We start from the raw sequence: 138707 nt of genomic DNA on the forward strand, positions 1-138707 counted from the left end.
TATTTAATTAGCTGTAATTAAGTGACTTATTATTCAACCACTGCAAAAGCCTTACCTGCTACTTACCTGTGCCTCCTCGCTAAAGTCTCTGGAGCCAAAGCCTCAAGTTCCCACTCACACAATGGCTGCTCTTCTTTGACCCTGCTTTACTTTTATTTGCTCCTGCTAATGAATCGCGAATTGATTAGTCCGCCACTAATACGCAAAGCCCCATGAAACACTCTTTTAAACTCTTCTCCCTGACCTACGCGAAGTTCTCTCTGTGTGAATTGATTGGTCCACCGCTAATGCACCGAGCCCCATGAAAGCCTCCATTTAAAAATTCTTCTCCCCGACCTTCGCAAAGCTCTCTCTCTCACTCTTACTGTGAATCGATTGGTCCACCGCTATATATTCTCCCCATGATTGCGTGGGTTTCCACCAGGTGCTCTGGTTTCCTCCCACATTTCTAAAGATGAGTAGGTTAATTTGTTAAATGTGTGTAATTGGGCATGCCAGAAGGACTAGTTACCACGCTGTATCTTTAATTAAAAGTTTAAAAGATGTCACATGCACAAAATGCTGGAGGAACTCGGCAGAGCAGGCTGCATCAATGGAGGGGAATGAACAGCCGGCCTTTCCGGCCGGGACTTTTCATCAGGACTGGAAAGGAAGCGGGAAGACGTCAGAATAGAAAGGGGGAGGGTAAGGAGGCTGGCCAGAAGGTGATCGGTGAAGCCAGGTGGGTAAGAAAAATAGAGGTATGGAGAGTAAGGAATCTGATAGGAGAGGAGAGTGGACTACAGGAGAAAGGGAAGAAGGAGGGGACCGGAAGAAGGAGGGGACCCTGGGGGAGGAGGTAGGCAGGCAAGAGGAAGCAAGAGGATAGAGTGGGGGAAAATGTATATAATCACAGGTGTAATTGGTGTATTATTGACATCACACACAAAATACTGGAGGAACTCAGTAGGCCAGGCAGCTTCAATGGAGAGAAGTAAACAGTCAAAATGTCGACTGTTTATTGTTCTCCATAAATGCTGCCTGGCCTGCTGAGTTCCTGCAGCACTTTGTGTGTGTTGATGTGGATTTCTAGCGTCTGCAGAATCTCTTGTGTGTATGATTACTGACATCATAGTCTTATGACTGCATAAAAGAGCGGAATTCTCTAGGCTGCTGGGTAAAGCTGAGCTTTTCTGTTTTCATTAAGCCAGTGTTTAATTCTTGCTCTTCGCTGAGATGTCGATGAGGAAGGGAGCTGGTGTTGTGATGATTACTGGCTGCTGGCTGGGTCTCCTCATTGAGTCTGAGGGCTGCATGTTCTGTGCTTTGCCCCACAAGAAAATACGGGACAGGTTTGAAAGGCTGTGTGGAGAATACATGATACTGACGGGGTCTGCAAACTGCTCCAAGTACACGGAGGCAAACCTGGTCAAGTTTCAGCTTGGTGAGGCTATCTATATTAGAATAGAATCAGAGATGCAAGTTGTCGAATCCCTGCTGACTCTCTCAAAGATCAAACCAGTTGCTTAACAACCTTGCCATTTCCCCTTAGACCTGACATTTTTTCTCCCAATGTATTTATCAAATTTCCTTTTGAAGGCTAATATTGGATCTATTTCCACCTCCTCTTTTGACCGAGGCTTTCCAAATTCTAACCAATTATACTGTAAAAGAGGTCTTCTTTGAATCAATTATCCTTCTGTAGCCAATAGTCCTAAACCTCGACGTTCAACCCTTCAACCATAGGAACTGCTTTCTTTATATTTACTATATCTAAAGTCTTCATGTGGCTTGTCCAATGTCGGTCTATTTGTTTGTTGAAATACAGTGTGGAAGAGGTCCTTCCAGCCACACCGGCCAGTAACCCACCTATTTAATCCTATTTAATCACAGGACAATTTACAATGACCAATTAACCTACCAACCGGTATATCTTCGGACTGTGGGAGGAAGCCAGAGCACCTGAAGGAAACCCACATGGTCACAGGGAGGAAGTACAAACTCCTTACAGGCAGCATTGAGAAGTGAACCCAGGTCACTGGTACCACTACACCACTGTGCTGCTCATCTTAGCTGTCTCCACTAAACCCTGTGGAGTCCAACACAGGGTCAGATACCACTCCAATGTTGCAAATAGTTTGATTCAGTTTCAGAAAAATACCAGGGAAAAGGTGATTGAAGAGAAGAAGTGATTCAAGAAAGATAATAGGGATAATCTTGGGAATTATAGACCAGTGGTCTTACATCGGTGGTGAACAAAGTTTTGAGACAGGCTTTATGAGCATTTGAAGAACCATACTCTTATTGGGGATTGTCAGTATGGCTTTGTGAGGAGCAGGTCAAGTCCCACAAGCCTGATTAACTTCTTTGAGGAAGTGACAAAACAAATTGATGAAGGTAGAGAGGAGGATGTGGTGTGTATGGATTTTAGTAAGGGGTTCAATGAGGTAGGCTGATTGAGAAGATCAGGAGGCATGGGGTCCAGGGAAACCTGGCTGCATGTACTCTGAACTGGCTTGCCACAGAAAGGAGAGGGTGGTAGTAGATGGATCGTATCCTGCCTGGAGTTCAGTGTTCCAAAGGCATCTGTTCTGTGACTGTTGCTTTTTGTAATCTTTGTAAATGACATGGATGAGGAAGTGGAAGGGTGGGTTGGTAAGTTTGCAGATGACACAAAGTTGGTGGTGTTGTGGATAACGTAGAATGTTCCCCTCGGCTCCAACAGGACATTGACAGGATGGAGGGCTGATGAAGCCCGGCAGATGAAGTGTGAAGGGATACACTTCAGAAGGTCACACTGGAAGGAAGATTGTAAGGTTAATGGCAGGATTCTTAACTGCATGGAGGAACAGCGAGATCTTGGGGACAACACCCAAAAACATTCCCTCAAAATTATCACACAAATTGATAGGGTGGTTGAATTGGCCTTCATTAGTTAGGGGATTGAGTTGAAGAACTGGAAGGCAATGTAGCAGTTCTATAAAACTGGTTGGATGACATTTGTAGATTGTACACACAAGAAATTCTGCAGATACTGGAGATCCAAAGCAACACACACAAAATGCTAGAGGAACGCAGCAGGTTAGGAAGCATCGATGGAAATGAATAAACAGTCGATGTTTTGAGCCAAGACCCTTCTTCAGGAATTTTGGAGATTGTGCTCAGTTGTAGTTGATTCTTTATAGGACTGAAGTGGAAGCTTTAGAGAAGGTGAAGAAGCTGCCTGGAATAGAGGGTATGTTTTATGAGGAAAGGTTGAGTAGGGCTTTTCTCTTTGGAGCGAAGGAGCGCAAGAGGCCACTTGATAGAGTGCCAACATAGAAATGTAACATAAGATGATAAGAGTGGATAGTCAGCGCCTTTCCCCCGCAGGATGGAAATGGTTAATACGAGAGGACATAATTTTAAAGTGATTGAAGGGAATTATAGGGGGATATCAAAGGTAAGTTTTTTACACAGAGTTGTGCTAGGATTGGAGGCAGAAACATCAGGAGCATTTAAGATAGGTACATGGAGGAGGGAAACATTATACTGATCTTGATGCAGGTTAAAAGGTCAAAGGGCCTGTACTGAGGAGTGTAATGTCACCACATGGGCAGCATGTGATGTGAAATAGGAAGGGCCTGGCATAACACCAGAGAAAAAGGACTGGGAATGGAATGAGAAACCATTGTTGATGGTTCTCCAGCTACAACTGGCTAACTAAGACAGCATGGAAGCTCATTGCTTTACAGTGCCAATGATCAGTGACTGTGGTTCAATTCCCACCGCTGTCTGTAATGAGTTTGTACGTTCTCCCTGTGAGCACATGGGTTCCATCCCACCGCTGTCTGTAATGGGTTTGTACGTTCTCCCTGTGAGCACATGGGTTCCATCCCACCGCTGTCTGTAATGGGTTTGTACGTTCTCCCTGTGAGCACATGGGTTCCATCCCACCGCTGTCTGTAATGGGTTTGTACGTTCTCCCTGTGAGCACATGGGTTCCATCCCACCGCTGTCTGTAATGGGTTTGTACGTTCTCCCTGTGAGCACATGGGTTCCATCCCACCGCTGTCTGTAATGGGTTTGTGCGTTCTCCCTGCGAGCACATGGGTTCCATCCCACCGCTGTCTGTAATGGGTTTGTACGTTCTCCCTGTGAGCACATGGGTTCCATCCCACCGCTGTCTGTAATGGGTTTGTACGTTCTCCCTGTGAGCACATGGGTTCCATCCCACCGCTGTCTGTAATGGGTTTGTGCGTTCTCCCTGCGAGCACATGGGTTCCATCCCACCGCTGTCTGTAATGGGTTTGTACGTTCTCCCTGTGAGCACATGGGTTCCATCCCACCGCTGTCTGTAATGGGTTTGTACGTTCTCCCTGTGAGCACATGGGTTCCATCCCACCGCTGTCTGTAATGGGTTTGTACGTTCTCCCTGTGAGCACATGGGTTCCATCCCACCGCTGTCTGTAATGGGTTTGTACGTTCTCCCTGTGAGCACATGGGTTCCATCCCACCGCTGTCTGTTATGGGTTTGTACGTTCTCCCTGTGAGCACATGGGTTCCATCCCACCGCTGTCTGTAATGGGTTTGTACGTTCTCCCTGTGAGCACATGGGTTCCATCCCACCGCTGTCTGTAATGGGTTTGTACATTCTCCCTGTGAGCACATGGGTTCCATCCCACCGCTGTCTGTAATGGGTTTGTACGTTCTCCCTGTGAGCACATGGGTTTCCTCCAGCTGCTCCGGATTCTGTTCACAGTCCAAAAATGCATGGTTAGGGTGAGTAGGTTGTGGGCATGCTATGTTGGCATCGGAAGCATGGCAACACTGGTGGAGTGCCCAGCACAATCCTCACTGTTTTGATTTGAGGCAAACAATGCATTTCACTGTATGTTTCAATGTGCAAGGCTTTCATTCTTTCATCCTTTCTTCTTTCCTTACTTCCTTTCTTACCTTCTTTCTTTCTTTCCTTTCTATCTTTGTCTTACCTTCTGTCTCTCTTTCCTTCTTTCTTTCAATCTGTCTTTCTATCTTTCTTCCTTTCTTACCTTCTTTCTTTCTTTCCTTTCTATCTTTGTCTTACCTTCTGTCTCTCTTTCCTTCTTTCTTTCAATCTGTCTTTCTATCTTTCTTCCTTTCTTTACCTCTTTCCTTTCTTTCTTTGTTATGGAAGAAGGAAAACCAATGAGAGAGAGTGAGAGAGAAAGCAGACAGCTGCCTCCTCCTACATTTCCATTTATTTCTCCAAGATGATACCCTCTTTTTCTTTACATCATGTTGATGACACTGTCTCTTGCAGATCCAGGGTGTCCACCCCAATCATTTGTTTACTTGATTCATCCTCCAGACGATGAGAGAGAATGGGAAAGGACATTAATATTGCCCATCAGTATAATGGGAAAGGCTATATCCTCCTGCAATTTCTATATAAAGCAGCTGAAAAGTTTCTTTCATCTCCTACAAAGATGAAGATGTCGAGGTTGGCCAAATCAAAGGTGGTGACAAATCAGCAGTAAGGAGGGAAATTGAAAATCTAGCTGTGTGGTGCCACATCAACCTCTCACTCAATGTCAGCGAAACCAAAGTGTTGATTATTGACTACGGGGGCAGGAAACCAGAGATCCATGAGCCAGTCCTCATTAGGGAATCAGAGGTGGAGAGGATCAGCAACTTTAAATTCCTTGGCCTTATCAATTTAGAGGACCTGTCCTGGGTCCAGCACGTACGTGCCATTACAAAGAAGGCATGACAGTGCCTCTACTTTCTTTGAAGTTCGCAAGGTTGACAACCTTCTACAGATGCATAGTGGAGAGTATACTGATTGGTTGCATCACAGTGTGGAAACACCAATGCCCTTGAAGGGAAAATCCTACAAAAAAGTAGTGGATCAGTTATAATGCGTAAAGCCCTCCCAACCATTGAGCACATCTACATGGAGTGTTGTTGTGGGAAAACAGCATCCATCATCAAGGATGCCAACCGCCCAGGACATGCTCTCTTCTCGCTGCTGACATCAGGAAGGAGGCACAGGAGCCTCAGGACCCACACTACCAGGTTCGAGAACAGTTATTATCCCTTGACCATTAAACTCTTGAACCAGAAGGGATAACTTGAACAACTTTTGGACTCACTTTCAAGGACTTTTCATTTCATATTTTTGTATTTGCACTGTTTATTTTCTTTTGCACTCTGGTTGTTCTTCTGGTTTTCCATGAATTCTATCTTATTTATATTTACTGTGAATACCCACAAGAAAATGAATCTCAGGGTGGTATATGTACTTGATAGTACATTTACTTTGAACTCTGAACTTCAAGATTTGGTCCTCAGGGAGTGAAACAGATGGGGTTCAGTCTACAAGGGGGCAGAACAGGCAAGTGCTTAAAGATGAAAGATTTGTCACATGTATATCGAAACATACAGTGAAATGTGTCATTTGCATCAACAGTCAACACAGTCCGAGGATTGTGCTGGGGGCTGCCCCCAAGAGTTACAGTGTGTCAGGTGCTAACATTGCATGGCCTTAACACCAGCTTGTACTTCTTCGCTGCCTCACTTTCTTACTCTGGCTTCTGCCCCTACCTTTCCAGTCCTGATGAAAGGTCTCAGCCCAAAACATCGACTGTTTATTCCCCTCCAGAGACGCTGCCTGACCTGCTGAGTCCCTCCACCATTTTGTGTGTGTTGCTCCAGATCTGCTGCATCTCTTGTGTTTATGACCCTTACCCACGTCTTTGGAATGTGGGTGGACACTGGAGCACCCAGAGGAAACCCATGCAGTCAGGTGGAGCGCGGACAAACTCTTTAAAGGCAGCAGAGAGAATTGAACCCGATCGATGGCACAATTCCTGCCACTCTCCATAGGGAGTTTCTACGTTTTCTCTGTGACTCTGTAGTCTAAATGCTGAAGAAGGTGATGTTCTTTGAAACTGCAAAAGTACGAGCAGCTGATGCTCATCAAAGTTATGCGACCACTGACCCCAAGCAGACAATCTCTGAAGAGTAGTGATAATGGCTGGGGTCTCCCGTCTTGTAGAGACACTGACTAGAAGAAGGCAATGGCAAACCACTTCTGTAGAAAAAATTGCCAAGATCAATCATGGTCATGAGACCACGATCGCCAATGTCATACGACACGGCACAGAATGATGATGGTAATGTAATGTAAAATGGCATGTAGTGGCAGGAATCACATTCACTCCTACGATTGTCATTTTCTTCCTAGATGAACTATCGGTTAATATGATCGCAGAGAAGGTGCATCGTGTCCTTCGTGTTATAGGTATTGGTTCTTACAGTAATTCCTTCATCTATGTTTTTTAACAGATGTTAGTTAAGATAATGACCTATACTTGTGTAACTGTCTCTTCAATTAACGGTTCAATTCAATAGTTCAATGGATCAATTTAATACCAGAGAATGTATATAGTATACAGCCTAAAATTCTTACTTTTCACAGACATCCATGAAACCAAAAAACTCCAGGAGAATGAATGATAGAAAACTTTAGAGCTCCAAAACCTCCCTTCCCTCCCAAGCACAGGCAGCACCAAAACGTCAACACACACCCATCCCCTTCCTCTCACACACAGGCAGCACCAAAACGTCAACCCACACCCATCCCCTTCCTCTCACGCACAGGCAGCACCAAAACGTCAACCCACACCCATCCCCTTCCCTCCCACTTGCTCAAGTATCAACACCTGCCCACCACCTACCATGAAAGCAACAGCAAAGCCCCAGAGGCCATGATCGAGAGTCCATCAAAATCTACTGCCCATCCCAACACTTCGACATCTCAAACTCTCTCTCACTAATGAGTGATTACTTCCCTTTTATTGCGTGAACATATCGTGTATGCTTACTGCTATCTTATATGTCCTATATGTGCCTTGTGATGTGTGTGACTGTTGGTACTGTGATTTGAGAAACACTGTTTTGTTTGGCTGTATTCATGGGTATTTAGGTATGGTTGAATGACAATTAAACCATTTAATCCTTGAACCAAACTAATCACTACAGGTTAGCAACACTATGAACAACTCTATGGAGTTAGAAACACAAGAAAATATGCAGATGCTGGAAATCCAAAGCAACACACACAAAATGCTGGAGGAACTCAGCAGGCCAGGCAGCAGCTATGGAAAATAGCACACGGTTGATGTTTCAGGCCGAGACCCTTCATAAGGACTGGAAAGGAAGGGGAAAAGTCAAAAGAAGAAGTGGGGGGAGAGAGGAAGAAGTACAAGGCAGCAGGTGATAGGTGAAACTGGCAAAGTGAAGTGAAGAGCTGGGAAGTTGATTGCTCAAAGAGATAAAGGGCTGGAGGAGGAGAAATCTGATAGGAGAAGACCATAGAAGAAATTGAAGGGCGGGGAGCACCTGAGGGATGTGATGGGCGGGTAAGAAGATAAGGTGAGAGAGGGAAATGGGAATGGAGGATGGTGAGGGCGTGTGTGAATTACTGGAAATTCAAGAAATCGGTGTTCATGCCGTCAATTTGGAGGCTACCCAGATGGAATATAAGTTTCTGTGCCTCCAACCTGAGTGTGGCTTCATTGTGACAGTGGAGGAGGTCACGGACTGACAGGTTGAAATAGGAATGGGAAGCAGTGGGTGGCTGCTGGGAGATCCCACTTTTTGTGGTGGAGCTCGGCGAAGCGGTCTCCCAACCTACGTTGGGTCTCACCGACAGACAGGAGGCAACACCGGATACAGCAGATGACTGCCAAGTGAAGTGTCACCTCACCTGGAAAATCTGTTCGAGGCCCTGAATGTTAGAGAGGGCAGAGGTGTGGGGGCAGGTGTGGCACTTGTTCCACTCTCCAGGACTTAGTTTTGTTTTAGTAGTGTTCTTTGTTGTAACAAATGCATTGATGCGATGGATGCCTGTCTGATACTCTGTGCCTGTGATGCCGCTGTAAGTAAGCCTTTCATTGAACCTGTACGTACAGGGAATTGTGCGGATGACAGTAACCCCAATTTCCCTATTCTCCACAGAGTTTAACCAGACGCTGAAAGATCTGCCCAACTTTTGGAACTGGCTTTATGAGAAAAAACTTCCGGAATTAACCCAGAAATGTGAGGAAAAATTCTCTGTTACTACTGCTTCTGATTTCTATATTTTTGTGCATTTGATGCCCGTTGTAGGAGCCTTGTATTTTATGTAGCTTGTTTATTATTTATTATGTTTATTACAGTAGTTAGTCACATGGGTAGGGGTGGGGTAGAAGCGAAGAGTTTAGTTATGTATCCGTGCTTTGTCTTTGGGTGTCAGTTTACTTTTTGGGTTGCGAGCTAAGGGGGTGAGATCTTTTTTGTCGACTGCTTAACTGGTGCACTGGTGCACCTCAGGGGTGTGTGCTTATCCCACTGCTCTACTCTCTCTATACCCATGACTGTGTGGCTAGGCACAGCTCAAATATATAATTTGCTGATGATACAATCATTGTTGGTAGAATCTCAGCTGGTGAGGAGAGGGTGTACAGGAGTGAGATATGCCAACTAGTGGAGTGGTGTTGCAGTAACAACCTTGCACTCAACATCAGTAAGATAAAAGAGCTGATTGTGGTCTTCAGGGAGGGTGAGATGAAGGAACACACACCGATCCTCATAGATGATCCTGAAGTGTAGAGAGTGAGCAGTTTCAAATTCCTCGGTGTCAAGATCTCTGAGGACCTAACCTGGTCCCAACATATTGATGCAGCTATAAAGAAGGCAAGATAACAACTATACTTCATTAGGAGTTTGAAGAGATTTAGTATGTTCACAAAAACTCTCAAAAACTTCTATCGATGTACTGTGGAGAGCATACTAACAGGCTGCATCACTGGTATGTTTGGGGTGGGGTGGGGGGTTACTGCACAGGACTGATAGAAGTTGCAGAGGGTTGTAAATTTATCTTAGGTACTAGTCTATGAAGTGCCCAGGACATCTTTAGGGAAGCGGTGTCTCAGAAAGGCAGCGTCCATTATTAAGGAGCTCTAGCACCCAGGACATGCCCTTTTCTCACTGTTACCATCAGGAAGGAGGTACAGAAGCCTGAAGGCACACACTCAGCGATTCAGGAGCAGCTTCTTCCCCTCTGCCATCTGATTCCTAAATGGACATTGAACCCATGAACACTACCTCAGTTTTTCAATATTTCTGTTTTTGCTTGATTTTCAATCTATTCAATGTCCATGTACTGTGATTGATCGATTTATTTATTTATTTATTTTTACCTTTTTTTTCTTCTGTATTGCATTGAACTGCTGCTGCTAAGTTAACAAATTTCATGCTGGTGATAATAAATCTGATTCTAACTTCAGCTACAGATGCACAACTACTGTACATTTAAAATTGCTTAAGCTAGCTTAATTACGTTGAAAAGCCTTAAGTACATGTAATACTCTCGGACTATTTATTTTGTTATATCGCTAGTTTTGGTTTCCATAGATCTTATCAATTCAAGATTGTTTGTTCTGCCAGTTTATTAAAAGATTGAACATACTCATCAACTTTGGGACCTTGTTACTGGATTGGACTGGAAGGTGCACGATACAGGATGATACAAGTGCACGTAAGGCACTCCTTCCCTCCGCTAGCCTACAGGTCACACTTGGTCAAGGTGTAGCACCTGTTTAGTCCACCCCCACCCCCACATTCATTGGTCAGGGTCACGTGAAGCCATGGGCACAGCTGGTGCATTTCACAAGTCCTGGTTATGTGACCACTGACAACCAAGCAGACAATCTCTGAAGAGTATTGATGATGGCTGCGGTCACCCATCTGTGATGTCACTGCCCAGAAGAAAGCAATGGCAAACCACTTCTGTAGAAAAATTTGCTAAGAACAATCAAGGTGATAGAAAGAGAAAAGCATAAGCTCAGATTAAAGACAGATGGAAGACCGTGATTGCCCACATCATACGACCTGGCGTATAATGATGATAATGATCTTTATTGTAATCCATCCACAGACTGTTTATTCCTAACATGTAGGGAAGGGCACTGGTTACATTATTGGATTAAAGGTAAGGAAGATAAATGTAATACCTGTGTAGCATCAGTCTTATTGACTAGTCTCTTTGAGAAAATCAAATGACATTCGGTACTAATAAGCCATCAGAAGATTTGAGATATTGGAAGGAGACAGTGAATAGAAACCACACACTTCAGGAGATAACTTTTGTTTATAAGAAGAAAAACCAATATGTACAAAATATTTACATGATCAAGAACAATTCAAAATTCCAACATTCTGTTTAGGTTCCAAATCTTAGATATCAATCCAAAGCAAATTCCTTTTTAATTAGAATCAGAGAGTGTTGGCGCATGGCCAAGTGGTTAAGGTGTTGGTCTAGTGATCTGAAGGTTGCTAGTTCAAGCCTCAGCTAAGGCAGCGTATTGTGTCCTTGAGCAAGGCACTTAACCACACATTGCTCTGTGACGACACCGGTGCCAAACTGTATCAGCTCTTGCCCTTCCCTTAGACAACATCGGTGGCATGGAGAGGGATGACTTGCAGCATGGGCAACTACCAGTCTCCCATACAACCCTGCCCAGGCCTGTGGCTTGGAAACTTCCCAAGGTGCAAATCTCTCGAGACTAACGGATGCCTATTTAGAATCAGGGAGATTCCTTTACTACTCTAATCTCTCTAATTAATTAATTCCCTATTTAAAAGTTTACAGTCTAAACTTTCCTTTTTACTTATCCCCAGTTAGTTGGAAAGCCAAATATAACTCATATACTTAAGTATTATTGTTAACTTCAGTTTCAGTTCCAGGCAGTATATCTGCAAGATTAAATTCAAAAATTATATACACACAGTTTAACTCCTTTCATGATAATTCTCCAACATTGCAACTTTTAAACAAAGTAAATCTCATTCAGTAACTTATCTAAGTCTTTGCAAAAATAATCAGTTCCTGCAGAAAATCAAATTCAGATTCTTTGAATGAAAATCAACTTTTACACCCAGCCATATTAAATCCTCCGTGTCATGTTATGTATCCCGTAACTGGGTTACCAAACCAGCAGAAGTGGAATACACGTTGGAGTATGTAATTACTAGTAACTAATAAAGTTTATTAGCAAACTAAGTAATACAATATCAAAAAGGCAAATATACATATAAAACAGATTAGCAATGATAAATACAGAAGTGTAGAAATAAGAATCAAAACCAAGCTCTATCCAAGTCTAGGGGTAAATGAATAGTCTTAAGATAATGCAGAGTTCAGTTCAAGTCGAGTTGCTGTTGCTGTTGCTGTTGTTGGGGGGAGAGAGACAGAGACAGAGAGCCAGTGAGATACGAGCAGCTGCAGCAGGCAAACCTTCTGTTGTCTTCTTGTTCCGTTGCACTGATGTGGTCATTCGGTTATGACCCCTCTGTTCTCGGCTAGACCGTTCTTCTGTGGTGAACTCGTCACTCTAGCGTGAGTGGACACACACACAAGCCCCCACCGGTCCTGCTGTCACACTGTGAGCTTTGTGACCGATCTCCCGATTCAGTCCTCCAGGCCCCCACCTTCCTGTGGGGGCACAAACCTCTTGCAGTGTCTTGTGGCGTGTCTGCTGGTGTCTCAGCAGACCCGTCTTTTATCTCCCCTGACGAGGTATCAGCCATCCATCAACTCCATGTCCATCAAACTGGCCACTCCCTCCTGTCTCAGCAGACACCTGGCATCACTCTGCTGTGTCAGCAGGGATCCACACAAACAGGCCAAATGTCCTTGGCGTTAAAGTCAACAATTAGCGAAGAAGCCATAATACTAAATCATCCATTTTGATCCTTGTCTCTCTCTCTCTCTCCCATCTGCAATAGGATGCCTCCCCCCCCACCCCTTCATCTCTCTCTCTCGTTAACAGCATAGTTCACAGGGGGGTCAACTCTGGACCCCATCTCCAGCTGGTTTTCTCATCACACATAACAGTCATTACACATTTCATCCCCGCGTTGGTAGTTAAATCTTGGGTAGCTCGCAATCTTCTTTTTTTGGTTCATTGGAATGAAATAGTTTATCATCCATGGCAAGTCAATACACAAACTTGACCAAATCCCTTGGTGTGATTTATAGAACTAATTCCTGACTACACAGTAAGGAACTTGGATACTCGTCTCTGCCGATACTGTCCCATTACAGCTGCTTTGTGTTATAGCTGTAGCTTCAATAAATCTGTTATCATTATTGTCTCTCTCCAGGGGTTTCTTCCTGAGGTTTTCAAGTTAGTAGTGTAAAGATACTCACTACTAATTCCACTCTTAACAGTGCATGTCTTCAGCTTCTAATCATTGCTGCGTTTCTCTCCTTGTCCGGTCTGCGTCAGCCACGCCTCTTCTTGCGGAGTGTGTTTTTTTCAAATTCTCTCTCTTTTTAAATTGGCAAACCTTGTTTACATCCCTTCACAGGTGGAGCTTTCTAATATTACGTCTTTGGGTTTAATTAACCTGGGTTACATAAAGGTTAAAGATTAACTTTATTTGTCACACGTACATCGAAACATACAGCAAATGTGTAATTTGCTTCAACAACCAACGCAGTCCAAGAATGTGCAGGGGGGGCAGCCTACAAGTGTCACCAGTCTTCCAGCACTAATATGGCATGCCTACAACATTCTAACCCTATGGAATATGGGAGGAAACCAGAGCACCCAGAGGAAACCTACACGGTTACAGGGGAACGTACAAACTCCTTACAAACAGTGGTGGAATCGAACCCTATCTTGCAGCTAGCACTGTAGAATGTTATGCAAACCACCACAAGACCCATGCTGCCCAAAATATTCTATGTTAGTCTACTAATTCCAAAGATTCAAAGTACATTTATTATCAAAGTATGGACCGAGTATACGACCTTAAGATTTTCTTCTCACAGATGGCCAGGAAACAAAGAAGCACCCAGGCCAAGAAAACATCAAGCAGCCAATGTGCAAAAGAAGAACAAATTGTGCGAACAGCAGAAACCCGAGCAAAAAACACTGAACGTATAACGTCAAACCACAGAGTCCTTGAAACAATCTCGGAATGTTGGGTTTAGCTCAGTCCAGTTCAATTTAGCTGTGTCATTTGTTGACTGTAGGCCACAGAGCCAGTCTGCCCCAATCTAAATCACACAAAATTGCAATTAAAAAAAGGAGTAACATAAAACCAGAAACACATATGATGTAAACTACAGTCAAATTCACTAACCACACCAATTAAACCTTGCCCAAGACCAAAGGTTCTGGCACCATCAAGTGGCCATGCCTCAGAAAGGCAGCATCCATCATTAAAGATCCCCATCACAGAGTCTAGAATATATTTATAGCATTGCAATTACTGCTGCTGCAAAAAAACACATTTCAAGACATTTGTCAGTGATATTAAACCTGATTCTGATTGTCTTACAGTGATCAGTGAGTGGGGTTTGATTACAGATGCTGTCTGTCAGGAGTTTGTATGTTCTCCCTGTGACTATGTGGGTTTCCTCCCTGTGCTCGGTCTCCTCCCACACTCCAAAGATACACAGTTAGGGTTTGTAAGCTGTGGGCATCAGCGAGTTGGCACCAGATGCACGGCAACACTCGCGGGCTGCCCTCGCTGATTTGATGAAAAATGACACATTTCACTGTACTTGAGACAAATAAAGGTAGTATTTCTCTCCTCTCTTTGGCATGACAAGGTAGTGTAACAATCAGCGTAATGCTATTACAGGGCCAGAGACTTATGTTCAATCCCACCACTGTACGTTTTCACATGGGTTCCCTCCGTGTGCTCTGGTTTCCTCCCATGTTCCAAAGACATACGGGTCTCTAGGTTAATTGGTCACCTAGGTGTAATTGGGAGGTGCTGGTTCGCTGGGCTGGAAGGGGCTGTTACCATGATGCATCTCTAAATAATAAAGAAACTATTGGAATTTTGTAAAATTCCACCTAGTTCACTTGTGTTCTTGAAGAAAATCTGCTTCCTCTACCTTATCGGGTTTACATGTGACACTGGAATCAATCTTGATTCATAATGACCTACTGTCCACTTCGCCACTGGTGTTTAGGGCAGCAGTAAAGGTCCTCCATCTCTAGCGGCTTTCAGGGCTTCCTTCATCGTGTCAGTAGCTTCCCCTCGGTTTTCACTACTGTCAGTCATGCACGTCTTAGGTGGAGTCTCAGGAATACTGTTGCACACAGAAGTAGAAGGATTCTTCATTGGTGTTTCTGTAACAATTGTGTTTTACCAGTCAGGGTTATTTATCCTGAGCTGAACCCCCGAACTTGGAGAACTGGTGGACCACTCGTAGTCTGGCCTCTACCCTTTGACCGGTTTGGCACAGGTAACCCTACCAAGAGCCAAAGCATAAAGCACTGCCATAAGAAAGCCTTATGCTTGAAGGAATAGAGGTTGCCATTTTGTGAAGCCGCTCTGTAACCTCCATCTTGGGAACAGTTTGAGAATGGATTCTTGCTCTGGGATAATCTAATCAGAGCAATTGAACTTGGACACCAGGAGTTTCTGCTATTGATCTGCTAAGCCTGAGACCATTCTCAGATAAACTCTGTATTGTGTACCATGGCAGGTTGCAGAAGTAATCTCGTCATCTCAGCCCAGTGTCTTGGTGACCTGGTTTAACTCATTTGACCCAGAGTCGAAGAGAACAAAACAGGTCATCTAAGTGTTATCTGTCCCGTGAGTTTTTCGTGAGCATGATGTAATTGTCTCGTGATATTGGTATGATGTAATTGTCTCGTGAATGTGGGGTGAGGTGATGTCATGTGAGGGCATGTTCCAGCCGGTATAAAAGGGGAGACCGTAGTTTGTTGCATAGTTGTTTTGTCGGGGAGTCACAGTTGGTGTTTACGCAATTGTAGAAGGAGAGAGAGAGAGTGACGAATTGCCAGCTTCGTATGAATCCAAAGAATTGGGTCGAAATCAATGGTGTTGTTTTGTGTCTTGAATGTGATTGACGTGGATTGTGGCACACACTTTTGCTTAACCCCTGCATGGTTGGGTGTTGTGTGGTGACCACCTCTGGCAAAAGGTCAGTTACTTTGAGAAATCTTATTCTTCAGGATCTCTTCGGAAAAGGCATTTCTCGGCTGGGATCTGCATCAACAGTTTTGTCTTTTCTTCAAGAATCACTTCATTGCTAGTTCGGGAAGTCTCTCCTCTCACGTACCTTATGAATCATATGGACTTCTTAAACTACCACTTTAAGACTGTGCTTGAGTAAGATCTGTTAAGAATTGTCTCTAAGTTTGACTGTTGGATAACTATAGATGCATAACACTGTTAACTTCCGTTTAAGTTAGTCATTTGTTTACTTTTCTATGTTTTTGAGTAGAGGTTAATAAATTTTGTTGCTTATTTATAAAAACCCGACTTAATTTTCATATCTATTGCTGCTGGTATGTAACGTAAGGCATGAAATTGTGTAGACCTTGGGCAGGTTTTATAGGTCAGTCAGATGACCCCTTGATGATGGCACTGGAATGCAATATTTGAAGTGGTAAGGAAAGAATATAAAAGCAAAGGCTTCAAATGCAAAGCAGCGACGGCTCTGGAGAATGACCATCAGAGGTACAATTGTGAGCGATCCTACATGGAACACGACTATGAGAACGCCAAGCCAGTGTAGAATCCTTTGCCTGGGTATTACCTTTACTATTCTTTGATTGTTCAGGAGGGTCAGGAAAACTTGTGGCTGAGTACACAGATACTTAGTATATGAATTCACATGCTGGTTAACATAGACAATAAAGTAAATACAGATTCTTTCTGTACCTCTGTCAGGGTCCGGTCTGGAATCCGCGTTCCGGGTCTTGATCCGGTCCGAGGGCTCCGGACTCCGGGTCCTGCAGTTGTCCCTCCCGTCACCCGTGAACTAGTTAGGACCCTCCTGGCTCAAGGAGGCACACCTGTAACTCATTGAGCTGCAGGTGTTTATAAGGGGCCTTGGGACTGGGACAAGGCTGGTGGTCGTTTTGTTCTGTTTCCTGTTTCTCTGCCGGCTCTGAACTCTTCTCCTCATTCTGTTATCCCGCCTGGGCTCAGATCCACTCCTCATCATGCTTCTCTGCCCCGTACCAGTACTACCAGGTTGGTCCTCTCCCCCCACCTTTCTTCCCATGTGCTGGTCCTACTTCTCCGCTCGTTTGTGTTGTTCGCGCGGTCGCGCTGTCTGCCGGCCGTTTTCCGATTTTCCTGTTATCATGGCTGTTGTGTTGGTCACCCTGGACCTATGCCCGTTCCTACCCCTTGCCTCCATCGGGCAGTTCCGGCTGACCCGCTGCTGCCCGGCGGGGTTCTGCCTGTTCCTACCCCTCGCCTCCGCCGGGCAGGTCCGGCCGGTCTGCCGCTGCCCGGTGGAGGTTCTGCCCTGTCCTCCTCTTCCGCCCGAACTGTGGGATTGTGCCCCGCACCCGCCTAGGGGTTCGCGTCGTGCCCAGGCCTCCGGTGTTTCCACCTGGGAGACGGCCCTACCCGGGATATATGCGGCCCACCCAGGGAGGGCTCTCCGCCAGCTTATCTAGCCACCTAGACCTGTCTGCAATCCTGCCTGAACCCCGGGGACCTGCTTGCCTGAACTTCAGGAGCCCGTTCCGCTCTGCCTGCTTGAACTTCGGGAGCCTGCTCTGCTCTGCCTGCCTGAACTCTACCTGTCTGAACCCCAGCTCTACCCTTAAGTGCCATGGCATCCCCATCCTGCCCTCTCCCTAGTACTTCAGTGTCTGTGTCCTGCGTTTGGGTCCATCCGGCCGCGTTCCTGACAACCTCTCTGATCATTATTACTGAGAAGTAATCCTTATGAGAGCTCCAACATACTACTATACACTGGCAATCTTTATTCTATTTTGTTTAGAATACTGGATTGCAACAGGCCCTTCCAGCCCAATCACACCCATCTGAGCAATTAATCTACTAACAATTAACAGACCAGATTGGAAACAGTGCAGATGAACCTCTCTTGGAAGGGGTGATGGTGAGGGGAAGGTGAAGGGGCAGGTGTTACACCATCTGCTTCAGTTGCAGGGGACGGGGTGGACTGGGTAGGGGTGGAGATGAGCAGACTGGAAAGAAGAGAATAGTCATTGTGAAAGGGGAGGGGCAGAAAAAGATGTAACTCAACATCCATCCCGGGGACATTTTTCTTGCAACCAATTTATTATTATTCTTCTCAACCCCATTCTCCTGCCTTCCTCCTGTAAACTTTGACACCCTTATTAATTAAAAACCTATCAACCTCTGCTTTAAATGTCCCTAATGACTTGGCCTCCATAGCTGCCTGATGCAATGAATTCCACAGATTCACTGCCCTCTAGCTAAAGAAATTCCTCTTCGTCTCTGTTCTAAAGGGACATCTTTCTATTCTGAAGTTGTGCTCTCTGGTCCTAGACTCCCCCTCTATGGGAAAAATCCTCTCCCTGTCCACTTTGTCCAGGCCTTTCAATATTCAGTAAGTTTCAGTGAGATCCCTCCTCATACTTCTAAACACCAGTGAGTACAGGTCCAGGGCCATCAAACACTCCTCATATGTTAACCCTTTTATTCCTGGGATCATTCTTGTGAACCCTCTGCAATGCCAGCGCATCCTTCCATAGAGGAGAAATCCAGACAAGATTATGGTTTTTAGTGAGATTAGATAAGTAAAGGCCAGGGAGAGGGGTTGTAGAGATGGATGGAGAGGTGATAGGGAAGGGGTATCATGTGGTGCCTTTTGCTGCTTGACCTGCTGATTTTTTCCCCAGCCTTTTATTTTTGTTCTGGATTCCAACATCTGTAGTCTCTCTTATCTCCTGAATATATCCTTAAGTGATTTAGAGTTGATTTTTATCTGCTCATGTTTCAAGCATGAGAAAGTCTGCAGATGCTGGAAATCTAAAGCAACTCAATATTATTTATTTACTTATTTATTATTGTTATTATTTTTTAGCATTTGCACAGTTTCTAATTTTTTTCACATAGGTTGTTTGACAATCTTTGTGTGTAGCTTTACATTAAATCAGAATCAGGTTTAATAGCACTGGCATATGTCATGAAATTTGTTGTTATGCGGCAGCAGAACATTGCAATAAATAATGATAAAAAGGACTGTAAGTTGCATTAAGTATGTATATTTAGAAAGTTAAATCAAATAAATAGTGTAAAAAGAGAAAACAGAAGTGAGATAGTGTTCATGGGTTCAACATCCATTTAGAAATCTGATGACAGAGGGGAGCAAGCTGTTTCTGAATCACTGAGTGTGTATCTTCAGGTTTCTGTACCTCCTTCCTGGTGGTAACAATGAGAAAAGGCATGTCCTGGGTGATGGGGAGGTCCTTAATGCCTTGTTGAGGCATCGCTCCTTGAAGCTGTATTTCTTTGTTCTATTTTGAATGCCTGCAAGATAATGAACCTGCAGGTTGTAAATATGGTGATGTATACATTCTTTGATAATAAACTTACTTTGAACTTTTTATAATTATTGTGCTGCTAATTGACATTTTGTTTATATTTCTTCCCTTCAGCTATGTGTGCTCCCAAATGCCGTGAGTACACCCTACTGATTTCTTCCATTCCCCGGGGTAGTTTGCCCAAGTCATAAATTGTTGCCTTCACTCTGGCAAGATGTCAAATATTAACTTAAGGGGATGATCTGGATGACAGAATAGATGACATTGAGGACAGATTTGCTGAGGATAGAAGATAGGTAGCAGGGCAGGGAGTCTGCAGAAGGACTTAGACAGATTAGTAGAATGGGCAAAGAAGTGGCAGATGGAATACAGTGTCTCGAAATGTATGGTTGTGCATTTTGGTAGAAGGAATGAAGGTATAGGCTATTTTCTAAAATAGCAAATTCTGAATTGCAAATTCAGAAATGGGAGGTGCGGAGAGACTTGGGAGTCTTAGTGTAGGATTTTCTAAAGGTTAACTTGCTGGTTGAAGCGGTAGTAAGGAAGGCTAATGCAATGTTGGTATTCATTTCCCGAGGACTAGAATATAAAAGCAAGGATGTAATGCAGTGGATTCAAAAGGTACTGGTTAGACCACATTTGGACTGCAAATTCCACAAATAAATGGGCTAATGTATGAGAAATGTTTGATGGCTCTGGACTTGTACTCAATGGAGTCTAGAAGAATTATGTTGATCTATTAAGAGGGAATCCTGCTTGTTATTTCCTCAATGAATTCCAACAGACTTTTATCGTGTGCCTCAAAGAACCATGAAACCTCATTCTTAGTAACGGATTCCAACATCTTGCCAACCACTGAAGTCATCAGGATAACTGGTCGATAATTTCCTGCCTTTTGCCCCTAGAAGGGAGTGACATTTGCGATTTTTCTGTCCTCAAGAACCATTCCAGAAACTAGCAAATCTTGACTAATGCTTGCTCAATTTCTTCAGCTACCTCTTTCAAAACCCTGGGGTGTAGTCCATCTGGTCCAGGTGTCTTATCTACCTTCAGACCTTTCAGCACCATCTCCTTAGTAATAGCAACCACACTCACTTCTGCTCCCAACACTCACATTTCTGGCACTGTGCTTGTGCTTTCCACAATGCAAAATACTTATTCAGTCTGCTCACCATTTCTTTGTTCCCCATTACACCAGTAAATCCACTGAACATCTACAGACAAACAAGTAACTATTCAGCCCATAATCCAATAGTTGCTCCTAATGTGCAAATGAGTGGGAAGTTGGGGTGGGAGGGATGGCTGATGAGGATCAGGAAAGGTTTAAAAAGTGGGAGGGTGCAGGGAGGTCAAATCCCTCACAGATCAGCCCGGACTGCAGGTCCATAACCCTCCTGCAAATGAAAACAAGGCAGAGACAAATCTTAAAATGTTATTCAATCTCCACTTTCAATATTATGTGCAGTTTTGGCCACCCCCATTATTGGAAGGATATAGAGATTGTGGAGAGGGTGCAGAAGAGGTTCTCCACAATACTACTTAGATTAGAGGATATGAGCTATAAGGAGATGCTAGACAAACCTGGGTTCCCCTCAGAGCATCAGAGGCTAAGGTTTTTCACAAGGCAGAGGTTTTAAATTTATAAGAGACAGTCATGGTAGATAGTCAAAATATTTCCCCTAGGGTAAAAATGTCGAACACCAGAGGACTTACATTTGAGGTTGGGGTGTTGGTGAGGAGTTGTAGTTTATAGGTGATGTGAGGGGCAAGTATTTTACACAGAGGAAGGGGCTCACAAGAGTGATTGCAGATGCTGGAAATTTGGATCAACCCACACAAAGTGCTGGAGGTACTCAGTGAGTCAGGCAGTGTCTAGGGAGGGAAATGAACAGTCAACATTTCTGGCTGAGACCCAACATCAGGACCTCAGAAATGTTGATTGTTTATTATTCTTCCTAGATGCTGCCTGGTCAGCTGAGTTCCTCCAGCATTTTGTGTGTGTGTGGAGCTTTTTATAAAAAGCTCCATTTTATAGAACGGAAAATTATTAGATTGAGATTTTTATAAGATTGGGAACATGGGAAATGGGGAGAGGGGTGGGTGGTGGGGTTTCAAATTATTTTTGGTGATGGGGAAGGGTGGAGAGGGGTTTGGGGTGGTGGGAAGGGTGGAGAAAGGATTGGGGTGATGGGGAGGGGTGAATAAGGGATTGGGGTGGTGGGGAAGGATGGAGAAGGGATTTGGGTGGTGGGGAAGGGTGGAGAAGGGATTGGGGTGATGGGGAAAGATGGAAAAGGGATTTGGGTGGTGGGGAAGGGTGGAGAAGGGATTTGGGTGGTGGGGAAGGATGGAGAAGGGATTGGGGTGGTGGGGAAGGATGGAGAAGGGATTTGGGTGGTGGGGAAGGGTGGAGAAGGGATTGGGGTGGTGGGGAAGGATGGAGAAGGGATTTGGGTGGTGGGGAAGGGTGGAGAAGGGATTTGGGTGGTGGAGAAGGATTTGGGTGGGAACAGGTGGAGAAACCACCTCATGTACCTACAGGCAGAGCTGGCAACCCAGCAGGTTGGGCAGCATTTGTGGTGGAAGAAATAAGAGTTAACCAGGCAAGTGATGAGGGGAATCTTATCCTTCTTTCATCTTGCTGGCTGGGAATTCTGCGGGATCCAGACTGATGTTGACCAAAACCAATCCCACTGGAATTTAAGGTGTTATCGCACGCTTGTTCACCTGATCTGGAACATCCAAGGATTAAATGCCGACCATTCTACTTACCAAGAGAATTCTCCGCCGTGCACCTGACTGCAGCTTACACACTGCCAAAGCCAAATTTTGAGCATGCACTCGATGTATTGAGTGCTACTGCTCCCCTAAAAATATAGGGTGTTTTTCCCAGTCTGTTCTCTGGTCCAGGGGTGAATGCCCCTCATTGGAGGTGGTGGTGTGGGGTCTGCTGCTGTTCCCTTTGCAGGCTGTTCATCTTACATTGTGTTCTCCTTCTCCAGGACGCTCCACAGCAGTTATTGACTGCAGCCTGTGCACTGAGGTGAAAGTTAACTGCTGGAAAATGAAGACTTGCTGGCCAAGTGAGTGGGTCCCAGGTTTCAGCCTTGAGCAAGATGCAGTGCTCTCTCTCCCAAACAGGACAGGGCTCTGTGTCTTCACCGGCAGCGGGAGGGTTGGGGGGAGGCGTGGGATTGGAAATCAGGGGAAAGAATGGGTGCTTGGCGATGGGAAGTTGAAGTCCTCCTTGACATCAAGGATCCAATTTTATAGATTTGCACATAGTGGCAAAACCTCTCCTCCACAGACTCTGCCTACACTTCTTGCTGCCTCAATAAAGCAGCCAGCGTAATCAGAGACCCCACCCACCCCAGACATTCTCTCTTCCCCCCCCCCTTCAGGCAGGAGATACAAAAGCCTGAAAGCACCTACCACCAGACTCAAGGACAGCTTCTATCCCACTGTTGAATGGACCTGATGTATGATAAGATGGACTCTTGATTTCAGAATCGACCTTGTTATGATCTTGCCCTTTATTGTTTTCCAGCATTGTACTTTTTCAGTAGCTTTTACACTTTATTCTGCATTGTTATAAATGTTGTTCTACCTCAATAAACAGTGTAATGATTTGATCAGTCATCTAGTAAAATAAGATGGGCTCTTGCCCTCACAACCTATCTCATTATGACCTTGCACCTTAGCCTGCACTGCACTTTCTCTGTAACCTCACCCTGCATTCTGCTGTTGTTTTCCCTGGTACGACCTCAGTGCACTGTGTTAGTGAAATGATCCAGGTGGCATGCAAGACAAGTTTTTCTCTATACCTCAGTACATGCGACAATGATAAATCAATTCAATAATATCCATCACAATAGGAAGTCAAAATGAACACAGGTACCAGGGCCGTCAGCAAACTCTGAACCTCCCTCTGCAAATGGATTCTTGACTTCCTGCCCAACAGACCACAGTCAGTAAGCAGAGGGAGCAACACCTCCACCATGAATATTCTAAACATTGGTGTCCCAGAATGCTGAGTCCTCAGACCACAACTCTACTCCCTGTACACTCATGACTGTGTGGACAGAATCTGTTTTGACTCTACCTATGGTGGAGAGTTCTCCAAGAGGACCACAACCTTGTTGTGCCTCAGTGACCCAAAAAGCTATGCTGGCTGGAGTCAGGGCTTCATGTTTTGGTTCTCGGTAGGTTCACCCAGGCCAAACAGGTCAAAGGATAGAGGCCAGACTAAGAGTGGTCCACCGGTCCACCAGGTTCAGGGGTTCAGCTCAGGGCCAACAACCCTGATTGGCAAAACAGAATTGTTATGGAAACAGCAATGAAGAATCCTACATCTGAGTGTGATGGTATTCCTGAGTCTCCACCCAGGACTTGTGTGACTGACAGTAAACCGAGAGGAAGCTACTGACACAATGAAGGAAGCCGAGAACACCACTAGAGATAGAGGACCTTCATTCCTGCCCTAAACAATGTGTAATGGGCAAAAGAGATTAACAGTGGAGAGTATATTCACCGGTTGCATCACAGCCTGGTAGGGAAACACAAACGCCCTTGAATGGAAAAGCCTACAAAAAGTAATGGGTTGTATCTCAAATAACGATGAGTAGGATGGAGACAGACTAGAGAGAGTAATGACATGGTGTCCTGACAACAATGTCAACAAACAGAAGAGCTGGTCATTGGCTTTAGAAAGGGAGGTGGGGTGGTGCACATGGTTCTGAACTTTATAGAGAGCATTCTATCTGGATGCAACAGGGACTGGTATGTCAAGTGATCTGCCCATGACTGCAAGACACTCCAGAGAGTTGTGGACACAGCTCACCACGTCACAGAAACCAACCTCCTGTCCATGGACTCTGTCTATGTTTCTTGCTGCCTCATTAAAGTAGCCAACATAATCAAAAACTCCACCCATCCTGGACATTCCACCAGGATCATTCCAGTTATTACTTTTCAATGGACCTCATTGATTATTGCCCAGTAGTACTTTACATCCATTGTGATGAGATGATCTGAGAGGCTGGTCATGAAGCATATCAACTCCTGCCTGAGGATTGACTTGGATCGGCTCCAATTTGTCTACTGGAGCAACAGGTCAACAGCAGATGCCATTCCATTGGCTCTTCACTCAACTCTGGAACGTCTGGATATTGAGGGTGCATACATCAGGATGCTCTTCATTGACTGCAGCTTGGCATTCAATACCATCATCTCCTCAAAACTAATCAATAAGCTCCAAGACCCAGCCTCAATACATTCTTGTGCAATTGGATACTCGATTTCCTCACTTGCAAACCCCAGTTAGTTTGAATTGGCAACAACATCTCCTCCACAATCTCTATCAGCACAGGTGTACCACAAGGCTGTGTACTTAGTCCCTTGATCTACTCACTTTATACTTACGACTGTGAGGCTAAGCACAGCTCCAACACCATATTTAAGTTTGCTGACGACACCACTGTCAGTGGCCGAATCAAAGGTGGTGATGAATCAGCGTACAGGAGGGAGATTGAATGTCTGGCTGAAAGGTGCCAAATCAACAACCTCTAACTTGATGCAGCAAGATCAAGGGGCTGATTATTAACCTCAGGAGGAAGAAACCAGAGGTCCATGAGCCAGTCCTCATTGGGGAATTGGAGGTAGAGAGGATCAGCAACTTTAAATTCCTCAGTGTTATCAGTACAGAGGATCTGTCCAGGGTCCAGCACATAAGTGCCAATGCAAAGAAGGTATGGCAGAGCCCCAACTTTCTTAGAAGTTTGCAAAGATTCTGAATTTCATCTAAAATGATAAATGGAGAGTATATTGACTGGCTGCACGAGGACCTGGTATGGAAACACTAATGCCCTTGAACGGAAAATCCTTCAAAAAGTAGCGAATATGGCCCAGTCCATCACGGGTAAAGTCCTCTCCACCATTGAGCAAATGTCACAGGAAAGCAGAGTCCATCATCAGGGACCCAGGACATGCTCTTTCTTGTTGCTGCCATCAGGAAAAAGGGATAAGAGCCTCAGAACTCACACACCCAAGTTAAGGAATAGTTATTACCCCTCAACCATCAGATAACTTCACCCATCTACACTTGTCCCATCATTAAAATGTTCCCACGGCCTATGGACTCTTCATCTCATGTTCTTAATATTTATTGTTTATTTATTTATTTTTATTATTTAGTGTTTTTCTTTTTGTATTTGCACAGTTTGATTACTTTTGCACATTTTTTGTTTGCCTGTCTTATTGCATGTTTTTTCATTGTTTCTGTTGAGTTTCTTTGTATTTACCGTGGATGCCCACAAGAAAACAAATCAAAGGGTGACATACATGTACTTTGATAATAAATTCACATTGAACTTTGAACTTAAGACCGTAAAGCTATAAGACATAGGAGCAGAATTAGGCCATTCAGCCCATCAAGTCTGCTCTGCCATTCCATCATGGCTGATTTATTATTCCTCTCAACCCCATTCTCCTGCCTTCTCCCCATAACATTTGACACCCTGATTAATCAAGAACCTTTCAGCCTCCACTTTAAATATACCCAGTGACTTGACCTTCACAGTCAACTGTGGCAATGGATTTCACAGATTCACCACCCTCTGGGTAAAGAAATTCCTCTTCATCTCTGTTCTAAAGAGATGACACTCTTTGCTGAGGCTGTGCCCTCTGGTCCTAGACTCACCCACCATTTTCTCCATGTCCACTCTATCTTGACCTTTCTATCTAGGTTGCTTGTATGATAAGTTCAGATTCCAGTTTAGTGTCATTCAAACACGTAGTACATGTATTCAGCCAAATGGAACTATGTTCTTTTGGACCAAGGTGCACAGCACAGTGCAGATAACTCACACAGAACATATAAAGTAATAGTGCCAAAAAATTAACAAATTATAAAATATATTCCAGAAGATTAATACTTAACAAAAGCTGCATTTATATGTTAAAAAGTAAACAATATAATGCTACTGGTGCTCCACATGTGAGGAGACCTGGGTGGTGACAGGGAGTTCATGGCCTGGGGGAAGAAGCTCTTTTCCATCATAACAGTCCTTGCCCTTATGGTTTAGAACCTCCTGCATGTCAGTATAGGGTCAAAGACATTGTAGGATTGGTGAGAGGGCAACACTAAGAGCCCTGTGTACGTAGCGCTCCTGATAGATATCTCAGGTGGGGGGAAGAGAGACCCCAATGATCCTCTCAGCAGTCCTCGCAATCCTTTGCAGGGTCTTGTGTTCAGGTGCCTTGTGATCCCTCTACTAGATGGTGATGCAGATGGTCAGTGGTGCTCCTGTAAAAATTGGTCAGAATGACTTTTGGTCCCACAATCTACTTCCATATGATCTTGCACATTACTGTTTTCCTGCACTGTATTTCTTTTTTGCAGTAGCTCTTACACTGTGTTGTTATTGTTTTACCTTATTCCAACTCAATGCATTGTGAGATAATTTCATTTGTATAAGCAGTTTGCAAGCAAACTTTTCACTGTGTCTTGGTACATTGTGACAGTAATAAACCAATACCAATACCCAGTGACTGGGAATAAAGTGTGGGAACCAAGGTCCCAGTGGGTGGGAAGGAAGTGGGAACTGGGGCCTGGTGAATGGGTCACCATGAGTGGGAAAGGTTCATGAAGTGCATTACTTTCTGAGCTGGAAACGTCAGGAATTCCAAATTGTTAGACGGTGGATCTTATGTTACACACCGCCACCAGGGTGCGCTAGTGGCGGAGAAGGTGAAGACTCAGGGTGGGGGGATAGGGCACTTTGTCCTGGATGGTGCCAAGCTTCTAGAATATTTATTTTTGGTTTTGTTTTTATCCAGAGAAATGGTCTGTCACACTTCTGACAGACAGCGTCAGCAGAGGTCAGGATTGAACTTGGGTCACTGGGGCTGTGAGGAAGCAGTTAGAATCATAGACACTACAGCACAGAAAGAATTCCTTCAGCCCATCTAGTCTATGCCAAGCTATTATTCTGCCTAGTCCTATTGACGTGCACTCGGACCATAGCCCTCCCATCCATCTACCGACCCTAACTTCTTTTAAATGTCAAAAACAAACCCATGTCCACCTCTTCGCTGGCAGCTCGTTCCACATTCTCATCACTCTCTGAGTGAAGTGGCTTCCTTAAACATTTCAACTTTCTTCCTTAACCCATGACCTCTAGTCCTAGTTTCATCCAATCTCAGTGGAAAAAGCCTGCTTGCATTTTCTCTATCTATATCCTCACCAATGTGTGTACCTCAAAGAACTCTCACCTCACCATCGCCTACACTACAGGAAATAAAACCCTAACCTATTCAACATAACTCAGATACTCAAGTCCTGGAAACATCTTTATTAAATATCTCTGTACCCTCTCAATCTTATTGATATCTTTCCTCTGTACTTTCTCAATTTTATCCTTTATCTTATGGTCTTATCGATTGATTCTTGATTAGTCAGGGCATGAAGGGATATGGGGAGAAGGCAGGAGATTGGGGCCGAGAGGGAAATGGATCAGCCATGATGAACTTGCAGAGCAGACTCGTTGGGCCAAATGGCCTAATTCTGCTCCTATATCTTATGATCTTGTCTTTCTTGTACTGTAGGTGGTGAGGATGGGGATACGTCTCTACCAAAGGAGGTGTAAGGTGTTCCTTCCCTCTGCTAGCCTGCAGGTCACCCTTGAGCAAGGTGTAGCATCTGGTTGGTGTCCCCTATCCTCTGCCCCTCTGATCAGGGCCATGGGTGGATGGTCGTATCACAAGTCATATCGCCCACGCCACACAACACTGCACATAACGGACTGCAGGTATGTGACCAGAAATGCACACAATCCTCCAAATTAGGCCCTCCTGACATCTTGTACAACTTCAACACAACATCCCCATTTCCAATACTCATTAATTTGATTCATGAAGGCCGATGAGCCAATTTATGAGCCTATGACACCACTTTCAAGTAATTATGGATCTGTATTCCCAGATCCCTCTGTTCTACCACACACCCCAGTGCCCTACTCTCTGTTAGTTGCACTTCTCACTGCGGCTTTTGTATCTTGTACCCCATGGGAGGTGGGAGCGGACTATGATTCACCCACATGGCAGGATTGGTCATAGCTCCAATTGAACCTCCTCAGCCGGTCAAGTAGATTACATGTTCACGCTGACCAACGGTTTGCTTCCGGTCTGTGGAGGTGGGTCCATTCGGAGACACAGTGGGTCAAATAGCCTTCTCCCTGGGCCGCACAGCTTATAATAATTTGCATTTCTCCAACAGGCATGTTAGACCTGGGGGAATCCATCTATCTGATCCTTGGTCTGTCAGCAGGCTTGACCTTGATTGGTTTTGTGGCACTTATTTTTGAGTAAGTTCATTATAAACAGGCAGCAGAGAAGCCTGTAATCAGCTTAGTTGGATCCCTGTTTAATTTCTGATGCTTAGTGCTCTTCCCGGCGTCAAGAATGGTCAGCATTCTTAATTGCAAGATTTCAGTTTGTTTTAGAGTAAAAAGCAAACATACAAATACTAAGCAAACTGAATAAAGGGCTGAGAAACAATGTTAAGAGGTACATAGACAAAAGAATAAAGATGGCACTTCTGGCAAATCCATCACTTTTATCAATAAAATTAGCAAAATTCCTTAGAGAATGATAAATTAGTTAATAGGCTACATCATTAAAACAAATCATGAGAGTAATGTGCTAATACTTAGCCAATGAAAAATGAGAACGGTGATAAACCGTTAGTTTAGCTACCATACCACTTTCTGCCAGTGAGTGTGAAAAGTACTTGAGTTTGTTTAAAAAGCAGATATCTTATAAAAGTAATATTTCAAAAAGCAGTGGTTTCTAACAGCTTTTTAACATCCCTCTGAATCTCACTCTATTAAAAGATACCGTGGCAAAGTGGTTATGTTACTGGATTAGTAACCAGAGGCCTGGTCTAGGTTATTTCATGACTAGAGGCCTGGTCTAGGTTATTTATAGCAAGGGACATGTCTCTGAGTTCAAAGTAAATTAATTATCAAAGCACTGATGGCAATTGGGCAGAGATTTCTTCCAGCTAGCCTGATTGAAATCCCTGGCAGGAATATATAAGGAGTCATGGCAGGCCGTGTCTTGTTCATCATGAACCATGGTCGAGAATTTGTTTGGTAAGTAGAGTCCCGGCACTTAATCATTAGATCTTTCAGGTTGGGAGAGCCGGAGTGTGACAAGATAAAGTTTAAAGGGAACATTGGGGGCGGAGGGGGGCTTCTTCACACAGAGAGTGGTGGGAGTGTGGAATGAGCTGCCAGATGAAGTGGTGAATGCGGGCTCACTTTTGACTTTTAAGAAAAACTTGGACAGGTATATGGATGAGAGGGGTTTGGAGGGATATGGCCCAGGTGCAGGTCAGTGGGACTAGGCAGAAAGATGGTTCGGCACAGCCAAGAAGGGCCAAAAGGCCAGTTTCTGTGCTGTAATGTTCTATGGTTCTAAGATCGCTACGTCTGAGCACCATAATGAGTTTATCACGAAGCAGACCTCATCACTTGCTGTAGCCGCTTGGTCCATCAGATGGTCATAGGTTTAATTATGCCAAATTTATGTTAGCACAAAGCTCATCGACCACCAATTTGGGGCATAAAAAAAATTACACTTTACAGAGTCACGGTGGCTCTGTGAAATTGACGGCAACTTTAGGATCACTCTGCACACATGGGAATTCCAAAGCCACTGCCCAGTATTCAACCCCCAGCCAGAGGCTGTGCCGTCTGCAACCTGTCAAAGGGCAGTAGATTTAGGATGGAGATATGGAGAAACTGCTTTTCCCCAGAGAGTGGTGAATGTGTGGAACTTTCCACCCAGGGATGCAGTTGAGGCAAGCCCATTAAGTATATTTAAGATATAGTTAGGTAGCTTTTTTGCATAGCAGGGGAATTGAGGGTTAGGGGGCAAAAGGCAAGTAGATGGAGTTCACGGTCAGATAGGGGAGCAGGTTCAATGTGCCAGGTTGTCTACTCTTGCTCTTATTAGTTATTTATTTATTTAGAGATACAGCACAGTAACAGGCCCTTCCAGCCCAAAGAGCCCACACTCCCCAATTAACCATATGACCAATTAATCCACTAACCTCTATGTCTTTACAAATTGTGAGGAAACAGAGGAACCCACGACGGGAGAATGTACACACATCTTACAGACAACAGCGGAAATTGAACCCAGGTCACTAGTGTTGTTATAGCATTGTGAGAACCGCTGAACTACCTGGTAATGTTAAGATTATTATTATTCATTTGTTGTCAGTGCACTTCGACAATTCAGTTCTGGGTTGGTTATGCAAGTCTGCATGGATATTAAAGTCACAGTAGAACAGATAGGTTGGGGCCAACATAGCATGTGCACAACTTAATAACCCTAACCAGTTGAGCTGGTTAATTGATCTGCTATGAATGCCACAAAAAGATGAATCTAAAGGCTGTAGATAGTGACATACATGTACTTTGATTATAAATTTACTTCGAACTTTGAGTACATTGGCGGGGCCTAGTGTTTAATTTCTTCTCCTACCCTCTGAAAATCACAATACAAGCTTTGTTGTGACAAAGATCGGTAATCTGAAACCTCTTCACCAAGTCCACTGACTTGCAAATCCTTATCAGCATCTACCAAACCCATTTTAGATTTTCTGGACGAGTCTTCTACTGCTCTTTACTAATTTTCCTACCCTTATTAAAATTATCTCAACAGATCACGCAAGTTCCAGGCAAAGATGGACACAGAGGGTAAATAGAGTGTTGAGCTTTACACTGAAGGTCTGTGGGCCCTGGCTTCATTCACAGTGCCAAGTTGCGACAGTGTCCACAATTTCCAGGTGCAAGGACAGATCAGGCATACTGAAAGTGATCTTGATTCACAAGTCAGGACATGAGTAAGATGTTAACTATTTTGATATACTGTACAAATTTGCTGTCGGTCGATGGCATGTTTTCCCTTTGTCTCATCCTGTGTTTAATCTCAGTTCCACAATAAATGGTATTTTCTGGTTACTGCTGTGTTCACTTCATAGACCATGGAACAGACCCTTGGGTCCACAATGTTTGTGCCCACACAATGTCTACTGTCTGCACACCATCCACATCCCTCCATGCCCTGCAGGTCATGTGACTTTCTGACTGACTGATTGATTGGATGTCAGTCATATCCACTGAGGACGGTAAGGAAACCTGTGCGGGAGAGTGGAAGAACCATTCCACTCTCTCGACCTCGGAAGTCAGGATCCAGGGGTACAAGTGGTCGTTGCATCTGGGGTCTTCCCTGGTTGACTGTGACTCCCTTTGTGCCTTCACTCTGCACGAAGCGTTGCAGAGCTGTCTTCCTGGCCATCAGATCTCACCGTCGATCTCGTCCGCCGAAGTTGACTTCACACGCCAGAACAGGTATATCCCCACCTCACTGGGGCATGAATCCCACTGGCCACCCTCACCTGGTTCAGCCCACCTGTTGAAGCAGTGCATTGAGGCGTGGCTGCTGTAATATGCAGACTGCTACTTTGAGCCACATGTGAGAGCTGAGCATCTCGTGGGGACCAAAGGGGAGTGAGCTGTCCCTGAATGACACAACAAGCCCCTTTGCCAGTGGCACTACCCCTCCCTGGACATCCTATAAAAGCCTCTTGCCCCTCTGCATATCTACTGTAAAAGCCTCTTAAACATCACAATTGTATCTGCTTCTATTATACCAACAGTGCATTCCTGTTCTCTGTGTAAAATAACTTGCTCTGCACGTCTCTTAAAACTTTTTCCCTCTCACCTTCAGAAACAGAAACAGAACAGGTTATTATCACTGACATACTCCACAAAATCAGTTGTTTTGTGGCAGCTGAACAATGCCAGGCATAAAAATTACTATGAATTTACAATAAGTAATAACATAGATAAACCCATGAACACAACCTCACTTTTTTGCTCTCTTTTTGCACTAATCATTTATTTTTTATATATTTCATGTTGTCTCTAATGGTCATCATTATCAATAATTACCATTTCAATGATGTGGGTGATCGTGGACTTAACCATGATTGTTCTTGGCAAATCTTTCTACGGGAGTGGTTTGCCATTGCTTTCTTCTGGGCAGTGTCTTTACAAGACGGGCGATCCCAACCATACTCTTCAGTGGTCGCATAGCCAGGACTTGTGAAATGTACTACCTGCTCCCGTGGCTTCATGTGACCCTGATCGGGATGCTGGTGGGGGTGGGGGGGGTGGGCTAATCAGGTGCTACACCTTGCCCGGGGGTGACCTGCGGGCTCGTGGGGGGGGGGGGGGGGGGAGGCGAGTGCCTTCCACCTCGTTTGGTAGAGACGATTCTCCACTCCATCAATTATGGTAATGTGTTTTTATGCATTGCAATGTACTGCTGCCTCAAAACAACAAATTTCACGGCTTACGTTAGTGACAATAAACCTGATTCTGATTTTGGTTCCCATGAATACAATATAAAAATATTTTGTATGGTTTCTTTGCTGCAGTAGACCATTCTTACCACAAGGTGGTTCTGTTGAACCGCTGGGGAAGGGCACGTCCTTTGAGTTTTGAGTCTTCGTTAGTCGATCATTGGCACGTTGGATTGAGGAACAATTGTTTTCATTCACTTTATACGTGCACGGATGGAAGCTAGTCACCAGGTTCTAAGTGCATTCCACTTACAAGAGCTGTCACTGGCCTCCAAGTCAGAAGATTTATGACCTCAAGAGATTCTGCAGATGCTGGAAATCTTAACGATTATCTTGATTTGTCACATGGAGTGAAGTGTGTCGTTTGCACCAAATCAAATCAGTGAGGATTGCTCAGTAAGTTCATCGCTCTTCTGGTGGCAACATAGTTTCTCACAACTCACTAACCTCAACCATACGCACTCGGAGTGTGGGAAGAAACATGAGCACCCAATTTCCTGCACAAGCTGTTAAGGTGGAAACTTACAGACAGTGGTGGACATTAAACGCCAGCTGGTGATTGCTGGCGCTCTAAAGTGATTGTGCTAATCTCTACGCTACTGTGTTGCTCCACCAGTTCTCCAAGTTAGAAGGCTTATTGTTTAAGGTGAAGACAAGAGGCTCTGCAGATGCTGGAAACCTTGAGCGACACACACAAAATGCTGGAGGAACTCAACAGGTCGGGCAGCACCCATGGAGGGGAATAAACAGACAATGTTTCGGGCTGAGAGCTTTCATCGGGTCTCGAAAGGAAGGGGGCAAAAGCCAGAATAAGAACCTGCTCCTCTCCTTTCCGGTCCTGATGAAGGGTCTCGGTCCAAAACGATGACTATTCCACTCCGTACGTGCTGTGCGACTTGCTGAGCTCCTTCAACATTTTGTGTGGTTTGAGGTGAACTCCCTGGAGTCAAGTGCAGGGACTTCGGTGATACAGCAGATGAATTACACTAAGGCCCAATCTTTTCTCTCAATTGAACATAAAATCCAACGGTTGCCGTTTTTCAGGGCAGTTTCCCCCCAGTGGCCTGAGGGTATGTTTATCCATCGCCAAAGACAGATAACCTGGAGGCTTGTGGGATGTGACTGTATTGTGCAGCTCACAATCAAACCATTTGTTGCAACAGCTGTCTCCAGCTTCGCTCCACCTGACTCCAGTCATCCTTCACCCTTCGTCAGTCCACCAATCACCTGCTGGCTCCTGTCTCACCCCTACCCCTTTCTTCTCTCATTATTTTTGGCCCAGATGCAGGGTCTGATCTCCAAATGTTGAGTGTTCCTTTTCGCCCACAGATGCTGCTCGGTCTGCTGAGTAGATTATTTGCTCCTGTCACGATGTGCACTGGCAATATCAGAACCCAAGTGCAGACAAAAGACAGACACCAATGTAGAGTTGGTGATGAGTTTATTTATCAGAATTCCAAAAAGAACATTGGTAGCTCGGCCAAGTGACACCGCAAGAAGTAACATTCTCAAAACTAGGACTTTGTGATTAGCACTAATCAGGCATCTGCTTAAATAATGCAAATAACATGGATACCCCTAAGCCTATCAAAATAAACTTAACAAGCTTAAACAGAAAGCACCAGGAGACTGCACTACAAAGAGTGAGTCACTCAAGAAAAACACAAAAAAAATCTAAACAATTAACAAGACTTGTTAAACACCAATTAACCAACTCAGGTGATCTAAAAACCTTCGAGCTCAATGCTCTCTGGCACCTCACATAGGCCCAAACAACTCATTACAGTATCCCTTCCCTATGGCCGGCACCAGATGGCTAGGGAGACCTGAAAACTCAAGATCTGGGGATGAGTCGAGAGGCTTGGGGAACTCGAGATCCAGGGATGACTCGGGAGACCTGGAGAACCTGAGAGAGTCTTGGGAACCCCAAGAGACAGAGACCAGGGAACCTCGAGTGGGGCCTTGGGAATCTGATAGGAGCTCCAAGAGGAGACCTGGGAATCATTGAGACGGGGAGAACATTGAAAAGACCTTGGAAACTTTGAAGTCTGTGGAAACCTGGAGGGACATAAGATACCTTGAGGACTGGAATGCTTGGACCCCAAAATAGCCTTGAAACCCAGAAACTTGAGTCCTTGGAAACGTGAAATGCGAAAGCTAGAGAAAGATCCTGGAAGGAACTTGCTCACAGTGTTTAACTCTTCACTATTGTTCCAGAGGCAATTCGGAGACAGCAAATACTCTCTATTTTACAGATTGAGACAGCATTGCTGAGCTAGCTGGCTCTCTGCAGATCTGCTTCATTTGTCACATGGAAGTTCAGTTCTCTCAGTCTAGTACCACGACTTTCATCGAGAGGTTCAATACAAGGTCACTTACTCTTGATAGAATAAGACTTTACTTGTGTATTTGTACACTTCAGGCAGGGATCAGATTTTAGAGCAGGGCTTTTCAGGGTTGCCAATTCAAACGACTGTTTCAGGGGACACTTGTACACTGGAATGTTTGCTACCATTAGCGTCACTCATCAGATCCAACAGATGGGAATTATGTATTGTCAAAGGTTAGTCCAACCCACTGCAGTTGTTGGCATGTAAGCTTATGACAATTATTCCCAATGGTGTCCTTCTGAACATTGACTTGGCATAAACAAGGATGTACCATTACTAGCAAGAAACAACATCAGGAAAGGGCAAGTTCTTCCAAAATTTACACTACTGACGCCGATGTAGAGACAGTGATGAGAGTTTATTCATATTAATTCCAAAAACCATTGGTTCAGCAGAACAACACCGCAAGAAGTAACATTCTCAAAAGTAGGACCCTGAGATTACTGCTAATTGGGCACCCACTTAAATATACAAATCCCTGAGCCTATCAGTATAAACCTAACAAGCTTAAACAGAAAGCACCAGGAGAATGCATTACAAAAAGAGAATCACTCAAGAAAATCACAAGAAACTCTAAAAAAATTAATGACTCTCATTAATCACCAATTAACCAAAACTGGTGCTCTAAAAGCCATGGCGTTCAGTACTCCCTGGTGCCTTGCACAGGCCAAAAGAGCTCATTACAGCTTCTTCATTTCCACATAGCTCTCCCATTAACCTCATCCTCTCCTACAATCATAGAAATGTCCTCTCCTCACACAGAACATAGAACACTACGGCCGTTCGGCACATGACGTTGTGCGGACCTTTTAACTTGCTCTCAAGTCTACCTAACCTTTCTCTCCTACATACCCCTCCATATTTTCATCATCCATATGCCTATCTATGGTTCTCTTAAATACCCCTAATATATCTGCCACTACCACCATCCATTTCACCTGCTACTCTCTGTTTAAAAAATCTACCTTTAACATTCCCCCTATACTTTTGTCCAATCACCACAAAATTATAAACACAAGAAGTTTTGCAGATTATGGAAATCCAGAGTAACACACCCCAAATGCTGGAAATTCAGCAGGTTAAGTAGTATTAATGGAGATATATCCTGAGGAAGGTCTCAGCCCAAAACATCAGCTTTTTATTCCTCTCCATAGATGCTGCCTGACCTGTTGAGTACCTCCAACATTTTGTGTGTGGCCATAAAATTATGCCCCCTGGTATTAGCCATTACTGCCCTGGAAAATAGTCTCTGGGTGTCCACTTAATCTATGCCTCTCATCATCTTTTGCACCTCTATCAAGTCATCGCTTGTCCTCCTTCACTCCAAAGAGAAAACCCTAGTTCACTCAACCTATCTTCATAAGACATGTTCTACAATCAAGGCAGCATCGGATTCTTCTATGAAAGTTACAAGCAGAACTTTTCTCTGTGCTCTCTGCCCTCTCACCAACTACAGCCTTTGGGATTACAGACACAAAAAGTTGATCCCAGTTTTTTTTTAAGGTAATTAGCTTATATCTGTCTCCTTGATTTCCTCCCAATGGAAATAGATTTTCTTTAATGATTAAGAAAGTACTACACCTGCCCATATACCTCCTCCCTCACCTTTATTCAGGGCCCCAAACAGTCTTTCCAGGTGAGGCAACACTTCACCTGCAAATCTGCTGGGTGTCCGATGCTCCCGACAGTGAGACCTGTCGTAAATTGGGGGACTGCTTCATTGAGCACCTCTACTCCATCTGCCACAAACAGGACTTCCTGGAGGCTGAGTGTTTTAATTCCAATTCCTATTCCCATTCCAACATGCTGATCCATGGTCTCCTCTTGTGCCAAGATGAGGCTGCCTTCAGGGTGGAGGAACAATTCCTTGTATTCCATCAGTGTAGCCCCCAACCTGATGGTATGAAAATCGATTTTTCCTACTGGTGAACAAACTTCACCCACCCCCTCTTCCTCATTCTGACTTTTCACTTCTTCTTAACTGCCTATTACTTCACTCAGGGTCCCCTCCTCCTTCCCTTTCTCTTATTGTCCACTTTCCTCTCTCATCAGATTCTTTCTTCTCCAGCCCTTGATACCCAATTGGTCTCACATATCACCTTCTAGCCTCTTTTTTCTCTCCCCCACCACCCTTTAATTCAGGCATCTTCCCCCTTCCCTCTCAATCCTGATGAGGGGTTTCAACCCAAAGCATTTCCTGTTTACTCTTTTCCATAGATGCTGCCTGACCTGTTGAGTTCCTCCAGCATTTTGCGTGTGTTGCTTTGGATTTCCATCATCTGCTGATTTTCTCAGAGTTTCCTTAATTATTCCTAATGATTTTAATTGCCTGTTTGGGATCTTCCCTTAGCTCTGATAACAAGCTCTTCATCTTGAGCTACACTCCATTATATGAAGTCACAATTTCCCAAGGGTAGGGAGTAAGTACACTTGTATCTCTCTAAGGCTCTGACATCATTTCTAGTAAGTGCTGTCTATAGAAAGAACCGGCTGCTGTATCTGATGTTCAGAGAGACTTTTTAAGTGTTTTTTTTAAAATGAGGATAAAATAATGGGTGGAGTGAAATAGTGGTGAAGTTACTGAGCTGGTGGCCAGTGTGCTTGGCCATTGAAGCAGAGACAAGAGTTCGAATCCCACCACAGAAATTGGGGGAATTAAAATTTAAGTGAGTAAATATAGTTGGAATTAAAAATCTAGTCAGTAATTCCAACCTTTATTGGAAGGTTCTGGAGTAAGATTGAATTAATGTGCATGGTTTCTCTGGGCAGCAATGTGGTGTAGCAGTTAGCTTAATGCTACTGCAGTGTCAGTGACTTGGGTTTGATTCCTGCCACTCTCTGTAAGTTCATATATTATCCCCCTGAACACTTGTGTTTCCTCTGGGTGTTCCGGTTTCTTCGCAAATGCCAAAGATGTATGGGTTAGTAGACTAATTGGTCACGTGGGTGTAATTGGGTGTCTCAGGGTCATTGGGTTGAAAGGGCCTGTTATGCTGTATCTGTAAATAAAAAAAAAAAACCTCATTGCTTTTTGCTCTGTATAAAATACAGGGTAACAATTTATAGACAGCATTGCCTCCTCAGAGATACAGCGCAGTACAGGCCTTTCGACCCATAATGTTGTGCCAGCCCTTTAACCAACCTCAAGATCAATCTAACCCGAAGCAGCACGCTCAAAATGCTGGAGGAAATCGGCAGCTCAGGCAGCATCTATGGAAAAGAGTAGACAGTCGATGTTTGTCTCCTACACAGCCCTCCATTTTTCTTTCACCTACCTAAGAGTCTCTAAGATGTATCTGTCTCTACCATCACCCCGGCAGAGCTTTCCAAGTAGCCACCAAACTTAGTGTAAAAACAACCTGCCTCTGATGTCCTCCCTATACTCTCCTCCCAACTCCTTAAAGTTATGCCCTCTTGTATTAGCTGTTTCTGCCCCTGGAGAAAGTCTCTGGCTGTCAACTCGATCAATGCCTCTTATCTTGTACACTTCCTTCACTCCGAAGAGAAAACCCTTAGCTTGTACAACCTATAAGACATGGTCTCCAATCCAGGCAGCATCCTGGTGAATCTCCTCTGCACCCTCTCTAAAGCTTCCACATCCTTCCTACAATGAGGTGATCAGTTCTGGTCACCATACTGAACACCATACTCCAAGTGTGGTCTCACCAGTGTCCCAAGCCCACTGTAGAATGGAAGGCCTCAGGAATTAGAGACGGAAAGGGTAAATTTAGCTCTTCCAATTTAGCTGCTTTCCCCAGGAACCTTGCCAGCTGCTTCTCTAGCTTGATAGAGTTACCAGGGCACAAAGGGTTAATCCTTCAGCTGGTGTCCGGCAGCTGGGTGCCTAAACCTGGCGCTGGCCGGTGACTAGAAACCAAACCCCTCAACCCCCTTTCCAGCAGAGCTCTACACTCACTTAAGACAGCGTCTGACCACCATGGTCCTGACACTTCTCCTGATCTTCTGTCTGGCGTTGGAAGGTAAGGCTTAGCTTCAAGAAGCACGACACCGCTGGGCTGCGCTAAGGGGTTTCTCCCGGAGTTATTGTCCCCCTGGACACTCGAAGCAGCAGTTGCGCGCTGAGCTCTGGCGGGGTCAAACTGTCCCTCGACTGAGGCGATATCGGGAGAGCGCGGATAGCCTGCCACGAGTGGCGTGGGGGGAGATAAACCGAAGCTGTCATCGGACGCTTCGCTCGCAGAAAGAAAAGTAAACAATTCGGCGGCATTCAAAGCCGGTGAAAGATTTTTTGTGAAGTGCCGTCCCCTTCACGAAAGTGCTGGCGCCACCGAACTTCATCTCCGAGAGGGGGGGGGGGGGGGGGGGGGGCGCCGGTCAGCGTGATCCCACATCCAGAAATTTGATAATGGTCAGATCATGTGTGCTTTTTTACCTCCAGCGATGTTGACTGAGTGATTGAAACGTCCAAACAAATGTATGAAATTCTTGACGTGTTTCCGAGGGGGGATTTAAACTGGCTTTCTCCGGATCCCTGAATCAGCAGTATTCCCACAGTAAGAACATACCCGGCTAATCAGAATCTGTTTTGTTGTCACTGTAGGTATGTTGTTTTGCGGTAGCAGTACAGTGTAATACTTAAAATTACTGTAAATTACAACAAATAAATAGCGCAATAAAATAACAGCGAGGTAGTGTTGGTGGGTTCGAGGTTCAAGGTTCATTTATCATCAAAGTATACAACTTGGAGATTGGTCTCAGGGTTCAGGGAAATCTGATGGCAGAGAAGAAGCTGTTTCTGAATTGGGCGTGGGTCTCCTCTGCTCCCTCTCCAATGGTAGTAACAAGCATTAGAGGTAGGAGCAGAATTAGTCCATTCGGCCCATCGAGGTTTGCTTCACCATTCCATCATGGCTCTCAACCCCATTCCTGTACATTCTCCCTGTAGCCTTTGATGCTCTGACTAATCAAGAACCTATCAACCATCACTTTAAATATACCCAATGACTTGGCCCGCACAGCTGTCTGTGGCAATGAATTCCATAGGTTCACCATTCTCTGGCTAAAGAAATTCCTTCTCGTCTGTTCTAAATAGACGTCCTTCTACTCTGAGGCTGTGCCCTCTGCTCCCAGACTCCTCCACTAAAGGAAACCATCTCCACATCCACTCTATGGAAGCATAGATTGAATTTATTGAAGCATAAATTGGAAACAGATGTTCTCAGAGAAACGTATGGAAGAAATGTGGCAAATGTTCAGGAGATATTTGTGTGGGGTTCTGTGTAGGTACATTCCAATGGGACTGGGAAAGGATGGTAGGGTACAGGAACCGTGGTGTACAAAGGCTGTTGTAAATCTAGTCAAGAAGAAAAGAAGAGCTTATGAAAGGTTCAGAAAATGATACAGATAATGATAGAGGTAATGATAGAGATCTAGAAGATTATAAGGCTAGCAGGAAGGAGCTTGTGAAAGAAATTAGGAGAGCCAGAAGGGGCCATGAGAGGCCCTTGGCGGACAGGATTAAGGAAAACCCCAAGGCATTCTACAAGTATGTGAAGAGCAAGAGGATAAGGCGTGAGAGAATAGGACCAATCAAGTGTGACAGTGGAAAAGTGTGTATAGAACCGGAGGAGATAGCAGAGGTACTTAATGAATACTTTACTTCAGTATTCACTGTGGAAAAGGATTTTGGCGATTGTAGGGATGACTTATGGTCGACTGTAAAGCTCGAGCAAGTAGTTATTAAGAAAGAGGATATGCAGGAGATTTTGAAAAGCATCAAGTTGGATAAGTCACCGAGACTGGACAAGATGTACCCAGGCTACTGTGGGAAGTGAGGGAGGGGATTGCTGAGCCTCTGGCGATGATCTTTGCATCATCAGTGAGGATGGGAGAGATTCTGGAGGATTGGAGTGTTAAGGATGTTGTTCCCTTATTCAAGAAAGGAAGTAGAGATAGCCCAGGCAATTATAGACCAGTGAGTCTTGCTCAAGTGGTTGGTAAGTTGATGGAGAAGATCCTGAGAAGCAGGACTTATGAACATTTGGAGAGGCATAATATGATTAGGTATAGTCAGCATGGCTTTGTCAAAGGCAGGTTGTTCCTTATGAGCCTGATTGAATTTTTTGAGGATGTGACTAAACACATTGATGAAGGAAGAGCAGTAGATGTAGTGTATATGGATTTCAGCAAGGCATTTGATAAGGTACCCCGTGCAAGGCTTATTGAGAAAGTAAGGAGGCATGGGATCCAAGGGGACATTGCTTTTGGATCCAGAACTGGCTTGCCCACAGAAGGCAAAGAGTAGTTGTAGATGGGTCATATTCTGCATGGAGGTCGGTGACCAGTGGAGTGCCTCAGAGACCTGTTCTGGGACCCTTACTCTTCGTGATTTTTATAAATGACGTGGAAGAGGAAGTGGAGGGATGGGTTAGCAAATTTGCTGATGACACAAAGGTTGGGGGTGTTGTGGATAGTGTGGAGGGCTGTCAGAGATTACAGCGGGACATTGATAGGATGCAAAACTGGGCTGAGAAGTGGCAGATGGAGTTCAACCCAGATAAGTGTGAGGTGTTTCATTTTGGTAGGTCAAATATGATGGCAGAATATAGTATTAATGGTAAGATTCTTGGTAGTGTGGAGGAGCAGCAAGATCTTGGGATCCATGTCCATGCACTGTGCAGGTTGATAGTGTTGTTAAGAAGGTGTATGGTGTGTTGGACTTCATCTGTGGGATTGAGTTCAAGAGCCTTGAGGTAATGTTACAGCTATGTAAGACCTTGGTCAGACCCCACCTGGAGAACTGTGTTCACTTCTGGTCAACTCATTGCATTAAGGATGTGGATGCTATAGAGCGAGATTTACAAGGATGTTGCCTGAATTGGAGAGCATGCTTTATGAGAATAGGTTGGGTGAACTTGGCCTTTTCTCCTTGGAGCAACAGAAGATGAAAGGTGACCTGATAGAAGAGTATAAGATGATGAGAGGCATTGATCATATTGTTAACCAGGACTAAAATGGCTAACACAAGAGGGCATAGTTTTAAGGTACTTGGAAATAGGTACTGAGGGGATGTCAGAGAGTGGTGGGTGCATGGAATGCACTGCCAGCAACGATAGTAGAGGTGGATACAATAGGGTCTTTTAAGAGACGCTTAGATAGGTACATGGAGCTTAGGAAAATAGAGAGCTATGCAGTAGGGAAATTCTAGGCAGCTTCTAGAGTAGGTTACATGGTCAGCACAGCATTGTGGGCTGAAGGGCCTGGAATGAGTTGTAGGTTTTCTATGTTCTAGCATAGCATGCCCACAATGTTTAGCAGAACAACATAAGGAAAAACAAGACAAGCCCCCTCCCTTCCTCCCACCCACACGCCTATTCACACACACAGACAAGCCTGCAACAGCAGGACAGGCAGTCTCTGGGCATCCAAGTTCCAGCCCCTGACCTGGACTCTCAGACATTGGGCCTCTAACTTTCTGACAGACCAACCCAGGGATTTGATCATTGGGCCTTGACTTCCAGACTTGCTGAGCGGGCTTCCACCTGGTTACATTTGAACTTTATGGGTCATCAAAAGGGCCATGAATGGGGACCTGGAGAGGCTCACAAGGAAGCTAGTCAACCTTTTGAACCTGTTTCTCTATTCAATTACACGATTGAAATCTTAACTCTAAAGAATATTAAGGCTTATGATGAAGGCAGCATCTTGCTTCAACTTTGGATGATTCAAGTCACTTTTAAGGTACCGTAGATTCCGGATTTTAAGCCGCTACTTTTTTCCCACATTTTGAACAGCTTTGAACTTTGCGGCCAATAATCCGAAGCGGCTAATGCATGATTTTTTTCATGCCGCCTCGTAAACATTTTGCCTCGTAACAGTAGACCAATAAAATTGATGAGTAGTTCACAGAGGTCCAATGAAATTGTACGATAAATCAAGCGCACTTTCACAATTAAATTATTGTAAATCAGTCATTTGTACTCACCCTCATCAACATGGAAAACACTCGAAGCATTGTGCTGCCTACTTAGTTTAAACTATATTTGTTTTCTGTACTACATCGCGGGATGCTATGACGTCACACCCGGTTTCGCGGTGTCTTGTGGGAAAATGCCGGTTTGCGATGAAACGGAAAGGAGGGGGGGAGCGCATTACGCGAGCGGCTTTGGATCCGAGCGAACGCTGCTTTTAAATGCTGTTTGCGATGAAACGGAAAGGAGGGGGGAGCGCATTACGCGAGCGGCTTTGGATCTGAGCGAACTCTGCTTTTAAGTTAAAGGTGATCAATAACTTTTCCTGGTAGGCTGCAATATATATTTTTTTTTACCAGTCGTTAGGAGATATTGGAATGTTGTTCAGTAAAGAAGTATACGCAATGTATATTTAAAAGTAGCCGCGTACGGGCACGGTTCGAAAAAAAGCATTTGCAATATGTATTTGTTTTTGTTACCATATGGATTTAATTAAAAGTTAAAAAAATCCTCACGTGTAATATCTTTCTGTGTAAATATCTCATATTACAACGTGGGACACCTGCGGCCGAAAATCCGGTGCGGCCTAAAATCCGGTGCGGCCTAAAATCCGATGCGGCCTTTACAATTAAAAAAATGATTTTATTTCTAAAATTAGAGCCAGCGGCTTTTAATCAGGTGCGCTCTGTAGTCCGGAATCTACGGTAATATGGTTCTTTCTGAAGTGTCCTCATTGTTGTAATGAAGAAATTCAATTACGCCAAGCTCCTACATGCAACAGTACGACAATGACCAGATAATATGTTTCCTTTCAGTGATGTTGCTTGAGAATATATAATTGGTTCCTACCTGAGATAATTCACCTGCTCTTAGTCACAGATAGGTAGCATATATATAGCATAAACACTGGACCGAGGTGGCCAGGCCAACCACCATGCACACTTTCTTCAACATCTTCTTTAAAATTATATCAAAATCTTTTGCATTCTCTGAGAAACAGACAGCGCTTCAAGTTAAAATCATATTTTAACTTCCAACAGGATCTGGGCTTGTGCTTTGGCTCTTGGTAGGGTCACTGATGCACCATCAATAACCCTCGGAGACGTGAGTCAAGGTAGGCTTTTATTAGCTGGAAGAAAGCACCGTCAGCAGCAAGCGACCACCACACAACATCCTGGTTACTGAGGGAGGAGCAGTGCCTCCAATCGCCTTTATGCAGGGGTCTGTGGGAGGAGCCACAGGAGCAGTCAGTGGGGGGGAGGCGTGTCCAGACAGGTATATGTAGTTCACCACAGTCACCCATGCCAAGCAGGTCAAAGGGTATAGGGCAGACTAAGAGTGGTCCACTGGTCCTCCAGGCTCAGGGCTAGCAACCCTGACTGGTTAAGCAAAACTGTTATGGAAACAGCAGTGAAGAATGTGAGTGTGACGGTATTCCTGAGTGTCAGCTCGGGACTTACATGACTTACATGGCAAACCAAGGAAGCTACTAACACAATGAAGAAAGTCCCGAACACCACCAGAGATGGAGGACCTTCACTGATGCCCAAAATGTCAGCTGTGTAACGAGTGGTAGGTAAGTACCTCCAACTGTAGATCATAAACACAAGAGATTCTGCAGATGCTGGAAATCCAGATCAACACATACAAAATGCTGGAGGAATTCAGCAGATCAGGCAGCATCTATTGAGGGGATTCAACAGTCGACATTTTGGGCTGAGACCCTTCACTGGGACTGGAAAGGAAGGGGGCAGAAGCCAGAACAAATACACCTCGGGAGAAAGGAGAAAATGGCAGGAGCCAAACAAGAAATTGTTGAAATTGATTTGTTTGACTTTCTGCTGATAATTTCTCTCCCCCTCCCCCTTCTCCCTTTGACCATTCTCCTTTCTGGTTCCCTTCTTACCCCTTGTCTTCTCCTTACCTGCCCATCACCTCCCTCTTGTGCCTTTCCTTCTTTCCTTTCTCCCATGGTCCACTCTCCTCTCTCATGATTGCGTCACCTTCTGTCTTTAACTTTTCCACCTATCCCCTCCCAGCTTCTCACCACTTCCCCATCCCTTACCCACCCATTTTTCTGCTCATCTGGTCTCACCTGCCAGTTTGTACTTCTTTCTCACCCCCCCCCACCCCCCAACCTTCTGAATCTGGCTTCTGCCCCCTTCCTTTGCAGTCCCGATGAAGGGTCTCAGTCTGAAACATTAACTCTTTATTCTTCTACCTGATGTGCTGAGTTCCTCCAGCATTTTGTGTGTACTTTCAACAGGAGCACTGGACTCGGTCCACAATCTTCTCAAAGCCAAGCCCTATTAAATCCCTGTATGAGCCTTTTCTCCTTGGCCAGTTAATACTAAAGTTAGTTGATGTTGGTCTATTTTTATATCTATTCTATTTAAATCTGAATGAGGAACACACAACAAATATAGTCTCCTGAAAATTAACAAACAAGTGTCAGCTTTCAGGAGATCATAAGATAGATGCAGAGACAAAGGGCAAAGTGTAAACCAGCCATCTAAAATGCGGACCCCCCTCTGTTGCACCCAAGCCTAGGTGTCTGTTTCTGCTGAAATTTGAATATTAGTTCAGCCCAGTTATCAATAATGGTATGGGGGGGGGGGGGTAGGACTGCATTCCCCAGCATTCATCTTTTAATTATACAGCATGGAAGCAGGCTATTTGGCCCATCTGGTCATTGCTGGCCATCAGACACCCAATTCTGCCCTTTTACATTCTCAGAATCAGATTTAACATCACTGGCATATATTGTGAAATTGAAAAATATTGTGAATTACAGTAAATATATATATATATATATAATAAATATAATATAAAATGTATGTGTGTATATATATATATATATATATATATATATATATTAAAAAATAGGTAAATTAAATAAGTAGTGCAAAAATAGAAATGAAAAGTAGTGAGGTAATGTTCATGGGTTCAATGTCCATTCAGAAACTGGATGGTAGAGGGGAAGAAACTATTCCTGAATCGCTGAGTGTGTGCCTTCAGGCTCCTGAACCTCCTCGCTGATGGTAGCAATGAGAAGAGAGCGTATCCTGGGTGGAGGGGGTCTTTAATGATGGATGGCACCTTTTTGAGCTATTGTTCCTTGGAGATGAACTCAATGCTGGGGAGGCTAGTGTCCATGATGGAGATAACTGAGTTTACAACTTTCTGCAGCTTACTTTGATCCTGTGCAGTGACACCCACCCCTCCCCAGCTCAGTACTAGATGGTGATGCAGCCAGTTCGGATGCTCTCCATGGTACATCTGTAGAAAATTGCCAGTGCCTTGGTGACATACCAAATCTCAAATTCCTAATTAAATATTACTGATGTTGTGCTTTCTTTGTAACTGGATCAATATGTTGGGCTCAGGATAGATCCTCAGAGATGTTGTCATCCAGAATCTTTCCTCTTCTGATTCCTCGATGAGGACTAGTGTTCCCTCACATTTTTATCACCTCCCCACACTTTTATCAGCTCCCCTCTCCACAGAGTCTCACCAGGGGACAATTTACAGCAGCTGATCAACCCTCCAACTTGCATTGTCTTTTCAAGATTTCAAGATAAGATTAACTTCTTTGTCATGTACATCAAAACATTGAAATCTACAGTGAAAAAACATGCCATCTGCATCAACGACTTAACACTGTCAGAGGAAGTACCTACGAGGGGTGATTGATAAGTTCATGGCCTAAGGTAGAAGGAGTCAATTTTAGAAAACCTAACACATTTATAAGTGTTCCCACGTGTCTGGCGCTAACATAGCTTGTCCCCAACTTACTAACCTTAACCTGTATGTCTTTGAGATCTCGGAGGAAACCAGAGCACCCAGAGGAAACCTATGTGGTCACAGGGAGAACATCTGGAACTTCCCACTGAGGCATGCACATGCATGCACACAAACAGTGCCTGAGGTGAGGATCGAACCCAGGTCTTTGGAGCTATGTGTCAGCAGCTCTACCCACTGCACCACTGCCCCAATTAAATCAAATTTGCTGGATGGACAGTCAAATTACTGTCATCTGCACAAATACATGTATGCACAGGTGCAATGAAAAACTTACTTGCGGCAGCACCACAAGCACAGAGCATCAGGTAAGCAGGATTCATAAGAAAACTAAATTAATTATAAATTATACACAATTACAAGAAAGAAGAACACAATTAGAACAAAAAAACTCACTATGTTCACTTTAGTGTTGCTATTGTAACGTGAACAAAATCATCAGAGAGCCTGAAGCTAGTGGATATAGAAGCGTTTTATTCAACAAAAACGTGCTTACAGGCGTCATATTGAGACTGTTTCAGAAGAAGAGGCCAGTTTGATCCAATATTTCATGACATTTTATATGCTAAAGATCAAAGGACAATTCTATAGTTACAAAGAATCTACAATGCTTCCTTTGAATTACATACTGTTTAAATGCACCTCCGTCTTTGTGCCCACTCCAGACACCCAAAGTAAATGTTAATCAGTATTGTCTGGTTTTCAATTAACTGGTTTCCACAGCTCCAGGAAACTATTGTCCAGGGCTATGGTTTAAATTTAATCTACAATCCACATTCAGGTCTAAAGATTGGTTGCTGAAGTTAGTATTTTGCTACAAAACCTAATTCCAGAATGCCCCCCAACAGCTATACTGAGGATTAGGGATATGCCGAATGGTTCAAGAACCGAGTGGTTGAAGGGAAGTAGTTCCTCCTGAACCTGGTGGTGTGGGAGTTCAGACTTCAGTAGCTCCTGCCCGATGGGAGCTGTGAGAAGGTGGCATGGCCTTGGTGGTGCAGATCCTTGAGCAGGCACCTGCTATAGATGTGACTGCTGGTGGGGACAGGTGTGCCTATGGTGTAATGGGCAGAGTCCACTATTACCTGTAGCTTCTAATGTTCTTGAAAAGTAATCACAAATGAGAGATATTAGCACTACCAAGGAAACATTGGTCCTTTCTTTGGATGGTCTAGTTTTTAGTCCAGAATTTTCCCGGCATGAACCAGTTCCATCTTGCTTGCCTCTCAATGCAGAATGAAGGAAACATTCCATGCTTATGCTGGAAGTCCTCTCTCTCAAAATCTTCAAAATGTGGCGCCTCAGGAAGGCTACATCCATCATTGATGATCCTCATCATCAAAGACATGTCCTCTTTTCATTACTACCATCAAGGATTTGGTACAGGAGCCTGAAGACTCACTCTCAATGATCTTTGGGAACAGTTTCTTCCTCGCTGCTATCAGATTTCAGAATGGTCCATGAACTCATGAGCACCTCCTCACTATTTTGCTCTGTGCATTTGTTCGTTCACTATGTGCCATGTCGTATGATGTGGGTGATTGTGGTCTTTCCATGACCGTGATTGTTCTTGCCAAATTTTTCTACAGAAGTGGTTTGCCATTGCCTTCTTCTAGGCAGTGACTTTACAAGATGGGTAACCCCAGCCATTATCAATACTCTTCAGACATCATCTGCCTGGTATCAGTGGTCACATAACCAGGAATTGTGATATGCACCAGCTGCTCATACGACCATCCACCACCTGCTCCCATGGATTCATGTAACCTTGATCAGGGGGCAGAGGGAGGGAGTGCCTCTCCCCTCTGCACTATTCCTGCATATTATTGTAATTAATAGCAATTTTTATGTATTGCGCTGTACTGCTACCACAAAACAACACATTTCACAACATACATACAGTACGTCAGGGATAATAGACCTGATTCTGGCACCTACGTTCACAGTATATTCATTTTTAAATTCATTTTTGGGATCTGGCTTGTTGCTGGTAAGGCCAGCAGTTTTTGCCACATGAGATTGCAGAGGCAAGCTGCCTGTTTGAGACTCTGGTGTCCTCCTGGTGAAGGTACTCCCATTGTTGAGAAGTACGTTCCAGGATTTACAAGATTCTAACACAATATATTAACTCTTTTATTTATTCAACATGGAACAGGCCTTTCCGGCCTAACAAGCCACACCACCCGGCAACCCACTGATTTTACTCAAGCCTAATTTCAGGACAATTTACAATGACCGCTTAACCTTCTACTTGTTGCCCGCTACACTGCTGCCGTTTAGGGTAGCAATGAAGGTCCTCCATCCCTGGAGGTGATCGAGGCTTCCTTCACCATGTCAATAGCTTTCTCTCGGTTTTCACTACTGTGAACATACAAGTCCTGGGTGGAGACTCAGGAATAACATCACACTCAGATGTAGAAGGATTCTTCATTGCTGTTTCTGTTTGTTCGACCAGTCAGGGTTGTAAACCCTGAGCTGAACCCCCATACAGGTACCTGGATGACCAGTGCATCACTCTTAGTCTGATCTCTACCCTTTCACCTGGTTGGCATGGGTGAACCTACCACGAGCCAAAGCTTAAAGCCCTGACTCCAGCCAAGATAGCTCTCTGGGTCATTGAGGGATGCAAGCCTCCAAACCCAACGACAAGGTTGTGGTCCTTGGAGGACCATTTAACCTACTCAGGCTCCAGTGATGTGTTTGATTCTGACCACCATTGCTGACTACGTAAAGCTTGCACAGTCTCCATTGACTGGGTGGGGTTCCTCCTCCATCCCAAAGATATACTCATTGGTTGGTTAATTGGTTGTTATTCAAGGCTTCTCATTTTGGGGTGAAAGAAGATGAGAGATGACCTGATAGGGGTGTATAAGATGTTAAGAGGCATAGATAGAGTGGACAGTCAGGACTTTTTCCCGGCACGGCAATAGCTAACACAAGAAGATATAACTTTAAGGTGATTGGAGGAAAGTGTAGGAAGGATGTTAAAGGTAGTTCTTTAACACAGGGAGTGGTAAGTACATCAAACACACTGCCAGGGGTAGTGGTAGAGGCAGATGAATGACGGACATTTAAGACAGATACATGAGCGATAGGAAAATGGAGGGCTGTGTGGGAGGGAAGGGGTAGATTGAGCTTGGAGTAGGTTAGAAGGTCAGCAGAAAATAATGGACTGAAAGGCCTGTACTGTTCTGCATTCTAGTTCTATTGTGAGTTGTAAGATAATTTGGTGTGTCCTTGAGGAAAAAAGGATCCAGAGGAATATGACAGGGGACCCAAGAGATTGGGATCTAGATCTAAACACTGGAGGAACTCCGTGGACCAGGCATCTTCTTTGGAGGCAAAACTGACCCTTCTTCTGGGTCTGAGGGCTGACATAAACCTAATGGGATGAACAGCCCCCTTCTCTGACACAGTAAATGTAACATGAGTATAGCATTTCCGCCAATGTGAACATTTTTATAGAAGGTTAAAGTTAGAAGGGAGAGTCTACTGAATCTTAATTTCAGCACCTGGAAGGTGCACATGTATCCAAAATCACGATGATTGGGGTTCAATTCCCACCACTGTCCATAGGAGTTTGTACGTTCTCTCCATGAGCGCTCAAGCTCTCTAGATACTCTGGTCTCCTCCCACGTTCCAAAGACGTAGAAGATAAGGTTAGTAAGTTGTGGACTTACTATGTTGGTGCTGGAAAATGGCAATATTGTGGGTGCCCCCAGGACAATCCTCACTGATCTGATTGGAAGCAAAGGGCCCATTTCACTGTGTGTTTCAATGTGCATTTGACAAATAAAGATGAAAGGTTTTGGCTCGAAATATCAATAGTACTTCTTCCTATAGATGCTGCCTGGCCTGCTGAGCTCCCCCAGCATTTTGTGTGTGTTGCTCAGATTTCCAACATCTGAGGTTTTCTCTTGTCTATGGAATAAACTCATAAATGCATTTTGTTTAGATAGGTTAATTTGCAGGTTGAAACTGTGGTGAGGAAGGAAAATGCAATGTTAGCATTCATTTGAAAGGAGTAGAATATGTTATGTATGATGAGAAAATCCAGAGTTGACCCCCCCCCCCATGAACTATGCTGCTAACAAGAGAGAGAGAGATAAAGAGGGAGAGAGGTGCCATGCTACACATGCTGATAATGAGAGAGACACAAGGATTTACAATTATGGCTTCTTCGCTGATTGTTGACTTTACTTCCAAGGACTCTGCCTGCTTGTGTGAATCCTTGCTGACAGAGCAGAGTGATGCCAGGAGCTTGCTGACACAGCAGAGTGATGCCAGGAGCTTGCTGACAGAGCAGAGTGATGCCAGGTGCTTGCTGAGACAGCAGAGTGATGCCAGGAGCTTGCTGACACAGCAGAGTGATGCCAGGTGCTTGCTGAGACAGCAGAGTGATGCCAGGTGCTTGCTGAGACAGCAGGGAGTAGCCAGGTGCTTGCTGACACAGCAGAGTGATGCCAGGTGCCTGCTGAGACAGCAGAGTGATGCCAGGTGCTTGCTGAGACAGCAGAGTGATGCCAGGTGCTTGCTGAGACAGCAGAGTGATGCCAGGTGCTTGCTGAGACAGCAGAGTGATGCCAGGTGCTTGCTGAGACAGCAGAGTGATGCCAGGTGCTTGCTGAGACAGCAGGGAGTAGCCAGGTGCTTGCTGACACAGCAGAGTGATGCCAGGTGCCTGCTGAGACAGCAGAGTGATGCCAGGTGCCTGCTGAGACAGCAGAGTGATGCCAGGTGCTTGCTGAGACAGCAGAGTGATGCCAGGTGCTTGCTGACACAGCAGAGTGATGCCAGGAGCTTGCTGAGACAGCAGAGTGATGCCAGGTGCTTGCTGAGACAGCAGAGTGATGCCAGGTGCTTGCTGAGACAGCAGAGTGATGCCAAGTGCTTGCTGAGACAGCAGAGTGATGCCAGGTGCTTGCTGAGACAGCAGGGAGTAGCCAGGTGCTTGCTGACACAGCAGAGTGATGCCAGGTGCCTGCTGAGACAGCAGAGTGATGCCAGGTGCTTGCTGAGACAGCAGAGTGATGCCAGGTGCTTGCTGACACAGCAGAGTGATGCCAGGAGCTTGCTGAGACAGCAGAGTGATGCCAGGTGCTTGCTGACACAGCAGAGTGATGCCAGGTGCCTGCTGACACAGCAGAGTGATGCCAGGTGCCTGCTGACACAGCAGAGTGATGCCAGGTGCCTGCTGAGACAGCAGAGTGATGCCAGGTGCTTGCTGAGACAGCAGAGTGATGCCAGGTGCTTGCTGAGACAGCAGAGTGATGCCAGGTGCTTGCTGAGACAGCAGGGAGTAGCCAGGTGCTTGCTGAGACAGCAGAGTGATGCCAGGTGCCTGCTGACACAGCAGAGTGATGCCAGGTGCCTGCTGACACAGCAGAGTGATGCCAGGTGCTTGCTGAGACAGCAGGGAGTGGCCAGTTTGATGAACATGGACATGATTAGTTGATGGATGGCTGGTACCCCGGCAGGGGAGATAAAAGATGAGTCTGCTGAGACACCGGCAGACATGCCACTGGACACTGAACGAGTGTTGTGCACCCACAGGAAGGAGGGGGCTTGGAGGACTGATTCGGGGGAATCGGTCCGAAGCTCACACTGTGTGAAGGCAGGCCGGTAGTGGCTTGTGTGTGTGTCCATCCTCACCTGGGTGACAAGTCCACCACTGAAGAATGGTCTAGCCGGGAACGGAAGGGTCATATTCGATGACCACAACAGTACAACGGAACAAGAAGACAACGGAAGGTTTGCCTGCTGCAGCTACTCATATCTCTCTCTCTCTCTCTCTCTCTCCCTCTCCCTCTCCCTCTCCCTCTCCCTCTCCCTCTCCCTCTCCCTCTCCCTCTCCCTCTCCCTCTCCCTCTCCCTCTCCCTCTCCCTCTCCCTCTCCCTCTCCCTCTCCCTCTCTCTCTCTCGTCACAGCAGCAACTGCCTCAATCTGAACTGAACTCTGCATTATCTTAAGACTATTCATTTACCCCTAGACTATGATAGAGCTTGGTTGTGATTCTTATTCCTACACTTCTGTGTTTATCATTGTTAACCTGTTTTATATGTATATTTGCTTTTTTGATACTGTATTACTTAGTTTACTAATAAACACCTTTAGTTACAGTACCACCAGACTCTAACATATCATTCCATTTCTGCTGGTTTGGTAACCCAGTCACGGGGTACGTGACAAATTGGGGACTCATCCGGGATTTTGAATGTCAAACTGGGAGGTTGTTGGATTGATTGGGGTAAATTCCCTTAGCTGATTCGGCGTGTGGGAAATACAGGTAAACAGCAGAAATGGAGATTGACAAATTTTTAAGGGAACCAACTTTGGAGGCATTAGGGGATGCCAGAAAGTTGGAATTGTTGAATCTTGCGGAACGGTTGAAACCTGTGAGAGTGAAACCGGCAATGAGGAAGTTGGAGATACAGAGATCCATAGTTGATCACTATGTATCTGAGGGGGTGTTTTCCGAAGAGGAGCGGGAGATGGTTCCTGAGAGTCAACCTAGTGGGGTTGAGCTTCAGCTTCAGATGGAAAGATTAAGGATGAGGGAGGAGGAAAGGAAACGGGAGCATGAGTTCCGAGTATGGAAGCTGGAGGCTGAGGAAAGGGAGAAGGAAAGGCAGTTTGAGATGGATAGGTTACGAGCATTGCAGGCAGGGGGACACGTGGTGGACCCAGACAGGGGGTTCAAGGTTGGTCAGGAGGTTAAGTTGGTACCCCCATTCGAGGAGATGGATGTCGATAGGTACTTCCTCCATTTTGAGAAAGTTGCTATGAATCAGGACTGGCCTAAGGAGAAGTGGGCTGTTCTGTTACAGAGTGTTCTTAAGGGGAAGGATCAGCAAGCCTATTCAGCATTATCTATGGAGGAGGCTAAAGATTACGAGGAAGTAAAAAGGGCTGTACTGAGGAGTTACGAGTTGGTTCCAGAGGCATACCGACAGAAGTTCCAGAATTTGAGAAAGCCGTGGGACCACACGTATTTAGAGATTGCCCATGAAATGCGCATGTATTTTGAGCGTTGGTGCACCTCAAAAGGGGCCAGTGAGGATTTGGACAAATTAAAACAGCTGATGCTGATTGAGCAGTTTAAAAGTTGCGTCCCTGAGGGTATGAGGACATATTTGAACGAGAAGGAGGCAGAGACTCTGTCTGCAACTGCCAAGTTAGCAGACGAGTATGCCTTAACCCATAAGATAAAATTTCCCCCAAATAAGAGCTACCAGAGGGGTAGTAGGGATGGTAGAGAAAGCCCACTGGCGAAGTCAGAGAATAAGCCGGGGACTAGTGGAAAGGGTAAGGAGGAGGAAAAGCAGGCTGGCAGGAAGTTTCCCAGCTTTACGTGTTATAATTGTGGGAAAGCTGGTCACATAGCATCTAAGTGCCTAGCTCCAAAGGAAGAGACAAGGTAAGGAAAGGCGCCAACCCCAACTGCCTGCATTAAGCCAACTGAAATGTTGCTAAAGGAGAAGGAAGAGGAGCCAAGCCGAGTTCAGGAGGGATGGGAGAAATTTCTTCTGAATGAGTTGGTATCTGTGAAGGAAGGGTCAACCCCAGTGCCAGTGAAAATCTGGAGAGACACTGGGGCTTTTCAGTCCCCAATCCTAAGCAGTGTGTTGGACTTTAGTGCTGAGACCGAGACCGGTGACGTAGTGATAGAAGGGGTTGGAAAAGGGACCGAGGCAGTACCGTTGCATAAAATATTTTTGAAGTGTGAGTTGGTATCCAGACCAGTCACAATCGGGGTGTGGTCTGCACTCCCGATACGTGATGTGGATATCTTACTCGGTAATGATCTTGCAGGTGGGGATGTGTACTCAGTTGTGAAGCTGACGAGCAAACCTGTAAGTGCTGAGGACCCGCCCATAGATTCCAAGGTTTATCCCGCCTGTGCAGTGACCCGCAGCATGTCGACAAAGGCAGCTGAAACAGGCACAAATTTAACTGAGTCCGGTGTTGATTTAGCTGAGACATTTTTACCAACCCTGTATCAGGAGGGGTTAAAGGATGAGGATAGTGGAGCTAAGGAAAGTAAGGGAGAGGAGGTGGATTTACCATTAGTGAGGAAGGAACTTATAAAGGAGCAGAGACGTGATGAGGAGCTTGTGGCGTTGAAAGAGACAGCTCTCTCTGAAGCGGGAATTAAGAAGGAGCCAGTGGACTACTATATGAAGGAGGAGTATTAATGAGAAAGTGGAGGCCAACCACCATGCTGGCAGATGAGGACTGGGCGGTGGTACACCAGGTGGTGGTTCCAAAGGTTTATCGGGACGAAATTTTGAACCTGGCCCATAAGATACCCCTAGATGGACATTTTGGAGTGAGGAAAACAGTAGATAGAGTTATAAGAGACTTTTACTGGCCAAACATGAGGTAGGATATTATCGACTATTGTAGAAAGTGTCACACATGTCAGGTGGTAGGAAAGCCAAATCAGGTTATCTGTAAGGCACCCCTTCGACCGATACCCACTTTTGGGGAACCTTTTTCCCGGGTCATTCTGGATTTTGTGGGTCCCCTGCCTAGAACTGCGAGTGGGCGGCAGTACGTGATGACCATTATGTGTGCTGTCACTAGATTTCCGGAGGCTGTGCCCCTGGGGAACATCAAAGCTCCCGCGGTGGTAAAGGCACTCATAAAATTTTTCACCACGGTAGGGCTGCCTAGGGAGATTCAGTCCGATCAAGGGAGTACCTTCATGTCCCGCACGTTCCAGTAGATGATGTCTGAGATGGGAGCTAAACAAATTTAACCTCCGCATATCACCTGGAGTCTCAAGGAGCATTGGAGAGATTCCACGCGACCTTAAAGACCATGATTAAAACTTACTGTCATGAGAATACTCGAGACTGGGATGATGCATTGCCACTTCTGCTATTTGCAGTGAGTCAGGAATCACTGGGGTTCAACTCATTTGAGCTGGTTTTCGGTCATAGGCCCAGAGGACCTCTGACCTTACTTAAAGAGCAATGGTTGAACCCGACAGTGCATGTCAATGTGATTGACTATGTTTTGAAATTCCGAGAGAGGCTCAGTAGGATATGTGACCTTACCAAGGAAAATCTACGCAACTCCCAAGCAAAAATGAAGCAGTGGTATGATAGACGAGCACGAGAACAGGTATTTCAAGTGGGCGATAAGGTCTTGGTTCTGTTCCCATTAGTGACCAACCCCCTACAGGCGAGCTTCCAAGGTCCGTACAAGGTAATTAAGAAAATAGACTCTCTAAACTATGTTATCGAAAACCCTGTTAGGAGGAAGCCGAGCCAGTTGGTACACGTTAATATGCTGAAAGGTTATCATGATTCAAAAGCTGCACCAGTCGGTGCTGTCACGAAAACAAACGAGGCCGTAAGGATTGATAATGAGGGGCCCGAACATCTTGAAAAGATAAACATAGTGCCCACCAGACTAGATAACTGTTGTTTTGGCCAACTTTGCTGATAAGGTCAGTCATTTGAAGTCTGGACAGAGGGAGCAGCTGACAAAGCTAATTAACCGGTGTGCAGATTTATGCCCAGACGTTCCGAGGAGATGCACGGGAACAGTACATGATGTTATTGTTACTTCAGCCCAGCCTATTAAGCAGCCACCCTACTGGATGAATTTGGAAAAGAGCAAGCTAGTGGAAAAAGAAATTGAACATACGCTAGCTGCTGGTATTATCCAGGAATCTTCCTCAGCATGGGCATCTCCATGCGTGGTTGTCCCGAAGCCTGATGGTAGTGTAAGGTTTGTACAGATTACAGGAAGGTGAATGCCATCACAAAGACTGATGCTTACCCCATCTCAAGGGTGGATGATTGCATTGATAAAGTGGGTAAGGCTAGATACATCACCAAGATTGACTTGCTAAAAGGATACTGGTGTATTCCTTTAACTGCCAGGGCTCGAGAAATTTCAGCATTTGTCACTCCATCAGGGTTATATGAGTATAATGTCTTGCCTTTTGGAATGAAAAATGCTCCAGGGACATTTCAGAGAATGATTGATTCAGTGATTAAAGGGTTAAAGAACATGGGCTTACATTGACGATTTAGTGGTTTGGAGTGATATGTGGGACGAGCACATTGTGGCTGAGGAGGAACTATTTAAATGGCTGTCTGTAGCCAATCTCACAGTGAACCTCGCCAAAAGTGAGTTTGGCCATGCCACAGTCACATACCTGGGGTATGTGGTAGGACGGGCAGTTGGCTCCTGTGCAGGCTATTTCGGAAGTTCCCGTCCTGACAGATAAGAAGGCATTGAGCAGGTTTCTGGGAATGGTGGGGTACTATCGGAAGTTTTGTAAGAACTTTGCGGATATTGCTCTCCCTCTTACAAAGCTCTTGCAAAAGAATGAAAAGTTTGTGTGGAGCAATCCTTGCCAAGAAGCCTTTGAGAGGCTGAAAACTATACTATGTTACCACCCTGTGCTAAAATCACCTGACTTTTTGAAACCCTTTTCCCTGGCAAATGACGAGGCTGCAGGGGCGGTCTTACTGCAGAGAGCTGAGGACAAAATTGAACACACAGTGGCTTATTTCTCTAGAAAGTTCAATGTGCACCAGAGAAATTACTCCACTGTAGAAAAAGAATTACTGTAACTTATTCTGGCGTTACAGCATTTTGAGGTTTACATTTGTCTGGCACAGAAGCCATTGATAGTTTATACTGATCACAACCCATTGGTATTTTTGACTAACATGAAGAATAAAAATAGACGGTTATTAAGTTGGAGTCTGATGTTACAAGAATTTGATATACAGATACAACTTGTAAAGGGAACTGACAATGTAATTGCTGATTGTTTATCTAGGTGTTAGATTTGAAATTATATCTGTGTTACTCTGTTGGCTAATGACTGCGTCTGTATTATATTAGACTCTGTAATGTGCCTTACTATTGAATTCCCCCCCCCCCCCCCGTAAAAATTCTTTTAAGGGTGGGGGTATTATGTGTGATGAGAAAACCATGGGGAGATGCGGGCCAGAGTTGACCCCCCTGTGAATTATGCTGCTAACGAGAGAGAGAGAGATAAAGAGGAAGAGAGGTACCATGCTGCACATGCTGATAATGAGAGAGACACAAGGATTTACAATTATGGCTTCTTCGCTGATTGTTGACTTTACTTCCAAGGATTTTGCCACTTTGGCTGCTTGTGTGAATCCCTGCTGACACAGCATAGTGGGTACCAGGTGCTTGCTGAGGCAGCAGGGAGTGGCCAGTTTGATGAACATGGACGTGGTCAGTTGATGGATGGCTGGTACCCCGGCAGGGGAGATAAAAGACGAGTCTGCTGAGACACCCCTCAGACACACCACTGGACACTGAACGAGTGTTGTGCACCCACAGGAAGGAGGGGGCTTGGAGGATCGATTCGGGGGAATCGGTCCGAAGCTCACAGTGTGTGAAGGCAGGCCGGTGGTGGCTTGTGTGTGTGTCCATCCTCACCTGGGTGACAAGTCCACCACTGAAGAATGGTCTGGCCGGGAACGGAAGGGTCATAATTGATGACCACAACAGTACAACGGAACAAGAAGATAATGGAAGGTTTGCCTGCTGCATATCTCCCTCTCCCTCTCCCCTCTCCCTCTCCCCTCTCCCTCTCCCCTCTCCCTCTCCCTCTCCCTCTCCCTCTCCCTCTCCCTCTCCCTCTCCCTCTCCCTCTCCCCCTCCCTCTCCCCCTCCCTCTCCCCCTCCCTCTCCCCCTCCCTCTCCCTCTCCCTCTCCCCCTCCCTCTCCCCCTCCCTCTCCCTCTCCCTCTCCCGTACCACCAGACTCCAATGTATCATTCCATTTCTGCTGGTTTGGTGACCCGGTCACGGGGTACGTGACAAATATAAAAGAAAGGATGTAATGTTGGGGCTTTACAGGGCACTGGTGAGGCCTCACTTGGAGTGTTTGGAGCTGTTTTGGGCTCCTTATCGAAGAAAGGGTGTTCTGACACTGGAGAGGGTTCAGAGGAAGTTCACAAGAATGACTCTGGGATTGAAAGGCTTATCATACAAGGAACGTTTGATGACTCTGGGCCTGAACTGACTGGGATTTAGAGGAATGAGGGGTGACATCATTGAAACCTATCGAATGTTGAAAGGCCTTGATAGAGTGGATGTGGAGAGGATGTTTTCTAAGGTAGGGGGAATCTAAGACCAGAAGATACAACCTCAGAATAGAGAAGCATTCTTCTAGAAGAGAGATGAGGAAGAATTTCTTTAGCCAGGGAGTGGTGAATCTGTGGAATTTGCTGCAACAGGCAGCCAAGTCATTGGGTATATTTAAGGCAGAAGTTGAAAGATATTTGATTGGTCAGGGCATGAAGGGATATTGGGGGGGGGGGGAGAGGAAGGAGATTGGAGCTGAGAGGGAAAATTGATCAGCTGTAATGAAATGGTGGCACAGACACGATGGGCCAAATGGCCTAATTCTGCTCCTATATCTTATCGCCTAATCAGAGTATTATAGAGCTGCAAAATTACCTTGTTGCTCTTGATTAATCAATCTCCCGACTAATGGAGGCCCATACACCATATGCCTTCTTAAACACCCTAACGTGCGCAGCAACTTCGAGGATTCTAAGGACCTCGACCCTAAGATCCCTCTGTTCCTCCACACAAAGAACCCAGTCACTAACCTTGTACTCTGCCTTCGTTTGATCTTCCAAAGTGAATCACTTCGCACTTCCCATGTCATCCATTTTCTGAATGGACATTGAACCCATGAACACCACCTTACTACTTTTTATTTCTATTTTTGCACTACTTTTTTAATTTAACTATTATTTATATATACTGTATACGTACTGTAATTGACAGTTTTTCTCTTATCATGTATTGCGTTGAACTGCTGCCGCAAAGTTAACAAATTTCACGACACACGTCGGTGATATTAAACCTGATTCTGATTAAATCTTATTTTCTGGATTGAACTCCATCTGCCATTTCTTAGCCCAGTCCAGCATTGCCTCCTATCAATGTCCCATTGTAGCCTAGGGCAATATTCTACATGATCCACAACTCCACCAACCTGTTTGTCATCTGCAGACTTACTAACCTGCTTCTCACTTCGTCATCCGAGTCATTAACGAAGTTCACAGAGGGAAGGGGTTCCAGAACAGATCCCTGCCTCCAGGCAGAATATGCTCCATCTACAATCACCTTTGGCCTTCTGTGGGCCAGTCAATTCTGAATGTATGCAGCCAAGTTTCCCAGGACCCTTTGCCTCCTGACTTTCTGAATGAGCCTTCCCATAGAGAACCTTGTTGAACCACTTAGTAAGATCCAAATGCACCACATCAACTCCTCTACCTTCATCAATTTGTTTTGTCACTTCCTTGAAAAGCTCAGTTAAGTCCGTGAGGCACGACCTACCCCTCGCAAAGCCATGCTGGCTATTTATAATCAGACTGCGCTTCTCCAAATGGTCATAACTCCTGCCCCTAAAAAACCTCTCCAGTAGTTTGCCCACAATTGGTCTATGGTTCCAAGGGTTATCCCTCTTACTTGTCTTGAACCATGAAGCCACATTCACATCCTCCAGTTCTCTGGTACGACTTGTATGGCCAGGATGGATGCAAAGGTCTTCATCAATGTCCCAGATATCTCTTTCCTCACTTCTCATTGTAACCTGTCCGGCCCGGGGCCTTATCTATACGAATGTTTTTCAGAGTCTCCAAAGTTACCTCTTCCTGAATGTTAACATTAGCCCATTCTACACTGTGCTCACCTTCATCAAAGCCTGTCTCCCTGGTGAACACTAAAGCAAAGCATTCATTAAGTACCTCTCCAACCTCATCAGTTCCAGGTACACGCTTCTCCTCTAACGCTGACCGGTCCTACCCTCACTCTAGTCATCCTTCTGTTCTTCACATAGCTATAGAACACCTTGGAATTTTCCTTAATACTACTCACCAAGGCCATAAGACCACAAGACCATAGGACATAGAAGCAGAATTAGGCCATTCAGCCCATTGAGTCTGTTCTACCATTCCATCATGGCTGATTTATTCTCCCTCTCAATCCTATTCTCCTGCCATCTTTGATGCCCTTACAAATCAAGAACCTATCATCTCCACTTTAAATATACTCAATGACTTGACCTCCACAGCCAACTGCAACAATAAATTCCAGAGATTCATCAACTTTTGCTTAAAGAACTTTCTCATCATCTCTGTTCTAAAATGACATAATCCTATTCCGAGATTGTACCCTCTGGTTCTAGACTCTGCCACTATAGGAAACATCCTTTCATGTCCACTCTATCTAGGCTTTTCAATATTTAATAGGTTTTAAATGAGATCCTTCTCATGAAACCTAATGACACATGAGAGGCCTTCACATGTCCCCGTCTTGCTCTTCTAGGTCTTGACTTCATTCTTAGCTACCTTATAACTCTCAAAAACTCTGCCTGAATTTTGGTTAATAAACTTTAAGGATAGAAACATGGAAACAAAGAAAGCCTACAGCATGATATGGGCCTTTTGGCCCACAAAACAGAGCCGAACATGTCCTTGCCTTAGAAACAGTCTAGGGTTACCCATAGCCCTCTTTTTTTCTAAGCTCCATGAACCTATCCAGGAGTCTCTTAAAAGACCCTATTGTATCTGCCTCCACCACCGTTGCTGGGAGCCCACTCTACGCACTCACCACTCTCTGTGTAAAAAAACTTACCCCTGACACCTCTTCTGTACCTACTTCCAAGCACCTTAAAACTGTGCCCTCTCGTGTTGGCCATTTCAGCCCTGGGAAAAAGCCTCTGACTATCCACATGATCAATGCCTCTTATAATCTTATACACCTCTATCAGGTCACCTCTCATCCTCTGTTACTCCAAGGAGAAAATGCTGAGATCACTCAACCTATTCTCATATGGCATGCTCCCCAATCCAGGCAATATCCTTGTAAATCTCCTCTGCACCCTTTCTATGGTTTCCACATCCTTCCTGTACTGAGGCGACCAGAACTGAGCACAGTCCTCCAAGTGGGGTCTGACCAGGATCTTATATAGCTGCAACATTACCTCTCGGCTCCTAAACTCAATCTCATGATTGGTGAAGGCCAATGCACCGTATGCCTTCTTAATCACAGAGTCAACCGGCACAGCAGCTTTGAGTGTCCTAAGGACTCAGACCCCAAGATCCCTCTGATCCTCCACACTGCCAAGAGTCTTGCCATTAATACTATATTCTGCCATCATACTTGACCTACCAAAATGAACCACTTCACACTTATCTGGGTTGAACTCCATCTGCCACTTCTCAGCCCAATTTTGCATCCTATCGATGTCCCACTGCAACCTCTGTCAGCCCTCCACACTATCCACAACATCCCCAGCCTTTGTGTCATCAGCAAATTTACTAACACATCCCTCCAATTCCTCATCCAGGTCATTTATAAAAATCATGAAGAGTAAGTGTCTCTTACTCTTAATGAGGCACTCCACTGGTCACCGACCTCCATGCAGAATATGACCCATCTACAACCACTCTTTGCCTTCTGTGGGCAAGCCAGTTCTGGATCCACAAAGCAATGTCCCCTTGGATCTCATGCCTCCTTACTTTCTCAATAAACCTTGCATAAGATACCTTATCAAAAGTCTTGCTGAAATCCATATAGTGATGTAGTGTAACTTAGCATTGTGTTCAGCACAGACACTATGGGCTGAAGGGCCTGAACCTGTGCAGTACTGGTCCATATAAAAGAAATCAGCCAAATTCTATAGTATGCTGTCTACGTATATACATTCAGTGGCTACTTTATTACACCTGTACCTTTTCTTGTTAATGTAAATATCTAATCAGCCAATCGTGATGCAGCATCTCAATGCATAAAAACATGCAGACATGGTAAGAGGTTCAGTTATTGTTCTGACCAAACATCAGAACGAAGAAGGAATGTTATTTAAGAGTCTGACCGTGGAATCATTGTTGGCGCCAGGCGGGATGGTTATCTCCTGGGTTTTTCATGCACAATAGCCTCTAAAGTTTATAGAGAATTGTGCGAAAACCAAAAAAAAAGACATCCAGTTAGTGACAGTTGAGTGGGCAAAAGCACCTTGCTGAGAGAGAGGTCAGAGGAGAATGGACAGACGGATTTGAAGTGACAGGAAGGCAATAGTAACTCAAATAACCACACGGCTACAGTGGTGTGCAGAAGAGCATCCCTGAATGTACAAGACATTAAACCTTGAAGTGGATGGGCTATAACAGCAGAAGACATGAACTTACACTCAGTGTCCACTGGGTTGTATCTTACCCAATTTTGATCAGTCTGCTAAGCTGAGTAATGGAAATGTAAGAGGCAGAGTATTCAGTCAAGCACTTTCCAGTGTGGCTGTCAGACAAGGGTTTTGTGATCTCATATAGAATGGCAAAATAGTGCCAATATTAATGAATCCCTGCTTCACTTACAGCTAAATCGAGTAACGAAGAAAGGCTTATTCATGACCTGTTAGACAACTATGATAAGAGGATCCGACCAGCAAAGACCGATGGAGATATCATTGATGTGACGTTGAAACTCACACTAACCAACCTCATTTCATTGGTAAGGAAAAACCTAAATTCTATTTTGTATTGTATTTCTTTATTTTTCTGCAAATGCCCACAAAGAAATGAACGTCAAGGTAGTATATTAAGACTATAAGACAGTGGAGCACAATTAGGCCATTTGACCCATCGATATTGCTCCTCCTTTTGATCTTGTCTGATCCATATCCCTCTCAACTTCATTCTACTGCCTTCTCCCTGTAACATTTCGCACCCCAACTTATCAAAAATCTATCAACCTCTGCTTTAAATACACTTAATGACTTGTTCTCCACAGTCGCCTGTGGCAATGAATTCCACAGATTCACCACCCTTCAGCAAAAGAAATTTCTCCTCATCTCCGTTCTAAACGGACATCCCTCTATTCTGAGGCTGTGCACTCTTCTACAGGAATCCACTCCACATCCACTCTTTCGAGGCCTTTCAACATTCTATAGATTTCAATGAGATCCCCCTCTCATTCTTCTAATTTTGCTTTGACGATGGCGGGGAAGAAATGCTACATGAGGAAATGGTAAAAGGGACTCTCACAGTGTTAAGATAGTTCATGCAGTTGTTGACCAAGTAGAAACTGCACGTGGACTCTCTGGCAATGTAGTGTTTGCTATTGTTGACTGTGTGAAGAGAATACTTGGTGTTGTAGGGGAAATAATTATAAGGGTTAATATTTAGTAATAGGGGTATGGACTGTGCTAATGTAACAGGGAACAACAGACAAAGTAGAGACATGGAATGCCGCAGCAACAATATTTAAGTTTTAGAAACTTCAATAATTATGTTATAGCAGGCACCCATTCTTATAATATAAAGTTGGATTTCAAAGATTCAAAGACATTTATTCACAAAGTTTGTATTCAGAATACAACCCTGAGATTCGTCTTCTCCACAGACAGCCACGAAACAAAGAAGACCCTGGAACCCGTTCAAAGAATAAACATCACCACCCCATGTGCAAAAAAAATTTGCGCAAACGGCAACAACAAAAAAAAGAGTGAAAAAAACAGAATATAAAACACAAAATTTGGTTCTGCTCAGTGTTCATTATCTACAGTCTACAGAGCCAGTCCTCCCTGGTCAAAATCGCACAAAATAACAGCGAAGGAAAAAAAGGGCGACCAGAAACACATCATTTACGTGAATGTCAGAGTCCAATCCACAAACTTAGTTGATTCTCCCATAGCATCGAAAGGGAGGGAGAGAGAGAGAGAGAGAAAAAAGAAACTATCACACACAGACACCTTCCCCTGGCAGCAACAAACAACAAGGTGTAGACAATGTTAAACACCCACTTGCCTTCCGCTCTCACTGCAATGATTTCAATCTTTCTTGATGCTTTAATGGGTGAGATCAGTGAGAAATGGAGTCAATCATGGGTATCTTGGCCTCGAGGCCACACACTTTGCTCAAAATTCCCTCGAAGACAGCAAAGCACCAGATTTACTACTAGACCTGTGGACGATCATTTTATTCTGTAATCTGTTACTTAATAAAATCTTTCTGTAATCAAAATGTAGTTATAGAAGACAAAACATAGAAGAGTACCACACAGGAACAGGCTATTCGGCCCACAATGTTGTGCCGAACCAGCTAAAAAGCAAATCAAAAACATCCAAACACTGTTGCCTCCTATCTGCACAACATCCATATCCCTCTATCTTTTTTACATCCATGTACCTATCTAAACTTTTCTTAAAAGCCTCCAATGTATTTTCCTTTACCACTGTACCAGATAGCACATTCCAGGCATCCACCACTCTGAGTAAAAAAACTTACCCCTCACATTCCCTTTGAACCTACCCCTCTCACCTTCAATGCATGCCCTCTGCTATTAGACATTTCAACCACGGGAAACAGATACTCCTTGTCTACTCTATCTATGTCTCTCATAATCTTATAAACCTCTGTCAGATCTCCCCTCAGCCTCTGGTGCTCCAGTGAAAACAACCCAAATTTATCCAGACGCACAAACAAGCTGGAGGAACTCAGCAGGTCAGGCAGCATCCGTTGAAATGAGCAGTCAACGTTTTGGGCCGAGACCCTTCATCATGACTGAAGAAGGAGGGGGCAGGGGCCCTATAAAGAGGGTGGAAGGTGCAGGTGAAAAACCAATCAGAGGAAAGATCAAAGGGGGGGGAAGCAGGGAGGGGATAGGTCGGAGAGGTGAAGAAGGAATGAAAGGGGCACTATGGATAGTAGAAGAAGGCAGAATCATGAGAGAGGTGATGGGCAGCTAGAAGAGGAGACAGAGTGAAGGTGGGATGGGGGAAGGGAGAGGGAGGGAATTACCGGAAGTTGAAGAATTCGATGTTCATACCAAGGGGCTGGAGACTACCCAGACGGTAGATGAGGTGTTGCTCCTCCAACCTGAGTTTGGCCTCATCATGGCAGTAGAGGAGGCCATGTATGGACATATCCAAATGGGAATGTGAAGCAGAGTTGATGTGGGTGGCAACTGGGAGATCCTGTCTGTTGTTGCGGATGGAGCGGAGGTGCTCGACGAAGCGGTCCTCCAATCTGCGTCGGGTCTCGCCGATGTAGAAGAGGCCGCACCGGGAGCACTGGATGCAATAGATTACCCCAACAGACTCACAAGTGAAGTGTTGCCTCACCTGGAAGGACTGTTTGGGGCCCTAAATGGTGGTAAGAGAGGAGGTGTAGGGACAGGTGTAGCACTTACACAGATAAACAGGTCGGATGCTGCCCGACCTGCTGAGTTCCTCCAGCTTGTTCGTACATGCTGATTTGACCACAGCATCTGCAGTGTACTTTGTGTTTACATGACATCTGTACAGCATAGAAATAGTATGTGGGTTCCCTAAAAGTAAATAGACAGTAAGTTGGTAGTATAGAGATAACTTCAAAGTTCAAAATAAGTGTTATTATCAAAGTACATACTGTACATGTCACCATATATAACCCCGAGATTCATTTTCCTGTGGGCATACTCAACAAATCTGTAGAGTAGTAACTGTAACAGGATCAATGGTAGATCAACCAGAGTGCAGAAAATAACAAACTATGCATGTGCAAATGTAAATAAATAGTAATAAATAATGAGAACATGCGATAAAGAGTCTTTGAAAGCAAGAGCATTAGTTGTGGGAACATTTCAATGATGGGAAAGTGAGTGAAGTTATCCTCTTTGGTTCAAGAGTCTGATGGTTGAGGGTTGTTCCTGAATCTGCTGCTGCGAGTCCTGAGGCTCTTGTACCTTCTAGCTGATGGCAGCAGTGAGAAGAGAGTGTGTGCTGGGTAGTAGAGATCTCTGATGATTGATGCTGCTTCCCTACAACATATTTCATACTGTATACTGTATGTTAGCAAGCAGACATTAAATTCAGGGTTGGAACCAGTAGACATAAATGTTTTTACATCTACTGTTTTAGCCTTTAGATTTGCAGATCTTCTGACCCTGCCTCTTCGGGTCTGAATGCAATGATACAAACTCTAATCATCTGTTTATTTCCAAACAGAATGAAAAGGAGGAAGTACTTACTACAAACGTCTGGATTGAAATAGTAAGTATTATTTTACCCAGTCCTGTGACTGAAAGCTTTGAGAATATGCTGACAGTGCTCATAATATGTAGCTCTCCATATCTATGTTAAACTCGCTCAGTTTCCTCCTCCTGTACTTTACTGTGGTTCTTCACTGGATCCACTCAAAAGTGACACCATAAGACCATAAGGCATAAGAACAGAATTAGGACATTCTGTCACAGCTGATTTATTATCTCTCTCAACCCCCATTCTCTTGCCTCTCCCTGTAGCCTTTGACACCCTGACTGACCGAGAGCCTATCAACTTCTGCCTTAAACGTACCCAGTGACTTGGCCTCTACAGCTGTCTGTAGCAATGAATTCCACAGAGTCACCATTGTCTGGCTAAAGAAATTCCTCCTCATCTCTGTTCTAAAGGGATGTCCTTCTATTCTGAGGCTGTACTCTGATCCCACAGTCTCACACTACAGGAAACATCTTCTTTACGTTCATTCTATCGAGGCCTTTCAACATTTGATAGGTTTCTTTTTTATTGTAATTTTTTTTATTGAAGTTCATCAAACAAACATTTCCATAAGATGTATTTCAGACATTGTACATATATATCATATAATCGTATATATCACAAAATCTCCACAAAGTATTTATCTGCGGTATACACTTATAGAATAGAGTGGAAAGAAAAAACAAGCAAAAGGAAAGAACTATGTACAAGTAGGGAGTGATCTTTTTTTTACAACAGATTCATTGATTTGTGAGAATAAAATCAGGCCTATGAGGCATTATGTAGTTAAACCATTTTTCCCAATATGAATCAAATTGTTCCGGCTTATGGTTATCTTCTCCATTTTGTAAATGTCCATTGTAATTTTCATCCATGTATTTAAAGTTGGGCTCTCCTGTGATAACCATTTCCTAGTAAGAGTCTTTTTACCAACAGTATATTCATTAAATATTTATCTCTTTTCAACCATTCTTGAGGTATATATCCAAAATATATGGTCATACTCTCCAAGGGTATTTCACATTTAAAGATGTCTTGTAGGGCATTGTGTATCCCCCTTCATTTCTGTGAGTTGGTACACTTTCATTGATATCTCCATATTGTTGTCCATTCTTCCTCAGATATAATTATCCCTCCTTCCTTCTCCCATTTTGTTTTAATGTATGAAGTCGAATGTGCTTTAAGATTTGACAACCCCTTATACATGCTTGAAATGATTCTACTACCATTATCTGAATTATATGCTTTTCTAAAGAGCTCTATCAAGCATGTATTTGCCTTCGTTACATTTTTAAGCATCTTATTAACATATTGTCGCATCCGTAAATACCGATTAAAAATCTTGTTTTTCTAATAAGTGTTTCTTTTTAAGCATTTCAAAACTGAACAGTGTTCCTTCTTTCATTATGTTGCAAAGAACTGTTATTCCTTTAGCTGTCCAGTCATTAAATCTAGCATCCAATTTATTTGGTGTAAAATCAGAGTCATATGCACACCATTTAAGAATTGTAATATCTCCCTCTAGATTATCTTCTTTTATAGTGGTTTCCCATATTTTAAGAGTCAATTTCACCCATGGGTTATCAATAGTATTTATGTACCTTTGCAGGTTGTTATCAGCCAAAATTGCTTGTATGGGGATGGGAAGTACCCGCTCCTCAATGTTTTTCCATTGAGCGTCATATGATGGGTTACACCAACATATCACAGCTCTCAACTGTGCTGCAAAATAATAATCTCTAAGAGAAGGCAAGCCCCATCCCCCCTTTTCCTTTGCTAATTGCAAAGTTTTGAGATGAACTCTCGGCCTTTTACCCTGCCAAATATACCTTGATAGCATCTTGTTCCATTCATTGAATTGATTTTGATTAATCTCTTTTGGTAGGGTCTGAAAGAGATATAACAGTCTGGGCAGTATATTCATTTTAATAGACTCAATCCTTGAACTGAGACTGAAAAAAGGAATCAGGCTCCATCTTGCTACATCTTCCTTAATTTTTTTATATAAAGGTTGATAATTACATTCTGATAATTTTGCCAAATCTTTTGGCATAATGATGCCCAAATATTTGAAAGACTCTGTGTGCCATGCCCAGGGGTATCGACTTTCAATTTCTCTTGGTGGGCTATAGTAATATGAAAGTAATTGCGTTTTATCTACGTTGATCTTGTATCCTGATAATTGACCATATTGTTCAAAGGATTGCATCAATTTAGGTAAAGAGTATGTTGGTTGCCCTAGATCATATATGTCAAACTCAAGGACCGCGGGCCAAATCCGGCCCGCGGTGGAATTATCTTTGGCCCACGAGATAATATCTAATTACTATTAAAGCTGGCCCCAGTAATCGAAGCGCCTATGGCGTATGATATGGCTAATGCTGAGTTTATTCAGGTTTTCAGGGTTTTTAGTGTTTATTCGGCAGTCTTCTTCATAAGAAATGGAATTTGTAAAGTGAAACATTTTGTAGTTATAGCAGAGACTGAGACACATGAGAGCAGGCTGAAAAAACGGAGGCAACGAAAGCTGCGTTCGCACGCATCCGACTGATCTGGCCCGCATGAAGCTGCATTTTGCTCAATCCGGCCCGTGACCTAAAATGAGTTTGACACCCCTGCCCTAGATAGATCAAAATGTCATCCGCATAACAAGCCAATTTATGCTCTGTCCCTTTAATAGTAATTCCCCTGATATCTTCATTTTGTCTGATGTATTGAGCTAATGGTTCCAGATATAACGCGAAGAGTAGTGGTGACCATGCACAACCCTGTCTCGTGTCCCTTTCTAGGGTAAGACTATTTGTTAAATATCCCTTGATTTTAATCCTAGCAGTAGGATTGTCATATAGTGTCTGTACAGTTTTAATAATTGTTTCTTGGAAACCAAATCTATGTAAAACTCTGTAAAGAAAATTCCAATTAACCGAATCAAATGCTTTCTCAGCGTCCACGCTTATCACCATTGCTTCGATTTTATTTTTTTGTATATGATCCATAATGTGAGGTGTCCTTCGTATATTGTCTTGAGTCTGGCATTGTCATATAAAACCTGTCTGATCATTACGTATCAGTATTGGTAGAAACTCGTCTAATCGTTTGGCCATGATGGAGGTAAATAACCTATAATCTACATTAAGGACGGATATTGGTCTAAATGACCCACATTCCATTTTACCCTTGTCTTCTTTCGGTATAGCTGAGATTATCGCTTCCTTCCAACTGGGTGGCATTTGTGCCTTTTCTAGAGCCCAGTTCAGTGTGGGGAGTAAAACAAACATTTGATAGGTTTCAATGAACTGCATCCCCCCCCCCCCCCATTCTTCTAAACTCCAGTGAGTACAGGCCAAAAGGCATCAAACACTCTGCATACATTGTTAACCCTTTCAATCCTGGGACCATTCTCTTGAAACTCCTCTGGAGACCATAATTCATGTTGGAATGGAAGGTCCACCTTTATACCTTGCTTTCACTAATAGTATTTTTTTGAATTTCCCTAACATTGATTTGGACTGCCATAGTGTTAAGGAATTGGATGGTACAAAAATTTATTAAGTATAAACACAAGATGCAACAGCACACACAAAATGCAGGATGAGGAACTCGGAGCAGGGCAGGCAGCATCTATGCAGAATAAATGGTCTCTGCTGGAGATGTTGACTCTTTATTCCTTTCCATTGATGTTGACTGATCTGCTGAATTCTTCCAGCATTTTGTGTGTGTGCTACAGAAGGGCAGATAGAGTAAAAGGGGAAGAGAACTGCGAGATAAGAGGCTTGGGAAGAACAAACGTGTGCGGGAGAGTGTGGGTAGATCAGAAAGAGAGCGAGCTGGTTACCTGAAATTTAAACAAATTATGGGAGGATGAACCCTCCCAAGACTATGGTGAACATGCTCCTAGAAGATAGCAGTGCAGTTAATGTAGATGAACTGAACACACACACTGATGAGGGAGAGGGAGGAGTGGAGAGTCCGTCATCGTGCCCGACGCCGGTCCCCTAGGCCTGAGTCGACATAGTAGTAGTAGTAGTAAACTCAAGAGATTGGGCAGATGCTGGAAATCCAGAGTAACACACACAAAATACTTCAGCAAGCAATACTTTCAGCAAGTCAGGAGCGGAATAAATAGTCAACATTTCGGGTCGAGAGCCTGCCTAAAAAGATTTTCTCAAGAATTCTCCAGATAGCTCAAATAGAAAGTTGGGGGGGGGGGTGGTGGTGGTGAAATATCTCACCTCCTCTTGAGAAAGGAAGCTGGGTAAGGGTGGGTAAGAGTCTGAAGTGTCATTGAGGGACCACTTCGGGAACAATGAGCATAATTCATTCTATTATGGGAAAAGTTAGGAATGGTCCACAAGTTCAAATCTGGGCTAATTAAGCAGGAACTTGTGACGGTTGATTGGGAATAATGTCTGCAGATAAATGGGCATCTGGGCATGTGGGAGTGAGACTGGAAGAGTCCAGGGCCAGCAGGCTCCTTGTTAGAATGTGCATGCCCACAATCTTCTTCCTGGTGTGCCATGTCATTTGACATGGGTGATCATGGCCCTATCCATGTTCATGATAGTTCTTGGCAAATTTCTTTGCACAGGTGGTTTGCCATTGCCTTCGTTTGGACAGTGTCTTTACAAGACGGGTGACCCCAGCCATTATCAACACTCTTCAGAGATTGTCTGCCTGGCGTCAGTGGTCGCATAACCAGGACTTGTCATACGACCATCCACCACCTGCTCCCATGTGACCCTGATATCCTGATTGGGGTGGGGTGGGGGGGGGGGGGGTCTAAGCTGGTGCTACACCTTGCCCAAGGGTGACCTGTAGGATGGTGGAGGGAAGGAATGCCTCACACCTCCTTTGGTCAATTGACGAACCACAAATGTTCAGCATGATTATAAATGAACAATAACAATAATAGATTAATAACATGGCTCAGTAGCATAGCGGTTAGCATAATGCCTTACCATGCCAGCTGTAAGATTGAGGTTCAATTCCTGCCACTGTCTTTAAGGAGTTTCTGCATTCTCCCTGTGATCACTTGGGTTTCCTCTGGTTGCTTTGCTTTCCTCCCAAATTTCAAAGATATATAGGTTAACTTGAGTAAGTTATGGACATTTATGTTGGCACTGGAAGCACTGGGACACTTCCTTGCTGATCTGAGTAACACATACAAAATACTGGAGGATCTCAGCAGGCCAGGCAGCATCTATGGAAAAGAGTACAGTTGACATTTCAGGCCGAGACCTTTCGGCAGGACCCTTGCTGATTTGATTTGACAAAAAATGATGCATTTCATGATATACTTTGATGTATATATGGTCCCACTTATCGAATATTGAAAGGCCTACGCAGAGTGGATGTGGACAGGACGTTTCCAATAGTGGGGGAGTCTAGGACCAGAAGGCACAACCTCAGAGTTCAAAGATGTCCCTTTAAAGCAGAGATGAGGAGGAATTTCTTTAGACAGAGGGTGGTGAATCTGTGGAATCCACAGACAACTGTGGAGGCCAAGTCATTGAGTTTATTTAAAGTGGAGCTTGATAGATTCTTGATTAGTAATCATGTCGAAGGTTATGGGGAGAAGGCAGGAGAATGGCGTTGAGAGGGATAATAAATCAGTTATGATTGAATGATGGGGCTGACTTAAAGGGCTGAATGTCCTCATGGTGCTAATCAATCTGGAATCACACAATTAACAACACAGAGAAGGCCCTATCACCTCACCCTCTACTTGCCAAACTTGATGCTGCTCTACACAACTTCCATTTGCCTGCATTAGGCCTATATCCCTCTACATCTTCACTTTGCTATTGGTAAATAGGTTTGTTATTGTCCCAGGTATTGAGGTACAGGACACCGAGGGTAGTACAAGGTAAAGCAACAACAGAATGAAGGGTTGTTGTGGGGAATCATTCTGGGATTGCCAAAAGACCCAGTGTGTCATACTAGTGAGCTGAGAACTTAGGGTTTACAGTGCCACCTGCAAGATTGGGATTCAATTCCTGCACTGTCTGCAAGAAGACTGTATGTTCTCGTTGTGACCGTGTAACTTTTCTCCTGGTGCTCTGCATGAGGGAATGAGATCACCCGGGGAGGCCCACGCGGTCATGGGATTTTTAAAATCGATTTCATTGGTCGCGTTTATTTTCACTCTGACCCTCTGTGTCACAGCCAGGGATTGGTTAAAAAAATATCTTTTTCACTTATTATTTTCTTGGTGTCTGTGTTCATGGGTCTGCATTGTCCTCGAATTGTTTACCTTTTATGTCTAATCATTTGTCTTTGGACCAGCTCTGGGTTTTCTCTTTGTGTTACAGGTGTCTCATTTGGGATCATGGGGATTGTTAAATTCTCTTTGTATTTATCACCTTTATCCAATTTGTGGTTGTTGAATTAGCACAGAAATTTCAATGTCTTGCATTGTGCTTGTTGCCTTTGGGGGTTCTTGCTTGTTCTGGACACTGGGGCTGTCTAATTGATCCTGAATTCCTACATGCTCCAGGGCATGTTGCAGGGGGTCTTGCTGACCCCTCTATGCTCAGCCGTGGTTGATCCTCGTCGGGTGAAGCTCTGACCAAGCTCTTCTGTGTATTGTGAATGATTTCAGTTCGTCAAGATTCTGTTCTGTTTGCCTGAGTTCTTGTCAGTTTTGCTGGATAATTTCTGGAATAAATCTTTTGTTTGAATTGCCTCTGTCTCTGGGATTCCTATACTTGAGTTCACTAGTGACCCTGACACTGCCCTTTCTCCTCTGTTGTACAAGCATGAATGGGAATTATATGGATCAATGAGGATGTGTATTTCCTTTCTATCAACAGCAATGGAGCGATTATCGCATGTCCTGGAACACATCCGAATATGATGGAATAGACCTGATGAGAGTCCCTTCCACCTTGGTCTGGCTTCCTGATATCGTCCTTGAGAACAAGTAGGTGCCCCCTTCTCATGACTACCATCAGGGAGTGTACAGTATCTGATCGATTGTGAAAATGCAAATGTTCCGGTTGTGATGGCCATTGTCTGTTTAAAGAAACTATTCCTTGAGTCTTTTAAATCTCTCCCCACTTATGTTGTACCTGTGCCCTCTAGGTTTTGACTCCCCAATCCTAGAATAAAAGACTATGACCTTACCATATTCCTCATGATTTTGTACATTTCTATGAGGTCAACCTTCATTGTCCTGCACACCAAGGAATAAAAATCCAGACTGACCAATCTCAGGTCCTCTAGCCTAGGCAGCATTCTCATAAATCTCTTCTGCACCCTCTCGAGCTTAACGATGTTCTTCCTATACCTTTATATACCCAAACGATAGCAGTGGGGAGGAAAAGAGGGACCTTGGGTGCCACATCCATAGATCCTCAAAGATGCCACACAAGTTGATTGCAGGAGCCACGTGTTGTGCATTTATTATGGGTTACAGTAATCTGTCACGTGGGTTGAAGCATGCTGGAAGCAAATGAGTATAGTCACATATTCATGCTTTGTCCTTGCTAGTTTAGTTTAGTTTTGAGAGGGGGTGAGCCAGGGATGAATTTTTGTTCGTTGACTGCTAATTACTCTTGTTCTGCTTATTTTATTATTTTGCCAATTTGGTTAGACTAATTTCTAAGATCGCTATGTGACTGCTTGTCTTTCCTGGTTGTTTAATGAAAGTTTGAGCATACTTTTTTGACTTGGAACTTAGTTGTTTGGAAGTGTGTCTTACAGTGCTGGGTCTCTCCACAGTTTAGGTTTGTTCTCAACTAACGGCTACATTGATAGAGTGGTTAAGAAGGTGTGCTGTGTGTTGCCCTTCACTAGTTTGGGAGTTGAATTCAAGAGCCACGAGGTAATGTTGCAGCTCTATAAAACTCTGGTGAGACCACACTTGGAATTTGGTGTTCAGTTCTGGTCACCTCATTATAGGAAGGATGTGGAAGCTTTAGAGATGGTGCAGAGGAGATTTACCAGTGTACTGCCTTGCCTGTATTAGAGAACATGTTTTATAAGGATAGGTTGAGTGGGCTAAGGCTTTTCTCTTTGGAGAGAAGAAGGATGAGAGACAACTTGATAGAGGTGTACAAGACAATAAGAGGTATAGCTTGAGTGGACAAGAGACTTTTACTCAGGGTGGAAATGGCTAATATGAGTGATCATAAGTTGATGGTAATTGTAGGGAAATATAGGGGGATTTCAGAGGTAGTTTTTTTTTCACACGGAGAGTGGTAGGTGTGTGGTACGTGCTGCCAGGGGCAGTGGTAGAGGCAGCTATATAAGGGACATTTCAGAGACTCTTAGATAGGAACATGAATGAAAGAAAAATCGAGAGTATGTAGGAGGGAAGAGTTACATTGATCTTGGAGTAGGTTAAAAGGTTAGTACAACATTATAGGCTGAAGGGCCTGTACTGCGCTGTAATGTTCAACGTTCTATGTTGTAGGAAGGAAAATGAACAGCTATGTGGGGGTGGGGGGGGGGGTGGGCAGGGTTAGATTGATCTCAGAAAAGGTTAAAAGGTCAGCACAACATTGTAGACCAAAGGGCCTGTTCTGTGCTGCACTGTTCTGTACTGTGACCAAAACTGGACTGCAGAATTCTGATTGTTGGATTTGCTCTCTCCTACTCCAGCGTTGATGGTCAGTTTGAAGTCGCTTACTATGCCAATGTTCTTGTCTACAATACTGGTGATATATACTGGCTGCCACCTGCGATATATCGAAGCAACTGTCCTATTGCTGTGACATACTTCCCTTTCGATTGGCAAAACTGTTCCCTTGTCTTCAGGTAAGTGGCGAAGATGTGGAATAGAGCACTGGGGTACACTGGGGTATGAGCAGGAGGTACAAGAGCCTTGCGCCCCATACCACCATGTTTGGGAAGTTATAACCCTGCAACCATCAGGTTCCTGAAATGGCGTGGATAACTTCACTCACTTCAACACTGAACTGACTTCACGAACTGCAGACTCTGCAACTCCAATGTATTTACTGTTTTTATTACTGACACAATTTGCCTTCTTTTACACATTGGTTGTTTGTTTCCATGAATTACTAGCCGGTGGTGTGGTGGACTTTGAGGCGAGTGGTCCTGAGTTCGAATCCGGCCGGCTCCTTGCACATTTTCCATCTGTGCTGGGTTGAGCATCAAGCTAGCAAGTCAGCTTTGTTTTAAATAAAACAGGCAAAGGCTAAGAAAATGGCAAAGGTTGCTTCCCAGTGTGCCACCAGGCGCAGAGAGGATCGACAACAAACTCTATTGTAGTTCTTTATACTCCTGTAAATTCCAGCAAGAAAATTAATCTCAAGGTAGCATATGGTGACGTATACATCCTTTACTTTGGACTTTGAACTTGGAACTTTTCAACTGGGAATGGGAATTCCATGGCTGTTTCTTTATTCCTTCGCAAGCAAGCTCCCACCAGGTCTATCCAAATATCCATCTCATACCTCACTCCCTGATATCTGATGGCCTTCTAAAATATTATGCCTTAGCTAGGTTAATTGGTTATTGTACATCGTTCTGTGGTTAGGCTGGAGTTAAATAGGTGGGGTTGGTGGGCAGTGTGGCTTGTAAGGTTGGAAGGGCCAGAATAGCACTGTATTATAAATAATTAAACATTTACCACGTCAGTGGGTGTTGAGTGCATATAAAGTCTCTACCAAAGGAGGTGTAAGGTGCTCCTTCCCTCCGCTAGCCTGCAGGACACCTTTGTGTAAGGTGTAGCACCTGCTTGGCAGCCCCTCACCCACCCAGAAGGCGGCAATGGCAAACCACTTCAGTAGAAAAAATTGCCAAGAACAATCATGGCCATGGAAAGACCATGATGTCCCATGTCATACAACACGGCACATAATGAATGAACAAACTCTGTCAGTGTTTAAATGAAAAGAGGTTTTTGAAGTCATTCCAACAGCACCTTTCTCCACGGTAAATGAAGCATGTCATGAAAAGCTCAACAGTCAATATGTTCTGAGTAAAGTTATTACCAAAGTATGCTTATGTTACCATATACACCCCTGAGATTCATTCTCTTGCACGCATTTAGAGGAAAAAAGTACAATAGAATTAATGAAAAACTATATATAAACAAAGACTGACAAAAAAACCAATGTGCAAAAGAAGACAAAGTGTGCAAATAATGATGAATAATACTGAGAGTCCTTGAAAGTGAGTCTATCAGTCATAGAATCAGTTCAGATTAGTGGTGACTAACGTTATCCACATTGGTTAAGGAGCCTGTTGGTTGTACTCTATGTTGTATGCTGTATATATTTACCACTATTCGGTAGTGTAGAGGGGCGGCGCAGTACTGCTGTCGGGTGGCACAGTAGTGTAGTAGTCCACACAATGCTTTACAGCGCCAGTGACCAGCGATCAATTGCTGCCGCTGTCTGTAAGGAGTTTGTACATTCTCCTGTGACTGCATGGGTTTCCTCCAGAATTCCCGCTTTCTTTCCACATTCCAAAGACACGTAGGTTAGGGTTAGTGAGTTGTGGGATTGCTATGTGGCACTTGATGTGTGGTAACACTTGCAGGCTGCTCCCAGCACATTTGTGACACATTTCAATGTATGTGACAAATAAAGTTCAGCCTTGATCAATGGATAAGCATTGGTTAGGACACTACACCAGGACTATGTCTTTTGTTCTCTTTGAAATAGTTGCCATTGTGTCTTTTACACCCCGACAGAAATTTTAAATCATCCACAAGTTATTTGTCTTTGTGTGTGGTTTTTCATTTATTCTGTTGTATTTCTTTGTTCTACTGTGAATACCTGTAAGAAAGTGAGGTCGTAAATGATGACCTATAAGTACTTTGATAATAAACTTACTCTGAACTATGAGAAGTTAGTGCCTCTGGCTGAGCCTACATCCCTCAGTAGGATAGTGAGATCTTCATGCTTTTGTTTCTGGAATGGGATACATACTCAGTGGCTACTTTATTAGAACATCTGTATGCCTACTCATTAATGCAAATATCTAATCAGCCAATCATGTAGCAGCAACTCAATACATAAAAGCATGCAGACCTGGTTAAGAGGTTCAGATGTTGTTCAGACCAGATGTTGGAATGGGGAAGAAATGTGATCTAAGTGACTTTGACTGTAGATTGATTGCTGGTGCCAGATGGGGTGGTTTGAGTATCTCAGAAACTGCAGATCTCCTGGAATTTTCATGCACAACAGTCAAAAGTTCAAAGTACATTTATGATCAAAGCACGTATACAAAACTGAGATCCATCCTCCTGCAGCCAGCCACAAAACAAAGAAACACCATGGAACTATTTCAGGAAAACATCAAAGAGCAGTTGTACAAACAGCAAAGAGCGACCAGACACCGCGTAGAATGTCAAACATCAAACCAGGAGTCCAGTAGAGTTTAGTTTAGTTCAGTTCAGCACCGCACCGCTAATCAGCACAGTCCACGGGGCCATTCTTTGCCAAAGTGCCCCAGTCTGCATTAATTGCCCTGATCAAACCACTCAAAAATAGTGAAGGAAGAGTGACCAGAACCCAGGAACCCATGTAATATGCACCTCAGAGTTCCCCAAGACAAGTCCACAGCCTTGCCACAACAATCTTGGCAATGTGGATCCCAAGACTCCTGCACGTTCCTCTGACAGCAGCTGGCAAGAGGGAGAGGAAGACCGGTCAAACGCTGGCAGACGTCGACGAACACCCGCCCATCCTCCACTCTCATTCTCGTCAACTTCAACCTTGCTTGACGCCTCAATTGGAGAAAAGTAATGGAGCCGATCATGGGTTCATGCTCTCGACACCTCAGTCAGAGAGATGTAATGGAGTCGTTCATGGGCTCGAGCACTCGACACCTCAGTCAGAGAGATGTAATGGAGTCGTTCATGGGCTCGAGCACTCGACACCTCAGTCAGAGAGATGTAATGGAGTCGTTCATGGGCTCAAGCACTCGACACCTCAGTCAGAGAGATGTAATGGAGTCGTTCATGGGCTCAAGCATTCGACACCTCAATTAGAGAGAAGCAATGGAGTCAATCAAGGGCTTGAGCACTCAAAACCTTAGTCAGAGAGAAGCAATGGAGTTGACCAAGGGCTCACACTCCTAAAGCCTCAGTTAGAGAGAAGCAATGGAGTTGACCAAGGGCTCGCACTCCTAACGCCTCAGTCAGAGAGAAGCAATGGAGTTGACCAAGGGCTCGCACTCCTAACGCCTCAGTCAGAGAGAAGCAATGGAGTTGACCAAGGGCTCGCACTCCTAACGCCTCAGTCAGAGAGAAGCAATGGAGTTGACCAAGGGCTCGCACTCCTAACGCCTCAGTCAGAGAGAAGCAATGGAGTTGACCAAGGGCTCGCACTCCTAACGCCTCAGTCAGAGAGAAGCAATGGAGTTGACCAAGGGCTCGCACTCCTAACGCCTCAGTCAGAGAGAAGCAATGGAGTTGACCAAGGGCTCGCACTCCTAACGCCTCAGTCAGAGAGAAGCAATGGAGTTGACCAAGGGCTCGCACTCCTAACGCCTCAGTCAGAGAGAAGCAATGGAGTTGACCAAGGGCTCGCACTCCTAACGCCTCAGTCAGAGAGAAGCAATGGAGTTGACCAAGGGCTCGCACTCCTAACGCCTCAGTCAGAGAGAAGCAATGGAGTTGACCAAGGGCTCGCACTCCTAAAGCCTCAGTCAGAGAGAAGCAATGGAGTTGACCAAGGGCTCGCACTCCTAAAGCCTCAGTCAGAGAGAAGCAATGGAGTTGACCAAGGGCTCGCACTCCTAACGCCTCAGTCAGAGAGAAGCAATGGAGTTGACCAAGGGCTCGCACTCCTAAAGCCTCAGTCAGAGAGAAGCAATGGAGTTGACCAAGGGCTCGCACTCCTAAAGCCTCAGTCAGAGAGAAGCAATGGAGTTGACCAAGGGCTCGCACTCCTAAAGCCTCAGTCAGAGAGAAGCAATGGAGTTGACCAAGGGCTCGCACTCCTAAAGCCTCAGTCAGAGAGAAGCAATGGAGTTGACCAAGGGCTCGCACTCCTAAAGCCTCAGTCAGAGAGAAGCAATGGAGTTGACCAAGGGCTCGCACTCCTAAAGCCTCAGTCAGAGAGAAGCAATGGAGTTGACCAAGGGCTCGCACTCCTAAAGCCTCAGTCAGAGAGAAGCAATGGAGTTGACCAAGGGCTCGCACTCCTAAAGCCTCAGTCAGAGAGAAGCAATGGAGTTGACCAAGGGCTCGCACTCCTAAAGCCTCAGTCAGAGAGAAGCAATGGAGTTGACCAAGGGCTCACACTCCTAAAGCCTCAGTCAGAGAGAAGCAATGGAGTTGACCAAGGGCTCGCACTCCTAACGCCTCAGTCAGAGAGAAGCAATGGAGTTGACCAAGGGCTCGCACTCCTAACGCCTCAGTCAGAGAGAAGCAATGGAGTTGACCAAGGGCTCGCACTCCTAACGCCTCAGTCAGAGAGAAGCAATGGAGTTGACCAAGGGCTCGCACTCCTAACGCCTCAGTCAGAGAGAAGCAATGGAGTTGACCAAGGGCTCGCACTCCTAACGCCTCAGTCAGAGAGAAGCAATGGAGTTGACCAAGGGCTCGCACTCCTAACGCCTCAGTCAGAGAGAAGCAATGGAGTTGACCAAGGGCTCGCACTCCTAAAGCCTCAGTCAGAGAGAAGCAATGGAGTTGACCAAGGGCTCGCACTCCTAACGCCTCAGTCAGAGAGAAGCAATGGAGTTGACCAAGGGCTCGCACTCCTAACGCCTCAGTCAGAGAGAAGCAATGGAGTTGACCAAGGGCTCGCACTCCTAACGCCTCAGTCAGAGAGAAGCAATGGAGTTGACCAAGGGCTCGCACTCCTAACGCCTCAGTCAGAGAGAAGCAATGGAGTTGACCAAGGGCTCGCACTCCTAACGCCTCAGTCAGAGAGAAGCAATGGAGTTGACCAAGGGCTCGCACTCCTAACGCCTCAGTCAGAGAGAAGCAATGGAGTTGACCAAGGGCTCGCACTCCTAACGCCTCAGTCAGAGAGAAGCAATGGAGTTGACCAAGGGCTCGCACTCCTAAAGCCTCAGTCAGAGAGAAGCAATGGAGTTGACCAAGGGCTCGCACTCCTAACGCCTCAGTCAGAGAGAAGCAATGGAGTTGACCAAGGGCTCGCACTCCTAACGCCTCAGTCAGAGAGAAGCAATGGAGTTGACCAAGGGCTCGCACTCCTAACGCCTCAGTCAGAGAGAAGCAATGGAGTTGACCAAGGGCTCGCACTCCTAAAGCCTCAGTCAGAGAGAAGCAATGGAGTTGACCAAGGGCTCGCACTCCTAACGCCTCAGTCAGAGAGAAGCAATGGAGTTGACCAAGGGCTCGCACTCCTAAAGCCTCAGTCAGAGAGAAGCAATGGAGTTGACCAAGGGCTCGCACTCCTAAAGCCTCAGTCAGAGAGAAGCAATGGAGTTGACCAAGGGCTCGCACTCCTAAAGCCTCAGTCAGAGAGAAGCAATGGAGTTGACCAAGGGCTCGCACTCCTAACGCCTCAGTCAGAGAGAAGCAATGGAGTTGACCAAGGGCTCGCACTCCTAAAGCCTCAGTCAGAGAGAAGCAATGGAGTTGACCAAGGGCTCGCACTCCTAAAGCCTCAGTCAGAGAGAAGCAATGGAGTTGACCAAGGGCTCGCACTCCTAAAGCCTCAGTCAGAGAGAAGCAATGGAGTTGACCAAGGGCTCGCACTCCTAAAGCCTCAGTCAGAGAGAAGCAATGGAGTTGACCAAGGGCTCGCACTCCTAAAGCCTCAGTCAGAGAGAAGCAATGGAGTTGACCAAGGGCTCGCACTCCTAAAGCCTCAGTCAGAGAGAAGCAATGGAGTTGACCAAGGGCTCGCACTCCTAAAGCCTCAGTCAGAGAGAAGCAATGGAGTTGACCAAGGGCTCGCACTCCTAACGCCTCAGTCAGAGAGAAGCAATGGAGTTGACCAAGGGCTCGCACTCCTAACGCCTCAGTCAGAGAGAAGCAATGGAGTTGACCAAGGGCTCGCACTCCTAACGCCTCAGTCAGAGAGAAGCAATGGAGTTGACCAAGGGCTCGCACTCCTAACGCCTCAGTCAGAGAGAAGCAATGGAGTTGACCAAGGGCTCGCACTCCTAACGCCTCAGTCAGAGAGAAGCAATGGAGTTGACCAAGGGCTCGCACTCCTAACGCCTCAGTCAGAGAGAAGCAATGGAGTTGACCAAGGGCTCGCACTCCTAACGCCTCAGTCAGAGAGAAGCAATGGAGTTGACCAAGGGCTCGCACTCCTAAAGCCTCAGTCAGAGAGAAGCAATGGAGTTGACCAAGGGCTCGCACTCCTAAAGCCTCAGTCAGAGAGAAGCAATGGAGTTGACCAAGGGCTCGCACTCCTAACGCCTCAGTCAGAGAGAAGCAATGGAGTTGACCAAGGGCTCGCACTCCTAAAGCCTCAGTCAGAGAGAAGCAATGGAGTTGACCAAGGGCTCGCACTCCTAAAGCCTCAGTCAGAGAGAAGCAATGGAGTTGACCAAGGGCTCGCACTCCTAAAGCCTCAGTCAGAGAGAAGCAATGGAGTTGACCAAGGGCTCACACTCCTAAAGCCTCAGTCAGAGAGAAGCAATGGAGTTGACCAAGGGCTCGCACTCCTAACGCCTCAGTCAGGGAGAAGCAATGGAGTCAATCGTGGGCTCAAGCACTCGACACCTCAGTCAGAGAGAAGCAATGGAGTTGACCAAGGGCTCACACTCCTAAAGCCTCAGTCAGAGAGAAGCAATGGAGTTGACCAAGGGCTCACACTCCTAAAGCCTCAGTCAGAGAGAAGCAATGGAGTTGACCAAGGGCTCACACTCCTAAAGCCTCAGTCAGAGAGAAGCAATGGAGTTGACCAAGGGCTCGCACTCCTAACGCCTCAGTCAGAGTGAAGCAATGGAGTTGACCAAGGGCTCGCACTCCTAACGCCTCAGTCAGAGTGAAGCAATGGAGTTGACCAAGGGCTCGCACTCCTAAAGCCTCAGTCAGAGAGAAGCAATGGAGTTGACCAAGGGCTCGCACTCCTAACGCCTCAGTCAGGGAGAAGCAATGGAGTCGATCGTGGGCTTGCATCCTCGACATTTCTGCCAGAGAGAAGCAATGGAGTCCATCATGGGCTCGTAATGCCTCAGTCAGAGAGAAGCAATGGAGTTGACCAAGGGCTCGCACTCCTAACGCCTCAGTCAGGGAGAAGCAATGGAGTTGATCGTGGGCTCGTGCTCTAATGCCTCAATTGGAGAGATGCAATGGAGGGCTCGTGCCCTCGACACCTCAGTCGGAGAGAAGTAATGGAGTCAATCGTGGGATCGTGCTCTAACGCCTCAGTTGGAGAGAAGCAACGGAGGACTCTTGCCCTCGACACCTCAACCGGAGAGAAGCAATAGAGTTGATCATGGGCTCCAGGCTTCCAGGGTGCAGACTCTGCTCCAATCCTCATCGAACTCCCCTAGAGACAGAAAATCACCAGATTGCTCAATTGGCCCCAAAAACACTCCATCAAAATGTAAATCACAGGTTCCAATTGCACTAATTGCACACAGTATAGTAATAGAGTCATATCTGACAGAAGCAGTAAATGTAGTTTCATGAACCATCTGCAGGTTGGTCACGTTGTTCGCTAATGCTATCTTGACAATGATAACACCAGAGTTTACAGAGAATGGTGACAAAAACAATAAAAGTTTAGCGACCGGCAGTAAAAATGCCTTGTTTAACGAGCGAGGTCAGAGGAGAATGGCCAGATTGGTTCAGGCTAACAGGAAGGCGACATTAACTCGAATAACCACGTCAGTAGTGTGCAGAAGCGCAACTTTGAAGGCACAACACATTGGATTTTGAAGTGGATGGTTTACGGAAGCCTTTTACAGTAGCAAGAGACCCTCTTCTCATTGTTACTATCAGGGAAGAGATACAGGAACCTGAAGACACACACTCAGCAATTCAGGAACATCTTCCGCTCTGCTATCTGATTTCTGAATGGACATTGAACCCATGAACACTACATCACTACTCATTATTTCTGTTTGTTTGCACTACTTGTTTAATTTAACTATTTAGTGTATATATTATTTGCTGTAATTCACAGAATTTTTTTCTTCATATTATTATGTATTTCATTGTACTGCTGTCACAAAGTTAACGAATTTCATGACATATGCAGGTGATATTAAACCCTATTCTGGTTCTGATCATGAGCAACTAAAAAGTTGCTACTTTTTAGGCTCAGGAGCTTCGTAATAAAGTGGTCACTGAGTGTATATGTAATTTGTTAATAAATTTATTTTGACTTTGAGAATTTAGTGCCTCTGACTGTGCATATCTCCCTCAATACGATGGTGAGATCTTTACAATAGCATGAAGATCTCACTATCCTACTGAACAGGTATGCACTGTCAGAGGCACTAACTTCTCAAAGTTCAAAGTACAAAGTAAACTTATTATCAAAGTACATGTCCGTCACCAGTTACCACCTCAAGACTCATTTCTGATTTGGGATATATATTTATATAATTCATGGTAAACAGAGCTATAAAGAGAATCTTCACATCCGTAAGGGTTCCTGCATCCTTTGAGAGAGGATTAAGTTCCCTTCAAACTGAAAGCTGATCTGGTTATTCCGGTTGTTAATGTGGAAGATAGGCAAGTGTAGAAATCGAATTTCATTCAGTCAGTGGCAGGAGGAAGAGAGGATGCTATTAATGCCTCTGAAATGCTCGGTGTATCTGTCAAGTCGCTGGAAGCAGCTGGTTAGAGGCACACATAGGTCGAGGGTTTCTGAATAACTTCCAACATTTCTAACTTGACATGACTCATTCCTCAAGCAACTGCAGTAGGAGGAGCCAGTGGTTTAACTTCTATTTATCTATTTATTTATTTATTTATTAAATTTTTAGAAATTACAAGGAATAAATGTGATAATAAAATAGTAAGAAAAATAATGTTGACTCTCCCCCCTCCCCTTAACCCTCCCCCCAACCCTCCCCCCCTTAACCCTTATCTAAAAAAAAAAGAAGAAAAAGATTGCCTGGATATCGGAGGATCCCCACATGCTCCATGGAGTACAGACAGATCCTTGCACCAGAAAGCAAAGTTACAAAGTTTAGCAACACTTGCCCAACCCCTGACAGAGTTCAACCAACTTCAGAAAGTGGGCAACTCCCCACAATCTGATAAGAAATTGAACCAACAACAGAATCTAGTCTATGCTGAAATATTATTCTGCCTAGTCCTATTGACCTGCATCTGCACCATAGTCCTCCCTACCCCTCCCATCCATGTACTTAACCAACTTTCTCTTAAATGCTGAAATCAAACTTGCACCTACCTCTTGGGCTGGCAGCTCATTCCATACTCTCACTATTCTCTGAGTGAGGATGTTCCTCTTCATGTTTCCTTAAATATTTCACATTTCACTCTCAACATTTGACCTCTACTTCTAGTCTCCCCAACCCCAGTTTTGTGCATAGATTTAAGATTATTAATAAATACATTTTTTTTTGGTTTCATGTAGTTAAGATCACAGATTCCATCACACTTGGCCTCCCCTATTTTGCAGCCCTCCACTTCCGTCCCTTCAGCTGTCTGAGCCTCAAGCATAAGAATTCCCTTCCTACACCTTTCGACCCCTTTTAAGATGCTTCTTAAAATAACTATCTCTGTGTCCTAGTTAGAATCAGATTTATTTATTTATCACACCTGCATTGAAATGTACAGTGAAATATTGTTCGCATTAACAACCCAAGGGTGTGCGATACCTCCGTATGTGCCCATGGTCCTCTGAAATATAGTACTGTGTAAAAGTCTTAGCACCTACTGTACCGTATATATATCTTGACTTTTGCACAGTACTGTATTTGTTAACGTTGAGCGGAGAGCGAGTTTGTAAATCTGGTGGTAGCAAAGGATGTTGGGAATGGTGAGGGTGGAGCGCCATGGGAGGGGGTGTGGAACAAATGGCAGAGAAAGGGCAGGGGATGGGACGGGTGCAGACACACCCAGCCCTGAGTCAGCAGGCAAGGTCATTTGATTCCAAACAATAGGTTTATTGATCATTACAGAATGTCTCTCTGGTGCTTCCCACTCCTTTCCCTGCCCCCTTCCCACTCTCAGTCCACAACAGAGACCCAGATCAGAATCAGGTTTATCATCACTCACGTATGTCATGAAATTTTTTTTGCAGCCGAGATACAGTGCAATACATAAAATTATTACAATACTGTGCAAGAATCAGGCTCACGAGCTATAAATATGTGCCCAAGACTTCTGCATAGTACTGTACATTGGGGCATTTGTACTATAAAGAAATTACACTTATGAAAGTTGGTATTGTTGTTATGATATGTTTTCCAAGAACAGTTTTGCTGCTCCTGGTCTCTGCGGTGGCCAGCACGGGGTCCTGAGCTTCAGTGGGTGCTCTTCGTTTCTCCAGCACTGTGAGTGGTGGTGGCAGGTGTGATGATGTATTTTTAGGTTTCTAGGAGTAAAGTTCCAGTGTTTTTTTTTGGTAATCCCATGACGCACTACCTCGGACTGCATTAGATGGGTTTAGGTCTGAATATTCTGAGCCACGAGACTCCAAGGTGGAATGAATATGATAGGGAAACACCTACACAGGAGGGGGACCCTCCTGCTTGCATCACCGCCTGGGCCCAGCACATCGGTGCAGTCACAAAGCAGGCTCTACGTCTTCAGGAGTATGGGGAGATATGGTCTGTTACCAGAGACTCTGTAGTATGGAGCTTCTAATGATCAGGATCGAAAGAGGCTGCAGAGATTTGTAGACTCAGCCAGTTCCAACCCTCCCTGCCAACGAGGACAATTGCAAGAGGCGGTACCTCAAGACAGTGGTAACCATCACTAAGGACCCTCACCATCATTACTACTATCAAGGAGGAGGTACAAGAGCCTGAAACCATACACTTTATGTTTTAGGAACAGCTTCTTCCCCTCTGTCATCAGATATCTGAATGATCTGTGAACCCATGAGTACTATCTCACTGTTCCTCTTTTGCACTAATCAATCATTTATTTATCTGTTTATCTATCTTTCTGTCTGCCTATCTATTTATCTTTCTGTCTGTCCATCTGTCTGACTATCTGTCTATCTTTCTGTCTATCTATCTAACTTTGTTTATCTGCCTGTCTGTCTATCTCTGTCTGTGTGTCTGTCTATCTATATATCATAAGGCACAGGAGCAGATTTAGGCTACTCAGCCCATCAAGTCTGCTCCACAATTCCATCAAGGCATAATTATTATCCCTCTCAACCCCATTCTCCCCTCTTCTCCTCATAATCTTTGATACCCTTACTAATCAAGAACCTATCAACCTCTGCTTTAAATATACAGAACCCAATAACTTGGTCACCACTCTTTGGCTAAAGAAAACCCACCTCATCTCTGTTCTAAAGACACGGAGGTGAGTGACGGAGGGCGGCTTTGCCAGTAATGCCCCACCAACCAAATATTGACCATGCTGCAGCACAATGGCTCAGCAGGTGGTGCTGCCGCCTCACAGTTCCGTGACACCAGGTTCAATCCTGATCTCAACGAGATCGAGATCATAACAAGATCATGACTGTGAGGCCAAGAGTCCATTTCATCGTATAAAACTCTGGTTAGGCCACATCTGGAGTATTGCATAGAGTTCTGATCGCCCCACTATAGGAAGGATGTTGAGGCTTTGGAGAGGGTGCAGCAGAGATTTACCAGGATGCTGCCTGGATTAGGGGGCAGGGGTTATCATGAGAGGCTGGATAAACTTGGGTTGTTTTCTCTGCAACACCAGAGGCTGAGGGGAGATCTGTTAGAGGTTTATAAGATTATAAAAGGCATAGTTAGAGTGGACAGAGAGTATCTGGTTCCCAGGGTAGGAATGTCTAACATCAGAGGGCATGTATTGAAGGTGAGTGGGGGTAGGTTCAAGGGGGATGTGAGGGGTAAGGTTTTTACTCAGAGAGTGGTGGATGCCTGGAATGTGCTGTCTGGTTCGGTGGTACAGGCAAACACATTAGAGGCTTTTAAGAGACAGGTGGATAGACACGTGGATGTGAGGAAGATGGAGGGGTATGGGCATGGTGTAGGTAGGAAGGATTAACTTTGATTTGCTTTACAGCTGATTCTGCACCACATTGTGGGACGAATGGCCCATTCCTGTGCTGTACTCTTCTATGTTCTAAGAGATCCGTTTTATGGTATGGAACATGCTTGCCACTTGGATCTGACTCCCTTCCTTTTCATCCAACTGCCATTCAGTCAGGGTAATGGAACTTTCTGGAAAGCTGGACATAGAAAGACATTGACTGAGAAGTTGGCTCTGTGTTGTTTTCAGGTCTCAATCATACAATGCCCATGAAGTCAGGTTGTCGCTATCAACGGAAGAAGGGAAGTCGATTGAGTGGATCCACATTGATCCTGAAGACTTCACAGGTACGCCTTGGCTTTTTGCCTCTTTGCTCTAATGTGCCTCTCTTCTCTTTCTTTTGCCGGTTATGCTGCCAATGTTTAGGGCAGCAGTGGAAGTCCTCCATCTCTAACGGTGTTCACCGCGTCAGAAAATTGGCAAATCGGTTTATTATTATCGCGTGCACAGAGGGACAGTAAGAGATTTAGTTTTGCAGGCCACCCATTCATTTACAACAGTGCTGCGCTGGGGTGGTACGAGGGAAAACAGGACGCGGACAGGGGTGGTGCAAAACTTTACAGTGACCACTGATCACTGAGCGCTGTCTGTTAGGAGTCTGCACGTTCTCCCCGTGACTGTGTGGGCATCCTCCGGGAGCTTCGGTTTCCTCGCACATTCCTAGAAGGTGTAGGGTGAGGGTTAGTCAGCTGTGGGTACGCTATGTTGATACCGGAAGCGTGCTGCCCCCAGCATATCCTTGAGGTGTGCTGGTTTTGTTACAATCGACTCGTTACCCTGTAAGTTTCGACATAAATGTGACAAATGAAGCTAAGTCCAATCCTCAAGTATTTAGCCCAGATCACGAACACAAGAAAGTGTTCAGAAGCTGGAACTCCAGAGCAACACACGCAAAATGCTGGAGGAACTCTGCAGGTCAGGAGGCATCTATGGAAATGAATAAACAGTCAATGTTTTGGGCTGAGGCTCTTTCTTCATCAGGACTGGAAAGGAAAGGCGAAGATGCCAGAATGAAAAGGTGCGGAGGGGAGGAGAAGGAGGATAGCTAGAAGGTGATAGGTAAGCACAAAAATACAACTGCAGATGCTGTGGATCAAAGAATACGTACACAACGCTGGAAGAACTCAGCAGGTCAGGCAGCATCCGTGAGAAAAGAGTAGCCAACGTTTCGGGCTGAGACTCTTCATCAGGAATGGGGAGGAAGAGAGGGCTGAAGCCCAATAATAGAGATAGGGGAGGGGGTAGGGCCTAGAGGCGCCAGGTGGAAAACCAATCAGAGGAAAGATAAAGGGGGGAGGGGATAAGCATGAAAGAACTGTAGAGATAAAGGAGCAGAAAGTTGAAAGGGGAGAGAGGCAGAGAGGGACCTGGGATAGGGGAAGAGGGAGGGGGAGGGAATTACCGGAAATTGGAGAATTCAATGTTCATACCACCAGGCTGGAGGCTACCCAGACGGTAGATGAGGTGTTGCTCCTCCAGCCTGAGTTTGGCCTCATCATGGCAGTAGAGGAGGCCATGTATGGACATATCCGAATGGGAATGAGAGGCAGAGTTGAAGTGAGTGGCAACCGGGAGGTCCTGTCTATTGTGACGGACGGAGCGTAGGTGCTCGACGAAGCGGTCCCCCAATCTGCGTTGGGTCTCGCCGATGTAGAGGAGGCTGCACCGGGAGCACCGGATGCAATAGACCGGTGATAGGTAAAGCCAGGTGGGTGGGAAAGGTCAAGGGCTGGAGAGGAAGAAGTCTGATAGTAGAGGAGAGTGGACCATAGGAGAAAGGGAAGGAGGGGACGCAGAGAGTGCTGATAGGCAGGTGAGACCTGTTGTAAAGTGGGGGACCGCTTCATCAAGCACCTCCACACCATCTGCCAAAAACAGAACCTCCTGGTGGCTGGACATTTTAATTCTAATTCCCATTCCTGCTCTGACAAGTTGGTCCATGGCTGCCTCTTGTGCCAAGATGAGGCCATCCTCAGAGTGTAGGAGCAACACCTTAATTCTATGATAGCATGAATATTGATTTCTCCTTCCAAAAAAAAACTTCCCTCTTCCTCCCCCCCCCCCCCCCCCGGCCTCTTACCTCTTGTCACCTTCCTATCACCTCTCCCTGGGCCCCTTCCTCCATCCCACACCCTACACCACTTTTATTCAGGCATCTTCCCCCTTCCTTTCTAATCCTGAAGAAAGGTCTCAGGTTGAAACGTTGACTGTTTATTGACTTCCATCGATACTGCATGACTTCTGAATTCATCCAGCATTTTGTGTGTTTCTTTAGCAGACCCACTGCTTTCTGGGACTGAGTGGTTTGATGTCATTCAGATTTCTCGATGTTAGTCAGATCTCTGTTTTAAAATCAGTTCACTCCCAGATAACCCACTTTTATATATAGTTCATTGTCACTGACTCATTCCTATGTATGGGGTTGAGTGGAATCCAGGATCAGCCATGATGGAATGGTGGAGCAGATTCGATGGGCTGAATGGTCTAATTCTGCTCCTTTGTCTTATGGTATTGATCATATTCTATGTAATTCACCCGACGACTTTTCCCATGTATGACATTATTAGGAATCAATTATTCTGTGAACAAGTTGTTCGCTGTGTCCATTGCTGTCTCAGTAACCCACCCCCTGATGTCCATTAAAGAATGGGCTCATGTCCAGAATGCACTGTGGAATACCTTCACTGTTGCCCTTTAGCAGCTCACCAAGACTTTCAAAAGGTCAGAGATAAATTGGCAGAGGAATACTGTCCCTTTATCTTGCGAAGAGCCATCGTGCCATACGTAAATCCAAATCGGTGTTACTGCCAACTCACTGCCACGTTAATCTCTGTGTAAATCACACCCAGGAGAACTTTATTCCAACACAGCTCAGACTGGGGTGTACATAATGCTATAATTATCCTACTCTTTACTCATTTCTGTGAAACTCTCTCCCAACGAAAAATACAATGAAATGTGTCATTTGCGTCAACAATCGTAACGCAACTCATCCCAAATGATCTCCTCACATTGATTATATGAACCCAGTAAGTTTTCTCATGTTTCTGGCTCTTCCACAGTTAGGCTCGTGTTCCCCTCAGTAATTGTGGGCATGCTCTGTTGGTGCTGGGAGGTATGGTGATGATTGTGGCCCCCTCCCCCCAGCACACCCTTAGCTGCATTGTATGTTAACACAAATGATGCATTTCACTGTATGTTTTCATTTTCAAGGACGTTGCTGGGACTGGAGGACCTGAGTTATAAGGAAAGGTTGAATCAGTTGGGACTTTATTCCTTGAACCTGGAAGATTGAGGTGAAAGTTGACAGAGGTATATATAGAGGGGTATAGATAGGGTAAATGCAACCAGGCTTTTCCCACAGAGGTCATGGGTTAAGGGTGAAAGGTGAGGAGTTTAGGGGGAACATGAGGGGAAACATCTTCACTCAGAGGGTGGTGAGAGTGTGGAATGAGCTGCCAGCACAAATGGTGCATGTGAGCTCGATTTCAACAATAAAGAGAAGTTTGGATAGGTACCAGGGTGGAGGGCTATGGTCCGGGTGTAGGTAGATGGGAGTAGGCAGATTAAGTGTTTCAGTATAGACTAGATGGGCCGAAGGGCCGGTTTCTGTGCTGTACTTTTCCATGGCTCCTTGTGACTCCTTACGTCTGAATCTGAATGCATGCTCTGACCTTCAGCCCCAGAGCCATTTTTCCTGAACTAATCCCGCATCCGTTGATTCCCTTAATATCTAATAACCTACCTCTGCCTGTCGGATTGAGATTGAAGTTTATTTATCACAGGTACGTTGAAACATAGAGTGGAACGCATCATTTGCATTAGCAACCGACGCAAGCTGAGGATGTACCGGGGGCATCCCGCAAGCGATGCCCCACATTCTGGCACCTACAGAGCCCGCCCGCCACGTTCGGCAGAATAACACAGAACACAGCAAAACAGAATGCAACAAGTGACCAAGCAACCACGGCAAAACAAACCCGTTCTTCCCTCCCTCCTTCCCTCCAACCCACCCACCCGCACATATGCACAGTCCCCTGACCCTAGGATAGGCTGTCTTTGGCCCCCAGCCTCCACCGGAATCATAGATTCGGGCCTTCGATTCCCCCAGTGGACTTGCAGTCTCAGGGCTCTGGCCACTGCCCTCGATTTCTGGACTTCTGATTGACAAAGCTCAGTGACTGTGCCAAAGCAGTCCACTCGGGTAAAGTATTCACTGCCACCCGGATGCAGAAACCCCCTTCTCATCTCTGTCGCGAAAAGCCAGCCTTTTATTTTGAGACCTCACAGTTCACCTCCGATATTTCAGACTGAACATTTCTCTTTTTTTCCCTGACAGAGAATGGAGAGTGGACAATAAGGCACAAGCCTGCAAAGAAGAACATCAACTGGCAGTTCACCAAGGATGATATTGAGTACCAGGAGATTATCTTCTTCCTAATCATTCAGAGGAAGCCGTTGTTCTACGTCATCAACATCATTGCTCCCTGTGTCCTCATTTCCTCACTGGTGGTCCTTGTCTACTTCTTGCCAGCACAAGGTAATGAGATGGAAATTCGAGGGGTATAATGATCCGTATTACTGCCCCTCGTCTTGATCCTAACTCTGTGTGGAATTTGTACACTTGTCCACTGACTGTGTGGAACTTGCTGTGTTTGACTCTAATTGCACATTAAGACAATTACAAAGCCAGCCTACTACCATCTAAAAAATATGGTGAGAGATAAAGTCTCAGCAAGACCTGGAAAACTGAACCATGTATTTACTTTTAGTAGGCTTGACTACTGTAATGCGTTTTCACAGTTCTCTGTAAAAACTCCCTCAGACAGTGGCAGCTCATTCAGAACTGCCAGAGCCCTCACTAAGACCAAGAAAGTAGAATATATCACTCCAGTTCTCAGATCTCTTCACTGGCTTCCTGTCTTTCAGAAGATTGACTTTAAAATATCACTACAGGTTTGGTAAAGCAGTGAATGGCCTTGGGCCAAAATACACCTCCGATCTCTTGCTGCATTATGAACCTTCCCAAGGCCTCAGGTTGTCTGGGGCAGGTCTGCTTACCATCCCCAGGGCCAAAACTAAACATGGTGAAGTTACTGTGCTCCACATATCTTGAATTACCTTCCCGAGGATCTGAAATCTGCCTGAACTTTAAGCTCTTTTAAATTGAGGCTTAAAACTTTTCTTTTTGCTGTAGTGTTTAATTAGAATCTCCTGCAGTGTAACTTCCATTTCTTTATTTTTCTGTGATTTTATTCTCTTTATATTGTCTGAAATGTGATGTTTGATTTTTATATCTCATTCTATGTAAAGCACTTTGAACTGCCTTGTGTTTGAAAAGCGCTTACGGATGAGCCTGCATTGCTTAGTGTTCCGGGGTTCAGAGATCTGATGATGGAGGGGGTGCGGGGGAAGAGGCTCTCCCTAAAATAGAGTTTGTGCAGGCTTTTAATAAATATTAATTCCAATTTGCATGTTATGCCTGCTCATTTGTGTATGTTAGATATGTAAAACACATTGCTACTAATTCTCTTCTTTATTTTTCTCCCAAGCTGGAGGTCAAAAATGTACTCTCTCCATATCTGTTCTTCTGGCACAAACTATCTTCCTGTTCTTGATTGCACAGAAAGTTCCAGAAACATCACTACATGTTCCGCTCATTACAAAGTAAGTGACCAGTGTCTCAGTTTTCCAGTAAGAGGCCAGTATTAAAAAAAAACTATTGATTAGTTGTCCTTAATTGGCTAGAAAATTTAGACACGAGAGATTCTGCAGATGCTTGAAATCTTGAGAAACAGACACAAGATGCTGGAGGAGCTCAGCAGGTCGGGCAACATCTGTGTAAATGAGTGAATAGTTGATGTTCCAGGCTGAGACCCTTCTTCAGGACTGGAAAGGAAGGGGGAAGAAGATGGGGTGGGCGAGGTGAAGGAGTGCAAGCTGACAGCTGATAGGTGTGACCAGATGAGGGGGAGGGGGATGAAGTCAGAAGCTGGGCGGTGATAGATGGAAGAGGTAAAGGGCTGAAGAATGGGGAGATGGAAAAATTACTGCAAGTCGGAGAAATCAACGTTCATGCCATCAGGTTGGAGGCAACCCTGACTTGAAACTCCAGTGTTCCATCAACACTGCAATTTAGCAAATTTCTGTCATGTTGAGATGTTTTTGGCAGTGGGATAATCTCAAAGAAAGGAACATAGTGTCAAGTTACGGGCTGGTCATTGAAAACCGAGGTACGTTGAAAACTTTTCACAGACAGTGGGGCGGCACGGTAGCACAGTGCTTTACCGGTGACCCGGGTTCAATTCCTGCCGCTGCCTGTAAGGAGTTTGTACGTTCTCCCCGACCCCATGTAGGTTTCCTCGGGGTGCTCTGCTTTCCTCCCATAATCCAAAGACGTACAGGTTGGTAGGTAACTGGTCATTGTGAATTGTCCTGTGATTAGGCCAGGGTTAAATCGGGGGATTGCTGGGCAGTGTGGCTCAAAGGACCCACTCTGTGCTGAGCATCAATCAATCAATCAATTAATAGACAGTAAAATAGATTGATAGATACATAGATAGATAAATACATAGATTAATAGACACGTATGTAGAAAAATAAATGAATGAATGAATAAATAAATAAATAGGTAGATAGATAGATAAAAGTAATGTGTGGCATGCCCTGTGGAGGGTTGTAGGGGGCGGGTTCTTTAGATGTTTTTAAAGTGGGGGTTGATACGTTTTGGAGGAATGAGGACAATGGAGAAAGGGAAGAGTGCAGCAGCTGAGCCCTGGTGTAGAATAGGTTTGAGGGGGCAGGGTGCTTACTTTCTTCCTGTTCCTATCTTTTATTTGTTTAGAGACACAGCGCGGTAACTGGTCCTTCTGGCCCAATTAACCCCATGTGAGCAGTTAACCTACTAACCCAGATGTCTCTGGGATGTGGCAGGAAGCCTACGCGGCCACAGGGAGAGCATACAAACTCCTTATCGACCGCAGCGGAATCGAACCCGGATCACTGGCGCTGTGATAGCATTACGCTAACTGCTAATCTGCCGTGCCATCAACTACTCTACCATGCCACTGACACACCTCCTTGCATTCTTGTACATTTTTACACTTAAGACCATAAGATAAAGGAGCAGAGTTAGGCCATTTGGCCCATTGAGTCTGCTCTGTCATTTCATCGTGGCTGATTCATTTTCCCTCTCAGTCCCAATCTTGTCTTCTCCCCGTATCCCTTCATGCCCCGACCAATCTCTGCCTTAAGTATACCCAATGACTTAGCCTCCACAGCCACTTGTGGCAATGAGCTCCAGTGATATCCACATTGACAATGAAATGGGGCTTTCTGAGATGATTGACTGGAGCACTATCAAAGAGAACTTTCACTCCACTACACTGCTGAGAACAGTGAAGTGGAATTAGCTGAGCGTCTTTCTCTGCTGTCTTTGACCCACTGAAAGGCCTTCTGCTAGGACATAGAACACAGAACATTAAAGGACAGAGCACGCCCTTTGACCCACAGTGTTGTGCCCACCTTTAATCTAACTCTCCCCTCATATATAACCCTCCATTTTTCTCTCATCCATGTACCTATCCAGGGTTTCTGAAACATCCTTAATGTATCTGCCACTACCAGCACCCCGGCAACACATTCCACACACCTACCACTATCTGTGTAAAAAAAAAAACCTCTGACATCTCCCCTATACTTTCTTCAAGTCACCCAAGATTTCCACAATTCTGCAGTGCTACGATGAGGGCAGCCAAACAGAACCCTGTTTGGATGGTAGAGGTTAAGAAGCCTTTTGACAGGGTGAAGACAGAAGGGAAAGGTGAAGGGGCTCAGACTGTTTATTCCTTTCCATAGATGCTGCCTGACCTGCTGAGTTCCTTCAGTATTGAGTGTGCGTTGCATCTGGATTTTCAGCATCTGCAGAATCTCTTGTTTGAAGGTCCAGGGAGGTAAATTCCATTCTGCAGACCCCCCCCCCCCCCCTTCAGCTTAAGGCGTCTGCTTAAGTCACTTAAGGCGTCACTTCGATGGTGGAATGAAAATCAGGAGATTCTCACTAGAGCTACAAAGAACTCAGAGGTTGAGGAATTTACAGAGATGGCAGGATTGGGCAGTGGAAAGATTTGAAATCAAAGGTTAACAACCACCATTTTACATCTCATTTTGATAACTTTAAACACAAGAGATTCTGCAGATGCTGGAAATCCTGAGTGACACGCACAAGATGCTGGAGGAACTCAGCAGGTCCAGCAGCATCGATGGAGAGGAATAAACAGGTGATGTTTCAGGTAGAGACCTTTCATCAGGACTGGAAAGGAGAGGGGAAGAAGCCAGAATAAGAAGGTGGGGGAGGGAAAGGGGTGCATACTCGAAGGTGATAGGTGAAGCCAGGTGAGGGGGAAGGTAGGTGGCTGAGGGAGGAGGGTGGATTGAGTGAGAAGCTGGGAGGTGCGAGCTTGACAAGGTGAAGGGCTGAAGAAAATGGAATCTAGTAGGAGAGGACCATGAATGGAAGTGAAAGGGGAGGCATTAGAGAGTGGTGATGAGCAGGCGAGGAGAAGAGAAGGGGGTAAGGGGGTGTCAGAATGGGGAATGGAAGGAGAGAAAAGGGGTTGGGAGAGAAATCGATGTTCTTGCCATCAGGTTGGAGGCTACCCAGCTGGAATACGAGATGATGCCCCTCCAACCTGAGAGTAGCCTCATTGGGGCTGTGATAGAGGCTATGGAACTGCTAGCTGGTGGTCATGCTAGAAACTGTTAAAGCCACTGGATTTGTAGGATGAGGATGTGTCAGTTCTAATCCTCTACTGACTGTCCAAGAGTGACTGAACAAACCATTCACTCGTGCTGGAAAGCAGAAGGCAGGGAGTGCGCGAACGAGTCCTGCTTTTCCATTACACTTTGCTTTTGGAGATTACTAGCTTTTGCTGTTACAGGTGTTACTGTAAACCCGAGTCTCAAAGGGGAAAGACAGCTGCAGAGTTTCCATTACCTAACCATTGAACGTATATTAATAGTACCAAATGTATGTGAACAGCACTGGGAAAGGGCAACTAATAGACTCATTGAGCTTTGCATCACCGAAACAGGCACTTTGGCCCATTTAGCCTGTGCTGAAGTAATCCCATCAACCTGCGCCTGGACCATACCCCTTCCATCCAAACTTCTCTTAAACTTAGAAATCACCCCCACATCCACCGGAAACTTGTTCCACACTCCCAACACCCTCCGAGAGAAGAAGTTCCCCCTCATGTTCTCCTTAAACATTTCAACTTTCACCCTTAACCCATAACCTCTAGTTCTAGTCTCACACTACCTCAGTGGAACAAGCCTGCTTGCATTTACTCTATCTTCTGGTCAGATGGCAGTGCTTGGGGACCAAGCAAAGGTGATTTATTTTTGTCTTTTTTAAAACATATTTATTACGATTGCAAAACATTGCTGGACTTTAAGAAATTTGGATTCTGCAAGTCTACCCCATTAGCGAGCTGTTCGTCGGCAGAGGAGCTGGACTTGGTGCAGACTGTGTTTTGCCTGCTACAGGAAGGTATCAAAGACATTGGGATTGGGGCAGGAAGGTGGTGTGCAGTATAATGGAGGGAAATTGTCTTAAATGTTTCTCTTGTGGTTGCAAAACTCTGTTGGACAATGATACTGCAAGATGTCGCAGGTCTGCTTCCCTTGTTTGTTGGCGCGACAGACGGCAGGGATTGTACTGCAGACTAGGCCTCAAGCCATGGGCTTACCTGCTGCTACAGTCCAGGAGAGGAGAAGCGAGATGCAGTGTAGCACAGCATCCATATTCAGTAGTGGGGGATGCTGCCCTCCAGTGTTTGATCAATGGAATGACATGCTGGATTGCATTCGTCTGCAGACAGCTGGAAACTGCACCAGCAATTTGCAGGACAGGTCACTCAGGGATTTTGGCTATATATAAAATTTTTTGTGTGCTTGCTATCTTGAATGTGCTGTGTGGTACTGTATGTTCCTTGGCCCCTGAGGAACACTGCTTTGTTTATATATGGTTGAATGATTAAGCATGAACTACAACCCCTCATAACCTTGAATACCTCTATTAAATCTGTTCTCATTCTCCTAGGCTTCAGGGAATGAATTCTTAACCTATTCATCCTTTTCCTATAACTTAGGTCCTCACGTCCCAGCAGCATGCTTGTAAGCTTGTCTAATCTTAGCTGGTCAACTAGTCTAACCCCCTGCTCACCTTTATAACACTGACTAACGATAATTGTCCCTCCATCAGGGAGCTGTGATATTTCCTCTGGTGTTTATTTGGGACATAATGTGGGGGGTGGTTTAGGAAGGGAACCACTCTCTGTCTCTTATAGATAAAGATCATCTTTATTTGTACAAAGAATGTACATACGGTGAAATGTGTTGTTTGCATCAGTGACCAATACAGTCCAAGGTTACGCTGGAGTCAGCACCAACATAGCATGCCCGTAGCTACTGACACTAACCTGTATGTCTTTGGAAAGTGTGAGGAAACCAGAGCACCCGGAGGAAACCCATGTAGCCACATGGTGAATATACAAACTCCTTTTAGACAGTGGCAGGAATTGAACCCTGATCAATGGTCACTGGCATTGTAAAGTATTGCCCTACCATACTGTACACACAGCTGATTCCCCTTTCCCTATCTAATGAAAACTGGTTAATTGTGGTGGTCACGGTCTCTTTGGTAATGCAGCAATCCCTCAGTACAACCACAGTGACACTTCCTCAGTAGAGTGTCTAAGGTAGTATCATATTGTACAGAAACAGGTCCTGTCACTACCCACAGCTTCACTAACACTTGTGTTGTCCCCAAACTGACTAATCATATCATGTGCGTTCTTGGTCATTTATATTGGCATTGGATTATTTGGTTGGTGGGGTGTTGATCTGTCTCTACCAAAGGAGGTGTAAGATGCTCCTTCCTTCTGCTAGCCTGCAGGTCACCCTGGGGCAAAGTGTAGCACCTGCTTAGCCCTCTCCCCCCTCCAATCAGGATCACATGAATCCATGGGAGCAGGTGGTGGACGGTCGTACGAGCAGCCGGTGCTCATCACAAGTCCTGGTTATGTGACTCTGACGCCAGGCAGACAGTCTTTGAGGAGTATTGATAATGGCTAGGGTCACCCGTCTTGTAAAGACACTGCCCAGAAGAAGGCAATGGCAAACCACTTCTGTAGAAAAATTTGGCAAGAACAATCATGGTCATGGAGAGACCGTGATCGCCCACATCATACGACACGGCGCATAGCGAACAAACGATTGGTTTATTATTGTCAAACGTACCAAAATACAAGGAAAACATTGTTCTGCTGTTTTTACAGATCAAATCATTACATGTCCCAAACATATACTGATTGGTTGGTTCATTGGCATGGTTCTGGAGGAATGGAAAATTGCAAACGTCACTCCACTCTTTAAGAGAAAGCGGCAGAAGAAAGGAAATTATAGGCCAATTAGTCTGACGTCAGTAGTTGGGAGGATGTTGAAGTTGATTATTAAGAATGTGGTTTCGAAGCTCATGATAAAATAGGCCATAGTCCGCATGGTTTCTTCGAGGGAAAATCTTGCCTGACAAATCTGTTGCAATTCTCACTTGAAATGGCAGAGCAGATGATTGCCAAATTGCCTATTTCTGCTCCTATATATTTCTAAATATTATTCAGGCCTTTTCTCTTTGGAGGGAAGGAGGGTGAGAGACTTGATAGAAGTGTACAGTATAAGTTATGAGAGTCACACAGTAGATAGAGAGACAGCCAGCACTTTTTCCCAGGGTGGTAATGTTGAGGACACCTGTTTATGCTGACTGTCTTTGATCTACAATGCTATTTTTCTCCATAATTAATATAATGCTGCTGTTGATGCCTAAGAATATATTTCACTCAGTCTTTGTGATTTGCAATTTTTTCCCAATAACTCCTTTGTAAATCTAGAAAATGCTACACTACAGAGAAATGTAAAGCAGAGTCTCTGCTGATCATGGTGCCATGCTAAACTACTATAATTGTCTAGAGATGGTCCATACCCTTCCATTCCCTGCCCTTTCATGTGCCTGTCCCAACACTGTTGTCACATCTGCTTCTTCCACCTCCCCTGGCAGTGTGTGCCAGGCACCCAGCATTCTGTGTGTCTAAAAACTACTCTCATTTAAACTTTCTTCCTCTCACTTTAAATCTATGCCCTACATTATTTATCATTGTCACTCTGGGGAGGAAAATGACAATCTTCCCTGTCTGCCTCTCATGATTTTATATCCTTCTATCAGGTCACTCCCTCAGGAACCAACGCTCCAGAGAAAATAATCCAAGTTTGTCCAACCATCTTTAGAGCGAGCACCCTCTAATTCAGGCAGCTTCCAGGTTAACCTCTTCTGCAACCTCTCCAATGCCTTCCTGTAACGCAGTCACCAAGATTGCCCAGGGTATTCCAAAAGTGCCTAAAGCAAAGTTTCATACAGCTGCAATGTGACTTCCTGACTTTTATACTTAACATCTCAACCAATGAAAACAAGTATCAGAATCAGAATTGGGAGTGAACACGGCAGTACAGCAGTTAGTCCAATACTTTACAGCACCAGTGATTGACTGGAGTTCAGTTCCCTCTGCTGTCTGCAAGGTGTTTGTACGTTCTCTCCGTGACCGCATGGGTTTCCTCTGGGTGCTCTGGTTTCCTCCCACATACACCCCAAAGAGCTGATGCCAGAAGAAGGCAATATTTATGAACTGCATGGTATAATGCATAAGAAGTTCCTGCAAGTTACAGTATGAAATATTAAAAAAATTATTGCAAAAAGAGAGCAAAATTGTGTTGTGTTCATGGACCATTCAGAAATCTGATGGTGGAGGATGAGAAGCTGTTCTCAAAACTTTGAATGTGCTTGTTTGTGTATAGCTTTAAAAAATCTATTGAGTACAGTGCGGAATAGGCCCATCCTACCCTTCAAGCCACACCACCCAGAAATCCACAAGTCTAATGACGAGACAATATACAATGACCAACCGATACGTCTTTGGATTGTGGGAGGAAACCGGAGCACCTGGAGGAAACACACATGGTCACAGGGAGAACGTCCAAACTCCTTACAGGCAGTAATGGGAATTGAACCCGGGTGGCTGGTACTGTAAAGCGTTTTGCAAATACTACACTACCACACCACCCTATTCTATTCTGTTGTAAGTGCCTGTAAGAAAATGAATCTCAGGGTTATATATGGTGATGTGGATGTACTTTAATAATAACATTTACTTTGACTTCATTGACTTTGTTGTTATACTTGCACTACTTGTAAAGACAATTGTTTGCCTTAGGTGAAAGTTAAACTTAAACTTCACCATTCCCCATTCCCTTTTTCCTCTCTCCCCTTATCTCCTTACCTGCCCATCACATCCCTCTGGTGCTCCTCTGCCTTTCCGTTCTTCCGTGGCCTTCTGTCCTCTCCTGTCAGATTCCCCCTTCTCCAGCCCTGTATCTCTTTCACCAATTGACCTTAGCTCTTTACCGCCCCTCCTCCCCTCCCAGTGCCACCCATCACCTTGCGTTTCTTCCTTCCCTCCCCCCACCTTCTAACTCTGACTCCTCATCCTTTTTTTTCCCAGTCCTCGGCCTGAAATGTCAACTATACTCTTTTCCATAGATGCTGCGTTCCTCCAGCATTCTGAGTGTGTTGCTGAAAATGTCCGGTTTTGTTACTATATTACAGTATCTCTAGCTCCTTCTTGCTATGTCACTGAGACAAAGCCTTAAGCATTCGATTCGCGTTCCACCAACCGTTTATTGCCAATAGTCTTGTACAGCAATACATAAACATGAGAAAATCTGCAGATTTCAAAGCAACACACACAAAATGCCAGAAAATTGGGATGTAGCGGACAGTGAGGAAGGTTTGCAGAGGGATCTTGATCAGCTGGAAAAATGGCAGATGGAATTTAATGCAGACAAGTGTAAGGTGTTGCTCTTTGGTAGGACCAACCAGGGTAGGTTTTATACGGTGAGCGGTAGGGCACTGCGTAGTGCTGTAGAACAGAGGGATTTGGGAATAGATGTCCATAGATCATTGAAAGTGGCGTCACAGGTAGATAGGGTCGTAAAGAAATCTTTTCACACATTGGCCTTTGTAAATCAATGTATTGAGTACAGGAGATGGGATGTTATGTTGAAATTTTATAAGATGTTGGTGAGGCCTGATTTGGAGTATTGTGTGCAGTTTTGATGAAATGATGTAAATAAGGTTGAAGGCGTACAGAGAAAATTTACAAGGATGTTGCCGGGTCTGGAAGACCTGAGTTATAAGGAAAGACTGAATAGGTTAGGACTTTATTCCTTAGAACGTAGAGGATTGAGAGGAGATTTGATAGAGGTATACAAAATTATGAGACGTATAGATAGGGTAAGTACGAGTAGGCTTTTTCCACTGAGGTTGGGTGGGATTAAAACCAGAGGTCATAGGTTAAGTGTGAAAGGTGAAAAGATTAAGGGGAACATTAAGGGAAACTTCTTCACTCAGACAGTGGTGAGAGTGTGGAATGAACTGCCAGTGCAAGTGGTGGAAAGTGGTAAAAGGTCAGTGAGGAATAGTGGAGGAGGGGAGGGAGAAATTTGAACTCTACAAATGGATCATTGGGATAGAGATACAAGGAACTGCAGGTTCTGGCAACAAACAAGAATGTGGAGGAACTCGGGGAAATGGACTGTCGATATTTTTGGTTGCGACCCTTCATCTGGACCAGTCTGGGTGAGAGGTCTCCACCCCTAGCATAGGCAGGTCATCGATACGGATTGTGGATAAGTGCAGCGTGCAAAGATTATCAGCTCTGCGTTGACGTGTTTGCTCAATTTTATTGCAGATATTTAATATTTGTGATGATTGTATCGATGCTGATCGTAATGAACTGCGTTATTGTCTTAAATGTCTCCCTGAGGACACCCAATACCCACAGCTTGTCTGAGAAGATCAAACACGTAAGCAGTTCTGAAATTATACACCCGTGGAATTAATGTGTGGGATTAATTTAATTTACTTTCCGTCCTTCCTTGAAAATGGTGATTTTCTCTGTGGATTCACGTTGATAAGGAGTATTTCTCCAAACTAGGGGGCTGGTTGAGGGACACAATCTCCTCATGCCAGAGTCATAGAGCACTACAGCACAGAAACAGGCCCTTCAGCCCATCTAGTCCATGCCAAGCTGTGCTATTGGACCAGAGCCCTCCCGACCACGTACATATAAAATTCTTTTAAATGTTGTAATTGAACTGACATCCGCCTATTCCACTGGCAGCTCATTTCACACTCACAGCACCCTCTGAGTGAAGAAATTCTCCCTCAGGAACCCGGTGAATATTTTACCCTTAACCCATGGCCTCTAGTTCTGGTCTCACCCAACCTCAGGGGAGAAAGCCTGCTTGCATTTACCCTGTCTATACCCCTCATAATTTTGATAACTTCTATCAAATCGTTATTCATTCTTCTGAGCTCCAGGAGAGAAAAATCCTGAACGTAGTCAACCGTTCCCCATGAAACACCCTGGTTTCCTCGGCTGCGTAGGGAAAACAATCTCCAGTCCCACCAAACGTGTGAGATTGAGGTGCGAGCCCACCCCAAACCCCCTGTTTGTGTGGATGCTGCGTGATTCGTTACTGTTACAAATGAGCACCATGAAATAACAGACAATACACTGCAAACAGTTAAAAGATTTAGCTGTATAATTCCCAATTTGACTAAAGGGTTAGTAAAGAAAAGAACAAAAGAAAAGAAAACACAAAAAATGGAACTGCTAATGTGCATCTCACAGTTTCCCCAAGTCACTGATCCTTAATCGATCTCACCTCCGGCTTCGTCGAATCACGGTCCTGCTCCGGGTCGAATCCTAAGACCTCTTCTCTCTTCATCTCCCCCGAACTCCCCCCCCCCTCCAAAAACCCCAAGCTGAACGTTAGTGTCCCTCACCAGAGAAACCTCCCCTTCAATTCGACCATCCTAATAGGATGGCAGACATGTCTCCTCATCTCTTATCTTCAACAATAATCCAAACATAAGCTGAAAACAAGCAGGTTGCAGAGAACAGCACAAAATGAGATACGTACAGCATAACAGTAGGAATGTGAACCAGGGCATTATACCCATAGCTCAGGCCCTACAGTGCTGGCAACATCCTTGCAAATTTTCTCTGCTCTCTCAATTTTATTGATATCTCTCCTGTGGACCGGTAAACCGATCAGCACACAATACTCCAGATTTGGCTTCATCAACATCTTATTCAACATGCTGATTGGACCACACCTTTAACTGCAGCCCAGCTAGGGACTAGGCAGAATAACTGTTTAGCACGGACTGGATGGAGCGAAGGGCCTGTGTCCCAGCTGTAGTGCTCTCTGCCACTATGACTATAATAATATCAATGAAGTTCATGTTATTATGATTGAACGGCTTGTCGCATGAAGAGTGTTTGATGGCTCTGGGCCTTTATTCACTGGGATTTAGAGGAATGAGGGGTGACCCCATTGAAACCTATGGGATGGTGAAAGGCCTTGATAGAGGCATTAGACCTATGGTGGGGACCAGAGGGCACAACCTCAGAATAGAGGGGTGTCCACTTAGAACAGAGATGAGGAGGAATTTCTTTAGCCAGACAGTGGAATTCATTGCCACAGACAGCTTTAGAGGCCGTCTTTACGTTTATTTAAGGCAGAGATTGATAGATTCTTGATTAGTCAGGGCATGAAGGAGAAGGCAGGAGATAAAGGACGAGAGGGTAAGTGGGTCAGTCATGATGAAATGGCAGAACAGACTCAATGGGTCAAATGGCCTAATTCTGCTCCTAGATCTTAAGGCCTTACTGTCTTATTTCTAGGTGTTCCTGGAGTTCCTGCCCCGGTATCTAGGCATGCATTTAGAGTCTTCCGAGGATTCTTGGGACAAGCCTCAACCGAGACGCAGGAGTTCCTTTGGGATTATGATCAAAGCAGAGGAATATATTCTCAAAAAGCCAAGGAGTGAGCTGATGTTTGACAGACAAAGAGACAGACACGGTCTGAAAAGAATCAACAATATGGCAGCAGGTGAGATGATCATAGGTTTGGATATCAACTTCCCAGATTTCCCAGCAGGACAATAACCCTTCCCTAAGATTTAGCAGTTTGATTTTCTTGTAAAAACCCAGTAACTCTTGTCCACCTGGTAGCCCTTGGTGGTGCCAGTTGAGTTAGGAACCAACCGCGGGGACTGGAGTCACATATAGGCCCAGGGTAGATAAGAACATTAGATTTCCTTCTCTAGAGGACAAAGATGAATCAGTTAAAATGACACAACAATCAAAGTTCAAAGTAAATTTTATTATCAAAGTACATCTATGTCACCATCTACAACCCTGAGATTCATTTTCCTGCAGGCATACTCAGCAAATCCATTGGATAGCACCTGTAACAGGATCAATGAAAGATCAACCAGAGTGCAGAAGACAACTAACTGTACAAATGCAAATATAGATAAATAACAGGAACATGAGATAACAAGATAGAGTCCTTAAAGGGAGATCATTTGTTGTGGGAACACCTCAATAGATGAGCGTTGTTATCCTCCTTTGCTCAAGAACCTGATGGTTGAGGGTAGGAACTGTTGTGGCATGAGTTCTGAGGTTCTTGTACATTTCTACCTAATGGTATTAGTGAGAGAAGAGCATGGCCTGGGTGGTGAGGATCTTTGACGACGGATGCTGCTTTCCTATGACAGTGTTTCATGTAGATTAGATTAGATTCAACTTTATTGTCATTCTGCTGAGTACAGATACAAAACTAATGAAATGCAGTTAGCATCTAACCAGAAGTGCAAAAGAATAGTGTTATTTACAAAATAACTGCAAATAAAAAGTAAGTGCTACAGCATACAAATATAAAAGTACTGAGACAGTACAATATGGGTGCAATACTGCTTGGCGCTGTGATGTGAGGTTCACCCGTTGTCACAGCCTCAGGGAAGAAGCTCCTCCTGAGCCTGCTGGTGCAGGAGCGGAGGCTCCTGTAGTGCCTACTGGATGGGAGGAGAGTGAAAAGTCCATGCTTAGGGTGTGATGCATCCTTGATAATGCTTTTCCCCCACCCAGGCAGCGTTTATGATAAATGTTCTCAATGGTGGGCAATTGGGTGCTGATAATCCGCTGGGCAGTTTTCACCACCCACTGGAGTGCTTTGCAGTCCGATACGGGACAATTCCCATACCACACTGAGATGCAGTTGGTGAGTATGCTTTCAATGGTTCAGCGGTAAAAGTCCGTCAGTATCCTGGGGCAGAGGTGAGCTTTCTTGATGTTCTGCAGGAAGTAAAGGCGCTGTTGCGCCTTTTCGATCAGGATGGAGGAATTCAGGGACCAGGTGAGATCCTCAGAAATGTGGACACCAAGGAATTTGAAGCTTGATACACGCTCCACTACAGCTCCATTGATGTAGATGGGGACGTGAGTGTGGCTCCTAGCATGCCTGAAGTCCACAATGATCTCCTTGGTCTTCTGGGTGTTAAGGGTCAGGTTGTTGTTGGCACACCATGTGCCCAGGTGCTGGACCTCGTCCCTGTAGGCCATCTCGTCATCCCCTCTGATCAGGCCAATCACCGTCGTGTCATCTGCGAACTTGATTATGGAGTTAGAACCATGTACAGGATCGCAGTCATAGGTGAAAAGGGAATACAGAAGAGGGCTCAGCACACAGCCTTGAGGCACGCCGGTGTTCAGGGTGAGAGTGGAGGAGGAGAGGTTGTCTAACTTAACTGATTGGGGTCTGTTAGTCAGAAAGTCCAAGGTCCAACTGCAGAGGGATGAGCTGATACCAAGCTGGCGAAGTTTGGCGATCAGCTTGAAGGGGGTCACAGTATTGAATGCCGAACTAAAGTCAATGAACAGCATTCTGATGTAAGAGTTGGGGCTGTCCAGGTGGGTCAGGGCAGAGTGAAGTGCTGTGGAGATGGCATCCTCTGTTGACCTGTTGGTGCGACAGGCAAATTGATGGGGGTCCAGGGTAGTGGGCAGACAGGATTTCAGATGTGATAGAACCAGTCTCTCAAAGCACTTTGCAATGATGGGGGTGAGTGCAACTGGGCGGAAGTCATTCAGGCCAGTGGCAGTGGAATGCTTCGGCACTGGCACGATGGTGGCGATCTTGAAGCTTGTGGGGACAATTGTCTGGGCCAGGGACAGACTGAAAATGTCCGTGAAGACCCCGGCCAACTGCCCTGCACAGACTCTGAGCACACGGCCAGGTATTCCATCCGGACCAGCTGCCTTCCGTACATTCACCCTACTGAATGGCTGGGAGGGCTCTATCTGTGAGGTACTAGGCTGAATCTTCTACTTTTTTGTAGGATTTTCCTTTCAAAGGCATTGGTGTACCCAGACCAGGCCATGATGCAGCCAGTCAATACATCCTCCACTACACAGCTGTAGAAGTTTGCCAAAGTTTTTGATCTCATGTTGATTCTCCGCAGACTCCTAAGGAAGTAGAGACACTGTTGGGCTTTGCAATTCAGTGTTCTTGTGGTCGATATGAGTTATCAGTTTGTTTCTAGGGGCATGTCAACATTTTCAGGGTCTTCCAGGGAAGGGGTTGCTTTGATTGGACTGGAATTTCCCGAGGGCCATATGAGATTAGATGCCTCTACGTCATTGGTCTGGACCTCTGGACTATGATCTATTTTGCTATTATACTGTAATCTGGAAACCTCTTCCACAAAACAGAAGTAAGTCAATTGAACCTTTCGGAAATGGACATCGACAGGTATGCTGGGGTTTTTAGATATTTGCAAGTTAGAAATTTTTTGAATAATGTGTTACAGTCTTTTCTGAAATTATGTCCATCGGATATTACGGAAATTTTTTTAGCTCTGAATCCTTGTCAGAAGGGTTTAGTAGCTGTCATTTATAATATGATCATGAAAATACAGCCAGAATTATCAGAAAAAATTAAGAAGGAATGGGAAAAAGAACTTCATTGTCTTATACCCACTGAGCAGTGGGAGAAAATTTTACAATTAGTCAATTCCTCTTCTATTTGTGCTAAACATGCCCTAATACAATTTAAAGTTGTACATAGAACTCATATGTCTAAGGATAAACTTGCTCGATTTTATTCTTATGTTAATCCAACCTGTGACAGATGTCATTCTGATGTTGCTTCATTGACCCACATGTTTTAGTCTTGCCCTTGTTTGCAAAATTACTGGAAAGATATTTTCAGTGTTATTTCAACAGTTCTGAATATCAATTTCCAACCACATCCTGTCGGTTTACCAATGGCGGATAATAGTCGTTTATCCCCCTCATCTCGACGGATGATTGCATTTGTTACATTAATGGCTAGAAGATCTATTTTATTGAATTGGAAAGAAATTCCAACTCCAACTATATTTCAGTGGTTTTCTCAAACTATCTCTTGTTTGAGCTTAGAAAAAATTATAAGTGTTGTCTTTGATCCTTCAGTTAAATTTGAAGAAACTTGGAGACCATTTATTCAACATTTTCATATGAGTTAAATTGTCTTTTCCTAAACCTCACTTTTATTATCCTTAATTATTTGGATGGAGGTTCGGAGTTATTGGCACTACTGTATATATTTGACATAATGCTATGGCCCATGTTGGTTATCTTTTTCCCTTTTAATTGTTTTTTTTTACTTCTTTTGTTCGCAATTACCATGAGTTTGGGAGGTTATTATATATGGATTATCATCTATTTGAATGTTTATTTAAACTATTAACTATGTACTCTCAAACTCTCTGTATTCATGTTTCATTTATGTTTGTTTAAAAATTAATAAAAAGATTTAAAAAGAAAAGAAAGATATGCCGGGGTTTTGAGGGGATAATTAGTTAAGACATGGAGCAGCCCTGATCTAATGTAGGGAGTAGGCTCAAAGGAGCTATTGTTCCCGGTTTCAAATCCCATCACTGTCCGTAAGGAGTTTGTATGTTCTCCCTGTGACTACGTGGGTTTCCTCCAAATGCTCTGACTTCCTCCCACATTCCAAAGACATATGGGTTAGTAGGTAATTGGGCATTGTGGACCTGTTTCCACACAACATCGCTAAATTTAAAAAAAGAGAATAAAATATTTTCCTCTCTAAACTTGTGCAAATAATGCTTGTATTTCTAAATCACTTGGGCACAGATATTGACGTTGGAACGACAGTTGAGCTTTACAGAAATCTGTCTCACTTTGCCCCGGAGATAAAGTCCTGCGTCGACGCCTGCAACTTTATTGCGGAAAGCACCAAAGAAAAGAATGACTTTGGCGCTGTGAGTATGTGCATGGATGCCAATGGGTCACACTAGCAGAACAGTGAGTCCAAATCCCTCTCCAGTGATATGGGCATGAAACCCAGGCTGATGTTCCCAGTGCGATATGCCATCTTTCACTCGAAATATTTAGCAGAGCACCATATGGTGACATCAATTTCCACCACTGTTTATAAAATTAAATCCCTTTAAGTAGGCTGTTGTTTATCCATCCTAATATCCTCTCATGCACATTGGTGTCAAACATCCATTTTAAGTTCAAGTTTATTGTCATTCAACCATACAGGTGTATACAGACAAATAAAACATTGTACTCCTGGGGCCAAGGTGCAAAACACAGCATACACTGCATATAAAGTTACAATCCAGCACATACAGTCACAAAATAATATTAGCACAAGTCCCTGAATGACATGGCCTGAAGATTAACAGGTTGACATAAAGTGTGAGGTGCGTGTTTATGTAAGACAGGATAAAGTTACTGACACTATCATAATAAAACAAGCATTTGTATGAATATATGTAACACTGAAAAGTGACCAGTGCAGAATAAGAGTGTGTCAGCGAGTTGCCGAGTTGTGGTGGTGGGGGGGGGGGGGGGGGTAGGCGGAAGCATTCAGACAGGGTGTACGGGTGTACATGTGTGCCTGGGTGGCAGCTGGGTGTTAAGAAGTCTTAACAACCTGGGGAAAGAAGCTGCTACCTAGCCTGAGAGTTCTGGTTTCTATGCTGTGGTACCTTCTGCCTGACAGCAGGAGGTCAAAAAGATTTGAGGGGCTTTGACCATGCTCGGGCACTGAATATGCAGTGTTCTGATGTCCTGGGTGCAGGGGAAAGGGTGGGAGAGACATTTTTGAGTTGTACACTCAGGGTGTGTGCTTTGATAGTGGGAGGGTGATGTCTATTACATATCATTAGTGACTCGATGCTGCAGTAAGAGTGAGAATTATAGAGCACTGCAGCACAGAAAGAGGCCCTTTGGCCCATCTGGTCCATGTGTGCCTGTTATACTGCCCAGGTCCCGCTGCCTTACAACTCCAGTAACCCTACTTTGATGCAGTCAAGGCAAAGTCTGCACCTTCTCTTTGTGAGGAAGTGGACCCTCCCACATTTCAAAGTCTGGCTGTTTGATGAATTGACTGGTCTAAATTGGCCGTGAGATAGGGTGGAGGTGGTGGCAGGGGAATCGGGGTGGAATGATTTGAACGTGAGAGTGGGTTACTGGAAAACACTGGGCGGAGAGGAAGTGGAGGAATGGAATTGATGGAAGGATCTGGGAGCCAGCAAAGAACAATGGGCCAAATATCCTCTTTCCATATCATACAGAAAAATAATTTCTGCAGCTTGTTGGATCATTTCATCTTTACCTTGACTGCCTAAACTTGACTTTCTCCTGACCAGAGCCTTAATATCTCTTGGCAACCATCTTCCCTGAACTTGGCAACCTTTCCCTTCCCTAATAGGATCATGGTGAACACTTCATATTGCACGTCCCACCTACCAGATGTCCCTCAGCCTCTGCAGGATCCTGTCTAATGCTTCCAATGTTGGCCCCGCTCCAATTTAAGATTGTAACTTGTGGACAACTCCTATAATTCTTCATAAATATCTTAAATATTTCAAAGACCCCTCCCATCCTTTCATGATCATTTTGGCCTCCTGCTGTCATGCAGAAGGTATTGCAGCACAAGAACTAGAACTGTCAGGCTGGGTAACAACTTCTTCCTCCAGGCTGTTGGACCCAGCACACCTGTCTGAATGCCCTGCCACCCCGTTCCCCCCCATCACCCACTCGCCAACCCATTGACACACTCTTACCTGCACTTTTCATCTTTTATTGCTGCTATTTCACATATTGATACAAATGCTTGTTTTATTATGATAGTGTCAGTAACTTTATCCTGTCTTACATAAACACGCACCTCACACTTTATGTCAACCTGTCAATCTTTAGGCCATGTCACTCAGGGACTTGTGCTAATATTATTTTGTGACTCTGTGTGCTGAATCCCAACTTTATGTGCTGTGTGTGACTGTACTGTGTTTTGCACGTTGGCCCCAGGGGAACGATGTTTTGTTTAGCCAAATACATGTTGAATGACTGTAAACTTGAACTTGAGAAATGAGAATTATGGTCATTGGTTGCTAAGTGCTCCCACGCTGACACTCCAGTCACTTGCCTAAGAGGAGGTCCAGCGTCGTGTCCTCTCGCGTAACCAGGATGTTGTGCTGACCCTTTAACCTACTCCGGGTTCATTTTACCCCTTCCCTCCCACATAAGCCTCCATTTTTCTTTCATTCATGTGCCTGTCTAAGAGTCTCTTAAACGTCCCTAATGCATCTGCTGCTGGCACCATCCCTGGCAGTGCGTTCCACACACCCGCCACTCTCTGTGTAAAAAAACTTATCTCTGACAGTCCCCCTATACTTTCCTTGAATCACCTTAAATTTATACCCCCCCCCCCCCGGTATTTATTAGCCATTTCTCCCAGCTGTCCACTCGATCTATCATCTTGTACACCTCTATCAGGTCACCTCTCATCCTCCTTCACTCCAAAGAGAAAAACCCTCGCTCGCTCAATCTATCCTCATAAAACATGCGTTCTAATCCAGGGAGCATCCTGGTAAATCACCTCTCTACCCTTTATATAACATATAGCAGCCTATAATTCTTATAGCTGTCTGTGATCTCCCTATCATGTTGAACTTACAAAACACACAATTATTTTGTTCTGCCCATTTAGGAAAATGAAAACTGGATTCTGATTGGGAAAGTCATCGACAAGGCTTGCTTCTGGATTGCTCTGCTCCTCTTTACCATTGGCACTCTGGCAATTTTCCTCACAGGCCACTTCAACCAAGCACCAGAATATCCCTTCGCCGGAGATTACAAAAAATATGAACCTGAATAGAATACTTCACCCCTCCCCTTCCAAATCCCAGTTCAGGTCCAAATACATTTCTGACCTTGTTCTGTTTAATTTTTGATCTTTTAAAATAAGTTGGTCCTGCATCTGCTCAGAAGAAGTAAACCACAATGCTACTAGGTCGGGCTTTAACTTCCAGGTAATATGTTGGCCTATCTCTCCTTCAACGTGTTTTAGTTTCATTATCTAGTAATGTTTGTTAGTTGGTGCTGGGGAGGAGAGAGAATGGGATGACTTGCAAGTTGCCACATTGCACTTGGGTCACCAAGTTCTGCTGAAAACCTTTCACCTTTAGCTCACATTCAGGAAGGATATTAAGGACTGAATGTTTGCTTTCCTGTTGTCATGTCAGGTTTACTTGACCAGAATCAGAAACAGACTTAAAATCACCATGAAATTTGTTAATTTTGTGGCAGCAGTACATTGCAATAAATATTAAGAGTGAAAAAATTGTGAATTACAGTATTAAGTATATAAACTAAATATGTAGTATGAAAAATAGAAACGCAAAAAGTAGTGAGTTAGTGTTCATGGGTTCAATGTCCATTCTGGAATCTAATGGCGGAGGAGAAGCTGAATTGTTGAGTGTGTGCATTCAGGTTTCTGTACCTTCTCCCTGATGGTAGCAATGGGCAGAGGGCAGGTCCTGGGTGACGGGTGTTCTTAATGATCGTATATTGACTCAAGGTTTATAGAGGTGGACTGCACTTATAGAGAAGTGCTGTCACTTGGCACAGTTGAAAGATCAGTTTTACTGGTCGCATGTGCAGAAAACAGATAAAGAATATACAGTGAAATGTGTTGGTTTGTGTTCACAGCCAGCACAGTCCGAGGATGTGCTGAATGAAATCCGCGAGTGTCACCCTGCTTCCAGTGCCAATGTAGTATACCCACAACTTACTAACCCTAACCTTTATAAATTTGGGATTTGGGAAGGAACATCTTGGGGAAGAAGCATCTGGAGAAAATCTAAACTGTCACGGGGGGCAGTGGGGGGAATGTACAGTCTCCTTACAGGGAGAAAGGCAGGAATTGAACCCCGGTTAGTGATTATTGGCACTGTAAAGCTCTGTGCTAACCACCATGCTACTGTCCTGTCCATATATATAGGTTCATTGGCTACTTTACTAGGCACCTCCCATACCTAATTAAATGGCCACTGAGTGTATGTTCATGGTCTTCTGCTGCTGTGGTCCATCCACTTCAAGGTTTGACGTGTTGTGTGTTCAGAGATGCTCTTCTGCACACCACTGTTGTAACAAGTGGTTATCCAAGTTACTGTTGCCTTCCTGTCAGCTTGAACCTGTCTGGCCATACTCCTCTGAGCTCTTTCTCAAGGCTTTTTTACTCACAGATCTATTGCACTTCGGATGTTTTTGGTTTTTGCACTATTCTCTGTAAACTCTAGAGACTGTTGTGCGAGAAAATCTCAGGAGTTTCTGAGATACTCAAACCGCCCCATCTGGCACCAACTATCATTCCACAGCCAAAGTCACATTTCTTCCCCATTCTGATGTTTGGTCTGAATGACAACTGAACCTCTTGACCATGTCTGCATGCTTTCACGGTACTGCCCCATGATCAGCTGATTAAGTACTTACATTATCAGCCGGTGTACCTAATAAAGGGGCCAGAAGACTTAGGAGCAGAAGTAGGCCATTTGGACCATTGAGTCTGCTCTACCATTTGATCATTGGCAGACTTATGACAAAATCCAGGGGCACTTGAAGAAGAGATTACGGTGCCTAGGCTTGATGACAAATTTGGGTCAATTTTTTTTATTTAGAGATACAGCACAGAATAGACCTTTCCAGCCTTGGTGATGTTCCTTTTGTCCTGTTGTCTGAGGTTACAGCTCTGGGGGGTGTTGTCAGAATACTCTGACATCATGGTGTCTCAGATGGAGTGCAAGTTTAGAATACCCAATATTATGACACCAGTTTCTGGGGAATCTCCCAATGCAGTTACACCCTGCTGATGGAGTTTTAAATTCTATGTACAAAGACAAAGGTGTGAAATTTGATTAAAGCTTGATCAGACAGAAATTTGAAAGAGCGTTATCAAAGTTTTCACACAGCCATTGCTAATAAAACATCCTGCAAGTACTATTCTGCTTAGAATTTTAATTGGATGTCCAGATGCATGGATATTGTTTTAATTTTATTGTGACCTTACATTTGTGGTAAAGGTTTTAAAACCACACCCATTTTATTGATTGCCAAGGAGTTATTTCCCTTAATGGCCTGTGCGTGAGTTGGTTTCATGTGGGGAGGCTGATGCATGGGCAGCCACCACACTGTCCTTGACAGGTTGAAATCGGGGTCCAGGAATATGGAATGAAAGATTTCAGGGGACTCTTCACTGCTACAGCCTTCCTCCATCTTCAATGCCGTTGTGATGGTTCTGCCAGTCACGTCTTCAAAGTGCATTTATGTTCAAAATATGTACACATTACACAACCTTGAGATTTGTCTCCACAAACCCAAAAGAACCCATTTAAAAAGACCAATGTGCAGAGAGACATAAAAAAAAGTAACACATTGATTGGATTGCTCTTTCTCTGGAACTCCCCATTTACTTTTCCACCATGGATGACCTGCCAGGAGCTAAGATCCATCTGGCATTGCCCCAAGGATCTAAGGAACAGACAAGTCTCCCCACTATGACAAGGTGAAGAAATATTTCATTGGGGTGCTTAGACTTAAACAGAGAACTTTGCCATCCAGTAACTTTACTAGTGGTGCAATATTGGATTAAACACTAAGCTTTATAAACTCTGGACTTGAATACAAATCAGACTGTTTCTCTACTATACTGGCCCAAGAGTGCTTGATGAGATGGTGCAGACAGAGCTTTCTTCTGTATTTAATTAATCCTGGACCATAGTTCTCCATATCCCTCCCATCCAATTTTCTCTTAAATGTTGAAATTGAACCCATCTACCACTTTCACTGGCAGCTTGTTCCACAATCGCACCACCCTCTGAGTGAGGAAGTCACCCTCAGGTTCCCCAAAAATATTTCAGCTTTCACCCTTAAACTATGACCTCTAGTTCTAGTCTCACCCAACCTCAGTGTGAAAAGCCTGCTTGTATTAACCCCTACCTATACCCCTTATAATTTTGCATATATACCTTTATCAAATCTCCCCTCATTCTCCTATGTTCCAGGGAATAAATTCCTCTGTTTCTGCAGTGGCTAAGCCTCGGGTTTGCCAGGGTTAGAAGCCCAGACTGGGCTCAAAAACAGCTGATTGGACAGTGATTGAAGGAGTATTGTACTTTGGCAGGGTGGTTGCAGCCAAATGCTTTTCTAGTGGTGGGGAGGTGGGGGGAAATACTAGTGCCAGGGAGAAAGTACGGATGGAATCAATCAAGTCAAGTCACTTTTTATTGTCATTTCGACCATAACTGCTGGTACGATACACAGTAAAAATGAGACAATGCTTTTCAGGACCATGGTGCTACATGAAACAATACAAAACTACACTAAACTATGTAAAAACGACACAGAAACAACTACACTAGACTACAGACCTACCCAGGACTGCATAAAGTACACAAAACAGTGCAGGCATTACAATAAATAATAAACAAGACAATAGGCACAGTAGAGGGCAATAAGTTGTTAATGTTTCTCATTCTTACATATACATTCTATTTACAAGGCTCGAAGTAGCCCCAGCAACCCTACAACCCCTGTTAGCTGTAACTTACTCAGACAATAATTTACAATGACCAATTAACCTACCTGGTACGTCTTTGGACTGTGGGAGGAAACCGACACATTCCACAGGGAGGACGCACAGAGACTCCATACAGACTGGCACCGGAACTGCGGAATGCCCCGAGCTGTATTAGCGTCGCGCTAACCATGGCATATGTAGCATTCCTGGGAATATATATTACATTCCCAGGAATTTATAAATGTCATCGTCAGAATTAGGTTTATTATCTCTGATATATGTCATGAAATCTGTCGTTTTGCAGTAGCAGTACAGTGCGGTACTTAAAAATTAATATGTTATGATATGAAATACCTGAAAAACAAGTAGGTAGTGCAGTAAGAGAGCAAAATAGTGAGGTAGCGTTCATGGGTTCACAGACCATTCAGAAATCTGATGGCGGAGGAGAAGAATCTATTTCTAAAACATTGAGTGTATCTTCAGGCTCCTGTACCTCCTGTGTTAATGAGAGGAAGTTATATTCTGGATTATGAAGGCCATTAATGATGGATGTTACCTTCTTGAGCCACTACCTCTTGAAGGTGTTGTCAGTGGTGGAGAGGCCTGTGCCCGTGATGAAGCTGGCTGTCCACCACACTACGTTGGAACTGGAATATGCAGCCTGCAGCACACCCTCCGCTGTGTTGATGGTTCAACGCAAGTGACACAATTCACTGAAAGTTTCAATGTACATGTGATAAATAAATTTGAATCTAGAATATTCTGCAGCTTTTTTTTCAATTCTGTGCACTGGAGCTACCAAACCAGGTGGTGACGTTGTAGGTTTTTGCAAATAAAATGGCTGAGGTGCTTTATGTTTCAGAAAAGCAATAACAACTCATTTATTGACCACCAAAAAAAAACCAAACTCTAGGTGTGGTAAAAGTCCTTTACATAATAACCGCAGACCAGCCTCTTTAAGTGAACCCCAACTCAAAGTTGGAGGTTGTGAATTCTGTACATTTCTCTCAATTTTGTTACCCTACACAGGCTCCCCCAGAATTCACTAAAAGCCTGGCTGGAGCTCAGACAAGCCACCCAATTCAGGTGTCTCTGGCTTGTCCAGAGGTGTGTTGACATGTTCATGGTCATGTCGTGACACCAGGGGCATGATAGCGGAATCCTCTAAATGTTGGTGGGCAGGCTTAAGGTGCTCTACCGAAATACGTTCAGGTTTACCCCTCTTATCTATGACAAAAATCTTTTCTCCCCATTTGAAAATGCAGAATGGGCCATTGCAAGGGGGCCCAAGGAGATGTTTATGTGCATCATGGCGGATGAAAACAAATGAGGTGAAATGTAGGTCAACAGGAACCCAAGAGTACTGCAGGAATAGGTGAAAAGGAATTAAATTTACTGAGGAGGGAGGAAATGTAGTTGAGAGGCTGACCAGGAGGTTGTGGCCTCAGGAATGAAATCACCTGGCAATCATAATGGCTGTTTGTATGCCAGCTCAGCCATGGGCAACTACAGGTCTTCTGTTTTGGAGAGGACCAACAAGGTCCACATGGACAATGTCAAACTGTCACTCCGTTACCTCAAAAGGAGCCAATGGCGCCTGAACATGATGGTTAATTTTGCCCGTTGGCACTCCACACAGGCTGCAGTTCAAACCCGTGCCACACAAACTTTAGTGCAACCAGTCTCTATGAAGCCTTCTGGCCTGGGTGTGAGAGGCCACGTATGGAGACAAAAAGAGTCCGTCTCCAGTTTGTGGGCACGATGGGGCAAGGGCAGCCGGTTGAGACATCGCACAGGACAGCATCAGTAGTAATGACTGTAGATGTGTTGGGAGCAGGAGTGGGTGCACCAGTAGGGTTACATTAGAAAGAGCCCATTTGGTATCATGAAATGCCCTGGTCATGCCACTGCTCAGTCCAGCATGTGATTAGGGGTTTTTCCTTTAAGCGCACTCTACAAGGGAAGCATTTCAGCAGCTCATGGAATGAAGCGGTGATAGAGACTCACCATACCTAAAAATTCCTGTCATTTTTTAGTAGTGTGGGATGGTGGGAAATCCATGGTAGTGGTTACTTTTGATGGGAGGGGTTTTGCACCTTCATTGGAGATGCAACGGCTGAGAAAGTCAGTGGTTGACAACCCAAACTGCTTTTTCCAGGGTTAATAATCAACCCGCCTTGGCTTAAATGCTCTAAAGGTGTGCGGAGATGGGATACCTGTTCGGATTTGGACCCACTGGCAACAAGTCTGTCATCTGGTAAACAAGAAGAAAATCTAAGTCTTTTAATACAGAGTCCATCAGCCATTGGAAAGTCTGTGCTGCATTTTTTCAGTCTAAGTGGCATGCACAGAAACTCAAAAAGGCCAAGTGGTGTTAACACAGCTGTTTTGGGAATGTCCACCAGGCACACGGGTACCTGATGGTAGCCCCTAAATTAATCGACCTTGGAAAAAATTGACTTTCCAGCTAAATGTGCAGAAAAGTTGTGGATGTGCACGCTCAGACTCCAATAGTCCAAAAGCCTGTAAAAGATGAGATTTCAGCAACCTGTATTTATCATGTTCAAACGCCATTGGTGCCTTTTGAAGATCCTGAGGGATGGTTTGACCATGTAAATGTGGACATTGTTGGTCCTTTTCCTACACTATGGTTGCATTCATCTCCTTGCCATGGAGGACCATGAGGCAAGAGGTTGCCCCCCCCCACCCCCCAGTATCAACAACAGCCGCAGCCATGCCTTGGGCATTCATCAGCACCTGGGTTGCTCGATATGGTACCCCACCTGATATTTCCTCCAACCGCAGTCCCCAATTCATATCAGACCTCTGGGCAGCGATGCCCGAGAACCTCAGCATTAGGCATCACACCATGGCATATCACCCACAGTCCAATGGCCTTAACGGTTTCTCTGAGGGCTTCCCTGAGTGCTGGCAGCTCCAAAAGAGAACCTGCAGATGTCCGTGGCTGAGTCAGTGCTTGGTGATTTCATTCCTGATGCCAAGACCGCCTGGTCGGCCTTTCAACGCATAGCAGGTTCAGGTAAATAAATCTGATGGAGTTGCTTTATGTTTCCAAAAAGCTGTAGCACTTCACATATTGAACACCAAAAAAAAAACTGAACACAAAGCGGGTAAAAACCCTTCACATAATTAGGTCATCACGCCAGACCAGCATCTTAAAGTGAAACCCCCAACTCAATGTCGGCGGTTGTAAATTATGCACATTTCCACACGTTATGTTACCTTATAATACAACCAGTCAGAAAGCTCTCCACTATAGAAATCTGTTGGAAGTCTTTGATTCCCTGGGCTCAAAATTCATCTTCCACTAACAGCACCGAATACTCAATATGAGGGGTTCTGCTTCCGGAATTTCATTTGACTTAAGTCAGAGTAATTATGCTCTGGAGGAGGTGTACGATGAACAGCTACTGCTCTTGAGTGAAGAGAAACATATCCTTCCAAATGATTCTCAAGTGTAAAAGGCTCTTTCAAAGGTACTGGCATCTACTTGTTCAGGTGCTATATAAGATTCGATGGCCCCCTCCTCATAAAGAGGAAGTTAGCTATGTCTCAATGGCAAATAAAATAAACAGCAGCTGGTTTCCGTCATGTTGTTGTTTGTGAGATCTTGTTTTCAAGTTTTCTCACATGATACTGCAGCCGGTGCAGATCACAAGTCCTGGTTTTGCGACCACCGACACCAGGCAGACAATCTCTGAAGAATATTGATAATGGCTGGGGTCACCCGTCTTTTAAAGACACTGTCCAGAAGAAGGCAATGGCAAACCATTTTTCTGTGGAAACATTTGCCAAGAACAACCATGGTCATAAGACCATGATCACCCACATCAAACAACATGGCACGTAATGAGCAAACTCATTCTGCAAATTAATTCACAATCAATTATAAAATTTCAGATCCAGTGAGACAGTTCAGAACAAACCATTACAGCTTTCTTTCCATTGAATGCTAGAACAAAGAGGTTTAATTAATAATTGAACCCAATTCCCTCCTGAATAATACTTATTAATCATAAATTCCAGATTATTTATTTCTGTATTTATATTTAGGGATACAGCATGGTTACAGCCCCATCTGGCCCAACGGGCCCGTGCTGGTATATCACACCCATGTGGCCAATTAACCTACTCACTCACGTCTTTGGAATGTGGGAGGAAACCAGAGCACCAGGAGGAAACCCACACATTCACAGGAAGAAATTTCTTACTCGGGTGGTCCCTGGTGCTGTAATACTTTTGCTGTTATGTTTTGTAACTCAGAACATAAAAACTAATTGAAAAGAAGGCAAGCGAGCTGGGAGATAACTCGTGTACATTCATTTTTACTTTAAGTGAGGCACAAGGACATGGTGGCGTGATGATGTATGTAATTTACGTACTTTTACATATAACCCGCACTACATTATGTAAATGGCAAAGAATGCTTAATCAAACAATATCACTCAAATACACAACTCTCTACAATCTTTTCAGCTATGTTTTTCAGAACCCTGGGGTGTTGTCCATCAGGTCCAGGGGACTTATCTACCTTCAGACTTTTCAACTTCATAAGTAGTTTATCTTTAGTAATAACAACTATGTTCACTTCTGCCCCCTTATTCAGTTTGGCTACCACTTCTTTGTTCTCCATTGTTACCTTTTCAGTGTAACAAATGCATAATCCCGGAGAGGTATGCCTTCAGGCCACTGCTCCAGCATGATTTTCCAGCAATCCAATGCCCACTCTTGCCTCTCTTTTGCTCTTTGTATCTGGAAAAAATAACAGCCCAATACTTCCCTCACCATTATCTAGGCCCTGAATCAACTCCTCGAGGTGAGGTAGTATTTCACACGAGTCCTGGTGTGTTATTTATTGCATCTGGAGCTCCTTTTGCAGTCTCCTCTACAATGGCGAGCCTTCCCTTGTCAGCAATGCTCCCACCAATTTTTTTAAAGCTGCGTGGACTGACCATTGCTCTGAGCAGGAAATTTTTCACACGGCCCGAAAACTGCGTGGCACTTCTATAAAACATTATATAACAGAAGATTCCAGCTGCACAGCAACAAAACCACCATACCAAGGCCAATATGAGGTGTTGTTTCTCTGATTTGTGTCTCGCCTCAAATTGGCAGTAGAGAAGGCCGCAGACAAACATGTTGGAGTGGGAGTGAGTTTCTGTGCGGCCATGCACTCGCGTAACTTAGCGGGATCAGTGCTTGCCAGCCATGGTTGCCCCATCTTTCCTTTTGAATGTTTCTTCTTCTTTGGATGCAATGACCTGCCATTGCTATTCTACTGTCATCCCTGCTTGAGTCCTCCTACAACCAATCTTGGCCATCTCTTCTCTCATGCCTTTGTAGTTACCTTTACTCTGCTGTGATACCAATACATCCACTTTTAGTTTCTCCCCTCAAACTACAGGTGAATTCTATCCTATTATGATCAATGTCTCCTAAGTGTTCCTTTACTTTAAGCTCCCTAATTAAATCTGATTCATTGCACACCACCAAATCCAGAATTGCCTTTTTCCTGGTGGTTTCAACCACAAGCTTCTCTGAAAAGCCTTCGGCAAATTCCTGCTCTTGGGATGCAGTTAACAGGCATATTGAAGTCCCCCAGGACCACAATGTGCATCTCTCATTGCCTTTACTATCTCCTGTTGTAATATTGATGTCAAAGCCATCACGTTGGAGACAACCAAGGCAGAATATGAGGTGTTGTTTCTCTAATTTGTGTCTTGCCTCAAATTGGCAGTAGAGGAGGCCGTGGACAAACATGTCAGTGTGGGAATGGGAACTGTAATTAATACGGCTGGCTAACATTCCAGCATCAACATCTATCTCCCTCACCCCCCCCCCAACAGCCTTTTGTTTTCCTTTATCCTTCTGATCCCTTCATCCTTTCTTTGCTCTTCCCTGCCTTCACACACATTTCTCTGTCTGTTTCCCCACCTCCTTCCCTTTATTCCATTCTCTCATGTCCTCTCTCACCAGTCTGTCTTCTTCAACCCTTTGCCTCTTCCACCTATAAACTTCTAGCTTTTAACATTATTCCCACTTCCAACCACACCTTCCCTCCTCTGGATTTACCCATCACTTGCCAGCTCACCCCGCCCACATGCTCCACACCCCACCCTGTATTCTTGTCTCTGCCCTCATTCTTTCTAGTCCTGAAAAAAACGCTGTTTTCTCCCCTCTATAGATGCTGCCTGACCTGCTGAATTCAGCATTTTTATGAATTTCTGTATGTTTGTTTTATTAGAATTTTGCATTTACTATTAACCTCATATACTTTAAAAATCAGTTTTACAAATAAGATCTAAATACATCGTCGCAGATAAGTACGGGTGTGTGCTCATTTCTAAATTCATTATCTCAATTAATAGACTGGGAAAATCAAAATTATGACCAGAGCAGGTTTTGAAATCGAGATTTTCGCTCCGCTGAAGTTTGGCCTGAACCATTTGCCGTGGCCGTGGCTAGAACGCATGCGCATAATCGCCGCCGGAGATTCGGCCTCTTCGTTGAGAGGCTGGCGTGTATTTTTTTAAAGTAGCTATTTTTGTATAATTACGTTCTTTTACTTAATATTCGTTATTTTCTCTCGGAATTCTTGAAGATATGAATAACAAATTCCAAGCGTAAGTTATCGATATTTTGACAATCTGTTTCCTGAACAAAAAAAACTTTCTTGAGGTGGCTGACAGCTCGAGCCGGGTGGAAGTCCCGCTCCGAGTAGCGTCCCTGATTAGGGACGGGACGTGTCCTACCCAGAATTGTTTGATTGGTCTGGATGCGGTTCCTGGGACTACTTGATTGGCCGTTGTTGGGGGTCCTGGGAACCACTTGATTGGTTGCCGGTGTGGGAACCGGGCTACTTGATTGGTTGCTGGGGCGGGGTCTGGGATAATTTGATTCGTCATTGGTACAGAAATCGGGGCCACCTGATTGGCTGTGGGTATGCCATGTCATTTCAATAGAACTATTTTATTCCCTCAAACACGAGGAAATCTGCTGATGGTGGAGCTGGCTGGGGGCGAACGCGGTGGTGCATGTGTGAATGTGGTTTGGAACTTGTTGAGGGAAAGAGAGTGGGGAAGGAGCGGGAATTGCTGGGAGGGGGTTGCCTGGGTCTGGTAATGGCAGACAAGGCGAGAGGAGGGCCTGTGGGAAAGAGAGTGGAGAAGGAGCGAGATAGGGATTTGGGATCAGAGTTAGGCAGCTGGGGAGAAATGGATTATTGTGAAGGGAGAAATAAAGGTAATAAGGAGATAGTGAGGGGATGGATGAATGAAAACCGAGACAAAGGGAATAAAAGAATAAGATGACAGTGGAGAGAGTTCTGAAAGTGAGGAAGATGAACAAGTTCAGAGAGGAGGTGTTGTCATAATTAGGTTTAATGAGAAGGCACAAGGACACATGAAGAAAATTAACCTGTTTGTGCTAACAACAACTCTGGCAAATAAGATAGGGGAAATAGTATTTGCAAAAGTCCTTAATGATGGCAATCTATTGGTAAGATGTGTGAATGAGGAACAACTTGAGAAAGCACTCAAGCTAAAAGAGATCGGAAAATGCAAGGTGGAATATACAGGGAGGGTGGGAGCACGAAATGGTGGTTGTAAAGGAGTGATCACGGGTGTACCAATGAGTATAAACATGGAGGAGTTGAAGAGGAATATCAAAGGGGGGAAAGTAATTAATGTTCTAAGACTGAAAACAACAAAGGAGGGAATGAAAAAGGAAAGTGAAACAGTATTGATTGAATTTGAAGAAGAAAGAGTGCCAAGGAAAGTGTTCCTGGGTTTCATGAGTTACCCAGTAAGGTCAAAACCATTGAGGGGCTATAATTGTCAAAGGTTTGGACACATAGCTAAAAACTGTAAAAGGCAGAGGAGATGTGCTAGATGGGATGATCATGAATATGGAAAGTGCGGAACAGGAGTAATGCTGTAATTGTGGAGGAGCTCATAATGTGGTTTATAGTGGGTGTGAGGTTATGAGACGGGAGAATAAAATTCAAGAAATAAGAGTGAAAAGAAAGATCACTTATGCAGAAGCTGTAAGAATGTCAAGAGAACAGAATAATGCTCCTAATGACCAGAGAGTAATAGGGATGCAAGAGATGCAGCGAAGAGTAAATGACAGGATTTATGTGGGAAAAAAAGCTCTAGTAACATTCATTGCAGGAGTCATTAATAGTACGGCAAAGGTAAAGTCAAAAAGTGACAAAATTCAGCTGGTGGTCAAAGCAGCAGTAAACCATTTAGGGTTAGTAGGACTGACATGGGAAGAAGTGAGGGAGAACCTCACTAATCAGTCAAGCCAGGAAGTGTCATAGGTTGGTTAGTACTCGTTATGGTGATTCTTTTGCAATGGAATGCAAGGAGTTTACTGGCCAATGGCCAGGAATTTAAGGACTTTATTAAGGAAATGGTTGTAAAACCGGATGTAGTGTGTATTCAGGAAACTTGGTTGAAACCAGCTTTAGACTTTGTGGTACATGGGTATACAATGATAAGGAAAGATAGAGATCTAGGGGGAGGAAGAGGTTGTGCTATGTTAGTCAAGCAAGGTATACCGTATAGAGTACTGGAAAAAGGAGACGATCAGGAATACATAATGGTGGAAATATGGGAGAGAGGGGAGGGAGTGGTTATAATTAACTACTACAATCCATGTAAAAGGTTGGATTTGGACAGCCTACTAAGGATACAAGGACAAAATAGACAAAGTAGTGTGGTGTGCAGATTTCAATGCTCACAGCACAATATGGGGGGATCCGATTACAGGTTCAAATGGAACGGTAATTGAAGATTTCATGGAAGAAAGGGATTTGGTATGTATGAATGATGGTAGAGGAACAAGGATAAACATAACAACAGGAACTGAGTCGGTATTAGATATTACGTTAGTGTCTAATGTCTTGGCTGGCATTAGTAACTGGGGAGTTTGAACTGCTTCAACAGTAGGCAGTGATCACTATCCAGTTTTATGTTCAGTGGGTGAAAGAGTTGAACTAAGACCAGGTGGGGGAGTCCCAAAATGGGTGTTTGGAAAGCAGATTGGGGTAAGTTCCAGAAGTTAAGTGAAGAAGCATTGACAAAGATTGACATTTCTGGAGATATAGATGAATTAAACAGTCAGGTGACTTCAATTATTATGGCAGCAGAAGGATCTATACCCAGGAGTAAAAATAGGATGAATAGAAAAATAGTGCTATGGTGGACAGAGGAATGTTGTCAGGCTGTAAAAAACAGAAATAGAGCATTCAGGCTAGTTAAAAGAACCCATAATATGCAGCATTTGATTCAATATAAGAAGGCACAGGCAGTGGTGGGAAGAAGTATACATCAAGCTAAAAGGGCAAGTTGGAGGAGTTTTTGCAACAAAATAGGAAGAACAACGCCTGTGGGAGAGGTATGGGGAATGATTAAGAGGATGGGGGGAGATAGAAGGGATTGGGAGTATCCAGTAATGATATCTGAGGAGGAAACAGCAGTCTCCAGCAGGGATAAGGCTGAGATCATGGCCAAGTCATTTGTAAAGATACATAGTTCAGAAAATTTGTCTAAAGAAGGGAGAAGGAGAAGGGAAAGAACAATGAGTCAATACCCAGGTGTGTTAAACAGGAGGAAAGAAACAGATGATATAATTGATGATCCATTTACTTTGGCAGAAATGGTGAGAGCAATAAAGAGATCGAGACCAACCTCCCCAGGGAAAGATCTAATATGCTATGTTATGCTAAAAAATCTAGGAGAAGAAGCGCTCTTGAAGTTACTGCATTTTTATTCAGGTTGGAGGAACAACACCTTATATTCCGTCTGGGTAGCCTCCAACCTGATGGCATGAACATTGATTTCTCTAACTTCTGTTAATGCCCCCCTCCCTTTCTTACCCCATCCCTGATTTACTTATTTCCCTCTCCCCTTTTTTTTCTCTTTCTCTGCCCATCATTTTGTGCCTGTTCTCCATCTCCCTCTGGTGCTTCCCTCCCCCTTTCTTTCTCCCTAGGCCTCCAGTCCCATGATCCTTTCCCTTCTCCAGCTTTGTATCCCTTTTGCCAAAATCACCTTCCCGGCTCTCAGCTTCACCCCGTCCTCTTCGGTCGTCTCCTATCATTTCGGATCTACCCCTCCCCCTCTACTTTCAAATCTTTTACTATCTCTTCTTTCAGTTAGTCCTGACAAAGGGTCTCGGCCGGAAACGTTGACAGTGCTTTTTCCTGTAGATGCTCTCTGGCCTGCTGTGTTCCACCAGCATTTTGTGTGTGTTGCTTTATTCCCTGTCACCTTTCAGTCTCTCACGCTGCCTCAAAAAGGCAACATCCACAATTAAGTCCTGATAAAGTATCTCCACCCAAAAGTCGACTGTTTATTTCTTTCCATAGATGCTGCCTGACATGGTGAATACCTCCTACGCCTTTGTGTAGTGATCACTGATCCCCACCATCCAGGTCATACCAGCTTCTTGCAACCACTGTTGGGCAGGATGTACAACAGGGGTTCCCACCCTGGGGTTCATAGGCCCCTCGGTTAATGGTCCTTGGCATTAAAAAAAGTTGGGAACCCTTGGGGTACAAGAAGGCCGAAATCCTAATTGAACAGGTTCAAGAATAGCTACTTAGACCATAAGACATAGGAGCAGAATTAGGCCATCTGGCCCATTGAATCTGCTCCGCCATTCAATCGTGGCTGATCTTTTTTTTTCTCTCCTCAACCCTAATTCCCGGCCTTCTCTCCATAACCTTTGACACCATGTCCAATCAAGAACCTTTTATCAATCTGCCTTAAATACACCCAACGACCTGGCCTCCACAGCTGCATGTGGCAACAAATTCCACAAGTTCACCACCCTTTGGCTAAAGAAATTTCTCTGCATCTGTTTTGAAAGGGCACCCCTCTATCCTGAGTTTGTGCCCTCTTGTCCTAGACTCCCACCATGGGAAACATCCTTTTAATATCTACTGTGTCTAGGCCTTTCAACATTCGAAAGGTTTCAATGAGATCCCCTCCCCATCCTTCTGAATTCCAGTGAGTACAGACCCAGGGCCATCAAACATTCCTCATATGATAACCCTTTCATTCATGGAATCACTTCCTTTTAATTATTTGGTTCTTGAGCATACTGGCAAAGCCCTGATCATAAACTCAAGAGATTCTGCAGCTACTGGAAATTCACACATACACATCTGAGGAACTCAGCAGGTCAGACAGCATCTATGTAAATGAATCAACAGTCGTCATTTCGGGCTGAGACCCTTCTTTAGGACCTTGATTATTATAGTTTAGTAGCATTATGATCACTTTATCCTAAAATGGTTCTAATTGTATTATTTACTTCTAAAAATTGTGTAGTATTCATTAAATTTGTATCTTTTTGTGAATGCAGCTTGTATAATGATATGTATATGCCTGAGGTGCTGCTGCAAGCAAGTTTTTGTTGCACTGTGCATGCTTCTACTTGTGGAGGTGACAATAAACTCAACTTTGACTTTCTTATCACTTCCTCTTTTTGTACACAAAGAGGCAGTTTACAGTATCAAGTGAGCTTACTGGCACACTTTTACTGTGGGAGGAAACCATGTAAACTCCACATGGGCAACACTCCTACACTTCCCTTACCATTATCTAGGCCCTTCATCAACTCCTCCAGGCGTGGCAGTATTTTACATGAATTCTAGTGTGTTATTTATTGCACCTGGTGCTCCTGTTGCGGCCTCCTCTGTGATGGTGAGACTGGGCGCAGATTGAGTGACCACTCTGTTGAGCACCACCATTGCCCCATCCCCCGTGCCAGCTGGGACCTCCTAGTGGGCAGGTGTTTTAATCCTATTTCCCTTTCTCACCCTGGCAATGACATACCTGTCCATAATCTCCTCCACTACCAGGTCAAGGTTAGGTACAAATATGAACAGCACATCATGATTGAGCATTCTCCAACCTAGCGGCATGAACATCGAATTCTTTAACTTCTGTTATCCAGTGCTCTCTGTCCCTTTTCTCCTTGTTACTTCTCTCTCATCTTGAATTGCCTCCCATCATCTTATTTCTTTCCTTTCCTCTACCCTCCCCATCTAACCATCATCTACACACTGATTCCCCTCCCCATCTCAATCCATTCATTCCATGCATCACCTTTCTCTCCAACCAGCCTATCATCTTCAGTTCCTTCCACCTATCATCATACATGATTTCCACTCTCTTTCCATCCACCCTATCTGTTGCCCAACCCCTCATCTGGATGCACTTATCATATGTCAGCTTTTGCTCTACCCCTTTCCTCCAGATTTTAATATTCAAAGTTCAAAACGTCAAAGTAAATTTATTATCAAAGTAGACATATGTCACCATGTGCAGCCCTGAGATTCATTTTCCCTAGGACATACTCAACAAATCCGTAACAGAATATCAACCATAAAAGAATCAATGAAAGATCACACTAAGATGTTCAACCAAGTGCAGAAGACAACAAACTGTGCAAATGCAAAAGGAAAAAACAATAATAAGAAATAAATCAGCAATAACTATCAGGAATATGAAATGAAGAGTCCTTGAATGTGAGTCTACAGGTTGTGGGAACAGTTCAGTGAAGGAGCAAGTGAAATTGAGTGAAGTTATCCCCTTTGGTTCAAGAGCCTGATGGTTGAGGGGTAGTAACTGTTCCTAAATCTGGCTGTGTGAGTCCTGAGGCTCCTGTACCTTCTTCCCAGTGACAGCAGCGAGAAGGGAGCATGTCATGTGCGGTGGGGGTCACTGATGATGGATGCTGCTTTCCTGTAACAACGCCTCATGTAGATGTGCTCAATGGTGGGGAGGTCTTTACTGTGATGGACTGGGCTGTATTCCAGGAAACACCAGTTAATATACTGGCCACCACATACCTATAGAAGTTTGTCAAAGTTTTAAGTGTTGAATCTTTGCAAACTCCTAAGGAATTAGAGGCTCTTCTCTGTTTTGTAATTTTACTTGTGTGCTGGGCCCAGGACAGGTCCTCTAAAATAATAACACTGAGGAATTTAAAGTTGTTGACCTTAGATTTTCATTCACTCTTCCTATATGTCGAGCTGTAATCAATAAAGAACATCCTGATATATTCATTTTTGAAGTCTAGATGTTCCAGGGTTGAGTGATGAGTCAATGAGTTGGCATCTGTTGTAGACCTGTTGTGGCAGTCAGCAGATTAGAGTGGACCCAAGTTGCTTCTGAGGCAGGAGTTGATAATGTTTCACTGCCAACCTCTCAAAACCATTCCACACAGGCTGTTTGACCTAACTCGTCACCGGCCTCTGTGTGGCCCTGTGAGCTGGTCCCATCTGGCCCATAGCTGTCTAAACCTCTCCTTAACTAGATGGTTGCTCATGTGCCTGCCTCAAATGTGCTTTTTATTTAAAGATGCAGCACAGTAACAGGCCCTTCTGGCCCAATGAACCCACTCACCGGTACGTCTTTGGAATGTGGAGGAGGAAACCCGTGCATTCACGGGGAGAGTGTTCAAACTCCCTTACAGGCAGTGGTGGGATTGACCGGGGTTATCTCTTATTCTTAATATTTATTGCTAAATTATTTCTTCTTATTATTTTGCTTCCGTTTTTGCTGTTTCTTTGTACTTACTGTGAGTGCCCACAAGAAAATGAATCTGGGGATTTTACATACATGTATTTTAATAATAAATTTACTTTGAACTTTGAACCTGAGAGAAATAAAACTCACTGGCCTGTAATTACCTGTCTAATCCCAACTACTCTTAGCCAAGGTATCTTGGTTAAACTAAACTTGGAATATTGTGGTCAGTTCTGGTCGCCTCATTATTTAGGAAGGATGTGGAATCTTTAGAGGGAGTGCAGAGAAGATTTCACCAGAATGCTGCCTGGACTAGAGAGCATGCCTTACGGAGATAAGTTGAGTGAGTTAATGTTTTTCTCTTTGGAGAGAAGGAGGATGAGAGGTGATTTGATAGAGGTGTACAAGATGATAAATGATAAATATTGAGGGAACAGCCAGAAACTTTTCCCCCAGGGCAGAAATGGCTAATACGAAGGGGCAGAATTTTAAGATGTTTTTGAGGAAAGTATATTAAGTTCCTTTACACAGATAGTGGTGGGTGTGTGGAACACACTGCTAGGATGGTGGTGGAGGCAGATATATTAGGGGCATTTACGATGCTCTTAGCACATGAATGATAGAAAAATAGAGGGTTATGTAGGAGGGAAGGGTTAGCTTGATCTTGGAGTAAGCTAGAAGGTCGGCACAGCATTGTAGACTGAAAGGCCTGTATATGATGCTGTAATAATTTTGTGTGTGTGAGAGATTGTGTTTGTTTCCCCCTCTCACATTATCTCCTTACCTACTCACCACCTCCCCCTTCCGTTTCTTCCGTGCCTTTGGTCCTCTCCTATCAGATTCCCCCTTCCCCAACCCTTTATCTCTTTCGTCAATCAACTTCCAAGCTCTTGACTTCATCCCCTCTCACTCCCAGTTTAACCTATCACTTACTACCTTGTACTTCTTCCTCCACTGCCCCCACCTTCTTGCTCTAACTTCTCATCTTTTCTGCCAGTCCTGATGAAGTGTCTCGGCCCGAAGCGTTGACTGTTTACCCTTTTCCATAGATGCTGCCTGGCCTGCTGAGTCCCTCCAGCACTCTGTGTGTGTTGCAAGAGATTTTTTCCAGTGGTTGGCCTTATTCTTTCCTCATCTTAAAAATTTCCCCAATCACGAACACAAAAATTGTGCACTAAAATGTTCCTCCTGGAGAAATAGTGTTCAGGTAAGCATGTTTTAAAGTTTAAAAAATATAATTTTTTGTAGCCTGAAAGATGATGACAGTGGGGACCATGAACACAATGAAGAGAATGAGTCACTGAAAGAGAAAGAAGCAGAATTATGTGAACAGGAAAAGACACAAAGCACTGCTAAAAGAAAGGTATGAATTAACATTTCCTTAAAGCCATGAGAAAAGAACTCAAGAAGGGCATGAAGAGGGCCAGGAGGGGTCATGTAAAGTTCTTGGCAAGTAGGGTTAAAGAGAATTCCAAGGCATCCAATGCAGACATCAAGAGCCTATTGTAGAACCAAAACCTTTGTTGATAGCAGAATGCTTTAGGTTTCATAAGTACACATTAAGGAAGGAGGATTCTTATCAGCATATGTGGCTGAATTGAAGGGGTTGTCTAAAAATTGTCAGTTTGATAATGGGCTTAATGATATACTGAGAAATTGGTTATTTTGTGGAATCTCACAAGAAGCATTCAAAAATGGCTCCTAATTGAAGCACAACTCACATTTTAAAGGACAGCTGAAATAGCTGTATCAATGGAAATGGCAGACTGAGACACAATTGATTTGCAGTCAGGAATGAAAGTGAGTGTGACCAAAATGGCAGCGTCTAGATGGAGGTCTGTCTGGTCGACAAATTGTATTACCGCTGTAGCAAGGACTCACATACACCAGACCAATGCAGATTTAAAGGCGAAACAAAGAGCATGTTGGACATAAATGGACTACACAGGGAAGAGAAAAAGATTTTAAAAAAAAAGATTGTTTTGGTGTTCCTGCAATACTGTCACAATATCAGCAAAGCTCATGTCAGCTGGTTTGGTTGGAACAGTTAAACTTCAAAGCAAACAGTATGCCTTTAAACCCAATGCACTTGGTACTCATTTCTCATTGGCTATTTTATTTGCTTCAAAATGTTGTTCAATTTGCTCAGTATACACGAGCTAGTTACCACTTGAGCTATTGACTGCATCTATCTTTCCAATGTAACTAGCCCTTTCTACTCTTTTTTTAATGATTATTATGAACCAGTATTCACTTTTTATGAACCTGTGAATTCTTCCATTTTCTGCCCTTTTTTAAAAAACTTGATTGTGTCTTCCCTTCTGAAGAACACGTGCTGCGCTGTATTTTTAACTTGAACGTCACACTATGCTTCCACAGGTAGGTAGTCGTCTTGGGTTTATTTTAAAAATACCTTGTCGTCACTGTTATGTTTTGTAACTCCAAATCTTAAAAGTAATTAAAAGCCAGAACACAAAGCTGGAGCGTAAGTCTAACTTTGTAAGCTTTGGGCCCCATATCTCAGAAAGGATGTGTTGTCATTGGACAGAGTCCAGAAGAGGTTCACGATGATGATTCCGGGAATGAAGGGGTTAACATATGAGGAGCGTTTGGCAATGCACTCATTGGAATTTAGAATATGTGTGGATCTCATTGAAACGTACTGAATGTTGAAAAGACTAGATAGGATGGATGTGGAGAGGATGTTTCCTTTGGTGGGGGTATCCAGAACTTGAGGGCACAGCCTCAAAATTGAGGGGTGACCCTTTAGAACAAAGGAAGAATATTTTAGCCAGAGAGTAGTGAATCTGTGGAATACTGTGGTGGAGGACAAGTCCGTGCATATATTTAAGGGAGAAGTTGATAGTTTTCCTGATCAGTCAGGGTATCAAAGAATATGGTGAATAGGCAGGTATATGGGGTTGAGTGGAATTAGCCATGATAGAATGACAGAGTAGACTCGATGGACTGAATGGCTTAATTTGCTCCCAAGTTTTATGGTCTTATATTTTTTACTTTAAGCAAAGTGAGCACATATCATGTAGTGGTGTCATGACATATGTAATTTTGTACTGTACATATAACCATAATGAATTATGTAAACAAAAAAGAATGCCTAATCAAACAACGTATTTACTGTATTACTCAAATATTACTGATACAGTGACTTGTCATGTACCCCATGACCTGGTTACCAAACCAGCAGAAATGGAATAATACATTGGAGTCTGGTATTACTGGAACCAATAGTGTTTATTAGTAAACTAAGTAATACAATGCAAATATATATAAAACTGGTTAGCAATGATATATACAGAAGTGTGGAAATAGGAATCAAAACCAAGCTCTTTCAAAGTCTAGGGGTAAATGGATAGTCTTACAATGGTGAAGAGTTCAGTTTAGTTTAGTCGAGGTAGTTGCTGGTGTAACAGAGAGAGAGAGAGAGGTGATGCAGTTGCAGTCAAACCTTCCATTGTCTTCCTGTCCTGTTACGGTCACTGATTGTGACCCCGTACCAGGCACGACTGTTCTTCAGTGGTGAGCCTGTCACCCAGGCAAGGGTGGACACACACTGGTTTGCCTTCACACACTGTGAGCCTCTGATCGATTCCCCCAAATTGATCCTCCAAACCCCCACCTTCACGGGGGTGCACAACGCTCTTTCAGTGTCCTGTGGTGTGTCTGCTTGTGTCTTCGCAGACCTGCTTTTTATCATCACTTGCAGGACACCGGCCGTCCATCACCTGGTCCCGCCTTGCTGTCTCAGCAAGAATCTTACAAGCAGGCAAAAGTGTCCTTGGAGCAAAAGTAAGTAATCAGCCACGGAGCCATCTGAGAATTCTTTTGGGTCAGATAGACTTGGTTCAGTGGAGAAAGGGTTAACCTTGGCACCGGTAGAAAGTGAGAATTCTCAGTCACTTGTGGTAAAAGTTAATGATAAGATGAAAACTGGTGAGATGGATGTTATTGAAGATATTGAGGGGAAAAGTGTTACTAAACTTTTGAATAAAGTAAATTTAAAGTCTGGATTGATTTTAGAAGCCTTGACCATGCTGAAGGAACAGTGGCTTGTTAACAAGGTGCCTGTGAGTCAATTACAGTTTGTTTTGGAATTTAAGGATAAACAACTTGGTGATGTTGTAGTAGCCCTCTGGTTCCTTATCAATTTCTACATCAGAAAGGGCTGACTCTCTCAATGCCACAAGCTCCTCATCACATTTCTGCTCCTTTATAAATTCCCTCCTTGCTAATGGTAGATCCACCTCCTCTCCTTTACTCTCCTTCACCCCACTATCCTTTTCCTCCTCATCCAGTAACCCCTTTTTATACAAGGTCGGTAAAAATGTCTCCGCTAAATCAACACTGGACTCATTTAAACGGGTTCCTGTCTCAGCCGCCTTTCTAGACATGCTGTGAGTGATTGCGCATGCGGGATAAATCTTGGCATCTATGGGCGGGTCCTCAGCACTTACAGGCTTACTTGTTAATTTCACTGCTGAATACACATCACCACCTGCCAGATCGTTACCAAGTAGGATGTCCACGCCGTCCATCGGTAGTTTCGACTGCACCCCTATTTCGACGGGTCCAGATATCAGGTCACATTTCAGAAATATCTTGTGCAAAGGTACGGCCTCAGTCCCTTTTCCGATACCTCTTAACACAACCTCCCCGGTCTCAGTCTCAGGACCGAAGTCTTAACACCTTCCTTAAAATGAATGACTGTCTAGCCCCAGTATCTCTCCAGATCCGCACTGGAACTGGGGTTTCACCCTCCTTCACAGACACCGTCCCTTCCGAGATAAACTTCTCACGCCCCTCTTGGGCTCTATCTAACTTAGTCTTCCTCATCGATCTGTTGACCGGCTCAATGCAACCAGTCGGGATTGCTGTTTTCCCTTTTCCTGTCTCCTTCTTCGGAGCAAAGCACTTAGATGCTATGTGGCCTGCTTTCCCGCAATTATAACACGTAAAGTTGGGAACCTTCCTGCCAGCCTGCTTTTCCTCCTCCCGGCCTTTTCCACTAGTTCCCGGCCTATTCTCTGCCTTAGCCGGTGGGCTTTCTCTACCGTCCCTACTGCCTCTCTGGTAGCTCTTATTTGAGGAAAACTTTGTCTTGTGGGTTAAGGCATACTCGTCTGCTAACTTGGCAGTCACAGACAGAGTCTCTGTCTCCTTCTCGTCCAAGTACTTCTTCATACCTTCAGGGATACAACCTTTGAACTGCTCCATCAGTATTAACTATAAAAGTTTATCATAATCTCCAACGACCCCTTTTGAGGTGCACCAACACTCACAATACGTTTGCATCTCACGGGCAAACTCTAAATACGTGTGGTTCCATGGCTTTCTCAAGTTCCAGAACTTCTGCCGGTATGCCTCTGGCACCAACTCGTAACTCCTCAGTATAGCCCTTTTTACTTCATCATAATTCTTAGACTTATCCATAGACAATGCCGAGTACGCTTGCTGAGCCTTCCCCCTAAGTACGCTCTGTAACAGAACAACCCATTTCCCCTTAGGCCAGTTCTGATTCACAGCCACTTTCTCAAAATGGAGGAAGTACTTATTGACATCCATCTCCTCGAATGGAGGTACCAACTGGATCTCCTGACCAATTTTGAACCCCTCATTTGGGTTTGCTACCCGGTCTCTTCCCTGCGATGCCTTTAACTTCTCCATTTCCAGCTCATGCTGCCTCTCTTTCTCTCTTTCCTCCCTCTGCTTATCAGCTTCTTCTCTCTGCCTTTCAGCTTCTTCCTTCTCCCTTTCAGCTTCCTCTCTCCGCCTTTCAGCCTCCATCTCCTTTATCTGGAGCTTATGCTCCCTTTTCTCCTTTTCCTCAGCCAACCTTAATTTTTCTATCTGTAACTGAACCTCACCCTCGGCTGGTTTCCTCTCAGGGAACAGGTCCAATACATCCGATGGGAACACACAAAATGCATGCATACATAATCGGATACATAATGCACAGCTATTGCTCTCTGTATATCCAACTTTCTCATTGTCGATTTCACCGCCGAGAGATTTAATTGTTTCGCAACATTCACCAATTTCGCCTTCCTGGCATCCTCCAATGCCCCCGAAGTCGGGTCGTTTAAAAATTTGTCAATTTCCATCTCTGCTGGTTTCCCGTCTGGTGATCCACACAACCAGATCAGATAAGGGACTTCTATCCCGATTCACTGGCCCCCCAATTTGGTAATAAAATCCCGGAGACGAGGCCCCAATTTGTTACGTACCCCGTAACTAGGTGTCAGACCAGCAGAGAAAAAAGTATCCGTTGGAGTGTGGTGGTACCAAAACTAAAGATGTTTATTAGTAAACTACACAATACAGTATCAAAAATGCAAATATACATATAAAACAAGTTAGCAGTAATAAACCTAAAAGTGTAGGAATAATAATAAGCAATAATAAACAAGCTCTATCGATGTCTAGGGGTAAATGAATTGTCATAGAAGAGTATAAAGTTCAGTTCAATTCATGCGGTGCTGAGGTAGTTATGGTTGTTGTGTTGTAATCGTTGGTGAGAGGGTGAGAGAGCGAGAGATTAGGCAGCTGCAGCAGGCAAACCTACTGTGGCTTTCTTAAACCCGTCGTGTCATTGTGATGGTCTTTCAGCTATGACCTCTCCGTCCTTCAGCTAGACCGTTCTTCTGTGGTGGACTCGTCACTCTGGCATGAATGGACACACACACAAGTCCCCACCGGCCCTGCTGTCACACCGTGAGCTTTATTGACCGATCTTCTGATTCTGTCTCCAAAGCTCCCACCTTTCTTGTGGGTTCACAACACTCAGTCAGTGTCCAATGGTGTGTCTGAAGGGTGTCTCTCCAGACCTGTCTTTTATCCCTACTAACAGGGTCTCAGCTATCCATCAACTCTGAATGACTGTGTCCATCAAATCAGGGCCACTCCTGCTGTCTCCTGAGGAATGTTAACAAGCAAAGTAAAGTCCTTGTAGTGAAAGGTAAATAATCCAGGAAGAGTCAAAATACAATAAATCAACAGTCTCTCTCTCCCTCTTATCTGCAGCAGATGTTCTTGCCTGGGCGTCATCTCTCTCTCTCTCTCAGTAGCAGCATAGCAACAGCAATAGTTCATAGTTCTCAGGAGGGGGGGGTTGGGGAATGGTTTAACTCTGCACCCCATTTCCATCAGGTCTGTTCATCACTCATAACAGCTAAATCAAGGTTCGTTTCAGCTAAATTAGTGTTTGTCTCAGCAGCCTTTTTCACCATGCTTCTGGTTACTGCACAGGCGGGATAAACTTCAGAATCTATGGGTGGGGTCCTCAGCCCTTACAGGCTTACTCGTAAACTGAACTGTTGGGAACACATCCCCCGCTGCCAGGTCATTCCCGAGTAAGCATCCACATCGTGTATCGGGAGTGCAGACCGCACCCCTATCGTGACTGGTCTGAGTACTAAGTCACATCTCAAAAATATTTTATGCAACGGTACTGCCTCGGTCCCTTTTCCAACCCCTTTTATCACCACGTCACCAATCTCTGTCTCGGCACTGAATTCCAACACACTGCTTAGGATTAAGTACTGAAAAGCCCCAGTGTCTCTCCAGATTCTCACTGCACTGGGGGTTGACCACTTCTTCACAGATACCAACCCAGTCGAAAGAAATTTCTCACATCCTTCCTGAACTCGGCTTGACTCCCCCTCCTTCAGCGGCATTTCAGCCGGCTTAATACAGGCAGTCGGGATCGTCACTTTTCCTTTTCCTGTATCTCTTTTGGGAGCGAAACACTGAGATGCTATGTGACCAGCTTTCCCACAATTATAGCATGTAAAACTGGGAAACTTCCTTCCAGACTGCTTCTCATCCTCTTTACCCTTTCCGCTAGTCCCCGGCTTACTCTCTGACTTAGCCGGAGGGCTCTCTCTACCATCCCTACTACCCCTCTGGTGGCTCTTTCTTGGAGAAAATTTTACTTGTGAGTTAAAGTGTATTCAGCGGCTAACTTAGCAGTTTCTGATAGGCTCGTAATCTTCTTCTCATTCAGGTATGTCCGGATATTATCTGGAACACAACTTTTAAATTCTTCAATTAGGATCAACTCCCTGAGGTGGTCAAAATCTTCCAACACCCTTTCTGCAGCGCACCAATGATCAAAGTATACACACTTCTTGTATGCAAACTCCTTAAACGTTTGATTCCACTGCTTCCTTGAGTCCCTGAACTTTTGTCTATATGCCTCAGGCACCAACTGGTAAGCCCTAAGTATAGCCTGTTTTACTTCATCATAACACTTTGCCTCATCTGCGGACAATGCCGAATAGGCTTGCTGAGCCTTCCCCTTAAGAACACTCTGCAACAGAACAGCCCACTTCTCCTTCGGCCAATCTTGATTCATAGCAACTTTCTCAAAATGTAAGAAATACTTATCGACATCGGCTTCCTCAAATGGGTGGTACCAACTTAATCTCCTGACTCACCTTGAACCCCCTGACTGGGTCTATCATGTGTCCCCTTGCCTGCAACGCTCATATCCTATCCAGCTCAAACTGCCTCTCTTTTTCCCCTTCTTCCTGCTCGCTTTCCTTTTCCTCTTTCTCCCTCTCTCCCTGCTTTGCGGCTTCTTCTATCTGCCTTTGTACCTCCAGTTGTTTTACTCGGAACTCATATTCATACTTCATTTTCTCTGCCTGAAGCTGAACCTCAGCCTCAGTAAGTGCTTCAGCAAAGTCTCCAGCACCTCCTCCTCGAATGTGCCCTCGGCTATGTAATGATGTGCTATTAACAGCTGTACCTGAGCCTTCTTCATGCGAGTGGTCACCTTAATCTTTAACTTCCGAGCAATTCCCATCAGTACAATCCCTCTTAGCCTCGTCCAGCCCCTCGGGGTAGGATCCACCACAAACCTATTAACCTCAAACTCCATTTCTGCTGTTTTTCCACTCCAAATTAAATAAGGGAATTTACCCCAATCAATTCAAACAGCCCCCAATTTGACGTTCAAAATCCCAGACAAGGCCCCAATTTGTCACGTACCCTGTGACTGGGTTTACCACACCAGCAGAAATGGAATAATACGTTGGAGTCTGGTATTACTGTAACCAATAGTGTTGATTAGTAAACTAAGTAATACAGTACTATAAAATGCAAAGATATATAAAACTGATGATATATAGCAATGGTATATACAGAAGTGTGGAAATAGGAATCAAAACCAAGCTCTTTCAAAGTCTAGGGGTAAATGGATAGTCTTATGATGGTGAA

The 138707-nt window shown here is 44.5% G+C and overlaps 3 protein-coding genes across 4 annotated transcripts in view; all 3 read left to right on the forward strand.

Moving 5' to 3' along the window:
- Positions 1-1221: 1221 nt before the first annotated feature.
- Positions 1222-31136, forward strand: LOC140728744 (sperm-egg fusion protein TMEM95-like). Its single transcript, XM_073047692.1, has 7 exons — positions 1222-1423; positions 7187-7243; positions 8962-9042; positions 19425-19445; positions 22313-22393; positions 28585-28672; positions 31041-31136. Exons 1-7 carry the CDS (start codon positions 1222-1224, stop codon positions 31081-31083), a joined length of 573 nt encoding a protein of 190 aa, XP_072903793.1. The 3' UTR covers positions 31084-31136.
- A 7844-nt stretch (positions 31137-38980) lies between these two features.
- chrne (cholinergic receptor, nicotinic, epsilon) lies at positions 38981-116660 on the forward strand. Of its 2 annotated transcripts, none has more exons than XM_073048981.1 (12): positions 38981-39115; positions 63267-63400; positions 66876-66920; positions 73718-73827; positions 75510-75665; positions 88192-88289; positions 92342-92542; positions 93555-93669; positions 102861-102975; positions 104865-105072; positions 109164-109291; positions 112036-116660. In XM_073048981.1, the coding sequence occupies exons 1-12, from the start codon at positions 39073-39075 to the stop codon at positions 112201-112203; spliced, it is 1521 nt and encodes a 506-aa protein (XP_072905082.1). In that variant the 5' UTR covers positions 38981-39072; the 3' UTR covers positions 112204-116660. The 2 variants fall into 2 exon arrangements, with proteins under 2 accessions (XP_072905082.1, XP_072905083.1); XM_073048982.1 differs by lacking the exon at positions 38981-39115 and adding an exon at positions 58207-58409.
- A 5726-nt stretch (positions 116661-122386) lies between these two features.
- Positions 122387-138707, forward strand: part of LOC140729341 (eukaryotic translation initiation factor 4E type 2-like) — a 45673-nt gene continuing 29352 nt past the window's right edge. Inside the window, exons 1-2 of the mRNA XM_073048984.1 lie at positions 122387-122546; positions 130719-130833. Of these exons, the coding sequence (XP_072905085.1) occupies positions 122527-122546; positions 130719-130833 (135 nt within the window). The 5' untranslated portion in view covers positions 122387-122526. The remainder of the gene's footprint in view (positions 122547-130718; positions 130834-138707) is intronic.

This window comes from Hemitrygon akajei, chromosome 6 (assembly GCF_048418815.1).
Source record: "Hemitrygon akajei chromosome 6, sHemAka1.3, whole genome shotgun sequence".
In the NCBI taxonomy this organism is placed as follows: Eukaryota; Metazoa; Chordata; class Chondrichthyes; order Myliobatiformes; family Dasyatidae; genus Hemitrygon; species Hemitrygon akajei.

Excerpts from the sequence above, each read along its gene's own strand:
- LOC140728744 (XM_073047692.1), top strand. The coding sequence starts at position 1,222 with ATGAGGAAGGGAGCTGGTGTTGTGATGATTACTGGCTGCTGGCTGGGT. Across the intron at positions 7,244-8,961 it reads TCGTGTCCTTCGTGTTATAG|AGTTTAACCAGACGCTGAAA; the intron begins GTATTGGTTCTT and ends TATTCTCCACAG. Across the intron at positions 28,673-31,040 it reads TTTGTGGCACTTATTTTTGA|ATCACGCAAGTTCCAGGCAA; the intron begins GTAAGTTCATTA and ends TTATCTCAACAG.
- chrne (XM_073048981.1), top strand. The coding sequence starts at position 39,073 with ATGGTCCTGACACTTCTCCTGATCTTCTGTCTGGCGTTGGAAG. Across the intron at positions 88,290-92,341 it reads TGATCCTGAAGACTTCACAG|AGAATGGAGAGTGGACAATA; the intron begins GTACGCCTTGGC and ends TTTCCCTGACAG. Across the intron at positions 92,543-93,554 it reads CTACTTCTTGCCAGCACAAG|CTGGAGGTCAAAAATGTACT; the intron begins GTAATGAGATGG and ends TTTTCTCCCAAG.